Here is a 135,637-nt window from a genome sequence, read left to right on the forward strand (position 1 = left end):
AACTATTTTTTATTCCAAAGAATTTATTTACAAAAATTAAAAATGCAACTAAAATGGCAAATGCTTATAAAAAAATTCCCTGAAATTTATTTTAAACAATTCAAAATTCAACTAAAAGTGGGACATTTTTGTTAAAGAAATTCCTTGAAATTATATTTCCCTTTAAAAATTTACAAGAATTAAAAATGCAGCTAAAAGCGGCCAGTTTCTGTTTAAAAAAAATTCCCTAAAAATTATATTTTCCTGTACAAATAGAGCAGAAGTCCACTTCAAAGGTTATAATTACCTGTACTATAATCCTCATTAACCAACCCAAAGCCCAGGCTTACCTTTTTGTGATTTCATATCCCCAAAAAGAGAAAGCAAACATAATTTTGTTGATTTTTGACTAAATTGTTCATGATGTATTTATTCTTCTCTTTTCTTTTGTTTGAGTTTTTGTATATATATATAGAGAGAGAGATGTATGTATACATATATATATAGTATATGTATATGATGCTAACTGCAGTATTCCTTAATTATTATTTATTTACCTTTCACAATGCTAGATTAGTTTTCGTTTTGTGTACGGCTACATATGTATGTGTATTTGTATCTGTATCTGTAGATGAATCTGTAGATGTATCTGTATCTTCAAATGTATCTGTTTCTGTAAATGTATCTGCATCTGAAGTATTTCAATCTTTAAATGTATCTGCATCTTTAAGTGTATCTGTATCCTTAAATGTATCTGTATCTGCTTTGGAATGGTTATACACTATGGCCTAAGAGTACACGAATTAAGAGTAAATTTATCAATTTATCCTTAAATGCCTATGCGGTTGGGTTTTTAGCCTACAAGTTCAACTTACCGTGCTAGAAATTTGACAGAAAAAAAAAAATGTTTTCTTTTTTTTTTTTTTTTTAATTTTATCATTACATTTAGTTTTGGTTTTAATTTTAGGTTTTTGTTTTTGTATTTTCTATTTTTTACTTGATAGTATTAATTTGTCTGCGGTTACGGACCTCTGTGTCTGTGTGGCTGTGGCGTGTGTTGGAAGTGAACTTAATTTAATTACATTGGCTTATTTTCATTATTTGTTTTTATCGCTTTTCGTTACTGCCATCGCATTAGCTAGTTAGTTAGTTATTAACTACCATAGACATGTAACTAAATCGGCTTAGGCTATGACACAAGCAGCAGCAATGTTGCTTTATTTCCTATTTTCATTATATAATTTTTGTTTCATTTCGATTATTCTTTTTATTTTCATTTTTCCCATTAATTTCACGCTTCTTGTCATGCCTTTTGTAGGTTTTTACGGAGTAATGACTATCCTATCTGGTTTAATTTCACTATTTTAATTGAATGCCACAAATTGAATATGGCAAAAATTAACAAATGCAACCAACAGCCGGTGACCACGCCCCCACTCGGTGGAGGCGGTCGCTAAAATTGAATTTATTTTATAATGAAAAGTCCAATTCGAACGATGGGTTATATATATATATATATATACTTTTTTTTTTGAGGCAGGACGCGGCCTGTCACAAGGACAAAAACAAGTAACAACAAAAAAAAAAAAAACAAGAAAATCAAACAAAAACAAGGCATCAACAAATGGCCATTCACGCGCTCAATTACCTACAATCAAAATGCATTTAAAAAGTATTTAAACCTAATTGCCATGGGCGGAGCCCCAACTAAAAGGAGAGGGGGAGCAGGGGTAAAGGAAGTAAAAAGCTAAGCTCACCCAGGAGCTGGAAAGTTTCTGGCTTTAATCGTTGGTAATTCCTCGATTTCTTTGGGATTAAATGTCAGTTTTGTGGATCATTAATCATTATGTCTCTGTTGTTACATCTATGGTTATATGCAGTATAACAGTATTTGTAGTATTTGTCTAACTCTTTGATTTATCGCCACATATACACATATACACATGCATATAGTACATTTACACACTTAACACTTGGAGGATGAGCATTAAAAGTACATGGTACATATACAGTATAACAGTTCAAAATTGTTTTGTATATGTATTTGTGGAGATTGGTTTAACAGACATTTATAGAAATCGTTTTGGCTGGGTTGGTTGAATTTTGTTTTATTTATTATTATTTTTTTTGGCACCTTATTATAACAGTTTAGGTAATTAATGCTTGTATAACAGCTAAGTAAATAATACCCAATTAATTAAGAATTAAAAGAACTGCATTTTAGAATTGCAATTGCGTTTGGTATAACAGTGTACATTTAATTATAAAATGTTATTTAACAATTTCATATAAAAAAAAGAACAATAAATTAAGCATTTTAAAGCTTTAATCGTCTATAATCCATCTGCAGTTCAAACAAAACCCTTAAAAACAACAAACTAAACTGTTATACAATAATTTCTAACGAAACCAATTAGAATTTTTCACCCAAAAAAAAAGGAAATAGAGAGTGAGAGAAGCGCAAAACTAACTAACAAATCGCTTAAATAAACTTTGTCCTTTGGTGTTTATACAATTTGTCATTTCCATTTGCATTTTGTTTGTTCTACTTGAACTCCCTGCCCCCGCCTGCCACGCCCACTCACTATTTATTATTCATAGTTTTGTCTATGTGGCTGTGTGTGTGTGTGTTTGTTTGTATTTATTAATTTCTGGATTCGTGTTCCATGGCATTAACGGCAGCCATTCAATTATTTATGCATTTATCATACGGAATTTTAATTTTAATTCACTCACTCGCCGTACCTACGTCTTCATGTTGTTCTTTGTGGTTTTTGGTTTTTTTTTTTTTTTTTGCTATATTTACACACATAATAATAAATATTTGCTCAATGTTTATGTTTATGCTTAAAATGTAGAAAAAAAACAGCTAAAAAAAACACAATTAACTGCAGTAAATGTTAGTTTATTGCCCGGAAAAGTAGGCAATGCTTTTTCTCCTTCTACTCGTTATCCTTTTAATCTTTGGTGTTTTATGTGTGTGCATTTACTTACAGTGTGTTTTTTTGTGTGTGTCTTGGCTGCCTTGGGGAAATTTCTTAGCTTTTTTTTTTAGACTTTTCTTAGATATTTCTTAAATTTTTCTTAGATTTTTCTTACACTTTTTCCTTATTTTTCTTATATTTCTCTTTTCTCTTTTTTAGACGCGTATCACTTCACCTGGAGCCGGTCCTGTCTTGGGGCAGAGTGCATCATCAATGCTGTCCCTCAGCCGCATGGCCGCATTCAGCTCTGCATCATCATTAGCAGCTCCAGATCCTGCTCCCCCTACTGGTCCTGGTCACATGAATATATCGCAACCATTGACCGCCGCCGAGGCTGCTGCTGACGCCGGGGATTTTCGCGGTGTGGTGGGCACTCCATGCGGACAGGCACCACCTCCTGCAGACTTGGACTCATCCTCAAAGGTCACCATCTTCTCGCTGCGTGGCTTCAGGGTGACAATCTGTAGCTGAGCCGGCGGCGGTGGTGCCGGCTGCTGCTGCTGCTGCTCCGCTGCAGCCGCCGAGCAGATCAGTGTCTGGGGCGGACCCAGCTGTAGGCCATGCGGCAGGCCCATGCCCATGCCCATATTCATGCCCATGCCCATGCCGCCCATGCCCATGTTCATATTCATGGCACCGCCAGCAGAAACGCCACCCATATTCGGAGAATAGCGACGCGGTGGCGGCAGGGCCAGATCCCCCACGCCGGAGAGATTGAACTCACTGATGCTGCGCGGCACAAAGTACTCCAGATGATGCTCCGGTATGCCCGTCGAGCGTCGAATGGGCGTGTTCCTCTGGAAAGCCGAACCGCCATGGGCATTGGCCGCCTGCAAGTGGCTGCGTCGCGGCAGTGAGCTATACTGGGTGAGCGTATGGGCAGGACCAAAGAACATGGTCTGATGCTGGGCGGGCAGACCGCCAGCCACACCCACACCGCCGCCACCGCCTAGGCCGACGCCCATGCCTACGCCGACGCCCACACCGAGGGCGGGATCGGCACTGGGTCGCTGTCAGGAGGGCTTCGGGGTGACGGAAACGGAAACGAGGGCTAGCTCCTCGGCCTTAGGCATTACATGATCCTGAACGCTGAATCGGCGCAGCCACAGGACAATCTCCGTTTGGATCAAACTGAAGCACATGGCCACCACGGCCATACCCACCAATATATACGCCGAGGCGGTGTACAAGGCCAGCGGTCCATTTGGGGCCAATTCACCAAAACCAATGGTGCCCAGCGAGGTGAAGCAGAAGTACAGCGACTCAAGTACGCTCCAGTTCTGGAGCTTGTGGAACAGGATGGCGCCGCTGCTCACATAGCAGAGCAGCACGCACACACAGATGGAGATGGGAACGCTGGGTGAGCCGCGTGAACCACTGCCATTACGTCCTCCGGATGACTTTTTGCCCTGCTGCTGCTGCTGTCGATGCTGCTCCTGCTGCTGCGCCTGCTGCTGGGCCTGCTGCTGCTGCTGCTGGTAGACGGAGGGCGGCAGGCCATATTGATGCAGCTTCTGGTGGCCATAGTGTCCTTGATTTTGCCCCTGGCCCTTGCCCTTGTCCGATTTCCGGGCGCTGCTGCCGCCGCCAACGCCGCTGGAGCTGGTGCCGGCTCCTGAACCCAGGCCGCCGGGTGCACTAGGTCCGCCGCCGGGGCCGCCTTTGATACGCTGGCGCCGGAACAGGCAGCGCATCCCCGCCGAGAGCGCCTCGCCCATGGCGGATAAGTACAGCAGGACGATGGGTATTCCAAAGAGGGCGTAAACCAAGGCAGCCACCCGGCCCCACTGCGTGCGCGGGGAGATGCCGCCATAGCCTGCAAAGAGAAGAGGGAGAAGGGTTTAATATATAGAAATATAAATAAAAAAAAAGAAATAAAAATAATATATAGAAATATACAGTATTATTAGTATTATTAGTATTATTAGTATTATTAGTTTAATATATAGTAATAGAAATGAATAAATAAATAAATCGTATTTAATACAGAAATCATGAAGCGTTTTTAATGAGCATCAGGGCAATATAGCTAACTGGGCATTACTGGCAGTTAGTGATACGCCATTTTGTCCCTATAAAGCAAAATAGCTAGATGAGCATCACTGGCAGCTAGTGAGATGCCTATAATTTATAAAAAAGCCTCATAACTCGGCCAAAGACGCATGAAATTCAATTTGGAAAGCTGTTCTGAGTTGCCCTTTGTAAGCTTAACAAAACTGCATACTCAGTTTTGCTAAAATACTTACCTATAATTTATTAAAAATTTAACCAAAAAATTAGAAAAACCCTCATAACTCGGCCAAAAACGCATGAAATTCAATTTGGAAAGCTGTTCTGAGTTGCCCTTTGTAAGCTTAACAAAACTGCATACTCAGTTTTGCTCAAATCCTTACCTATAATTTATTAAAAATTTAACCAAAAAATTAGAAAAACCCTCATAACTCGGCCAAAAACGCATGAAATTCAATTTGGAAAGCTGTTCTGAGTTGCCCTTTGTAAGCTTAACAAAACTGCATACTCAGTTTTGCTAAAATCCTTACCTATAATTTATTAAAAATTTAACCAAAAAATTAGAAAAACCCTCATAACTCGGCCAAAAACGCATGAAATTCAATTTGGAAAGCTGTTCTGAGTCGCCCTTTGTAAGCTAAACAAAACTGCATACTCAGTTTTGCTAAAATCCTTACCTATAATTTATTAAAAATTTAACCAAAAAATTAGAAAAACCCTCATAACTCGGCCAAAAACGCATGAAATTCAATTTGGAAAGCTGTTCTGAGTTGCCCTTTGTAAGCTTAACAAAACTGCATACTCAGTTTTGCTAAAATCCTTACCTATAATTTATTAAAAATTTAACCAAAAAATTAGAAAAACCCTCATAACTCGGCCAAAAACGCATGAAATTCAATTTGGAAAGCTGTTCTGAGTTGCCCTTTGTAAGCTTAACAAAACTGCATACTAGATTTTAAATTTCATGCATTTTTGGCCGAGTTGTGTGGTTCACATTTTTATAGGTAAGTATTTTAGCAAATCTGAGTATGCAGTTTTGTTAAGCTTAGAAAGGGCAACTCAGAACAGCTTTCAAAATTGAATTTCATGCATTTTTGGCCGAGTTATGAGGGTTTTTTATAAATTATAGGCATCTCACTAGCTGCCAGTGATGCTCATCTAGCTAGTTATGAGTTATGAGCTATATAGCAAAATAGCTAGATGAGCATCACTGGTAGTTAGTGCGATGCCATTTTCTAACAATAATGCAAAAAATAGCTAGATGAGCATCACTGGCAGCTAGTGAGATTCCATTTTCTAACAATAATGCAAAATATAGCTAGATGCGCATCACTGTCATTAGCCTCCCAATATTGCAAAATAGCTAGATGAGCATCACTGATGCAATGCCCGATTTTATAGCCTCTCAATATAGAAATATAGCTAGATGAGCATCACTGATGCTCATGAGCATCACTGATGCAAGTGAGTAAAATTTTTTATTCAATTTGGCCGTTTCCCAAACTGGGGTAACAGGCGAACAGAAACCAGCAGCAAGCAACTGAAAACTGGTATAAACTGTTATAAAAACTTTTGGGCAAAAATAATAATTGGTATAAACTGTTATATTTCATTTTATGCATTTATACCTATTTGTTGCCGACAACAACAGCTTGATGGCAACAACAACCTTTTTACAACAACATCCCTACAGCAGCCCATCCAAATTTCTGAAATTTTCCATACAAATTGGCCGTTTCCCAAACTGGGATACCAGGCGAACAGAAACCAGCAGCAAGCAACTGAAAACTGGTATAAACTGTTATAAAAAGTCCAAGTTTCGAACCATTGATCTTGGAGTAAGCACAGACTCAAACCAGATGTGACCATATTGTTAATTTCATTTTATGCATTTATACCTATTTGTTGTCGACAACAACAACTTGATGGCAACAACAACCTTTTTACAACAACATCCCTACAGCAGCCCATCCAAATTTCTGAAATTTTCCATACAAATTGGCCGTTTCCCAAACTGGGATACCAGGCGAACAGAAACCAGCAGCAAGCAACTGAAAACTGGTATAAACTGTTATAAAAAGTCCAAGTTTCGAACCATTGATCTTGGAGTAAGCACAGACTCAAACCAGATGTGACCATATTGTTAATTTCATTTTATGCATTTATACCTATTTGTTGTCGACAACAACAACTTGATGGCAACAACAACCTTTTTACAACAACATCCCTACAGCAGCCCATCCAAATTTCTGAAATTTTCCATACAAATTGGCCGTTTCCCAAACTGGGATACCAGGCGAACAGAAACCAGCAGCAAGCAACTGAAAACTGGTATAAACTGTTATAAAAAGTCCAAGTTTCGAACCATTGATCTTGGAGTAAGCACAGACTCAAACCAGATGTGACCATATTGTTAATTTCATTTTATGCATTTATACCTATTTGTTGTCGACAACAACAACTTGATGGCAACAACAACCTTTTTACAACAACATCCCTACAGCAGCCCATCCAAATTTCTGAAATTTTCCATACAAATTGGCCGTTTCCCAAACTGGGATACCAGGCGAACAGAAACCAGCAGCAAGCAACTGAAAACTGGTATAAACTGTTATAAAAAGTCCAAGTATCGAACCATTGATCTTGGAGTAAGCACAGACTCAAACCAGATGTGACCATATTGTTAATTTCTGTCTAAAATGTTGCTAAATGCACCTGGGCACACTGAAACTAGACGCTACATTTAAATTCAAGTTTGGCCGTTAATTTTCAAATTAAATACGTTCAATTTAAATCGAAAAAAATTGTAAAAAATCTAAAAAAATCACAGAATTTGAACGTTAAATTGAAATTTAAATTTGGCCGTTAATTTTCAAATTAAAAATGTTTAACGATTAAAATAAATGAATTATTCAGGCCTGCTCCGGTAATCGTAAAATTTTTTCGATTTCGTTTTGGGCGAAAACGAACCGTTTTCGTTTTTAGCTGCTCCGGTTTTCGGCAAATTTCTGCTATCGGATGTTTCGTTTTCTCATCGTTTCTCACTGCTCAAGCAGCTAACTTGTGTTGTTTGGTAACAAGTAAACAACGTAAAGTACTGCCTATTATATTTACAATTGCCCTTTTTCTAAGCCAGAAAAAGGCAAAAAATGGTAGAATTAAGCAAATCCATGCACCTAAGATGCTGCCACACTTTTCACAGTTTTAATTCCGGTGGTCTCAAGTAATTATTTGGTTATTTTGGACCATTTAAGTAATAAAATTAAATAGCATTATTTATAAACAACCATTTTGGCGGTCCTTTAAAGTTATTAATGTATTCATTTCTATTTTATAAGTATTTTTAACTGGATGTTTCGTTCCACCAACAATATGGCAACCTTGGCGATAACTTTTTGCGGTGAACTTATCGACCTATCGCCAAACCGAGAAAACTGGTTGAACACGGCAAAAATTTTGTTGTTAAATCTGAGGTGGGGTCAGAAATAAATTTTTTATAAAATAACTACCTGCCAGAATGATCTTATGGTGGTGTGGAATAAACATCAATAGACCGCTGACTAAACTATTTTTTTCCTTTTGTAAATAAGATCTGATTTCATATAAAAAAAACCATCTACTTTTCATTCCGGCCAGAAAAAGGTGCCCGGTTTTTAAATCGAAAAAATCTTTCGATTTCGATTACCGGAGCACCAATTTCTCGTTTTCAAAACCGAAAACGAAAAATTCTTGCCGTTTTCGATTACCGGAGCAGGCCTGATTATTTCAATTTTGATTATTAAAATTTTATTTTTAATTGAAAAATTAAATAAAATTATTTAAAACTTCAAAAATGTATTATTGTAATCACCCACCCTTTCCGCAATAAATAAATAAATCAAGATTTCATTTCCCTTCTTTTTTGTTGTTTATTATTATTTTTTTGTATTTCTTAATATTATTATTTATTTCTGTATTATTTGTTATTACTTAAATAAAATTAAATTAATATTATAAATTATAATAAAACTAAAGTAAAATCCCTAGACTAGACTTGTTTCTTGGCCCAAATTGTTTAGCCAAGAAGGAATAATTGAATTATGACCAACTTTTGCGTGGGTTTCGGCTGCTCCCTCTCTCCTCTGCAGGCGAAATCTCTGAATGTCACTGTGTTGTGTGTTGTTGTTGCTGCCCATCTCTTCGAGGACTCCATCCGGGGGTATTTCGGTGTCCCTGATCCTTTATCTAATTAGCAAGAGCAGCGCGTGGCCAGGCTGGGGCTATGCAGATACTGTTTGCCGATTAGCAGGAGCAGGATAAAGTAATTTTTGGGTGGCAGACATACATGTACTTCTACTTCCCCTGTGCATTTGGCACAACAACCTTTTTTCGAGATCCCCCTCAACCCCCTCCCTGTTCCCATTTCGAAGTCGCCCCAGACTGGCCCTCAAAGCCAGAGGAAAATAATAGAAAAAAAAGTTACTTTTTCTGTCGGCGACACTTTGGCTTTGATGTTTGTTTTCTTTTTTTTTTTTTTATCCCCAGCATGGAGACCTAGCTTCTAGGCCTCTTCCTGCCGTTTTCCTTCCTCTTCCTGCCTGCACACACACGACCTAACCCAACACACACACACATTCGACTTGCTCTCGGACTTTCCGTCTCTGCAATGAACTTTTAATGTGGAAACTTTTATAATTGAGTAAAATTGTGCGTGTGTGTATGTATTAAATTTTATTACTGACAAAATACAACAAGGAAAAATCAGAAAATGCTTTTCGTCTGTAATGTAAAAAATACTTAAAAACCCCAAGCACGTTTAAGTGGCATAAGGAGGAGGAGGGTTCTTGCTCCTGCTGCTCCCTGCGCTGCATGTGTAGGCTGGCTCTCTTCCGGAGCTTACAACGAGCTTGTTTCACACGCTACGGAAAAGTTGTTGAAAATTATCATGGCTCTACTATATACTATATATATATACATATAGCAACCCCATCTTTCATAAATGGTAAGCGTTATGCCCCGCCCCTGACAACGACAACGACGACGACGACGGCTGCTAAAAATTGTTAGTGAAAATTATAACATTTACAATATGGCGCTGGCGTCCATAAAATTGTATGTAGTTATAACTAACTAACTAACGACGCACACATGTCGGTAGATATATCCTTTAAAGGGGTTCAAGGGGCTGCCAATTATGCTGGGCAATTTTCGTAGGAAAAAGTTTTAAGGGTTGGAAAAACGATTTCCATGTTGGGAAAATAGAAAATTTTTTAGAAACAGAGAAGAGGGTCAGTTCTTGGCCAGATTTATGCACTGACACGTGGCTTCTATAGCTTTTCTTAATGTTATTTCAAAAATATTATATGGTTTATATAGTAATATTTATCAGGGGCCGTAAAAAATAATTATTGGAAAATTTTTGGAGTGAAAAAATCAAGAACTTAGAATAAGAATAATAATATTAGATTTAAAAGGATAATATCCTGGGAATCCTGGTTGGATAATCTATCTATTTCTGGGTTGATTTTTAAAATTTGTAATGATATTGATATGATTTTTAAAATAAAACCTGTAATGATTACGGTTCCTGTTATTTACATAAACATATTAATTATTCACACAAAATTTAGTTAATTTTTGTTAAAAAAGAAAAGCAAAAAAAACAGCCAAAATAAATCACTTTTTAAAGCCCTGCTCCTGTTTATCCTTGCCCAAGCACCGCCAGGGCTTCCTTGCCCGCTCTGGCTTAACATCCTTAGGCCCCAAGGATGCCTTAGATACCTTCTTCTCCAGCGTAGACTCCATCAACTCCTCCTCCCCCCTGTGCCACTCGTCAGAGGCAAAAAACACAAAGCCCGCGCGCTCTGCTTGACGATAGGCCTGGATGGGTCCCCGAGAGCCAAACTCATAGTACAAAGGATACGGACGCAGGGTGTCAATGAGGCTGAGGATGGGCGAGAAGATGCGCCAGATCTGGCACTGCTCCTCGGTGTCCAGGAAGTAGGTCTGATCACCTTTAAACACATCCAACAGAGCATCCTGATAGTGCTTCATTCGAGGCAATTCCCGGCCGCAATCGTCCAGGCAAAGGTTAAGCTCTGCATCGCCAGGACATAGCTCCTGGCCGGGCTTCTTGAGACGCAAACGCATGAAGATCTCCTCGGTGGGTTGGCTCCGCAAGACCATCTCATTGCGTATCTCACCGCTGTGCGTGTGATAGGGTTGACAATCCACCGGCTTGTACTGGATACGCACCTCGGTTTTGGTGTCATTTAGGGCCATGCCAGCGCGCAGGATGAAAGGCACACCCTGCCAGCGGGGATTATCGATGTGGAGGATGACCAAGGCAAAGGTGGCCTGCGTGGAATCATTGGCTATATAGCTGTGCTCCTTGTAGCCACACTTGCTGCCCTCGCTTTTCCTGATATATTGACCAATGACCACATGTCGTATATCTGGAGCCACCACCTGCCTCAAGGTTTTTAGTCGCTCCTCTCGCACCTCCTCGGTGCTGCTGGCAAAGGGCTGATCCATGGCCATCATGGCCAGCATGTTCATCATGTGATTACCCATCAAATCCCGTATGATTCCAAATTCCTCGAAATAATTGGCTCGCCATTCCGGCACTGGGAGTGCACTCTTCACGGAGATCATCACAGCGGCCACATGCCGGTTGTTCATGGTGTTGCCCCAGAAATTGTTGGCAAAGCGCAGGAGGAGCAGATTCTGGATCACCCGGCGGCTTAGCTGGTGGTCAATGAGGTAGATCTGTGACTCTCTGAAGCTATCCAAGAGTGCCTTCCTGAAGAAGCCATAGGTTATGTCATCGCTGGCAAAGGGTTTCTCTACGATGATGCGGGTCCAACCGTTGGGGGAGCTGCACTGGCGGCTGGCATGGAGGGTAACCTGGTCAAAGGATCGCGGTGGCAGGGCCAGGTAGAAAATCCGATTGGCTTTCGGGGAGACCAGGTGCGTGTGCTTTCGCTCCTGTTTCCGCATTGCCTTGGCCAAGGCGGCGTAATGCTCCGGCTTGTTGTACTTTCCCTGCACGCAGTACACCTTGGACCAGAAGCGTTCGTAGTTCTCCAGGTCCTTGATCTGGTCTAGGGTCACGTAGGGCATTACCCGCCGGCGGTAGGTGCTGACGCGCAATGGTGTCCGGCAGTAGGTGAATATCCGGAGACGCTTGGGCAGCTGATTGTCCCGGTAGAGGGTCCACAGGAGCGGGAAGACCTTCCGCCGGGCCAGGTTACCCGAGGCCCCGAAGATAACTAGCGTGTGGGCCACCTCCGCCGCCGCCGCCTCAGCTTTGGGCGCATCCTCGATGGAGAGCATATTTTTTTTCTTTTTTGCGAAATTGAATTTTAATTTAATTTGGAAGCCGAAAGAGCCGAGAGAAATTATTTTGGTGTTTTCAGTGAGAGTTATATGGCCAGGTTGGGTGGATAGGGAGCAGGGGTTTCTGTGGGGAAAAATAAAAAGAAAAGAAAGATATTTAAAATAAAAATTAATTATTTAAGGAAAATAATAAAATAAATATATTAATTAAGAAAGTAGATAAAAAAAATGAATAAATAAAATAATAAATAAATAAATAGTTCATAAAAATAAATAAATTAATTAATAATAAAAAATAATACAAAAAAAAAAAATACTTCTGGTAGGCGAAATTATCATTAATAATTATTTTTTCACAAGAAGTATTCATTTCCGACCCTATAAACCATATATATTCTTGATCAGCATCAACAGGCGAATCGTTTTAAACTTGTTTTGGGAGAAATTTTTTTTTGAGCCATTTTTCGAAAATTTGATAAGGGCACTAACCATACAACATATAGACTGGTCATTTCATACATCGAAAATGGACACAAAAATTTCCTAACATGCGGTCCCATGTTAACTGTTTGCTGTTAGCGACAGACCGTCTGTTAGATTTTAGCTGTTAGCGTCCCGTCCCATGTTAGCTGTCAGCTGTTAGCGTCAGGCCTTTACATGTATGCGTGTTCATGCATTCACGTACACGGGTGCATGTGTGCGATCGTTTCATTTCGGGCCAGCAAGAATATTTGGTCTTTTGCTACTTTTCGCGCTAGGTACCCTAACAATATGGGCATATTCGCTATTGGGTTAATGATAAAAATAAGAATGTTATATGTTATAATACATTTCTTAATGTTTCAGCATACATTTCATATTTGTTTACAATTCAAATCAGTGGCAGCAGTGAAGTGTGTTGCATATATGTACATATATATTCGAATGAATAAAATTTCATCTACTGAGATAGGAACAGGGCATATTGCAGTCGGTGTCACTGTAAACAGAGACGGGCACGAGATCTAACGGTTTGGGTAGCAGCTCGGCCAAAAAAAAAAAAACAACAACAACAACCCCCAGCGTCTCGACGCGTTGCAGCACACAGAATGTGCAAGCGATCGCGAGCACCGACTGCAATATGCCCTGTTCCTATCTCAGTAGATGAAATTTTATTCATTCGAATATATATGTACATATATGCAACACACTTCACTGCTGCCACTGATTTGAATTGTAAACAAATATGAAATGTATGCTGAAACATTAAGAAATGTATTATAACATATAACATTCTTATTTTTATCATTAACCCAATAGCGAATATGCCCATATTGTTAGGGTACCTAGCGCGAAAAGTAGCAAAAGACCAAATATTCTTGCTGGCCCGAAATGAAACGATCGCACACATGCACCCGTGTACGTGAATGCATGAACACGCATACATGTAAAGGCCTGACGCTAACAGCTGACAGCTAACATGGGACGGGACGCTAACAGCTAAAATCTAACAGACGGTCTGTCGCTAACAGCAAACAGTTAACATGGGACCGCATGTTAGGAAATTTTTGTGTCCATTTTCGTTGTATGAAATGACCAGTCTATATGTTGTATGGTTAGTGATAAGGGGTTACATCATTAAAATTCTCAATTTTTGACCCAAATTTTTTTTTCTAACTAAGTATGCAGATTTGTTAACCTCATAAAAACTAACACAGAACAGTTTTCCGATTTAAAATTAATGCATTTTTGGCCGAGTTATGATATTTTTTAATATAAAAAATCAGATTTTATAATACAAAATAATATTTTTCTAAGTGAAGGAGTCATTTCCGACCCCATAAACCATATATATTCTTGATCAGCATTAAAATACGAATCGTTTAAGCCATGTTTGGAGGAAATCAAATTTTGAGCCATTTTTCGTAAATTCTATAAGGGGTTACATCATTAAAATAAACAAAAATTGATAAAAAATGAAATTCTAAAAAACCCTAAATGTGGTATGCAGATTTGTTAACCTTAAAAAAACTAACACAAAACCGTTTTCCAAATTTCCAAATTTAAAGCATTTTTGGCTTAGTTATAGCTTTTTTAAATTTTAATTATTTACCAAAAATAATAATTTTTTTTTTTTAATTGATAAATTGATTGTTATAATTTTAAAAAACTGTTAAAAAATAAAATTGAAAATAAACTTAGTAAGCAGATTTATGAACCGTATTTTAAAATATTTTAAAAACCGATTTCCGAATGAAATTTTATGCTTTTTTTTGGCTTAATTACAGATTTTTGAAGTTTTGTTCACTTAAACAAAAAATTCTATAAAATTATACATAAATAATTAAATTAAATTTAGTACGCAGTTTTATAAGCTTAATAAAAACAAACTCAGAACAGTTTTTCGAATAACATTTAATGAATTTTTAACTGAATTATGGATTTTTCAAATTTCGATTTTTATCCCAAAAAATTGCCAAAAATTTTTATTCATTAAATTCTCCAAAATTGACCAAAAATTAAATTAAATAAGAAATATAGTTTTAAGGAATGCATTTCTAAAAACCTTCTTCAGGGCATTAAAACTATTAGTTTTCCTTGCTCAACCGATAATTAAAACTTGTAAAAACCATAAAACCCGAAAGGCAGAGAGTGAGCCTATGTATATCTGTGTAAACTTGAATGTGACCAGCCTTAAATTGGTTTACTTTCGGTGGCTTGGTTAGGGCCATGGCCAGGCATTTGATTTCATTAGTGAATGCTGAAGGGGCACCGATGTGAGCTTCTAGGACCCAGAACCCAAGGCTGCTCCTTCTCCTCCACCTCCTCCTTTGCTTCGAGTACAGCTTTTGTCCTGCCCCCGAGGCGTTGGTTAAATCCAAGCCAAAAAGCCAGCGAGAAATATTTTACTACGGCAATTTTCGGGCATAAAGTAATTACAAAATACTCTCCATCACACACACATACACCCTCACACACCCTCCCCCCCACACACACACACACACACATACACCGAGCGAGTTGCAGGATGGAGCCTGGCATTGGAGTCGACAAGAGCCTCTAATAGCAAAGAAATTAATTTTCACAAAAAGCTATTAAGAGAGTCACAAAAATTTCCAAATATAAAACCAAACAATGCGCATTGCGGGGGGGAGGAGGGTTGGGGAGTGGGGTGGCTGTGGCCTTTCGGGGTTGCTTGTGTCCTTTTGGGTGCCTGGGAGTTGGTTGCGGTCGACGCGGGGTCGAAGGTTAGCTGGCTCGAGGTCAAGCAGCCTTGGCTGAGTTGGGGGCAATGGGTGTTCCATCTTTACCTCCCCCGCGTCCCTTCCCTCCCCTTTTTTTCCACCCTCTTGCCACCATTTTAATTACAGATTATACACAAAGAAATAAATATCCCCTTAAATTGGGCTAATTTATCACAGCAACAGTGTCACTTAGAGTGACATTTTTAATTGAATACAAATTTAGGGGGTTTTAAAATTAAAAAAAAAAATTTTTTTTAATGTTAAAAATTATCATTAATAAATATTTCTTCACAAGAAGGAGTCATTTCCGACTCATAAAGCATATATATTCTTGATCAGCATCACCAGCCGAATCGATTTAGACTTGTTTGGGCTGAATTTTTTTTTAGCAATTTCTCGAAAATTTTATAAGGGGTTACATCATTAAAATTGACAAAAAATTAATCAAAAATGAACTTGAAAATAACCCTAAACGTAGTATGCAGTTTTTTTTAAGTTTATCAAAACTAAGACAAACCTGCTTTCCGATTTGAATTTAAAGCATTTTTGGCTGACTTATACGTTTTTTTAAAATTTTGGTTTTATTATTATTATTTTAATTATTAGTCTTTCTTTATTTTTCTACTTAATTGTTTCTATTAATTTTTTCATTTATTAATAATATATATATTTTTTTGTGTACTTCTTAATTTGTTGTGTGTGTGCGTCAGCAAGTTTTGAGTAATGAAATTGCGACAGAAAAACACGCGCGCGCCCTCCTCATCATCATAAATAGACAAATGTTCAATAAACAAAGCAAATTGCGGATTATATTTGGGGTATGTGTGTGTGTGTGTGAGGGAGTATGGGGGGGGGGGGGGGGGGTTAAAGAAAAATATCGAGAATAATAATAATGATATGCAGGCAAGCAGAGCCGTCAGCATTGGCAGAGCGGGCGAAATGAAACAAAAACATGTCATTAAACGCCCCGAAAAACATCATCATCAATGGAGAGAGGAGAGTGAAGAGTGCATGAGTGGAGGAGCTGAGGGCAAAGGACATGCCAGGACAGGACAGAACAGGACAGGACAGGCAGACGGGCGGACAAACATGACAGCAAACATTTTTATGACATGGCAACTGGCGCTTGAAGAATTAATTAAAAATTAAATGGCCTATTAAAATTGTTATCGAGACGCGGCGACGCCGGCAGCGACGTTCCCGCTGCCCATTTAACTGTTAAACAAATGCGAAATGCGAAAAGCGAAGAGCGAAATGCGAAATGGAAACAAAAGCTAGCCGCAGACGACAAAATGTCCTGCAGCAGTCCTATCAGATCCTGTCCGTATACGCTATATAAGATATATATATCTCTCTATATATATACATATATATATTTTTGTATATGTATGTACATGTTTGTGTGTGTGGGCCATAAAACGTTGCATGGCTGACATCGCCAAGTGACGTCAAATGATGCTTGAACATGTCAAAACATGCATAAAAATGCGAAAAATTGGCCACCAGCCCAGTGAAGTGAGAAAAGGGGAAGCCATTACCATTTTTGTTACAATTTAAGGGCCCAGGACTAAATATAGACCATACAAAATATATACAAATATATAAAACTAAATAATAAATATAAGAATTTTATAAAAATATATTAAAAATAAATAATAAATATAAAAAATAAATAAATATATAAATAAATAAATAAATATAAAAATAAATTAATTAATATAAAAAGTATATAAATATATTATTTATATATTAACGAGTTAATTATTGTTATTTTTCTAAGCTGTAATCCTTCACAATTTCAAATTTATTAATAATATTTATAGCCTTCTTTATCATTTTTCTCTCTCTACATACAAACATATATGTATTTATGTAAACTCTGACTTTTCTCTACTATATTTTGCTCACTTAATATTTATTACATTTACAATTTAAATATAATTGAAAGTGTTGCACATTTTTAGTTTAGGGAAAAGTCTGATAGGACTTGACAGCTGCTTGCAAATAAATTCCAATTAAAATATATTGTTTTATTTTCTTTGGCAACAGCAAAAAAAAATAAGAGGAGACAACAAAAATGATTAAGCTCCCATTTCATAAACAATTGAATTTTCAATTATTTATTGAAAAATGATAAGACGATTGCTGGTTTATTTTGTGTTTAAAATAAAGTATTTAGAGAATATTTATTTAACTTTCAAGGCTCTTATTTAATACCAATTTTTTAGGCACTTGAAAAAATAACAATAAAAACAAATCAAAATCCCGCTGACGATGTTTGCCAGTGTATAACAATTTGTGGAGCTCTTGACACAGCTTCCTCATCTTGCACATATGACACAGCTTTTGCTGTATGCCGAACACTCGACGAAAATATGCAGAAAATAATACGCACACACACACACTCTAAAAAAAAAAGGAAAAACATAAAAAAAGGAAGGAAAGAAAATGCGAACTCAAGCCAATACAGGATCCGGGTGCATACACTTGTATTTTCCAGCCAACGCAGCAACATTTTCCATCATATTTTCCTTCATTCTATAGAGAGGGGGGTGGTGAGGTGTGGGGGGAGGGGGGGTTTGTTCCGGGAATGGGGCAAGGTCAAGGAGCGGAGAGTGGCCACTCAAATGGCGACAACGACGACGACGACAGTGCCCCGCCACGTCCACTCAGCAAAGCATATTCACAAATGCCAAGACACGGAGCCTATGGAGGCAGCACAAACACTGAGAGACAATACTAGGACACTTGAATATAATATATATATATTTTATATATTTTTAAATATTTAATTATTTCATTGAAGATTTTATTTTAAATATTTAAAGGTATTTTATAAATAAAATAAATCCAAACAGCATGATTTCCTTTGATTTTACACTGAGAGAAACTAGTTGAAGGCTATGAGAATAATAAATAATGCTGATAAAAAATTAAATATACAAATATTTACTCTTAGATTTTTGTAAATATTCAAAATAATATGTTTATGAAAAGTAATTATTAATTCTTTAGATTTTACAGTGAGAGAAACTGGTTGAAGGTACTTAAAAAAATAATAATATTTTATTAAATATTTAAAAATTATTTGTATTAAAAGAATAAATCAAGACAGTATAATTTTGTTTGATTTTACACTGAGAAACACTAAATGAAAAAACTTAAAATAATAAGTACTGTTTATACATCTTAAAATATTATAATATTTTCACTAATATTTTTTTATAATATTTTAAGAATATTTTTATTAAAAAAAGAAATCAAGAAACTATAATTTTTTTTGATTTAACACTGGAAAAAATGAGTTCAAAACACTTTTAATTACTTTTAATATATTTAGATTGTTTAGAATTTTTTTAACTATTAAAAAAAATCTTTTTTTTATAATGGTTTCCTTTGATTTTCAAGTTTTCCATGAGTCCAATTTATTTTCCTATTTTTTCTCCCAGTGTCTTTTAGCAGCAAATCCAAATGCTTATTGTCTTGCCCGTCGCCTGACTTGACTTTTTGATTTTATGACATTATTAAGCATTGATAGGCAACATTCACACACAACAAAGCAACGAAGGAGAGCCAGGCTTGATTGGTTCATGTGTGTGTGTGTGTGTGTGGGTGTGCGAGTGTGTGAGTGTGCGTTTCCGTATCCGGCATTAAAGGACCAAAAATCCCCCCAGAGAGTTGCAAAGACAAAGAGCCATTTGATGGAGATGTGAGAGGCTCTTAAGGTTTTGCGTTACCCACCACCCTACCCTACCCTATATATAAGGGGTATATCCCACTTGCATGTATACCCTTTAAAGCTTTTATTTTTATTCTTTATAGTTGCAGTATCTTCGCTTAATGGAGAGAACAAACACTACTGATGCGAGAAGCAAGCCCCTAAGTATGCAATTATTTTTGCTGACTGAGAACTTGGTCGTGTTTTTTTTAGCTTTTCCTCAACTTTGTTTCAACTTTTTTTCAGCTTTTTCTCATTTCACTCGGTCTCCTTTAATCTCTTGCTCCACTCATTTCTCTCAGTTTCTGTCTCTATCGCTCGCTAGCGAGATTGATTGCCTGCAGTAAGCGTTTGCATCACATGAAAAACTATCCAACGCGGCTTAAAAAAAAAAACACAGAGAAGGGGGAGGGGTTAGGGGTGGTTCTAGGGGGTTTCATGTTGGTGTTTGACACATATCGGGCTCATCATTGCCGTGCCACAGAGAAAGACTTTAAAAAATGTATGCAGCAGCATGTCAAGGGCTGGAAATTCGGAGCAAAAGGGGGTGGTGGTGATTCACTGGTGAGTAGGAGGTGAATAGGGGGGGGTAAGTAAGGGTAAAAGAGGGGGGTGGGTAGGGAGCATAAGTGGGGGTGTGTAAGTAGGGTGTGAGTAGGGGATTGAGTAGGGGTTTAGTGGGTGTGACTAAGGGGTTCGAGTAGGGGGTGTGACTGGTTAGTAGGATGTATGTATAAGGAGTGTGATTCCCAGTGCTTTATGTTCTATGAGTGTGTGTCCTGCATAATAAGGCCTAGGCATTTGGCACTTATTCTTTCTTGGAACCATTCATTCCTTCATTCATTCATTGGCTCATTCATTTATTCGATGTTCTCTCTAGCTCTTTCCCTCTCTTGCTCGCTCTTTCTCTCTCTCGCTTTTTCTCTCTCTCGCTCTTTCTCTCTCTCTCTCTCTCTTTCTCTCTCCTTCTTTCTCTCATTCATTTTCCCCCTTATTTTCTTCTACTTTTCCTACTTTCCCTAGCATTTTCCTTGAGCCTGCGGAATGTTGACTTATCTGCGATTGCCTCACCAAATACTTGTTGTTTTTGACATTATTTGTTTTATATTTGACACTGACACACCAAGGCACACAACCCACACACCTCCACAACACCCGCACCCCTCCACCGTTACACACACACACACCCCACACAGCCATAAAAATGAGTCTGTGAATAGCAATAAAATAAAATAAACTGCCGCGTAATATATATTTTTTTCTCGCTGTTTTTTTTTTTGTTTTGCTTTTTTTTTGGGGAAATCAAAACAGTGTTGGCTTTTTTTCTAGGCAAAACTAGCTTCAAAAAAAAATTTTTAAATAAAAAAATATATATATTAATATATAAAAATTAAAAAAATAAATAAATATATAAAAATACTGAATAAAAATAAATAAAACAAATAAAAAATAAGAAAGCTTCTCAGATATATGTTTATTTTATTTACATATAAGGGTTTAAGGTTTTTTTTTATATTTATTGGACTTTGAAATAGTTTTAATTAAATTTTAAAAATTAATTTTTTATTATCATAAGCAATGAAAAATATTTAAAAAATATAACAAAGCTAATTTTGACATTAGGAATTTTCTTTTAGTCAAATGAATTTATTTAGAAACAATTTTTTGCAGTTTTTACTAAATTTACTTAATTTGATTAGCATTTTCATAATATTTAATTTATTAAAATGCTTTAAAGTTTAATTGGAAGTTTTTTTTAAACGAATTTATTTGATTTTTTTAGACAACACTGTGAACATGGATTGGCCCATAGATTTCTTTTGGCAGCACGTGTGGCAAATGATTATAGTGGCCAAAGCCCACGCATACACACACACCATTCTCTCTCTCACACACACACACACAATCCCATAGCATACAAATTATGTAATAATAATAATAATAATACTAATAATAATACAACAGCAAACGTGTCATCTATCATGGCCAATAGCCTTCGCGCTGTGCAGGCCAACAAGAGCCCGCTTAATAGAGTTAACAATAAGGGGCGTGGCACACTGCCGGCCATGCAAATAGTAGTTCCAAAGTTCGAACAAAATAAAAGCAAATAAACGACTCTTCGTGCACTGCAATTTGTAATTCAAAATGGCAACCGGAAGTGGCAGACAAAGCCATTACACGGGCATGGCCAATAGTGCAATATATGGGAGGATATTGCACACAAGGTCAAAGGGAAGAAGGTCAGCAAGGATATGGGAGAGGGAGAGGGAGAGGAAGAGAGTGAGGTAGAGGTAGAGGTAGAGGGACAGAATATTTAAAATTAAATTTAAATTAAAAATCCTACTCGTTCCAGAAAAATATGAAATAATTAATATAAACTATAAAAAATAATATTATAAATTAATTTATTTATAAAAAAAGATTATATTATTAATATAAATTATAAAAAATAATTATCTATCTAGAAACTATCTACAAACTACAAACTAAGAGAAACTATAAAGAATAATATTAAAATCTATCCGGAAAAGTCTTAATTTAATAAAATAACCTTGAGAGAATAATATTAAAAATTAATTTATATTTTATTCTATCAAGAAAAATATGAAATTAATAATATAAACTATAGAGAATAATATTATAATTTAGTTTATATATTATCTAGAAAATTATTAAATTTATAATAGATAATATAAAGAATATTATTATAAATTAATTTATACTTTATTCTATTAAGAAATATATTAAATAATTAATAGAAAAATATTTTAAATTAGTTTATATTTTATTCTATCTCGAAAAATATTTAATAAGTATTAAAATATGTAAAAGAAAACTATAAATAAACCTCATTGTTCATAAAAACCTAAATATAAAATTTTAATTGCTCAATTTAAGCCTTAAAATTGTTAACTCACAAAAAACTCATGTTTTTTTAATGTATAAAAACTTCTGATTAATATGGTTTCCTTATTAAAGAAAAACAGACTGCAGGAAAAACCGCAAAATGCCATAAATAAAAGTCAACGTTACGCTCATCTCTCTCTTTTTGATTTTTTTAGATAAATATTTATAAAATCAACAAGAAATTTGTAAAGCCGGAAATGAAAAGTGTTGGCCATGTTTTATTTGAAATTATTACTTTTTTGGAAGAAGAATTCCTTTCGATAGAACCAGGACTCTGTTTATAGTGTTCCTGCTCCTGCTCCTCTTCTACCTATTTCTGCACTCAATTAAGTCCAGCAAAAAGTTGCTATTGTCCTTTGCCACATTTCAAACTGCTAGAAACTGCTAGAAATCCAATTAACAATAAAGCCCCGCACCCTCCTCTAATGACATGCCACGCCCTCTAAAAGCTGTTTGAAAAGTGTGGGGTTTTTAACGGAAGTTCGACGGTGGTTTTCCCAACTAAATTGAATCGCAGCTGTCGGAAATGACTTCCCGGCGATGGGCGATGAAAAAGGACAACAACCGCGGGAAAGCATAAATCAAGCGACAATGGAGATGCCCTTTATTATGCCTTTATGCCTTTTATGCCTTTATATTTATGAGCGAGCGCAAGTGTTAATTTTATTACCCAACGGGGCGTATGCGTAATATTAATTATATACCAATAATAGATAGCCGAATTATAGTGATAAATCAGCAAGGATAAATCAGGGATAATTGCATGCGAGGGGGGGTGGGGTGACTAAATCCTTAGAAATGCAAATAACGCGAGACAGGTGACAATCAGCGAGGGAAATGTGTGCCATTAGCCCGCAAAAGTAGGCAATGAAATTAGTTTTATGAGGGGTTTTCAATGGGAAAGAGAGAGAGAGAGAGAGAGAGAGAGGTAAGAGGAGGCTTAGAACGGGGTTAAAGAGAGGTTAGAGGGGGTCTTAGAGGGTGGTTAGGTAGGGTAGGTTGCAGTATATCTTCATTGATCAATAATGAGCAGCCAAGTGTCGTCCTGCCAGGACTTCGTTTCGAGAGCTCTCAACTCTCAGCTCTCAGATAATCGATGAGAATTTTGCATAATGGCCTCCTGTCTCTGCCGACATAATCTCATGACGATCATCCTTTTTCCCCTCCCCTGCAAATCCTCACACAAACAAAACACAGAAATAGAAGAACTTTTTGGCTCAACTCCAAGGTGACTTGGCTGGGATTTTACACATTTCCCTCCCTTTTCCTTTCGTTATTTATAGAATACACACATTAGCTGAAAAACAATCGAAACTTCCCACTTAGCAAATTTGGGGACAAATTGCTTAATAATTGATTGATGTCCCCAGCCAGGACGACAGACAAGACAGGCCTAATGTTGTCTCGAGAGCTGACAGATATTTAAAGTACTTTCTCGTATAAGTAATTGCAATCACATCAAATCATGCTCTCAATCTCAAGCACTTTGTAGTTTCTTTTCTTTTTTAGGAGAATTTACATATTTTGTGGAGGTGGATAGAAAAAAATATATAAAATATGTTTTAATTAAGGTGAGGGGAGCTCAGGCAGCTAAGCTTTGAATATATTCATTTTTAATTAAAAAAAATCAATTTAAATGAATTAAAAATATATTTTTAAAACAATCAAATAGTTCTTGGCCTTAAAAAAAAAAATAAAAAAAAAAATTTTAATTAAAATTAATTCCTGCACAATTTCCCCCCTAGATTTTCTTGATTTTTTAAGGGATTCGCTTTAAAACAAAAGAGGCTTTGGCACAATGGTCACGTACTACTGCCTGCTCCTCGGCCGTATCAACTGTCGGATTTGTGTTGGCATTATTCAATTCAATTCACTGAGCAGCGTCGCCAAGTTAAAAAATAAAATGGCTAGCAACAAAACATATATGAGGGAAGCAAGGGGAAATAAAGAAAAGTAAGGGGAAATAAAGAAAAGTAAGGGAAAATAAAGAAAAGTAAGGGAAAATAATAAAAACCCAATAGAGAGGCGTCTGGTTTGACCCACAAAAATAGGGCTTTTGGCAGACACAATCGCTCACAATAAACGCTCCGTTAAATCAATCGAATTTGTAGCAATCACTAGCAGCCACACTCAACACACACACACACACCCTAAACACACACACACCCACATTATGTGAATTGAGTTTGAAATCAAAACTCAATTTCGGACAGCCACCAGAGGAGGGATGGATGAGGAGGTGCCTTCGCGTTGCGTCGGTGAAAGCTATCAAAAATCTGTCTAAATAGCGACAACTACCTTCTCCTCCTCCTCCTAACGCTGCCAGCCATGTCGGTATGGCGGGTGTCATTGAAATTATTTTGACATCCCCTACAAGGGGGGTGAGAAAATGCAGTTGGAGCGGGAAATGCCAACGCAGACAAGCAGGGCAAACTGTGGTTGTCAGTTGGGTAAACCGAAACAACGACAGGAGCAGCAGCAGCAGCAGCAGGATCTGCAGGATGCTGGGCTACAAAACTAGAGAAACAAGGGGACTAGAATAGAGAAATGCCAGGATAAACGGTATATATGGAGAGACAGGACTTTCACATGCGGAAATTAATTGCCAGGACGCTGGGTGCTGCTCTACCGAAACTCTTAACAATCGAAAACAATTAAGGTTTCTTGGCTTGAAAAGATAAACAAGCTTTGGCTTTGGGCTTCAAAGAATAGGGAATAGTTAGGGAGAGAGATATATATAAATTTCAATTTTTAAAAATAAAATATATATAAATTATAATTAGGAAATTGTAATACCCTGCAAGGTGTATAAAATTATATATTTTTCCTTGAACAACAACATTTTCATTGACTTTTCTTTGAGCATCATTTTAATTTCCTAATAAACAGGAAAATTAAATTTTTATTTTCGAATAAAATTATGAATATTAAATTTTAATTTTCGAATAAAATTAGGAAAATTAAACTTTTATTTTCTAATAAAAATATAAATATTAAATTTTGAGTTGCTTATAAAATAATGAATATGCAATTTTAATTGCTCAATTAAAACCTTCAAAATATTAATTCACAAAAAAGGCGTCTCTTTTTTTTCCTGATTAATATTTTTATATAGGAGCGAAATATTGTTTTTTCCTTATTAAAGAAAAACAGAATGGAGAAAAACACCGCTAAAGGCCATAAATAAAAGTCAGCATTACGCTTGGCTTTTTTAGATAAATATTTATAAAATCAACAAGAAATTTAAATGCCGGAAATGAATGCTTTTTAATTATAATTATTATTATTTTTTTAAATTATTAGTTTTTCAAGTTGTTATTTTTTAAGATATTTTTTTTAACTATTATTTGTTCAGCTTTTATTTTGTAAGTTATTATTTTTCGTGATATTATTTTTTTAAGTTATTATTTTTTAAGCTATTATTTTTAAAGCTATTATTTTTTAAATTATTATTTTTTAGCTATTATTTGTTAAGGTAATTTTTTTTTTAACATTTTTTAAGCTATTATTTTTTAAGCTATTATTTGTTTAAGCTATTATTTTCTTTTAAATAATATTTTTTACCTATTATTTTTTAAGTTATTATGTTGCAAGCTATTTTTTGTAAGCTATTATTTTTTAAGCTATGAATTTTTAGGCTGAGATTTGTGATGCTATTATTTTTTACTTATTATTTTTTAATGCTATGATTTTTTAAGTTATTATTTTTTTGAAGCTATTTTTTTTGAAGCAATTTTTTTTAACATATTATTTTTTACCTATTATTTTAAAGCTATTATTTTTTTAAGCTTTTATTTTTCAAGCTCTTATTTTTTATTAGGCTATAATTTTTTAAGCTATTATTTTTTTAAAGCTCTCACTTCTTCACTTGAATTATTTTCCAAGCTTTTATTATCATTTTCCAATTAATATTTGCCCCTCAATTTTCCGCAAACTCAATTTACATGCGGCTTTATTTATGAGAGACTGAGGCTGCCCATCTTAATGTCCTTTTTTTATATTTAGGGGGAGGGGAGGGGAGGGAAGGGGCGAGCGACAAGCGATGGCCAGAAAGGACACTCGACTGCTTAGCCCCAGGGGTTACTTATAACTAATTGAAACCAGACCAAAGAGGGAGCGGAGTCCGGAGGAGTCATTGGTAAATTGAAAAAATTATATATATATATATTTTGTGCCTGCGATGTTAAAGTATTTGCGGGGCGACACAGGACGAGGGAAATCGATGCTGTCGGTTGACAGTTTGTTAATTAAAAACAGCAGCAGCAGGAGCGAGGGACTGGGCATGTTAAGGGTTTGAGAGTTAATCCAGTGGAGCGGTCACTCAACGTCTCACGCATACACACATACACACACACGCGCGTCCTGCTGCTCCTGCTGCTGCTCCTGCACTTGGCAGGCTCTCCTCCGATGGCAAACGTCAGAGTGACCGGGCTAATAAATTGCCCAGAGAGTCGAACGGAAGGACCAACGAACGAACAGACGGACGAAAGGACGTGCGCGAGGGGTACAAAGGAATCAAAGGACCACGGGTCGTATGAGCAATGTTCTTCTCTCACTCACCTATCGTCGTAATTAATGTCAGCGAGTAGAGAAATGCCGAGGCATAGGTCCATTTGTGGGTGGGCGCATTCATTTGAATGCCGCCAGCGGGATAAACTTTCGACTGACGCACTGCCCGCAGCAAGGTGTCCTGTGCAAAAAAAGGTCAAGGAAATGCTCAATTAGCCACCCGAAATCTCCAAATTCTGCTTTGCTTCCGAAACTCACCTGAAAGAGTTGCACCTCTTGAGCAGCGAGACGCGTCCAGTTTTCTTTGTATAATATGTTGAGATCCTCGGTGATGGACCACAGACGATCCACCGTTCTGGGGGAGAGAGAGAAATGGGTTTTTGAATATTTATAACATTTTTCAAAATTTAAAATATACAAAAACTATATAGAATATTATTAATTTACTGGAATATATTTTATAAATATATAGAAGTCATAAAAATATTATATAAACTTGCTAAAATTCTTATTAAATATATAAATAAAATTAAATTCATACTAAAATAATATCTAGAATATGTTTTAAAGATTAAAAAAAATAATTAAAAATTTATTTAACTAAAAGAAATTAAAAAAAAAATATCTTTAATAAATTAGCTAAGGTATAATAAATATTTATATATGCTAAAATATTTATTAAATATATCATTAAAATTAAATTCATACTAAAATAATATCTAGAACATATTTTAAATATATAAAAAAAAAATAATTAAATATTTATTTAACTAGAAGAAATGAAATAAATATTTAAATAATTATATAATTATATTTCTTTTATTTATTTTTTTATATTTTTTTTATTTATTTTTTTAATATTTCTTTTATTTTTTTATATTTCTTTAATTTTAATTTTAAATTTCTTTTATTTATATATATATTTTTAAAATCTACTATATTTTACCTGGAACGTATTTCCGCATTGGCCAGTTCGGTGCGTGGAAAGGGCTTCGAGGCAGCCACCGCTGTCTCCAAAGTGCCACCATCCTCCAGTTCACCCTCGAGGGTCACAAAGACAATGGAGCCCATGGCGGTGTAGAGCAGAACCAGCAGGAGCACTCCTGGGAAAATAAATTAAAAATCACAAAATTTAAATATTTTTTAGTAGATTTAAAAAATTACCTATATTTAATATAGAAAAATAAAAATAAAAAATATTTAAACAACTAAAAACTTGAAGCCTTTTGAAAAAAACATTTTTTTAAGTTTTTTAATTAATTATAAATATATATTTTTAAATAATATAATATAATAATTTCAAGTCGGCTTTAATTAAAAAAAATAATCACAAGCTCATTTTGTGTCTAAGATTTATAAATATATAAAATTATTATAATTATAAATATTATATAAATTATAAAAAAAATATATATAAATATTATATTAATATTTTTATATAAATTTATTTTTAATTACATAAATATTTATATATATATTTATTTTTAAGTATTTATAAATATATAAAATTATTATAATTATAATTATTATATAAATTATTAAAAACAAAATATATTATAAAATATGTTTATAAAAAAAGCGATGTATAAATAATAAATACAATTATAATTAAAATAATTAATTATAATTAAAAGCCCATAAAATTCTGTTCTGCTGGAACACACTGCGTATGATTTATATTACCCATACGCACTGTTGCCCAATACGCACAGCTTTAACACATATTAATTTCATCAGCATTTAGCAATAACTTAATAGTTTATTAACAACACGCCAGTTATAAATGTGTGACTGTAATTAAATTAATTAAATAAGGTGATATTTATTAAATAAATGTAGTTCAATATGGACTTTTTTTTTATTTTATTTTATAAAGGTTAAATTTTTAAATCCAATTTAGTTCAATACATGAATATATATTTTTTTTTTTATTTTTTTTATATATATTTCGTTCAATATAAGCTGCTGTGTTTTTAATTTGCCATTAAATGCAATTAGTGCCATGGACCACATGGCGTATGAGTAATGCGTTGAGTAAAAAACCCAGAAATAGGCAGGCGACATAGGCTTAATTAATTATAATATTTATATATTTATAAAAAAAAAATTTTTAAGGGTTTATTAATAAATATATAAAATAATAAAATTTTCTTTACATTAGTTTTAGAAATGAAATATATAAATAAATTAATTAAAAACTACGGGTAAATATTTTAATATATTTAAATGGTGAAAAGTATTATCAAAAGGTTTTTAAGTATTATAAATTAAGGCAAATATTAAATAAAATAAAATTTAGAAGTTATATAAATATAATTTATATATATTTATATAATTTATTAATATTTATATAATGTATTAATATTTAAATACTTTATTTATATTAATCACTCACCTGTGGCCGATATACAATGCGATTTAGGTGCTCTTTGACACCCACATAACGCACCACCGCCGCCCTGCTCTCTGGCCGCCTGCTTCTCGGACTTGGAGCTGGCGCCAACGCCACCCACTCCGCCTGATCCTTGACGACCGCCACGACCTCCGGCGGCTGCCGCTGCTGCTGCTGCTGCGGTGGCTGCCACATTGCTGCTGCCACTGGCGGTGCTATTGTTGCCGCCAGTGCCATCGCTGCCCAGGAAGGCGGCCAGCGGCAGAGGCGACTTCTTGTTCATTGTCCTGATGATGGTCCTGCTGCTCCTGCTTCGCCTCTTCAATCTCAATCCGTCAATCTGTCAGTCAGGCAGCCACTGAAGCTGTTTCCTGATTTTAAGGTGTGTGTTCTCTCTCCGCCGACAATCAAATCAAACACTTGGCTTGGCTCCTTGCATCCCCCAAAGGGATGTGTGTCCCGATTCCGTTGTCATAAAATGTCGCTCGCCCTTTTTTACGAGGCCGTTTTCCTTTTTTTTTTTTGCGTCGGATGCTGCAAATGCAAATATGCAAAATATTCTTGTGAAAACCTTGTGAAAAAATAAAATGAAAATGGAAAATTGCAAACGAGGACGAGGCCTGGCAAATGCCGTGTAATTGAGTCAACACAGCTTCAGGTTAGCACTCTCAGTGTAATATCCTGGCAGGACGAAGCAAAGGAAAAAATGTATATACCCCATAAACACTTCATTAGCGATAAGGCTTGACGCATAAGTGAGCGAATCTTGAATATTTCAGGTAATATGCCACTCGACTTCCGTTGTCATTTGCCATTTTCTTTGCTTTTTTATTTTTATTAGAATATATAAATATGATTATGAAGAACATATATAATATTAGGGAGTTATTTTAATATATTTGTTTATGTTATTTATTATTGTTTTAATTGATAAATATATATAAAAATATAAAACTGATTTGAAGCTTTGATTTTTAAGAATTTTTGTAGTTTATTTATATACATATTTTTAATATTAATTATTTTTGAAAATTATAAATATATTTAAATATTAAAAACTTGCATAAAATACTTAGATTTTTAAGAATTTTTGAGTTTAATATATATTTTTAATAGTTCATTTAATATAATAATATTTCTTTATATTATTTATTATTGTTTTAATTGATAAATATAATAAAAAATATAAAACTGAATTAAAACTTTAATTTTTAATAATTTTTGTATTTTATATATATTTTTTATTATTTAAAAAAATCGAAAACTGATTTAAAGCTTTGATTTTTGAGAGTTTTTGTATTTTATATATTTTTTAATATTTTATTTATATTATTTATTAATTTTAAAATTAATAAATATATTAAAATATCAAAAAATAAAATACTTGATTTGATTTTTAGTAATTTTTGTATTTTATATATATCTTATCTTTTATATCACATTTTAACACATCTTTATATATTAAATATGAATAAAAATTAATTTCTAAGTTAGAAAATAGTTCAAAATAATTAAAAAAAAAATTCCAGCCTTCTTTACTTTAAATTTTTATCTAATTTCAGATTTTTAATATTTTAATATAAATCCTAAAAACTTATATTTCACTTTTTAATAAATTTTAAAATGAAATTACTTCCAAATTTAAATTTAAAATATTTTTTCCACCTTTTTCCCATTTTCCTGACTCCTTTTTTATGTAATTTTCCCACTCACACAATTAGTATTCACTCTCCATTTTTTTGTTTTCGCATATTTTCAAGTGCTTCTCCACACAAAAGGTGTAATTACATTAGTTAAGTGCGTTACATAATTAGTTTTGTACAAAATTATGCAGTAAAAACACAAAAAGCATTTGGATTTTTTAGTGTTTTAACATTTTTTAGAGTAATAAAAAAGAAAAGGACATTGAGACCCCGAAGGGAACAAAAACCAAAAGCCGAGAAGATCAGTGTTCAACGGGGTCAGGGGTCAGGAAGGACATGGAAACAGCCCCAGTGGCATGCTCATTATCCTGGTAATCACAGTCCACACATGAGGGTGTGTGTGTCTGCGTGTGTGTGCTCACACTTTATATCCTTGTCGGCCTGCCGTGTTTTTGTCGCAAATAATCGGATAAACGTGAAGATGGCTGGCATTTAAATTAAAGATTGCTGCCACCGAAGCACAAAAACTTGTCGACTCTCTGGTTTAGCACGTGCCAGGTCCTTCTTTTTTTTTTTTGGCAAGAGGAGAGAGGGTGTGGGTGGATGGAACACATCCTAATACCAATTTTGTGCCACTTCAATTAAGGACACCCAGTTTTTCGGGCCCCGCCTTTCGATGCTAATTAGGTGAAGACATCGCAGCACGTTCCACTCTGGCCGCTTCCCCGATTAATGAAACATGTTCAATTGTTGCCACACACAAATATATATCTATATATATGAATATATGTATGTCTGGGTGTATATGCATGCGTGTTTATGTCCTGGTTATCCTTGTTGTGGCCCTCGGTTGCCATATATCCCAGTATTCAATCTTGTTATGAGATCCTAGATGCCTGGCAACGATAAGTAAAACCCAAATTGGTGCTTCTACTTTTGCATAGAGCAAAAGGAAATAACATAAAAAGGAAAACAAATCTCAATGGATATTGCTTAAATAAAAAATTTAAAAAAATAATAATAATAAAACAAGGAAAAAAAAAAAAAAACAATAATTATTATTATTAAAGTAATAAAAAAAAATTAAAATAAAATAAATAAAAAAATAATAAATAAAAAAATAATAAATAATAACAAATAAATTAAAAAAAAAAAAGAAATAATAAAACAAATAAAAATATTTCAGAATTAACATAAAAAAACTACTTAAGAAAAAATAAAAATATTTAAAAAACATGAAACATATTTAAAATAATATTATTTCAATAAATAAAAAATTAAAACAATAAAAGGAAATCATAGGGAGATGGAAAATATCTAAAGTATTATTATTTGAATATATAAATAAATAATTAGTTTAAAGAAAATCATAATATTAAATTCTTTACTGAGAAAAAATGTAACAAAAAATTGTTTTATTTCGAAAGAACAATTTATTCTGTTGTTTTAATATTTTTAAAAGCTTATTAATTACAAGCAAATATTGTGGCAATTTTTATTAATATATTAATTAATTTAGATATTTGTTAAAAATAATATTTAATTGTTTACTTTAATATTTCAACTATTTATTGATTTGTATTCGAATATTTAATTGTTTTAATATTTATTTACATTAATTTTTAATTTTTTGCTTTAATATTTTAACTAGGTAAAATACAAGGAAATATTTTTTAAAGTCTTATTAATTTTAAAAAATATTGCAGCAATGTTTTGTTTAAATATTTAATTAATTTCCATAATTTTTGGTGAAATTAAGCTATTAATTATAATATTCATAATATATTTAAAGTAAGTAAATGGTAATTTAATTACTTAAAAAAAAAGATCATATATTTAATTAATTTACACATTCTCTGAGCAGAGTAAAAGTTTCTATTGTCTAATTGCCTGTGATTTTTGGCAACTAATTATATTTATATATTTATTAATAAACTTAACCTAAGCCTACACATATCTTGCACCTTTTTCTACTTTTTAAAACCCTAGAAACCCCTATTAAATTTTCCCAATTTCTCCCAGTGTCTGTTTTGGCTGTTGAAATAACTACACGCATTGGGCAAATCAAGCGAGATAATTGGTAATTGCATCTGCATATCGCTCCAACTCCCCCACAATCGAAATAGATACATGTTCATATATAAAGATATAGATATAGATATAGAGGGGGTGCAAGGACCAACCGAACATGCAATCGAAATGGAAATACTTTTGGTTTACCTCAAGCTAAATGCGACAGTATTTTGGAATTTCTGATTTTCGCAAATGCCAAAAGTTGCCGGCACTTTGGAATAGCAATCTGCATGCCAGAGCAGTGAGACTTGCAGCCCGCATCCATCACGATTATCCCAGCGGTCAGCGGTCATCAATCATATGGCAAGGACAACGAATCAATCTCGGCAGCTCCGTGAAAGGATTTACTTTAAGTGCTGTCGTTAAATGTTTTTTGCGAGACTTTTCCAGCAAAATGCCAGGAGTAGAGTAACGTAAGTACCATCCTTTGCACAAATATTTGTGTATTTATGAAAAGGGAAATAAGGATAAATAGAGCGAAACTCTCTGGGTGTTGGTGGCACAAAAACCACTTCAAAAGGTGTCGAAATGGCAACACATTTTTGAATTGCAATCAAAAAATAAATGAATTTTTTGCCATTTGCTGAATGTGTGGTAAGTACTGGCTTTGGGTTTTGGTAAATTGCATTTGGACACCTTTTCGAATTGGAAAATTAAAGTTTTTATTATCAGAGATGGTTGTTAATTTAAAATACATTAAAATTAGAAAATAGTTCAAAATATTTAAACAAAAAAAAATTGCAACCTTCTTAACTTCATTTTCCCTTTAGTTTAAGATTTTTGGTACTTATTTCTTATATCCTTAACATTTATATTTAACTTTTTGATAGATTTACAAATGAAATATCTAAAAAATAAACTTTATAAATATTTCCAAATATTTTTAAACTTCTTTCTTTGCTTTTTTTAAATATCAACTAGAAATCAACTAAAATGTTGAAAAGAAAATTTTAAAAGAACTGAAAGTTAATTTTAAAATTATTTAAAATTAATTTTAAAACAATTTAAAATAATTTCTAAAAATTTTTGATTTTTAAGATATATAAAAACCAAAATTTTGGATTTTACTAACTTCTTTTTACGATTTTCTCTCCTTTTTTCTTATTTTCTTTATTCCTATTTTTAGTTTTAATATTTTCTTATTTACATTAATATAATTTTCATATTTTGTATCATATTTTTTTTCGTATTTTTTCATATTTTGTATCATATTTTTTTTCGTATTTTTTCTTATTTTTTCATATTTTTTTCTTATTTTCTTTATCATTTTCCCTCCCCCTCAAATATCACATTTTCACCTAAACTCCCCCTAGAACCCCACTCAATCCTTTTGTCTGAGTTTTCCCATATAGATTTTCCCAAATTGAAATTTCCCCTAGAAATTCAAGGCTTTCAATTATTTTGTTATTTGGATTTTGATAAGCAAAGGCTTTGCTTTGAAATTTAAAACAAAGTACCAGCAAGCACCACACAGAAGAGGCTTTTATTATCTATTGAAAATCCCCTACGCATTTTCCGACATTCAATATTTGAATGCTAAGTGTGTGTGTTTGTGTGTCTGTGTGAGTGTCCTGACATTTAAATATTACACCTGTTTGCCACGCCATTTGCCGCCCAGCTGCGTGTCAAGTCGGCCTGCTTAACCACGCCCCATCCCACCCTCACGCACACACACCCACACACCTTATACACACACATACACCCACCTGAAACAGCATTTATTTCGCCTTTTTAATTGCTGACATTTATTGAACGCTTCTCGCTGGCGTGTGTTAAATCTACCGTGAGAAGAACGCAACATCGACAGGTCACACATATAAAAGGTATATGTGTGTGGGTGTGTGTGTGTGAGAGTGTAGATGCATATGCTTGTATGTGTGTGTGTTGTTGCCTTTGAGTCTGACTTAAGTGCAAACTTATGCCAATTATGCCAAGCTTTTCCCAGCAGGCAGCAGCACACAAGGCATTCAATTTTAATATACACATAGAGAAATTAATTAACAAAATAAAATCAATTAATCAAGGAAAAATTCATTAATAATTTAGTATAAAAAAATCATTTTCTATTATTAGTAAAAAATTAAAAACCTTTTAAATATTTAAATAGAATATTTAAGTGTAAAAACACCTCATTTCTATTATTAAAAAAAATTAATAATCTTTAGAAAATCTTAAATAAAATTATTTAAGGTATAAAAACCCCATTTCCCCTTATTAATAAAATAAAAAATAAAGTAAATCCCTTTAGAAAACCTTAAATAAAATAATCAAGAGTATAGCAAACCCCTTTCTATTTCTCATAATTACAATTATTTCCTGACAGTGCATTAGCAGCTCAATAAAATAATCAGGGAAAGGACCAGAGGGGAAAACGGGAAAGGGAAAGCTCAAGCAGATTACACGGATCATTAGCTCAAATGAGAAAGTTCACATGTTCCAGGGATTCTCTGCTCCCCAATCCCCCCTCCTCCGCTTCTTCGCACTAAACACGACGTCCAGCACTTAATCAAATGCAAGCCAACCAAGTGTCCTGGTCGAAGATGGAAAGCTGCGAATCCAGTGGAGTCCTTACCCAATCTCCTTTTCTACTTCAACATCTCCTTCCTTTCTCCTCAGCTTTTACTTTGCTGGGAGGAGGAGAGCTTCCTCCCTCCCTCGCCCTCGGCCAAGATAGATGCTCGCTCGAAGGACAACCCATAAGGCTGATTGAAACCAAGTAACTTTCCAGGCGACATGCGACAGGACACGTGCAGTTATTTGCGGAATTTTGATAGATTTCCCTGCAACTGATTTGCGCACGTACCACACCATCAGTGGCAGTGGCAGTGGCAAAAGGTGAATGTAGCAAATGGAGCGTCCAGAGATCCTTATCCTTCCTGCTTCCAGCTTTCTGCCAAAGTGCAAACCCCTGTCCGACCCCCGGTTCAAGTTGGTCCCTTTTTGTAAGTTTGTTGCCTTATTGATGAGCATGTGCACTGGCAGAAAAAAAGATATGGGGGGGAAATAGCGAACAACGAAGGGGAGTGACTTAAAGAAAGATGCTCCTAAAGATAGTTACTAATTAATTAAGACTGATTCCGGGGCAAATATCCTTTGAAAAACTACGAAAAAGTGTTATTTCAGGGAATTTTACATTGATTAACTAATAAATTAATGTTAAATTTAGAAATTAAAAATTAAATTAATTAAGTTTAACATTTAAATGTAAATTTTGATTATATAATTTTAGTTAAAAGTTTGCCAAGCAATGAAGAAGTCCTTTCCGACCCCATAAATCATATATATTCTTGATCAGCATCAACAGCCGAATCGATTTGGGCATGTCAGGTGATAAAATAAATTTTGTCAATTTTTTCCGAAATTTTATAAATTGAAATATTTTTTCAACATTTTTAAAATTATTTTTAAATTTTATTAAAAAAAATATTCCTTTTAATGAATTCTCTAGCAATTTCGGTGACTTTTTTGACTGCTTTTTATTTTATATTTATATTTTATAAATAAAATTTAATTTATATTTTTTTTTTTTTTGCAAATTCTAAATAAAACTTAAGTAAATAAATTTACTAAAAAATTAATAAAGAATTATGTCTTTTATAGTCTTTTCTATGATTTCTTTTACTGATTATTCTTCTAATAATTCAAAGAAAATATATTAAATAAAGTATACAAATTTTAAAACAAAAAAGAGACACAAATTAAATGCAAACCTTATTTCTCCCAGTGCATCAAGTGGAGTCAAATAAGGACTAAAGCGACAGCACATTACGCAGGCCGCCAAAAACGATTCTCGTGTCTAAACTGACTGCCAGTACCAGGACATGAGCTCCAAGCAGACAACAACAACTTAAAAAAAAAAAAAAATAGAGAAACCAGAGAAAGCAGAGGCAGCGCCATTATGGCAGGAGGAAATATAGTTGGAAATTGGTGAAATCGGGGAAATCGGGGAAAAAGGGGTCACATATCCAAATATCCATTTCTCACTCATTGCGTTTTTGGCAACTTGCTGCACAATTAAACGGCAAATCACGCCTAGGATTTGGTAAAAGCATTCATCCAGTATCCAGTATCCTGCCTCCTGCAGCCTCTCCCTGAATGCAGCCAGAGAGAAGGAAAACCGCACAGAAAGCAATTGGGGAAATGGCACAAAAACTGGAGCATGGCCAAAGGATCGAAAGAGAGGCCAGGACGAGATTGATGACGAGAGCTATAGATGTGTGTGTGTGTGCGGGTAAAAACCAAACCACCAACGTTGGAAACTTGGCCAGAGGGCAACAAAAAAAAAAAAGAAAGTAAATTGCAAATGAAATGTACACACTGGCGGCGGCGGTGGCACCGATCAGCCGAGGCGACGGGGGCGGAGGCATTGGTCGGCCCGAAAGTCATAAAGAACTGGGGAAAACAAAAGTTAAGCGAGGAAAAAATAGAGCGAAAAGAAAGAAAAGCTTTAGCTTGAGGCGGGGAAAACACAAAACACACAGCTACCAAAAATTTCCAATGAAAAAAGGAGTTGAAAAAGGAGTCCTGCCTAGACAGGATGTAGGTAAATCTAAGGAAAAGGGAATGTAACAAAGTAAGTTATAGGGTAATTAGAATTCTATAGCAAAAAAATGTATATAAATATATCTAAATTTATAAATATATCTAAAATTTATCAATAAAATTAAGCTTTAAAGAAATTTAAAATATTTTTCCTACAAAAAAAATTAACTTGAAAAGTTTTCTTGAACTTTAACATAATTAAAAAGATACAAAAGAACATTTAATAATTATTTTTAAATAATATAAAAATAATATAGTAAAAAATTGTTAAAGTAAACATAAAAACACCTTAAAATATACCTTAAAATATACCCCATAAAAACCCTCATAAAAACACCCAAAAGAAACCCCTAACCAAACTAAAAATTCCAACTAGAACCCACCAGACAGACCTCTGCCCTCTCCGTATGCCATTTCGAGTTCAAAGGTGGCCGGAAAAACTATCAAATTGATTATCCATTATCCCCAATTGCAAGGTGAAGTTGCCTAATTCTATTACCCACCCACTCCCCCGTATTATATTCCGCCTCAACCACAAATGGATCCAAACAATAACTCACAAAAATCCTCACAATTTGCTGAACTTGAGCCCCCGAAAAACACACAGACCGAAGGGTATGAGAGAGAGAAACTGAGTCTGAGGTCTGGACAAATGCCTGGGCTTAGCCCACTTGAGGGGCCCCTCGGGTTGGAATGTAACCAACTCGAGTTAACCCATTAGTGCCTGCCCAGGACAGGAGTCCGGGTTGGAGGAGATAAACCCAGTGCGAGATTCGTTGTTATTGCTTAGTTGGTGATTTTGTAGAGCAAGCAAATAAATTGGAAAGAAAAAAAAACAAAACAAAAAAAAAAAGAAGCTAAAATACAGAGGAAAATCAGTCAGATAGCAGTCACTGCCTGCCTGCCTGCCTGCCTGCCCCTCATTGGGGTCTCCTGCCATCCTTTCGTCAGGTTCAGACTCGCAATGATTGAATGCCCAGACTCAAACACACACATACTCAGAGCACAAAGTATCCTAGGGAAAAAAAAAATACACTGGGGGGATAGTGGAGATTTAAAAACATTTAAAAGGGGAGTCTAAAAGTATGCTATAGTATTTTTGGGTTGCCAAATTTGTTTCTTTTTGCTATGCCAAATTTTAAAGCATACTTCTGGGGAGTTTCTATTAAGAAATTTAAAAATCCCAATCATTTCTCTACTAAAACCATTAATATATAATTTATTTATAGTATTTATTAAAGAAATATTTTTTTATAATTTATAAAGCCTAAAATATAGTTTAGTTTTCCTATAAATAAATTTTAAATAAATATATATATTGTTTATTTAACTTATTTTTCCCTGTGCACTCAAAGAGTACTCCCCAAGAGCAGCTCGAAATTCAATTGAAACCCTCTCGCAAATGAAGAATTTTTCCTCTGCATTTTTCTAGGGCACACGTACCAGGCACTCGAGGGTTAAGTTTTTAGAGAGAGTGAGGGTAAGCTGGAGGGGGGTATAGTGGTAGGGACGTTACTCGGATCAAGACGTCGTCCGAGCCAACATAAAATTTGTTGTGCAAAACATAAAAACCAAACATAGAGAACGACATGAAAATGTGGCAGGAAAGAAATAGAAATAGACGCCCAGGAAGAAACATTCCGAAACGAAACAATATATATATATATATATATATATAGTACAAAGCTAAGGGGGGGTAGCAAGCACAGAGAATCATGAAAAATGTAAAGAAAAACTGGTGAAAAACTGTTGGAAAACAGGGAAGATGTAAAACAACGTACAGCTGAGATATAAAAAACTAAATCAAAAAGGAAAACACAAACCGAGATACAAGTCCACGTCTTGGGCTAAGAATTTTGATGCACTTACAGAAATGTACAAGGGCGTCGTGTCTATGCTTTGAGAGGGGGGTGTGTGTGTGTGGGGGGATACTGCCACAAGTGGCACTGTGGCACTGGCGGAAGGCAACGTTGATTGGCACAAGGCCAACGATACGATGATACAAGCTAGAGACTCGCTCACTTTCTCTTCCCCAATCTAAGCAATTTCTCTATCTTTCTCTCATTCTCTCCAGCTTTTTCTTTCTCTTTCTTTCTTTCTATATATATATATATCTCTTACAAACTGGCAAGTTTCAAGTATTCCTCCTTCAGTCTCGGAGATAATGACCAGATTCCTTCAATTAGTTCAAGCAAAACACACACACCAGCCAAGGGCTTGACCATGGCCAGAGGGCTCCTTGAGTAGAACTGGTCATATAATTTGTTCGTTTGGTTATTAATTAATAAATAATACAAAATAAATAAATAAAAATTAAGCAAATAACTAGGTAAATCTTGAAGATTTTATTAAATTTTAATACATTTTAATTACCCTTTAAAAAGCAAGCTAAAAATTGTTTTAAAATTTGGTTGTTTTGAAACATTTTTTTTTTGGCAGTTTATTGATTAATAAAAAATAATACAAGAAATATATTTATATAAAATATAAATAAATAAATAAAAGAGTAAAAATTCAAGAAGGGTAGAATTATAATACCCTTTTTTATTACTCTCTAAAAAGCAACCCAAATCAATTGTGTTTCAGCCTCTTAATAAATTATTGGCAACCCAACCGCAGATAGATAACTACTCCAACCATGACCAAATCCACAGCCAGTTTTCCATATCATATATTCCCTAACCCCCTGTCTCACATCCCCCCCTTCACCGCACTTTTGTAGATCTCCGAAAACCCTTCTCAAAAACGTACCACGCCGCTGTTCGTCATTTATCGAGTGACGAGCGTGATGCCGCAGTCCGGCGATGGAATCGTTGCTGGATTTGATTGCCGGTTTCCCGGTCACGCCTTCGGCAGCAGCAGTTCACCTCGCTCTCTTATTTTTTTTATATATTTTTTTGATCCTTTAGGAGCTTAAAAACCGCAATAAATAAATCTTTTTTGGTGAGCCCAAAATAAAAAAGAAAAATATATAAGAGGCGAGCTGTTCCCTCGAGCTGTCAGGCTCGTTGACGGTTTGCGGATTCGAATGCGGTTTTGGGCCTGCATAATGACCCACAAGCATAGCTCAGCGAGTTTATTTCGCCTTTATTTTATTTTATTTTATTTTATTTGATTTTATTTTATTTATTCTGCAGCTGCCTCCAGCCCCACATGCCAGCAACTTGGTAATCTTTTGCATCATCGAGAGCGAATGAAGTACGTGGCGTGAAGGCAGTTGTTGCGACTGTTGCTTCTCCGGGAAATGCATAAACAAGCAGCCAGTCAGCCAGGGAGATCGGTGTGTGTGTGTGTGTGTGCGGCGCCTGGCGAGTCCTTTGGCTGCCACATCCAGACGCCACTTGAAATTACATGGCCCCAGTGGAGGCAACCAAAACCGAAACCGAGACCGAAACCGAGACCCAAAACGTAGCCCCAACCGAGACCCAACCCAAAAACCAGACCGAAAACCCAAAAAGAAGCTACACTGTGAAAAAAATTGTATTATAAGCCAAAAAATCAAAACCATTCAATTCAATTTGGAAAGCCTGAGTTCGTTTTTTGTGTTAACAAATTTGCATATTAAATTTACAATTTTAAGAAATTTATGACTATGAAATATGAAATTGTTTAAAAAATTGTACAACTTTTTATAATTTTAGGGAAAAATCGAAATTTACAAAATCTTTAACTCGGTCAAAAATGCATTCATTTGAATTCGGAAAGCGGGATTATCTTAGTTTTTATGCGCTTAATAAATCTGCTTAATAAATTTAAGTTTTTTTCTAATTAAATTTTTGACTAATTTGTTCACAATTTTAACAATGTAACCCCTTATCAAATTTTGAAAAAAATTGGTTAAAAAAAAATGTCTTGCTAAGGCTAGATAGAACCGCCTGTTGATGCTGATCAAGAATATATATGATTTATGGGGTCAGAAATGAATCCTTTACTATTTTGCAAGGTTCTGAATGAAAATATAATAAATGAAGATAAAAATAAATGTAAAATTTTATAAAATTAAATTCAATTTAAAAATTTATGGCAATTCTTACATACATTTTATATTAAATTTAATTTTATAAAATTTTAAATTAATATTTATTTTATTTTAATTGCCATAATTATGAACCACTTTGTACATTTTTAAATTCAATTTTATTTTCATTTTCAATTTATTTTTTATTTGATTTTGAATTGTATTAAATTTGAAATTTAAAATTTTGTCTAATTTTAATTTTACATTTTATTACATTTTAAGTTTATTACATTTTAAATAAAATAAAATTTAAAATTTAGTTGAAATTTATTTAATTTTTATAAAATTTTATTTTATTTAAATTTTCTTAAATTATAAATTTGATTTAATTTAAAATTTAATAAAGTTTAAAATTAAAATGGATTTATTCTTAAATGTTATAAAAAGTAATTTTTATTATTATTTTAAAATTTTTTTAAATTATAATTTTCTATTTTTAATTTTAAATTTTCATAAATTATACATTTTATTTAATTTAAAATTGTGTTAAATTTTAAACTTTATTAAATTTTATTATATCTTAAGTTTTATTGTATTGCAAATTTTATAAAATCGTAAATTTTATTGAATTTTAAATTTTATAAAATTTTTAATATATTTAAAATATGAAAAAAAAAATAAAATAAAATAAAACCCTAATTTAATAAAAAAAAATAATCTTGCAAAATGAAGGCTAAGTTTTCCTTGAAATCGAATAACCACTGTGCCGAGTCGGTGGCTGAGATATTGAAAGGCCTCTGAGAGGCTGAGAATGAATGGGGGGGGAGTGGCTATGGGCATGGCTATGGGTATCGGAATAACACTGGCACGGACACTTTCGGCTTGCTACTCGCGTACATCTGGGAGCTGGGAGGAAGGACGAAGGAGGCAGGAGAAGGGAGTCCTTCAGCATTTCGCATATGTAGCCATGGCCATAGCACGTTCTTCATTCAATGCCATGAAACGTGTTAAGGAGTTGGGGATCCTTTTCTACCGTTTTTTCCCTCTCTTTTTTTTTTCTTCCTTTATTTTGCAATGCAAGTCCTGCTGGTGCTACTGCGTGTGTGGGTAGAAAATTTAATCAGTTTAGCATTGCGAGCATTCCGATAGACAACCTGAATTTAGATAACAAATTATGCATTGCCTCCCTTCCCTCTCGCCCAGCCTTACAATTGTTGCACAAATGTATTAGTGTGTGTGTGTGGGGTGTGTGCGTGTGTGTAGGGGGTTGGGGTTTGTCTTGCTGATACACAAGAACGTGCCACAGAGGCTGGGCTCTTTGCGGGCAACCTTTTAGGCGAATCTCTCCCCTGCTACCCTGCTACCCTCTTTCCTCTGTATTCAGTACTGTTTTTGGTATTTTTTTCTCTTGTTTTTTTTTTTTGGCAGAGGTCAGCAATTTTCATTTGAGGGCTTTGGCTTCGGTTTCGAATGAAACTGAGGCTGAGGCGAAATTTAGTAGGTCGCCAGGAAATGACAGTTATTGCCATTTGCCTTTTCAGTTTTGGCACACAGAGTCTCTTTTCTGTGTTAGGGCTCGTTTTTACACCACAATTACGAGCGATGAATGAAAATGCAATGGGGAAAATGCTTTTTAAAATGGATTCACCGCACACACACACACACTGCGGGATTTGGCCACAAAGCGAGCGCTCAAAAGCAGGCAACATTTTGTTTATTTCTACCCTGTCAGTCACGTGTTGACGCAGTTTCTTTTTTGGCCAGTTTGTCCTCTTTCTTTTTTAACCTCTCTCTTTCTATTCCCTCTTTCTCTCCCTTTCTCTCTCCCTTTCTCTTCTCTCTTTCTCTCTCCCTTTTTTCAGCTATAATTGCACTTTGGTTCCGTTTCCAGTTCACTTCCACCTCGCTACGTTTCGATTTGTTGCCGAAATTGAGTTATGCCACACAACAGGTTCCGGCTTCCGGGTTTTTTTTTCGGGAAAAACGGTATTCGGGTATTCTGGAGTCTGGTTTTTGGGGATATACAGAATACAGGGGAGCTTCAGTCAACTGGAAGGCAGCGGGTCCACAAAAACTCGAGAGAACCTAATTGGACACATTGATTGTGAAAGCAAACGAAAGCCAACTAACTGCTAAGGAAAAACACGACAGCAGCAAATAAAGTAACAAGAAAAGGCCAGAAAGAACAAGTTCAAAACAATAGGCACAACTGTACACTAGAAAAGAGTTGGAATATTATTTTAAGGTGAAATAACATCCTTATTTCCACAATTTAATATTAATAATATATATAATAACCACCAAAATACTATATTTAAAATTCCCTAAAATAATCAAAACACTAAAACTTAACCGCGAAACTGTACCGCTTTAAAGAAAAACTCGGCTCAATCGCTTGGCTCTTTCTCTCTCGCACTCACCTATGGAAAATGAAAAACTGTGAGATGGAAAATGAAAAATGTTACTGGGAATAAAAGTCAAAAGTGCAAAGGCCCCATCGCTCGTTGTGTCCCGAAATTGTTGTCATAATCCAAAGTCAAATAACCAATAAACCACACACCCAACATACACACACTCGCCACAACACGTGTCCAATTTTCGCATGGATTTCAGTTTTTCATTTTCATTTTCTACTTTTTATTTTTTATTATATTTTGTGTGTGTGAGTGCTGGGCAAATAAATGAAATGAAATGAAACGAAATGAAATGAAACATTTTAACAATAAATGCAAATTTAGCTAAGCCGCCTATTGGCAACTAAAACCGACACGGACGACAAAATAGACAAAAACGGGGGAAAGCACCCACAGCCGCAGACTTAACCATGCACTGAGAGAAATAAATGGGTTATTAACTATATCAAATAGTAAGAAATTATTAAAATTTAGTTAGAGTTAGTTTAAAGTTAAGAAATATATATATTTTTTTTATTAGATTTACACTTATTTTAATTTATTTTATTATTTTATATTTATTGGATTTGCTTATTTTATTAATATAAATATTTGTATTTTAAATTTATTTGTTTAATTATTTCTTATTTTTTTTTTAATGTATTTTATTTTTTATTATAAAATTTTGGGTTGTCCATTTTCTTAAAAATATAATATATTTTTATTCATTATTTATTTTTCAGTTTTAATTTTATTTTATATCTAATTAAAATTTTTATAGTATTTTTTCAAGGGATTTCTTGTTTAAAATTTAATAACTTCTTATAAAACTTGGAATACAGGCAGCACTAAAGTTAAATTTAATATTTAACCCTACATTTTCTTTGATTTTTAATCATTTTTTAATTTTTTAATTGGGGAAAATATTGTTTAAAAAATGTTAAAATATATATACAAAAATTTAGTTTATTATTATTTTTTATTTATTTATTATTTATTTATTATTTTTGCATATTTATTTTCTTTATCACTTTTTTCTCCAGTGTACTTTCACGCACACATGCTAACACAAATCGAAAAGTCTATAAAGAGAATGGAACCCCGAACAAAAATGCGATGAGCGGAAAAAAAAAACAGGAAAAACCGGGCGGGATGAGAAGGCAGCGGGAAAACTTTGGGCATGCAAATTTTTCGCTTTATTTTCACGCGCATCTGGCGCTCTCACACACACCCATACACACGCACACACACAATGGAAGACTCAAATGCGTGAAAAGTGAATGGCGATTTGTGTCAGCGTGCGGCTTTTGCGGCAGAGCGAAAGAGAAGGAAATCAAATAAAAATATAAATAAAATAAAATAAGCAATACAACAAATGCAAAACTAAATAAAATGATTTTTTTTTATCCTAGTATGATTTAATATGACAAAATGGGTCGGTTGGTTGCCTTCTGCGGGTGTCCTTTCTGTCCACATATGGACGCAGAGGACCCAAAAAAAAGAGTGATAGAAACCCAACTAAGCCTTTATTTAAAAAACAAACTAAGCACAAAGCAACTGAGGGTTGCTCTACAAAAAAAAAAATCAGAAAGCAATCAGCTGTGAAAATAATACACTTTAAAAATATTAATTGTTTTTGGATTTAATTCAAAATACAAATGTATAATGAAATAATAAAAACTATAATTAAAACCTGGAAAAAGAAAATTTTGTAAAATGTATAATGAATTTAAATTATTAATAATTAATATTTAAATAATGCTTGAAAAATCACTTTCTAATACTATTTTTGTATTATTTTTTCTAAAAGTCTAGGCAATGAATATAAATTATGAAATATGCTGTATTTTATATTTTAAATTACCTATTTTTATTATTGAAATCCCTCTCCCAAATTCTATAGTTTTTATATATATTTTCACCGATCTCTCTTTTTTTTTAAAGCAGATTCCGCAACAAACAAAAGTTCGTTGGCAATCGTTCAGCTGGAACATCGATTGCGTCGATTCCAGCGATTTCTCTCCAAGCAAACGACTTGAAATTTGAAAAGTAAACGAAACGATGATAAAATAATACAAAAACAAATAACAAATACAAATACAGGAGCGGCAAAAGCACACACACACACACACACACACACACACAGGACTACTACAGGACTCTGCGCCGCACAGATGTGTGGCCGGTGGGTTTTCGGTTTTTTGGTTATAGATGGCTGCATATAAACTGAAAATCGAAAACCATATTTCAATTTGCGGCATTTAGCACACACACAGATACACACAGGCACACACTCTAGTACACACACACACACACACTCTCATACAGACTCAGACACAGACACTCTGGTGAAAGGACACGCATGATCAAGTTGATACGCTTGCCGTAACGAGCAGCGTTCGCTGAGTGAGTGAGTGAGTCAGGGAGTGGGTTAAGGTGGCATGCGGTGGGTTAAGCCGATAGGAGAGGGAGGGAGAGGGGGGTAGCAAAGGGTTGCGTCAAGGGGAGCATGGGGGGGGGGACGGGGAGAGAGCAACATCGGCGGCAACTAATCGACCCGGAGACTCGAATGCCTGGGAATCAAATATAAATTGCAACTGTGTCTCTGTTAGCAGGTATATATGTGCACGAAAACACTGAAACAAAAAGTATGGTAACTATATAGAAATAAAATAATATTTAAATTAATTTATTTTTATTTTCATTCATTCATTTTATTCAATTTAATTATTAATTTAATTTAATTATTATTCATTTAATTTTTAATTTAATTATTATTCATTTAATTTTTAATTTAATTATTATTCATTTAATTTTTAATTTAATTATTATTCATTTAATTTTTAATTTAATTATTATTATTTTAACTCAATTTAAAATGTTTTATTTTTTTATTTTCTATATATTAATATTAATAAAAAACCTAAAACTATTCCTTGTGAAAAAAATCACTTAATTTATATTTTTAATTATTTTCAAACCTCTCAAGTATTTGATTTTTTTCAGTGTACCCTCATAAATGTATGCATTTCCTGTAACGAACATTCAAGGCATTTCCAAAATGAAATGCTGTCTCGACTTGAGCCGATTTTGGACACAATCTCCAATGGAGATTTCTCACACAGCCCACTGATTGCCCCTGCCCTACCCTCTCTTTCTCTCTCCCTCCTTTTTCTCCTCTCCCTCTCTCCCTTTTAGACTTCTCCCCCTCTTACACTCCTCACCCTTGTATCTAATTTCCAAACATGATTTTACACCTCGAATGCCTCTAAATATTGCGGTATTTGCTTGCCTGCCAAACATCTTTGGTGGGGAAAATGACAAGAAAATATATGGAAAAAGAATTGGAAAAAAGGTGAGAGAAGAGCACCAGAGAAAGGAGAAATGGTGGAGCAAGACGAAGAACGACGAAGAACCATACGGGTCCAGAAAACCTACCAAAGCTTCATACATCATTCAACAATGAGCGGTGCCCTTTGTATCTCTCTCGTGTGTGTTTGTGTGTGTGCACCGGATGTCATTTGTATAAGTTTATATGGCGGGATTTTCCACTGGCTTTTCACCTCCAGCGGCCTCTCTTTCTCCCTCCCTCTCTTTCTTTCTTGCACATGTATGGATGTGTGGATAACTGGCCTCTTGTTCCCCACACTTTTCCCCAATTTTCTGGCATTACTTCCTTCTTCCTGCTGAAAGTTGGAAATTTTTGTGAGGCACTGAAAAGCATGCTTTAAGTTAGCTCAGGACGCAGGAAGCGCAATTAATGCGTATCGGAGTTAATGACTCCCATTTGGATACAATATAACGACGATCCTGGCAATGCTGACAGTCGCCAGGGACTTATTTTAAAAGGAAATTTAAGGAAAATTCAAAAGGGACAACAGGCAAGGTGGTTTGATAATAAATAAGAAAATATTTTATATTTATATTTTAAAAATATAAAATTATATTAATATACTTTTCACTAAATTTACTCCTCTTTTTTTATCTCAATAATATAATATTGTACTTATATTCAGCTTCCCTATCATTTACCTTTATTTATATTTCGTTTTATTTGTTGACTGATCATTGTAAGCCAATATTTGACTTGCCATCATTTAAATACGAAACTCTCTGACTGAAGATAATATATATACAAAAGATATATATAGATAAATATATGCAGATATATATATTTGTAGATATATATATATATATATTTTTCAGTCTCTTTTCTCAGCTTTTCATTTCACTCGGTTCCCACTTATCGCCTCGCTGCACACCTCGAACCAACCCCAAAAAACTTTATGCCCCCGCGCACTTTTCACGCCCCCACTCCTGGATTTTTCCCTTGCCCCCGTTATCAGCTGCCCCTGCTCCCTGCTCCTGCCTCTGCCCCTGCCCTTCTATTGACCACAATTATGAGGTGCTTTTAATCATATTACAGCCACCGCTACCGCCACTGGTCTCCGGCAATCTCCTTTGTGGTCCTCCTGTGACTGCCGAGGCGTGTCTCAGTTGGCTTATTTTTTACGCCCGTTTTTCTTCGCCCTTCGCTCCTTCTTCGCTCTCTCACCCTAATAATATATATATATATATTTATATAGTATATATATTTTTTTCCTGTGCATTATATTCAGCTATCCTTGACCTTCAGTCCCTCGTCCCCCCACCCAAATCCCAATGCCCGGCAGTGACTGGGCTAGGTGACCTTTTTGAATGAGTCTCCACGGAATAAGCGCCTCCGCCTGGCTGACTATCTGAGCGCCACCAGAGCTCCATGGAGCGTTTAGCTTCGATTGTAGCTGGGCAAAGGCGGGGGGATGCTTGTATTTGTTGTTAAAGAAATAATAGAAAATGTATTATGAAGTAACTAACATATTTATTAAATTATACAAACATACGAACATTTATACTGAATTTTTAGTTAAATAGGAGAATATTTAGTTTGCTTAACAATTTGTATGTTAATTATTAAATAATTAACTAATTCTCAAAAATGGCACTATAATTCCCAACTAGTTCTAGCCTCTTCAGAGTAACCCAGCTCAATAATCACAGAAAAACAAGATTGAACAGAGAATAACTTTAAGTTTAAATTACAATTGGGTATCACTATAACACTAATTTAAAAAATTCAAAATATTAAAGCTTAAAGACAATGACAACATGGCTAAATTGATTCGACTGATGAATTTTATTATAATATCAGCCAGAAGCTTGCAACGCAAGCAATTACTTTCAAAAACTTTCTACAAATACAATTATTACTTAAAGTTTCAAAGCTTTAAACTCATAAATCTTTCAATTTCGTTGCCATCACGAATAACCTTTGAAAATTTGTACAAAATGTGGCATGAAAATAGGTACTTTTTTGGGGGGGAGGGAAACAGGGAATGCTTATCGCTGGTTCTATTAGACACGCGCCGCGACCACGCCCTTGGGCTCCACCTCCTCCAAGACTCCAGAAGGAGGAGGAGGACATCCCACCCATCTTTTGTTTTCAAAAATGTTTCGTTACGAAAAGTTTTTGGAGCCACAGAAGAGAGCGTCAGATTTAAGCATTTATTGTTGTTATTCCGGTTGTCCTCAACTTAAGTGATTCATTTGCGCTTAAGACACAAATGATTTCGTTCAAGTTCCAAACTCAACGCACTAAGTAAATAAGTCAGCCAAAAAGTCCTTACGTTCATTCTCTCATTTTTCCCCATTTTCTCCGTTTCTCGTTTTCTCCATTTCTCGTTTTCGAAAACCGCAAAATGTAAATGCAAAGTGCGCATAATTTTACGAGACATGGACAGGTCTCTTCTGTGCCTAATTGACTGCCATTTCAAGTGGAGTTCTTCTCGGAGGGGGGAGGGGGGCAAGGGAAGGAGGAAAACTCGGCCGGTACCGGGTTATTATGCCAGACTTTTGAAAACTTGTTTTCATCGCTTTTCCCTCACCCCTCTCCTACCCGCACCCTCTTTTGCCAGCGCACATTTTTATGCACAACACACGCCAGGCGCAAAAAGCTGAAGAGAAAGAAAAGGCCAGCCAGCCAGCCAGCGGAGCTTCGGCGGGGGAAAAAGTAGAGCAGAGGAGCAGGACATGGGCCGTGGGTATTATAGTGACAGGCAACTGACACTCGCCAGAATATAATTTACAACGAACGCCGCTGTTGGCCGTTGACCAGCGGAAAAGCGGCAAGTTTTCCACGCGCAAAACTCAAAACTCTGACGAGTGCACGGCGCGAAAGAGAAAACATTTACGGTCGCCATTATAAATTTTCTTTTTTAATATATTCCCTAATTTGTTTACATTTTATTAACTTTTTATTAAGTTAAATATAAATGTTTGTTTGCATATAAAAAATGTATCTTGCCTGGCAAAAGATAAAAAGATTAAAGATTTTTTGCCAGGCAAAATTTTAATATTTTATTTTAATTTGTTTTTGCTTTAAAAATATATAAATACTTAAAACATTATATTTTTATTTATAAATATATGCAGATTCATGTTTTTACATATATATTTTTATATTGGATATATATGAAAATATTTATAAACAAATATAAATTCATTAAAATATTTAAAATTGTATTTTTATTATATTAACTTGACTTTACTTATGATTTTGTTATTATAAATATATAAAATATTTTATATAAAAATAATAAAATATTTAAGACAATCGTTAGCATTTGTAATATATACTCTTAACTTGTTTACTTTTGAATTTGTTATTTTAGAAATATTAAATATTTTTTTATATATTTTAAAAAAATATATAGTATTTTTTATTATTATATTAAATTATATTAAAATTATTTTTAATACATTTTGTATTTTTTTAATTAAAATAAAAATAACCTTTAACTTAAATTCCTAAAATTTTCCCCCCATTTTCCAGGGGGAGCAATAAAGAATGCGAATCACAAAAGAAAGATTTTCTAATGAGCAAACTCTACCAACTGGCCAACGGAAAAGTTTTGCCCACGTGTGCGTGAGTGTGTGTATGTGTGTGTGCGTTGAAAAGCGGGGAAAATTAAGCTCATTATTGCATTTAGTTGAAAACAATCAGAGGTAAAGAAAACTCGGCTCACAACTCTAAACCAAAAAGGCGGCCCCAGAGAAAAGGGAAATGGGTATTTGGTGGAAATAGGGGAAAAGGGGGTAAGGTAAAGGTAAAGTTAAGGGGAAACCGGGGAAAAGCTTACTATAATTGAGTTAAAGAAGCAAAGGAAAACGGCAAGGTGGTGGCCGGCACAAAGTTGTATGCGAGTTATTGAAGCGATAAATACATTAATTAAAGTCAAGTTGCTCATAAATAAATAAAATCTGCTGAAAAGTCAACGGAATAGCCAGACAAGCAGTGGTAGAGGAAGGGGCAATATGACAAGGGGGGCGGAGGACCAAAAAGGAGCAAAAAGGAGCAAGAAAAGAGGTGGCAAGAAGTCAAAGCCAAAACCATTAATGAAAAGCGGCGAAAGAAAAGAGAAATGGCGACATTTTGAAAGGGGCAGCGGGTTGGCCTTTCTTTTTACTTTGCCATTCGATGATACCCGGCATCCGGCGACTTCGAAAAGGGTATATCGGGGTTATCTATATACTATACATATAATTTGTTTTATTTCTACATTTGCATTCTGGGAATTAAAGGAGTCAGAGAGCTGGGACTATATAGAGGAAATAACAAATCAAGTGGAAACCATGAAAGTAAGCATAATGTCGACAGAATTATAAATAATCGATAACAGTTATTGAAGATATTGAAAATCGGGATATAAAAATAATTTAATAAATAATTTAAATTAATTAATAAATTTCATTTGATTAATTATTGATTATTAAACAATTGATAAGTTGATTAATAATTAAAAAGTAAAAACAAAATATTGAAAATTGATATATGACAATTATCGAACTACCGGAATTATTAAAAATAAAGCTTACAGATTTGTAATATCGAAAGATATCTAGAAAATATAAAAGTTTAACCTAAAACCTTTATTAAAATACTATTGAAAATTGTTTCAATTTCTTTACTTTCTATGCCAGGGTATTAAATAGTCCGGAAAACGTTCTGTATTTCTATTTTCCGCTTTTCTTCATGTTTTCCTTTTTTCCTTTTTTTTATGTGCGTTTTCTGTGTGAAGTTGAAGTGCGGTCACAGTTGCGGTTAGTGAAATGGCCAAGACGGAGGTAATTGCTCTGCTGAATTGATGAAGAGAAGCTTAATGAAGAAAAGCGAAAAGTCAGCACAAAAAAAAAAGGCAGAGCGGGGGAGTAAGACAGAAGGATCAAAAGGATCAAATTAAAATTGAATTAAAACAGCTATTAAATCCAGTTTAAAGGAAAAATAAAATATAAAAGAAATTAACAAAAAAAAAAAATAGAAAAAATATATTCAAAAAAAAAATATATATATATATATAAAANAAAATTAAAAAAAAAATTTTTTTATAATTTTTTTAAATAAGAATATTAAAAAAAAAATAGAATATTAAAAAAAAAATAAAATCTTTAAAAAAAAAATTTGAATATTAAACACAAAAAAATAGAATAATATAAAAAAAATATATAAAAAACATATAAAAAAAATAAAAAAATATAAAAACATATAAAACAATATATAAAACAAATTGAAAAATCTAAAAAAAAAAGGAACAATAATACAAAAAAAAAAAATATAAATAAATATATACATACAATAAAATGTATATATAAAAATATATTTATAAAAAATGGTAAATTAATAGNTATATAAGAGAAATGTAATTTAATTTTCGGAAATCGAATAAAGGCAAGGCATCATAATGCACAAAATAATTATCAAGTTATTATAATATTGCATTTAAAATACCTTAAATATATCTAAACAAACAATAGTTTATTCTTATTTAACTGCTAAAAGCTTTTTTCCATTATAACCCTTTTTTGTTGAATATTTTTCTTACTCCTTTTACCAGCTTTCAACAGAACTAATGCCCTAATGAGTTGCCATGGCATTTAAATGGAAACTGAAACACACGAGTGCTAACCCTGCTAAGCCATACTAAACAAGAATCATAAAAATATATATATATTAATATATAAACATATAGAATATATATATAAAGAGAGAAAAAAAACTGTGTTGAGAGCTGCCGCAAGTTGCAACTTGACACTAACTCTCGCCGCTTAACATCAATTAAAGATCCACAAAACCTAATCTAAGCACTTAACCTATAGCCAGCGGTGATAGTGGGCGTGACACCCACACCCTCCGACATCCTTAGCCCAGGATAATCCTAGTACTTTGCCCGAAAATCCTTAGCGAGCGTGAAAACTTCATCGTCAGGTGGAAGGCGCCGCCAGGTGAAGGCGAAAGTTTAGCGCCAGGGCGACGACGTGCAGCTCATAAATAAAAAACAGAAAAATAAAATAAAAGAAAAAGGAGTTCACCGGGTGTGGAGTTTTCCTTTGAAACTCCTTCAAGTCCACCCCTGCCGCAGGCTGGTTAACTTTCCTCGCGCAAAAGGATAATTATGAAAGCGCCTCCGTCGTCGCCTATCGCGATATCTTCCTCTAATGGCAGCGACGACAGCCAAAACAAAAGCGCTGAAAGACAGCTGTCTCCTGCTCCAGCCAAGATCCAGGATCCCACTTATGTAGGCAGAGAGACAGGGATACAGGACAGAGTGCACAGGGAGAAAAGTTGCTAGTTAAGCAAGGATTATTTATGGTGAAATGAGGCTGATTTAGGGTTAGCAGGAAATATGGATCGATATATTAACGCAGCAATAAATCGATAAATGCGTTTGCTCAAGACGATATAGAGAACTGAGAGTTTGTAAAGGAAAATATATTTAAATATTATAAAAAATAAATAATTAATAAAAATATTTATTTATCGATAATACCGATTTACGGATAAATGCATATTTGTATTTATATTTTAATTCTGTATAATATTTAACTATATTTATTAAGTCGATATGATTTATCTATAAATAAATATTTTTATTTTGTTTATTTTATTTTTATTTTTTTTTTATTTTTAATATCCAAATATATTTATTAAATCGATATAACTTATCGATAAATAAATTATTAATATATAATATCCCTTGGCTGCCTAAAATTCCCTCCTACACAAACACATATTTTTTGAGAATATTTCCCCTTTTTTTTCTCAGTGCCTTAGCAAACTTCAGGACTCTTCAGAGGACCCCGTTCTCCATTACGCCAAGAGCTTCGGCCGTATAACAGCCACGTAAATGTAATTAAACCATACATCAACGTGAAATATGTCGACTTCGTCTAGGAGTCGAGCCTCAGCACTCGCATGGGATGAATGAAGGGTCCTGGAGCCAGGACCTGGGTGAGAACTGAACTGAACTGAGAGTGGGTCCCTGGGGGAATGGAATTGGAGTCGTGTCTCTGCCGAACTTCGGGCAACTTCGTCAAAGGGAAAGAAATAAAGTCGGTGCAAAATAAAAGGAACTTACTCAGCCTTAATTAATCTCGGGGACTTTATTAAATCATTACAGAAATTCGAAGCCAAAGTCTGGCTTTAAAAAAGTCTAGCAAAACTTAAGAGTTTCAGAGCTAATTTAATCCTTTTCATTGTCGAGACAATGGGGTGCTTTTAATTTTAATTGAACAAATTATTAACGCGGGATTTCTTGAAGTTTATTTATAAAAGTAATTTCTTTAAAATGTTTTTTAAAGATATTTCTTTATGGTATTTTTCTCAGAGAAAAAACCCTTTAAAAATATTTCTATAAATTTGTACAATTTTTTTTCTACAAATTTAAATATTTTTCTTTGACTTTAATGCTGAAATCCGATAGGAAAATGCGATTTGATGCCAGCTTGTCAAATGCCAAAGGCGTAAATCTCATTTGGGGAATGGCAGGGATTAGTTCTGACGACAGCGCCCAGACAACAAAAGGGTATCCATAGTTCCGCATCATGGAATTACCCGTCACCCGTCTCCTTGCCCCCCCCCACGGAAGCTACCTTACCACTGCCAGAGCTTAGTGTTGCCTGTCGGAAAAAGGCAAGGAAAAGGTAATATAAATACACGTAAATATAAAGCAGAATTGTAATTATGTGCTTAACGTGAGCGATGCGATGCGATGGCAAACCCAAACCCAAACCCACTTCCAGACCAGAAAAACCACTCCCCAGGAAAACTCCTTGACATAACCCAGCCAGGTGCTGAATATCCATTGCTATGTGGGGGGGAAAAAAAGGGGCGTTGGCAGGTGGTAAGAGGCGGCAATGGTATAGCATTTGAATGGCATCAAGACAAGTTGGCTCTAATTTAATTCCAGCGCTGACTTTTGGCCGTTCTGATGCCGCGCAATGATGATGATGACCAAGTTGAGGTCCTACTTAATGCCAGACTGCACAGCTAAAAATATAACTTATACATATATATGTATATATGTATATATCTGTATATTTTCTGTGCCTAAACTTTAGGCATTCCTCCAACTTTTAGAGGGTTAAGGCCACTAACCAAAAGGCTTTAATGAATAATAAATCCAACAGCTAGTGCTTTAAGTTAAACAAAAATGGCTTAAAAATAATTTCGACTGCCTAAAATATTTTATATTTTTATTTCTACTTAATAAAGTTTATTTTTTAATGAATACTTAGTACGAAAGAACTTAATAAACCTTTTAAAAAATTGTTAGAAATGCCTAAATAATTTTTTCCCTCCATTTTTAACAAGTTTTCATTCTAAAACTTGAAACTATAACCTATAATCCTTCTTTCTCATGTGTTTAAAACGAAATAGAATATATTCCTTGCTTAAGCAGGCTGAAGAAATTCTAATTCCATTATTAAAATCAATTCCCAAAAGCCTGCAACTTTGGTGAAAACTTTAAGGACCTCCACCCCGTCCTGTTGACACCTGGGCGCCACTTCACCAATCACCTGTGGTTGAGACCTCTTCCTCTTGGGCCATATTTATTGGCCAAGAACTAGGATAGAGCGAGAGAGAGAGGAAAAAAACGCGCTAAAATAATGAGCTACTTAAAAGAAATATGTATGCAGCTGGCAGGGGGTGGACCCTACCGAGTGCATCAGGAGGAGGCCGAATCCTGGCGGGCCCAAGGAGCCTTGCTAATGCGCATTTGCCTACGAGTTACGGATAGGGAGGGAGGGGTAAAGGAGGAAGGGAAAGGACTATAAATTTCCGGAAAATTGAGGGAAAGGGAAAGCGGAGGGGGCGCCTCGATTGACGGGATTTCTGGCCCAAGAAGTCTAATGATGGCGAAAGAGAACTAAGACAAACTAAAGGAAGACATGAAAATTTTCGATATCCGTGCCTGAGAGAGTGTGTGTGTAGGGGAGAGGGGTGTGCGAGGGGTGTGCGAGGGGTGTACGATGGGTGTGCGAGGTGTAAGAGGGCTGAGGGTTTGGATGGTTTGGCGGCAATGAGATTTTAAGAGCTTCCTTTTTCCCTCTAAGCTAAAAAATGTTGTTATCGCCATTGGCAGGAAAGGAAGCACTGAAAAATACTATATTACAAGGTACATATACAGCTATATCTAGATATATATATATCGAGGAGTATATATATAGCTCTAACGAGCTATCCGCCAGGGGAAATTGTGGCCCCGATTTGCTGCTTGTCTTGCATTTAATGTCACACGCTTCATTATTTCTAATTGGCAAATTTGCAATCAGCAGGCGAAAACAGCCTTGAAAGGGTGGGGGTTTTCCTAGGGGGTGGTTATTAGGGGGGCAATTGTAGGGGAAGAGGGTTAAGGAGGGGTTTTTAGAGGGCTCTGAGGGGGTTTTGAGGGGGGTTTTGGGGGGTTTTTAAGTAGAGTTCCTAAGGGGGGTTTGTAGGGAAGATTTTCAGGGGGTTTTTCGGGAGGTTTTCAGGCTGATTTTCAGGTTGATTTTCAGAGGCGTTTTCTAGGGGGGTTTTCTAGGGGGGTTTTCTAGGGGGGTTTCCTAGGGGGCTTTCCTAGGTAGTCATTTCCTTGGAGGCTGGCCTATTCCCAGCGCGTAAATTTTGGCCCAACGCTTCTGACTTAACAACTTCAGAATTCAATTATGCGACACAGAGTGAAATCAACATTATTGATAAGCCGCAAGGACAACGAAGAGAAATGGGGGAACTGATAGGAGGACAGGCGCGGCCGCAAGGCAAAACCCAGGACCAGAGACACAGACAGAGATGGAGAAGGAGGAGCAATCAGGCCAACCCCCCTACTAACCCCACAAAAGTTTGCCTGTGTCCAGCAGAAAATCCTTGGAAGACCCGCCCACCACACCACACCACACCCCCTTTTCCAGCCTTGGCCAACAAAAGAAAACGTAATGCGCAAATTATCGTAATTATAAATTAAGTCGACGTTGGTTTGCTTCACAAAAAAAAAAAAAAAAGACAGAGAGAAAACCCAAAGGAAAGAGTGCTCCTCCGACTTAGTTGAAATGTTGGAAAATGTAATGAAAAATAACCAAGCCACCCACTGGCATTCGAAAATAGATTTCCACTATATATATATCTCACTTTATATATATATATATGTATAGGTTTATATATATATATATAACGAGCTGTAATTCCCTGGGCCTGGGTAAGTTTTTTGGAACGACCGGAGGTCTTACAAAGTTGCGTCTTCTTGCGTCTGTGTGTAAAGTGGAAAACTTTTTCCCAGCTCTAACCCAACTCCCCAAACGCTTAAAAAAAAATAGAGACACAGAAAGAGATAGAGAGAGGGGGAGGTCTAGAAAGAGATGGAAACAAACAACTAAAGCTTTACCCCAAAGCTGGTGAAAATTTCACTTATTGTTGTTAGTCGCCGCCGCCGGCTGTAAATGAAGCCATTTTGTGTTCAAAAAAAAATATATATAGGGGAAAATTTATATATATAAAGTAAAGAAAGTAAAGGGGGAGAATAACCGTTACACCGTTATGATGCCTGAGCTGAGTTGGCATTATTATTGGGTCGAAAGCTGCCCTAATTGTGGGCCAAGATAGCCCAACTCCAGCTTCCTCCATAAACCAAAAGCGTTAATTGAGCGTCGCCGCCATCGAAAGTCTCAGACAAAACACTGGCCAACAGTATCCAGAAAACAGTAGAAGGGAGAGAGAGAGAGAGAGCGAGCCTTCAAAAACAATTGAAATGCCTTAGGAAATTTTCACCCCCCTTGAAGGGGGGGAGCCACTTACAAAAATTTACAACTTTTCGCAAGGGGAGTTGTGCGGAGGCGGCTATTAAAAATGTTGGCTGAGTTGTCAGTCGTTTGTTTACTGGTGGAAACTAAAATTAAATCTGCCAGAAAAAAAACAGCAAATCGTTTGATATTACAAGGATTTTTGGGTGATTTTTAACCAGAGAAAATATTTTAAAATATGTAAATATGTAAAATATATAAATATTTTAAAATATGTAAATATTTTAAAATATGTAAATATTTGTATAAAATATTAATATTAATTATTTTTAATATTTTTAATATATGACTTATTTTTGTTATATTTTTAAGTATAAAGATTTATTTATAAACTATTTTTTCGCTCTTTAGAATATTTTAAAATAATAAAACAAAAAAAAATAATAAGTAAATAAAATAATTTCAAGCTTATTAACTTAAAAAATGTGTTAAAATATTTTACAATATTTTTAAAATGTGTTGAAATATTTTTAAATATTTTGAATTATTTTTAAATATTTTGAATTATTTTTAAATATTTTCAAATATTTTTAAATATTTTGAATTATTAAAAAAATGTGTTTAAATATTTTACAATATTTTTAAAATGTGTTAAAATATTTTAAAATATTTTTTGATTTTTTTAAAGAATTTATAAGCTGGAAATTCCTTAATTTATTTATTCATAATTTATTTAGTTAAATTCTCAGCTAAATTCCAAGTTATTATTGACTCATTTACTTAATCATATATTTCCCAAGCCAAAATTATTTATAAAAAAAACCTATAAACTGACCCTTTTTCAGGATAAATTACGTAGAAATTTCCCAAACCTTTTTCAACTTTCCAACTATTACCCACACCCCTCGCCCATAAAGATATATGACACCCATCTAAAGGCAAAGAGAAATTTAAAAATAATATATATATAGCATATACATATATATATTAGACAGCTTTGGCAATTTTCGCTGGGGTTATCTACGCAGACCGATCAGTTCGAATTGGATACAGGATACAGGATACACTTTCCCAACCACTTTGCCACTTTGCTGCCAAGAGAGGGGATGCCGCCGACGCCTCCGCCCTTGGGGTATCATCAGCAGTGGCAGGAGCACATCCCACCCTCTCCCAGGACCCATCCCTCCCCCGGACAGGACTGATGGATGTCCTGGCCCGGAGGCATTTTCCTCTGTGCATAAGTAGCTGGGAAATTAACGCCAGGCTGGGGGGATGTAGTGCGTGCAAGGATGCGGAGGGAGGAAAAGGAGGCAAGGACTAAGACAGCGATTGATGCGTGACAGAGGGGGGAGGGGTGTAAGGAGCAAGGACTAGGGACTGGGGAAAAATTCCAATGAATGGTTATAAATTGAAAATGACTAAATGAAATGAGTAAATATTGACAGATTGACTGAAGTTGGCAGTTGTCAGCATTGGACAAGGTTTGACAAGGCTAATTTGTTGATTTGCTTCAATTTTTTTGGGGTTTTTTTTTTTACTTCTTTTATATATATATCTAATCTATATCTTCACTCCTGCACACCCCCCTGGGTCCTTGTTTGTGTCATTAGCATTTGAGGAGTTTTCCCCTGTTTCCCCCCTGATTTTCGCATTTTCCATGTCCATTTCGTGTCTGTTTTGGTCAGTTTGAGCTTTGGACAAAGTTTTTTCTTGTTTTTTCTTTTTTTCGTCTTTGTCCTGCTAATGACCTTAGGACCCTGGCCCTTCTTGGACTTGTTGTGGGCCAAAGTGAACGGAAGTAATTATAATGGCTGCGAGGACATGATTTTTGGCATTCTAATTGAATCAGGCTCAGGCGAGAGAAAAAAAGTCCCTTTTCTGGTCCCTCCCACACACAAAAGTTGGAGTGTTTGGCGGGTGAATGGAAAATAAATGGTTTTGCTTTAATCACAAATAAAAAAACAAAACAAGAATTTAACAATAAAATACATTGATGAAGCTCGAATTAACACAGAGAATACAATATTTATGCCAAATACAGGCAATTAATTTTTTTTTTTTTTAATGTCGGAAAAAGACAATAAGATAATTATTTACAACGCCAATATATTAAAAATACATGTACGCTTCCATAAAAAGTTAATTATATTTAGAACATAGAAAAATATATATAATATATCAAATATAACATATTAGCTCCAATTGGAGCTTACCAAGAATGGTAACCTATCCACTAAAACCCACAAATATAACCTAATAAATTGAACATAATGTTTTGTTTGAATCAATCAACTTAATCAAGGAATCAATGAGTCATCTGTTCCCGCAATAAGCTTTCTTTTATGTTTTAAGCTAAGTTTCCTAATCCTAATCGCTGCTAAGGGAGCTTTATGATTCTATAAACCATTTGTTTTGACTTGGACTTACCCGCAATAATATGGACACCCTGTTGCTGTTCCCTTCCATTTTCACACATCAGATTTAGCTGGGATTCAACGATAATTAATTCCTTCCATTGCTGATATTCTGTCTGTTTTTGCACGATTTTCATAATTGAACTTGCACAATTCCAGCTAAGCGGCACTTTTCCAGTGGTCATCCAGAATGTCACGTGACATGTAAACACGAGGGGAGAGGCGCACAAATTAAGATTCAGATTCATCGCTGAATAACTCCTTCGATTCCCAGAGATTATTGGCGATTTTTCATGATTATTATTATATTTGGCAGAATTCCATGAATTGGCACTTTTCCGCGGTCATCCAGATCGGTTAGGATGGACACGTCACACGTAGACACGAGGTGAGAGGCGCGCACTAACTGAAGCTGCGGCTGCAGAGAGGCCTGTAGTTATAGGTAGCCAGAGGGGAGAAAGCTTGATCGAGAGTGAACACACGTCAGCGTCTGAGAGCTGAGCTGCGAGCTGAGCTGAGAGCAGAGCTGCGAGCAGAGTTGCGAGCAGAGTTGCGAGCAGAGCTGTGAGCTGAGCTGAGAGCAGAGTTGCGAGCAGAGCTGCGAGCTGAGTTGCGAGCAGAGCTGCGAGCAGAGCTGAGAGCAGAGCTGAGAGCAGAGCTGAGAGCAGAGCTGCGAGCGGAGCTGCGAACAGAGCTGAGAGCAGAGCTGATAAGCTCAGCTCAGCTCTCAGTGTGTGCGCTCTCATACAAGCAGTGTGTGTGTGTGTTCGCTGTTCTGAAATTATCAGCTCTGCTCTAAGCTCGGCTCTCAGCTCAACCTCTCTCTCTCTCCCTCTCCCTCTCTAGCTACCTATAAATACAACCCCCTCTGCCGCCGCAGCTTCAGTCAGTGCGCGCCTCCCTCTCTCCCCTCGTGCCTCCCCTCGCCATCACCTGTGACGTGTGCATCTCAACCCTTCTAGAAGACTCCGAAAAAGTGTTGCTTCGATGGAAAAGTGCAAGTTCATAATAAATTCATGCAAAAACAACAAAAATCTCTGCAATCGAAGGAAGTAATCATCGATGAATCCCAGCCAAGTCTGCTGTGTGAAGAAGGAAGACAACAGAGTATTCTTTACTGCTTCTAAGTCCATAGAAGCGATCGGAGTTAGAAAATTACAGCGGGTGAGTCAAAGCCAAATAAATATCCTTATATAAACAAAAAAGGAAGCTTCGGCGAGCCGAAGTTGTGAATAAAACTATAATACCCTGCAAAGGTATACAAGTATAGGAATATGAATTTAGGAAAGGAATAAGAGAATAATTAAAGATTTTTTATTTAAAATCAAAATAAAAAGGTGTTCAAAAACTAATTAAAAAATACAGAAAATATAGAAAAAAAATATAGCCACTAGTCAATACTTTAAAAAACCAAAAGAAAACAAGTGAAAGAAAGCTAACGAGATTCTTTAAGTCGTTTTTTTTTTTCTAATATAAATTTTTTTTGAAAATTTTAATTTCAAAACAAAATAATAATAAAAAATTATGCCATTTTTTGTTCTTCCAGATAGACTCGCCCGTTGATGCTGATCAAAAATATAATTTTACTAAAATTATAATTCCCTTTAAGTATTATAAATATACAAAATAAAAGGAAAAAGAACACATCTCACAGAATACCGAACCCACTATACACTTTTTAAATTGGCTCTAAAAAAACTCTTTAGATAAACCAATTGGGCTTTATTCAAGGCCGCCTACACGGGGGGAGGGGGTGAAAACAAAGAGATACACACATTCATACACATGGAAACCCATTTATTTTTGTGTGTCCTTCTCTGTGTGTGTGTGTGTGTGTGTGTGTGTGTATGTGTGTGTGTGTGTGTGTGTGTGTGTGTGTGTGTGTGTGTGTGTGTGTGTGTGTGTGTGTGTGTGTGTGTGTGTGTGTGTGTGTGTGCAGTAATAACAGGCAGTATCAACATTTTCCAGCTCTATAGAATGCAATGAATACCCACTGTATATATATGCTAAGAAAATAGATACTCGGCACACAGAGTGGGGCTTCGTTAGACATATGCGTCGCGCGTCTGATCCCCAAGTTTATCTAGACTCTCTATGGGCACATTGGCTGTATAATAAATCGAAGTCACGACAAATATAAATAATAAAATGTATTTTATTTTATTTTCATGCCCCGCACCCACCCACCTAGCACACTACCCCCTCGTTTTCAACGTGCTTTTAGTACATAAATCTCGGGCTTACCCAAACCCGAAAAAAATAAAGAGAAAATAAAATAAAAAATATATAAATAAAATAAAAGTTGTAGGGGGGTGGGTAGGGAGGTACGCCTGAAACAACAGACACAAGTCCGTGGTCTCACTCTGTCACTGCTGTATGAATATTGTTTGTGCATATATAATAATAAAATAAATAAAAAAAAAAACATCTCAAAATGGTAAGAGAGAAAAAGAGAACAAGAGAAAACAAAGAGCAAAGGAAGAAGTAACAATAACAAATCCAATATTAGATGGCTAAAACAACACAGAGCATTCAAGTGTGCGTTGAGGGGGTTTGTAGAGAAGGGGGAGAGGAGGGGGAGCTATTTCAGGGGTAGGGGAATCCTTGAATCCTTCGCTGGTCCTGGCAGCTGCTGCCAAGCCAAGCCAAGCGCAGAGCAAAGTCTGATGTACACGTTTATGGCTATTTGCGATTTTACCCCTCCAAAAACCCCCCCGAAAAAACCAGCTCAATAAAAGCGAAAGGAGACAAGGCCGAAAACAATGGCGATTTGCCACTCTAATACACTGTAAAAAATATTTACAATACAACTTACCAATTAGCAAAATAAAATCTCCGGAAGTTAAGAGTGAGTTGGGTTTATGACTGCAAGAAAAAAAGAGGAAAAATGAATTAGTATATTACAAATATAGCTAAAGCCATTATTAAATTAAAAAATAAATATATTACTCTTAAATAAATGTTTAATATTTAAAGTATTTTTAATTATATTTTGCAGGGCATTAAAACTTCTGTCAGGGAATTGAAAAACAATATATTATTTGATTATTAGTTTAAAAATCTTGACATAGTTAAACAAAAAAAGTATTTTTAAATTTTATAAAAAATAAAACAAAAATATTTAGCACCTAAATTTATTATTTAAAATATTTCAAGAATTTTTTAAACATTTTCTATAGCCTTGCAGGGTATTATAATTTCGATCAAAAACTTGCACATCATTATATTATCAAATTATTAGCTTTAACAATGTTAAAAATTAAAAAAATATATATTAAATTATTATTAAAAAAAAAAATATATATATATATAATATATTAAATTATTATTAAAAAAAAAAAATTAACACACAAATATATAGCATATCAATTTATAATAAAAAATAAATTTTTAAGCTAGTTTTATATTATACTCTTTGAATATAGTTTTTAAGTCTTATTAAAAATTAATAAAATCAAAACAAAAATATATAGCACCTAAACTTATTGTTAAAAAATAGCTTAAGATATTTTTACTTATATATTATTTTTAAATATATATTTTAAGTCTTATTACATAAATATTACATATTTTATTCTCCAAAAAAGAATATATTCTTTTAAAAAACATAATTTAAGTTAAGGCATAATTTACGCAGCATTTTTTTTTTAGAAATTTCCCTTTAATTTTTCTTTGCTTTCCCTTTAATTCCCCTATAATTTTCTTTAATTCCCCTTTAATTTCTCTCAGTGTCTAGCCAAGAAAGTGGCCCCATTGAGGCAGGCTTATTTTGAGGTGATTTTAAAGGCATTTAGGTATAAGGTCGATTGCCCCTCACGGAAGTGGATAATCATCAAATGATGCTACAATTACCTTTCCGACACTTTCTTCCCCAACAAACCCCACACTATGAAGCATAATATACATAATATATAAATAAATAAATATATATAGATATACATATATATAAACGACCATAATCAAGAGCCATGAAACATAATAGGAACCCTTTTTGGTGCGGAAACTACTTCTTAACGAGTAGGGCTTTTTGGCCCAGAGTTTGCTTCAAAATTTCCGCTCTAACACCAAGAACACCCTAAAAAATCTAATTTATATGACGTTAATGAGCTTTAATGTCCAAATTTTTGGAGGATCCTTAACCAGCCTCCTCACCACCCATCAAAAAAGAACCTTAGAGTTCTCGGAATGTGAAATGTTAAAAAAAAAAAACACAAAGAAAAAGAAAAAAAAATGTCCATTGTAAAAAGTTTTGCCCCATGGCTGCTTATCAAACCAAATTTGTGGCAATAAAATGAGACGGCCATGGAATTTGGAAAACTGCGAGCTGTCAAGGGGGGAAAAGTGAGGGAAAAATCGGAGGAAAATCGGTTGAAAAGCGGGAATACGGGAAGACACACACCCATGACTAAGCCAATAACCGAAAGGTTATTTAATATTTGGCTACAGTTGGCAGCAGCTCCTCATCAAAATAAAAAAAAAAGAAAGGAAAACAACAAAAAAAAAAACATAACAAACTTCCCCTAAAACCCTGCCCTATCCTTTAACCATTTTCCACCGATTTTCCACCTCCCATTTTCCCTTGGAAATTTGAGCCAAGTTCGCACTTTTTGGCTCCTATCTCTCCCTGCAAAACATCAAAGCGCCAAGGCAGAGGCGCCGCCAAGGATGAGGGCGTGGCCAGACTACCCTCCTCCTCCTGTAGTTTATTTAGCTTTTTCCTGATATTTTCCTTTATTTTCCTTTATTTTCCTGGCTGTGCTTCAGCCATCGACGGCCTGCGGCCAAATATTAAAACAAATCTAAGCGAAAACGAAACGAAACGCATTGCAAAGTTGTCAACTCGCTGTGATAACACCCACACCCACACACACACATACAGCACCCCCTTTCCACCCCACTTTCCACACCCGCCCTCCTTTGGAAAATCAACCTCACGGATTTTGTGTTTGGCGGCAAAACGAGAAAAAGGCAGAAACATTCGCAAATTTAAATGCAAATTACCAGACAAAACTGATGAGCAGTTGGGACAGGAAGAGGGGACAGGGACAGGGACAGGGACAGGGACAGGGACAGTGCGTACAAAAAGTATTGACAGTATAGGAAATAATGGCCTAAATAAAGTCGAAACAGGTGCCTTAACACACACACACAGTGGAAAAGCTGTGGAAAATGTAGGGAATAAGCGCTGGCATATGTCGCATACAAAAGACTAAATCAAAAAGTTGGAAATTGGAAAATGTGACGCTAATAGAAGCTAATACACGCGTATAAATTCAATTGTAAAAGTTACAAAATATATATAAAAAAATATATATATATGGGGGCTTAACCATATGGCATCAATATTCATATGAAAAGGTATCAATAAAGCTGGCTAATATAAGATTAGAGTGTATAAACGAGGGTATATATCATATATTAAATAGGGAGATTTTTTTAGATTCGGTTAGGTGATTTTAAACTCTTGTGTAAATTTATTAGTATTTATTTGTTTTTGAAAATGACTCTTACAATATTATTATATTTTTTATAATTTTAAATTAATGTATTTAATTTTAAATTAAATTTTAAATTTTTAATATGAAATATATTTTTATATAAAAATATTATAAGAGATTTTTTAAAAGATATTTAAGCTAAATATTTATATACACTTTTAGCAATATTTATATATTATTTGTATATACATTTTTATACATTTAATATTTATATAAATATTTATATTACATTTATATTACTTAAATATTTATTTTACATATTTATAAAAATATTTAAGTAATCATTTAATGCTATAAATTATAATTGTTTTTAAAAGCTTTAGATAAATATCTACATTTTTAAGTATTTTAAGAAATTCTTAAAAAATATATAATAATATTTAAACATAAAATTAATTTTAACTACCTAATATTTATAGGAAAAATTTAATTTAAAAATATTTTATATATTGCAAGGTTTTATTTTATTTTAAAAATATTTTATATATATTGCAAGGGTTTATTTTAAATTAAAAAAAAATATTTTAAATATATATATATATATTTTAAATATATATATTTTAAATATATATATATATATTATATATTAAGAAAATAATTTGATATATATTAAGAACCCAGAACTTGGACCCAGATCAAACTTAAGACTTTGAAAAATTATAAACAGGCTGTCACCAGTGCGTATACGTTATTTTTGTAGAAAGCTAGATTTTATATTCCATTACTTTGCTTAAAAAAAGATGAACAATTTAGAAAATATTTCAAAAATATTTTGATGTACATATTAAGAACCCTAAACCAACTTTTTGAGTTCTAATAACACAAAAGAAAGGCGGGTCCTCTGTGCGTATACGTTATTTATTTTTTAGAAATATTATTCCCCTTCAAATGTACACAACTTTGATATATTTATACATATATATATAATAATTTGTATATATGTATGTATATTCCGAACCCAAATCTCAAGCTAAATCTTAAACCCTAATCCAACACTTTTGAGTTCAACTCCCTGACGTACACACACACACACAGAGTGCTTTTTCCATTCCCGGGGACAAATCTCGACTCATTTGGAGCGTTTTCAGTGTGTTTAGAATAGCGATACATGATTACTCCCAGCTCGGTAGTTTTACCACGCCCACAACCGCCTACAACACAAAGAGGAGAAAAAAAAAATAGGAGGGGGAAAAAACACACACACACACAGAGGCTCAGGCACAAGGGAAAAGACTTGCTGGCTCGGCACGCACATACGCAATATTTTGATGCGATTTTGTGGCTCGCCAAATGATTTCGCTGATGTTCATTCCACAGTCCCCATACACTCCCCCTTAAAGGGGGTGGGTTTTGGGAGGAGGAGAACGGGGGGTTAGGCCAAATCCTTGGTGGAAAAGTTGGGTGCAGCAGGCAGACAAAGGGATTTGTTGCCATGTGACAACATGTGACAAAGTCCTATCCCCGGCAGCTGGAAATATTTGCAGATGTGCGATTTTTCTCACAGTGTTTACCCGCCATTAACCTCTCTGCTCCTCCCACCATCCCCCCTCCTCGGCGCACAGGTAGCCATGGAAAATCTGCGGTTGCCGTTCAACTGAATGGACGCTGAATGGAATGTTTTGGAATGCATATTCAGTGTGTACATTTAGTCACTGAAATGTCATCTATTTATCCGGATTATTCCAGGACTTCTGGTCGCTTTGACGCGAAATTGTAATTGTTTCATATCTTTTGATCATTTTAAAATATATAACAATATTGTTTTATTGTAACATTCATTATTTAACTATATTTTTTTTATTATTTTATTGTTTTTTTTTATTATTTAAATTTATTTTTTGATTAATTACAAACAAATAATATTGATTTGTTTGAATGTAAAATTAGTAGAGTTAAAAAGATATGGTCACACTGATAAAATACTCTCAAGGGAAAGAGATAAAGAGAGAAAGAGATAAGGAGAAGAGAAAGTGAGATATTATTAAAGTAAATTTTTTTTTATTATTACAGCCAAATAATATATTTTCATTTGAATATAAAATTAGTAGAGCTTAAAAAAATATGGTCACATTGATCAGAGTATTTGATTTAAGATAAAGAGAGAAAGAGGGAAAGAGAAATAAAGGGAGAACAAGAATAACAACAATTATGACAAAAGAAAAAACTAATAAATAAATTTCATACCTCTTTAATAAAAAAAAAATCAAATCCCATTTAAAAAATAAAAAAACAACCAGAAACCTAATGAGTGAAAAATATGTTTTTGGCCGAATAATTTTCATTAATTCTACAGGAAGACCCACAAAAGGCCTTGAGCATAATTAACTAAAACTCAGTTTGTTGTTTGACTTTTACCATTTTTGTTTTCTTTATATATATACATATTTTTTTTTTTTTTTTTTAAAATTTTTTCTTTATTTTTTTGTTCCTTTTTGTAGCAAAGGAGAGCCACAAGCCAATCATTCAAAAGCAACGACTTCCAAATGAGCTATTTTAGCATTATGAATGCGACCGAGTGTAACTCCTTTTATTTGTTTAGTACTCATAAATACGGGGTTTCATTCATTTCCAAGGGCCTTTGCACTGAATAAACACGAGGAGGTTGGTTCCATAAGCCAAAGACAATTTCTGGATGCCATAGTGGGCCATAACTCAGGGCAACTGAATCAGCACTTGACTCCGGGACTAAAGGACTCCGGACTACGGACTCTGACTTTGTCTGTTTATACGTTGCTGTCCTGTCCTGTCCTGTCCTGTTCAGTTTGTGTCCCTACTCAAAATTCACAAAAATTTATGCACTCCTCGGTGTCGCCCTCGCTCATATTATATGGCCTGTATATGTATATATATATATATCAGTGTGTTTTTTGTATATATATGAGCGTTATTACATTTGAGACCGACTGCCACGCTCCGCTCTGCTCTGAGCTTTGACCATATCGCCAGCAGTTTCATTTCATACACAAAACAAAATGTTTCGAATAAAAAAATGTATATAAAAGATATAAACAATAAATAAAGTGTATAATTATTATATACATATATAATAATCAGTATACCTATTAATTATTTATCCTGTTTTTAATAAATTAGTTTATTATTTATTATTTTATATTTTAAATTTTAATTATTTATTTAAATTGTATACATTTTTAAATTTGTATATTTTTACCTATAATTCATTTGCAATAATAATAACCTAATAATGCCCTTTAAATGGTAGCCTGGTCACACTGCATTCAGACTTAAATATACTCTTTATACAAGATAATGTTTAATAAAATTCTTAATATTTTTTAAATATTTAAATACAATTTTAAATATATAACATATTAAAAATATTTTCTTTTTTAATTAATTTATTTTTTATTAATTAATTTATTTTAATTAATAAATTAAAAAATAAGTAAATAAATGAATTTTTTTTTTTTAATTTATTAATTTTTTAAATATTTATTATATTAAGAAAACAATTTATATTAAATTTTATTTGTTATTATTTTAATTAATTGATTTATTGTTAATTTTTTATAATCTTTTTTTTTAATTATTTATTTATTCTTTATTAATTTATTTATTTATTCTTTATTAATTTATTTATTTATTCTTTATTAATTTATTTATTTATTCTTTATTAATTTATTTATTTATCTTCAGCTTATTTATTTATTTTTAAATAATTAATTTTTTTTTTTAATATTTATTTTATAAAGCAAATCAAAAATATTTAATTATTTTTATAATATTATTATAATATTATAAATTTATATAAAATTATATTACATCTTTAAATAAATTTTTAATATTTATTTGTAATGAATTTATTACTTTTTTAAACTTTTTTTTTACTATTTTTAGCTAAAGTACATTTAATTTGATTTCTAGTTATTTTTGTCTCTGTGTAGCCATTCCGTTTCCCATTCCCATTCACCATATTCCCAACTAACCAAGCGACAAACTTCATGACAGCGGTGAGAGGACCTTTTTACCCCTCTCCCCCCTTCCCCTGTGCCTTTGACTTGGCCAGCAGCTATTTATTTATGTGGGCGGAGTGCCCGGGGAAAATTTGCTAAAAATCGTGCGAGACACTGCGTTGAAATAAAAATGAAATTTATTATTTATTTATTTCGTTATCACTTTGTATGCGACGCAAAACCGCACAGTTCTCCCCTCGGTTATTTTTTTTTTTTTGTTCTTTTTGTGTCCTCGGAATATTGCCACATTCATGGACTAAGCCACAATGGGGACTTGGGCCACAAAGTGACAGCGGACCAAAACCAAAACCGAACCAATTGCCGCCCCACCAAGGAAATAAAAGTAATAGTTCGCTGGCTTAAAACGAAACCGAAACACCAGAAACCCAGAAACATTCCCATTTTCCCCTTTTTGTTGGAACACACGCAGGATTTGCGATTAGAAAAAGGATACACGTAATTTTTTGTTAGACGTCCTTTTTTACGAGGGCCATAATAAAGGACCAGCTAAAGGTGGCAAGGTGGCAAGGTGGCAAGGTGACAAGTTAGCGCGGTTATTATTATGCCAAAACGCCCACCAAAACGACCCGTGTGGCCACACCCACTTTGTCCCAAAAAAAACCCCAAAACTTTGGAAAAAAAAAAAGTAAAGATGGGGGGAAAAAGGAGGGACCACCTTCCCGCATTTGCAATGGATTTGTTTTTGAATTGGAATTGGTTTCGCTTTCGGTTATTTTTCGGTATGCCCATATTGGGTATTTCGTGTTGGATTTTTCTCCGAATTTTTGGCGTTGCTTTACACTGATATTAAATGATGGGTAGATTATAAGAAATCTAGTTAAAAGTATATTAGTTAAAAAACAAGAATAATTGTTGATGAATTCTAAAAAAAATGTTTATAAAATATATTTAGTTTCAGAAATAATTAAAATTTTCATTCGAATTAAAAAAATAATTATTTCTATTTTTTAATTTTTGTATTTTTGAAATTTTAACTAATTTCTAATACTTTAAATTTAACGATGAATTTATTTTTAAATGAATTTAAATTTTTCTTCAACAATTATACTAATTTTTTTATTTATAAGAATTTAATTTATTTTTAACTAATAAAATTTTAACAAATTTTTTAAAATAAAAATGTAATGATAAATTTATTTTAATTAAATTAAAAAATTATTCTTATTTTTTAATATTTTTATTTTTAAAATTTTCATTAATTTCTAATAATTTAAATTTAATGATGAATTTAATTTAAATTAATTTATATTTTTAAATTTTTCTTATAATGAAAAACAATTATTCTTATTTTCATCTTTTTTTTTTATAAAATATTATCCTTTTTTTTCTAAATTTCTTTAACCATTTTCCCCCAGTGCACTCCCTCATGCGTTACTTGGTTTTGCCTTTGGGTCGCATTGATGGCGTTTTTAATGGCTTTGTCGTTGTGGCACTTGGACGGCGGGGGTCATTGGGTTGAGGAGTAGGGGCCCGCCCTTGCTCTTTGGGTCAAACGCGATGGTAAGGAGCAGCACTAGGCAGACAATGGCATATATATCACAAAAAAATATAAAAGAAAAAAATATAAGGAAAAAACAGAAAAAAAAAAAAGACCGAAAAGAAATCCCACAAAAAACCTGCGGATAAATCAATGTTTGGTTATTATCGATAACGATTATTGGGGTCACAACGAGGGCAATTACTTGACAAAAAAAAAAAAAAGGAGAAGTTTTCTGAATCGTTGATATTTATTATCTAAAGTTGAGTTAATATGAAAAGAAATCACTTGTGAAAGTTATTATTATTATTATTATCGTATTCTGTAACTTTGCAAAATAAGTTTAAATATTATCGATAAATTCTTGAAAGATTTGAGCTTTATCTATCGATAAATATGCTTATGGCAAAGTTCGTAATCAAGTGCAAATACTTTGACAATCACATTGTTAGTCACGCACTCCCCCTTTGCACTAAACCCTACTCTCTCTTCGAACCAGGAAAAACAGTTTTCCCATTTTCCAGCCCAACCCCTGGATCTTTACCCCCGCTAACTTTCAGCTTTAGCGTTGTGTCCAAAACTATTTGAGCGTCAAAAGTTTGCCTCAAATTACCGTCGCGCTACATAATTCAGGCAAACTTTGCCCGCTGCTCAACTGGAGCCCTGGGATGCAGATGCAGATGCAGTTTCAGATGCCAAAGCCAAATGGTGAAGTTGAACCTGAAGCTGCAAATGAAGCTCATGCTAGCACTTGGAAAAAGAATTTCAAATTAAAATTCTTATATTTTTTTTGGTATTTTATTTATCATTTGGTATTTTATACAAAAAAGCAAAAAAAAAAAAAAAAAAGTGTTTTAAAAATAATAAAACATACATAAATAAATAAAAAAAAAAATATTTATTAATATATATTTGTTAATATTCAAAAATTAATATTTTTTTTTTTTAAATATTTAAAAATATTTAAAAATATCTTTTAAAAATTCCCAAAAATATACACTGCTATTTTTAATACCCAGAATGTCATAGATATTTGAATAAATATTTTGAAAACATACATATAAGACAGTCTAGCTAACTCCAACATTACTTTAAACCCCTATTAACCCATAGAAATCTTAATTAAATCGTTTAAATTTATATTCTGTACTCTTAATTTTGAAATATATTCAATTGAATTAATTATTTAATTAAATTTCTTGCCGTGTTATCTTTAGAATTGCATTCGACGCTGGCTGATTAGCGCGACAGGCCGCCAGTTGAGTTGGTTTTTGGGGCTCACACAGTTCAGTTTAGTTCCAGTTCAGTTTGCTCAGTTTGTCAGGCAAACTGACACTCGCGCGACTGGGCTCTTTTCCTGGAAAGTTTTCAATAAGCTAAACACTTCAAGCTGCCAGACAGGCTGGCAAATAGACAAATGGAAGGACAGAAAGACAGATGGAGGGAAAGGACTAAGGACTCAGGACTAAGGACTATGGAGACGCTAATGAATTCGAGCGTCGCGCATATAAAAATGTTTTCGCTCGGCGCACAAAAGTATGCAGCAGTTGAAAAAGTGGAGCTGCAACTGGAAACTATGCATTTAATTGATTTCGAGTGCCTTAAGGATGCGCTCCCCAGCACCCACTACTACTACAAACACATTAAAAGGAGCACACTCGCACACGCACACAGAGCGTGATCTTATGAAAATGTTTGCCTGGCATTTGAGCTCTGGCAAAAACTATTTCGTGCCCGAAATTGTTATGTGAGCTTAACTTAATTAGAAAAGGCAATAAAAACCTTAAGTAGCATGTCCTGCGGGGCACTCGAACAAGGGATATTTCGATTTTATTTCGTACATTAATTCCCTGAAATTGTTATGATGATTGAAATGAGGAAGAAAGGGGGAGCAGAAAAAGGAATATTAAAAAGGAAAATATTATAAATTGTTTTTAAAACTGTTGGAAAAATAAAAAATAATATTAAAAGCTGTTAAATCTATGGCAAAACTTTATATTTAAATTAAAAAAAAAATAAAACAAAACTCCTTGAACTTATATTCTTTCAAAACTAAATGATTTAATGATTATTTTATTTATTACTATTTTTTGTATTATTTTTTTTTATTTCCCTAGAATCTTCCTTTAATTTCCTTTAATTAAAATAAAACAATTTATCAATTTTAAGTGTTTTAATAATTTTTAAGGATTTTAATAGTTTATAAGGATTTTAGTAGTTTATAAAGATTTTAATAGTTTATAAGAATTTTAATAGTTTATAAGAATTTTAATAGTTTATAAAAATTTTAATAGTTTATAAGGATTTTAATAATTTAATAATTTTAATAATTTTTAAGGATTTTAATAGTTTATAAGAATTTTAATAGCTAATAAGGATTTTAATAGTTTATAAGGATTTTAAAAGTTTATTTTAAAATTTACTAAATAATTTTGCAATTTAAAGTCTTTATCCTTGTAAACATTTTATATATATTCTATATGTATATATTATCTATTATTTTGTATATATAAAATACAGAAAAAGATTTCAATACTTTAAGAATATAAATATAATTTCATAAGTCTAAAAAATATAATCAGAAATTTCCTAAAATAAAAACGCTAAAAAATCAGCGATTTTAGCGTATAAAAACCATTCTTCAAATACATCAAAGAAATACCAAACATTTTAAAATATTTAAGCAAGCTAATGGAAATCCCCAATAGATGCTAACCCCTCTCTCTCGGCCTCTCCTTCTCTCTCTCCCTCTCCCTTTCTCTCTCTTCTCTCCCTTCTCTCCCTTCTCTCCCTCTCTCACACGCCCTTGCACTTTATTGGTTGCAAATGGCAAATGGCCATGCATTTAAATTAATCATACGCACCGTGTGCAGCGCATTCTGTTTGCGTGTCTGTGCGCTCTTGTGTTTGTTAGTATAAAACCAGGTAACCTGCTACAGGTAACAGTGATTGTAAATGTGTGGGTGTGTTGCACGTGCAATTTGCAAGATTGCTTTTTGCCTGAAATAATATATATTATCAGCAAAGCGAACGCGAATGCAGATGATCGACAATTCAATGTCCCAAACAGACAACTCAAAATGGTAAGTCTAAAGTGGAGCATACACAGGCGGAAAAATTGTTTAAAAAATAGTTCCAAAATTCATAAAATAAATAAAAATAAATCGAAATATATATAATAACTAAAATAAGAAAATCTAAAAGTTTTCGTAGTCCCTAAAAGCTTAAAATATTTAATAATTTAAAAAATAAAATACATATTAAATGATCTGTAGCTTGCCTTGTTTTCCTGTTTATTTTTGAAATATTAATTTATTTTATTTATTTTCTAGATATATAAACGTTGTATTTTCCATATTTTACCAAAACAGAAAGCTAAATATTACCTAAAATATATAGCTAATATTTTTACAACTAAAACTTGCTCTAAAAGCCTTAATAAATTGATAAAATTTACAGCTAAGCTTGTTTTTTTCCTGTTTCGTCTGGAGTTGAGTATCAAAAAAATAGGTTAAGAAAGCGCTTGATTCAGACAGGCGCCCTTACCTTAATTTATGTGCACACTTTCAGTTTGAGCAGCACTGCAAATGTGTAAATGTGTCCTTTATTCTGGCGCCTCTATGTGTGTGTGTGTGTGCCTGTATATAAATCAGCCCCGGGAAGAGGAAGTGCTTAGCTTAGCTTAGCTAAGCAAACTAGTTACAGTCCGGCACACAACAAAACTCACACAGAAACGCAGAAAACTAGGAATCAAAGTGAAACAAGAAGCTCGAAAATATTTAAGTGAAACAAGTGCTAAATGTACATGGAGAGAAAAAAAAGGCAAATAAAATGGCATAAAATTATTATATTACAAAAAAGGTCAAGGTACGTTTTTTTTGTAAGAAGTACAAAATATTTTTGTCACTTTCTCTTTTAAAATTTAAAGCAAAAGTTAAAAATTTTTAATTGTAATTTTTATTTTTTATTTATTTTAATTATTTTTTAATTTTTTAAAAATTAAAAAATAAAACACTTTTTAACAATTAAATTTTAATTGATTTATATTAAAATTACAATTTTGTAAAAATTAAATTAATAAAATATTTATAAAACCTAAAGCTGTATCTATTGCGATTTATATTATATATTGTGTAGTTAAAAACATAAATATTAATTCAAATTAATTATTAAATTAAGAAATAAAATATTTATACCTGCTGTCTTATAATAATTCCTACGTAAATTCAAGACTTGAACAAATTGTTTATTATTATTAATATTTATTTATATTATTTATATTTATTATTATTTTTAATATTTATTATTATTATTAATATTTATTATTATTATTAATATTTATTATTATTATTAATATTTATTATTATTATTTGTAATTTTTTTTATTATTTCTTTGTATTATTTTTTTTATTATTATAATTAATTATGATTTTAATTATTATTATTCATTTTTATTATTATTCATTATTATTACTAGTAATTATTTTTTTTTTTTTACGACTTAAAATTCCTATTTCATCCTTTGCCTATTTTATGTACAAATTTTGTGATAAGTACTAATAATTATTTGCATCACACACTTTTGCCTGGCATTTTCCCCCCATAATTGATATAATTTGTCTCGTTTTCTTCTATAAATTTGCACGTTTATCTCGCTTTATTGTTAAGTGGGTTTCCATTAAAGCCGACCGACCATTTCGACCATTTTGCATTTCAATAAATGGTTGGCCAAACCTATTTATGGCCATAATTAAAAAAGAGAAATCTCCAAACCAACCCCGAACCCAGACCCAGTCACATTTCAAAAGCCATTTAATTCGTTTTCATATATTTTTTTGTTTAATTTTCAGTTTGTTGTGGCTTTTTTTTACAGTGCTTGTAGGCTTTTGAGGGGTTAAAAGGGGACTGTGGCTGGCTGTGTGAAGATAATCCAGAGACAAGACCCAGATCAGGGCCTATGCCTCTGCCTACCAGCAACCACTTAGGCTAAGGTCTCTCTCTCTCTCTCTCTCTCTTTTTCGCACCGCTTTTCTTCAGCTTTTCCGGGGGGTAAGAGACTAACGCTTTTCCAGCAGCTGGGCCTGACAACTTGTTGTTGCTTCTCTGCCTGATATTATTATTTCCAGCAGTTTTAGTCGCTTGTCGTGTGCAGGGGCTATTACCATTAGTTGTTGCTGCCTTTGTTGGCACTTGACACTAAACGAAAATGAAACTGAAACTGAAAATTCTTCTTATTGCTGCTGTTGTTGTGAGGCCGCAGGCAGCCAGAGAAACAAAAACAAAAGAAAAGAGAGAAAATAACCCAGCAAAGTCTAAGCCAAAAACCTGTATGTCCTTCAAGGATGAGGCTTTTGGGAGATTTTTTTTTTAACCCGAAAATAGAATAATAATAATAATACAAACTTTTGGCACACATTCAGAGCTTATATGTACTTTGGATTAAATTGAGCTCTCTCAAAAAAAAAAACTAAAAACTAACCAAAACAAAAGCCAATTGATGAAAACAAAAATCTACTCTTGTTAAAACTTTCCTTTTTTTTAACAACCTTTATTTAGAAGAATATAATAACGAATGCCACAAATGGCAGGCCAACACAAATAATAGATTAAAAGCCTAAATATCCAAAATAAAATTGCAGGCAGCTTGTTATTTAAGTTGAAAACTGTTTCAAAAGTTAACTAACTTTGCAACTAATTGGTATACTTTTCAGAATGTTTTGACAAGAAAAACTTGGGCTAAGTGAGTTTAAATAGGTGGGAAGGTTTTTAAATAATATTTAAGTCAAAACAAATAAAATAAAAAGTAAAATAAATGAATAAATTTGAAAGAAAATTTAAATATAATATAAATTATATTTAAATAATGTAGGTAAAACAAGAATTATAATTGTAAATAAATTAATCAATAAATAAAATAATAATAATTCAAGAAATAAAATAATAAATAACAATTCTTTTCTTGACACTGTAATTCCCAACTAGTTCTAGCATGTTCTTAGTTATTACTCAGCTTCTTTTTATTCTTGTAATATTTAATTTAATTTAAAATATTTATTAAAAAGCGAAAATAAACTTGTAAAGATTTTAAACCTTTCATTTCATCAAATAAATTTAAACAATTTCACAGCTCCTAGTATATGTATTAACACCCATGATTATTATTGTTATTTTCGAAACTTAAAATGGGTTCTCTGACTGACCTTTGGCACAGTGCATATGCTTGTGCTGTTGCAGTTTGGGGGAAAATGTTTCACAGTTTCACAGCCACTTGAAAAAAAGTTGTCGCCTGCCACGCCTACTTGCCACCACCTCCTGCCCCTTAAAAAAAAGTTTCCTTTGGTTATTTATAGCTGTCGCTCGTTTGTTGTACGTATTTTTTAATAAGTTGTTTGTTGCCTTGTCGCTTGGTTTATATTTTGCATAAATTATGTCGTCGTCCAGTCCACCATGGAACCACATACAGCCCCCTTTCTACTCTTTCTTCTATCCTGCTACTTCTCTAACCCTCCATCCCTGTTTCCCCCTCTTTTCCCCTCTTATTTCTCTTTAAAGTTTAAAGTTTTAAAGCACTGCCTAGTTGTAGGTTCTCAGTGTACACGCAGCGCGTTTGGCCGTTTGTGTTTTATTAATGAGCTGCGCCAAATTAAGTTTAATGTGTGTGACTTGTATGTGTGTGTGTGAGTGTGCCTGTTTGTGTTGTTTGTGTGTGTGTATGTTTATTTATTTGTTTGTCTGCAAGTTTGCATGTTTAAATATTGCAAGCTGTCGCTGCCTTGCTGGGTCCTTACACAGAAAATGTAAAAAAAAGGTCTTAAAAAATTAAATAAAATATAAAAACTTAAATAATCATTTTTAAAAATTATATAAAAATAATAAAAAAAACTGGAATTAATAAAAAAAAGCATATATATAAAATCCAAAACAAAAAGATCGAATAGAAAAAGGTTTAAATAATTAAATAATAAATAAAAACTAAATTAATAATATTTATAAATTTTATAAAAATATTTAAAAATCTATAATTAATACAAAAAGTGTATATATAATAGCCAAAACAAAAAGATCAAATAGGAAAAAGGGTTAAGTAATTAAATAAAAAATAAAAACTAAAATAAAAATAATTATTAACTGTAAAAATTAAGGAAAATTAAGAAAAAAAAGTTTTTAAAAAAATACCACAACATAAAATAAGAAATATAATTCTTATAATTATTTTTTAATTAGTTTATAGTCCCTTTTTTATTTTAATTTTTTTACTATAATTTTTTCCAGTGCTGGCTCCTTTTTACCCACTTTGCTGTCCATCTCTGTTTGACATTTATCATTTATAATTGTTTTGACTGTGGCAAAAAGGGACTTTTCGCGTTCCGAATTTGTGACCGAAAAGGCGGAAACACTGCTGGTTTTTTGGTCAGGCATCAAAAAAAGGACGAAGAAGCTAGGAGCCAAGGCAACGTAAAGGATACCATGTAACGCTTTTCTCTGTGCATACACATACACATACAATATACATACATACATACATATATTTTGACATTTTGACATGCATTAAATCAGTCAAGCGTAAGCCACGTTTGAGCTCCTCCTCCTTTGACTCGATGCGACTGCAAGCTCAGCTGCCTCTACGCCTCTATCCTCCCCCCTCTACACACACACACCACACAGTACACACACACACTCATCTTGGCGGGAAAATGCGGAAAAGCGGTAGCCACAGCAGCCATGTATTTAAATGTGCACTTCAATTTTTGTGAATGCAACTCGAGAGGAAGAGCAAGGATTTCGAGTGCCACTGAACGGGCACGATATTCGCATTATGCGAGTTTATATATTTATAGAAAATATATATCATAAATATCATATAAATATATATATTTATGTAGGTAGTATAACAGGTACTTGCCCTACACTCACTATTAATGATGTCAAATCGTCCGGAGGAGCCCATTGAGTCGAGTTCAAGAGTCACTGAGGACTTGACTTTTAATAGATTTTCGTTCAGCTTTGATCTTGGCTTTAGCTTTTGATCCGAATTGAGTTGTCTTGATTTATGTTTGGGTTTTATTTCTGCTACTTTCACATATTTTGTTATAGGGGTTTTTTTTTAGGTTAAATATTTAATATTAAATATTGATTCTAAATAATTAAATTAATAAATAAAAAAATTCTAAAAATATATACAAGAAAAATACTACAAATATCAAAAAAAATTAAAAATAAAAATGACACTATAATTCCCAACTAGTTTAGGTTTGAAAGGCTCTACGATTATCCGTTTCTACGTTTATCCGTTTCTACGTTTATCCGTTTCTACGTCCATCCGTTTGACCTTTATATCCTTTTATCCGTCGGTTTCTACGATTATCCATTTATTCGTTTGCCCGTCTATGATTATCCGTTTGACCATTTATCAGCTTATCCGTTAGTCCTTTTATCCTTATAAGATTTTAGATCTGTAAAACTACTAGAGCCACCACACTTTGTAGCAACCTTCTTAAACCCTTGAACTTAATGTTAAAATTTGACCACACCCCCCTACAGCCCACACAAATCATAAACAAATGAAAACTACAGCCTTGAAGTTCTCCAGAAATCATATATAGATATACAATCTAAGGTTAACTTTACATGTTATGGCCATAATTTCAAGACAGGACCTTAAGTAAGCAGGATTAATATCATTTGGGTCAAGTTCAGTTAACTGCCTTATCTAGCCTTTTGGCTCTGGAGATTTACTATCTCAACATACTTACTATGTCTATGTCTATGTCCTTCCCTCACCCCCCTCCCCCATATACTATCCTGTTAGATTCAGAGCGCATTTTCCTGGCGCTACGGAATTCCGGAATTTATGGGTCCCCGACAGACGCAGATTTTGGCGCTGGAAGGCAGGCAGGCAACAAACAGTTTACGGAAATTTATGTGGCCAGAAATTTGCACATGTTAATTGCTACAAAACAGCGAAGGGGGGCAGTGCTACGGGGATTGGAGATGGATGCCAGAGGATGCTACTGGAACGACTCCATAACTAACGTTTATACCCCAAGGTCCGCGCTGATGTCCGTCCGCCGTTGACGCCGAGCCATAAAATTTATGGATAAATTATCAAATTTATTTATTTTGCGTTCGTTCTTGGTTTGTGTTTACTTTCAGAGATTTCTTTTACAAATTTTTTAGCTGCAACAATTTTTCATAATTTTGCCGCTGGCATAAATCAACGAGAGAGTGAGAGAGAAGGGGGGGGCAAGGCGGAGGCACATCGTTCTAGTCATTTGTTTTGGGGCAACAGTTTTGCAGTCACCGCACGCAGGCGAAGGCGACACAGTTTCCTTCACAGCTTTCTACCGCTTTCCCTCTCTTGCTCTTTCGCTCCCCGTGTCCCCCCTCCCGTTTTTATTATTATTTTTTTCCTGCCAACAAAAGCAGGCAAGAACCCAGAAGGAAATATGGCCAAAAGGGGCGAAGTGAGAGTGTGAATGTGGGTGAATGCACTCAGAGAAAAATGAGTGTCAAACAAAGGTTTTAATTACAATTTAATTACACTACAATACTAAAAAAAAGGTAATTAAACACTAGCAAAACTAAAAATATTATCAAAATGAAATTAAAGGAAAAAAATTGTATTATTAATTTGTTTCCCTTAATTTCGGCTTAATTTTTTTACATTTTTCGGAGTATAAATGAAATGGTTAAGCACATTTTTTGTTTAAATTTAACCTTAAACCTTAAATTCTAGAATTTAAATCCATCTTTTTGAAAAAAAGAGCTAAATATAGCAATTCAACAAGTTGCAAGGTCACACTCAGCTTTTGAATTTGAGTACAAAATAAATAAATTGTTTTTCTGAATTAAAGAATTCCAAAAACTGATCATTCTACATATAAAATAATTTTTAGATATTTAATAATTTTTTAAGGATAATTATCCAGTTTCTAGAATTATTTAAATCGTTACAAAAATTTCTTGTTCTTAAATTCTTGCAACTAATTCAAAAGTTATACTTCATTTTCTATTAAGAAAACTAGACATTGTTTAGCTAATTTTCTTTCAGTGTCCTCGCTAGGAACGTAAGCGAGCTTGAGCGACGATGTCTGGCACAATTACGACAGCAGCAGCAACAACAACAACAATAAGAACAACACCCGACGGTCGTCGTTCTCGTTGTCGGTTATTACCGTTACTCTTTGGCGTCTTTAATTAAGGCGTGGGCGGGGGCGGGGGCGTTTGTGGGCGTGGGCCAAACAACAATAACAAAAATATATATTTTTATATATATGTTTAATTTGTTTGTAATTAATATGCTGAGGTTTGGCTTTCGCCGGGGCAAAGAATGGTCACATTGAGTATAGAGCGCGGTCACACCGAGGTGGAATTTTGGAAGCGAAATTAACAATAATTAAGAATTTACGCGTTTATATATAAAAATATATAAATATATATTTGTTTTTAATTATCCCTATAATTTAGGTTTTTATTAAAAAAAATTTAACGGTTTATTGTATATCTTTATATTTATGTTAAACATTTTTTAAGTTGTTTTTTTTGCAAAAATGAAATCAGAGCCTTATTTAAATTATTTTAATACAAATTCATAAATATTCCATTGGGATTAATTAATTAATTAAAAATTATAACACTAACTTGGTTTAAGCTGTGATTTAATTTAAGAAAAACCAAAATAAAAGATCACTTTTTAGCATAAAAATAAATAAAAATATATTCCATAATAAATTCTATACTAAATTCCATAACAAATTAAAACTTAAATAATAAATCAACAGCAAAAATAATAAAATTTCTACACATAAATAATTGTATTATTCTTTTTTTTTTAATTAATTAAATATTAAATTGATAATAAAAAATTTCAAAATTGCAATTAGGAATTTTATTTATTTATTGGAATTTATTATTTAATTTATTATGAAATTTATTAATTCATTATTAAATTTGTTATGGGGTTTTATTTAGAATTTATCATAGAATTTATCATGAAATTTATTATTTTATTTATTATGGAATTTTGTATAGAATTTTATTTCATTATTTAATCAAATATATAATTTATATTTGAATTTCTTGTGAATTGTATTATTCAATTTATTATTTAATTTATTATTTAATTCATTATGAAATTAATTTTGGCACTTGGTCCTTCACTCACCTGATGCTTGACCGCCGGCACTTGGCGGATCTGCCAACTGTTGCCAAAAGTCAGTGACCGCACTTGTTCAACGGTAAACGCGGACGCGATCGAGCAAGTCCTGTTTAGAGTGTCACCACTAGAGTAACGGTACGCGCGATCCAAGCCCACTTCAATACACACACACACTAACACACTTTTGCACAGCAGCAAAAAAGCCGCACTAACCACTAGTGTTGTTGTTGATGGTGCTCCAAATTGAGGAAATCGGACAAAAGCTGGCGGCGACGTCGCCGCGTGCACGTGGTCTTGGCCTCCGTGCGGGCCATGGCTGAAGGATGAGGTCCGGTCTCCTGCGCGACCGGGGGCAACGGGGCTCGACCACGTTTTCCGCTGGCGCGGCGGCACTTGCAATCACTCGCAAAAAAAGGTGCAAACAAAAAGACAGGCGGCTGGCAACGCACTCGCCCTGGTCACTCGCGGTTTTGGCTGGACTTTAACTAACTATTTAACGCACGGAGTCTCTCAGCTTTCGCGAAGCATCCGAGTGGCTAGGAAATTGGTAAACAACTGATAGTCAAAAGGAAATAGTGTTGCCAGATACAAATTTGCTTTCGCACTTAAATATCTCAAAAAGTTCAAATTTGATCCTAAAAAATCCACAACATCCTGGGAGTAAGCCGAAACTTGAATCAAGCCGTAACTCGAACCACATCTGACTCCATAACCTCTGGTCAGCCATAAAGAGAATAACAGAATGCCAATCAGTGTAGGAGTGTTAAAAATATTTTAAAATAAGTAAAAAAAATGTTTTTATTATGATATTTTAGTATTATATATTTATTTATGTATTTTAGTTTATATTATTAATTTCAGTTCTTAATGATTTCAAGTTAATGTGGATTAGTGTATTCCTTATATTTTTTTATTTATTTTTTAGTAATTTTTATAATTTTTTATTATATTATTTAATATGCTTAATTATTTTTACGTATTTTTTCAGAGCCCAAGTAGTTGCTATAAAAAGATATGGTGGCAAACATCGCTAAAAAATAGTTGCTTAAAATGCGTTTTGAAATCAACAAAAAATTTACAACTATTCTTATTTTATAATTTATATATTATTTGTATTTTTAATTCTTTTTTTTAAGTCATATTATATATTAAAATAAAAAATCTTTTAAAATTGTATCGATAGGAGTGTGCACTCGCTAGCAGTGTTGCCACACCCTAACTCGGGGCCTTGGCAATCTCTAACCGTGCAGACACTAAAGACAGGTGCACGTTTTTATAACGTATTTTCAAATTCCATTTTCCCTTAGATTTAAGTTCATTTCCTTTGGTTAATTTTTCTTTTAACTTTTTTAAGGTTTCTTTAACTGCATTTCGCATCTTCTTACGTTTAAAACAGCGGTTTTTGCGGAGGTTTTCTAGGGTTCATATAATATTAGGTATATTATTATTAAAAATATTAAAAAAAAACCTTTAAAGAAAATAATTCCAACTTACATTTTTAAACTAATATTAAAATAATTTAATAATTATAATAAATAAATTAAAAAATTAATAAATTATGGTATATTTATTTATTTTTATTTTATTATATTTATAAAAAAATAAATAATGGTATATTTAGCTATTTATTAAAAAANAAAATAAAATAAAAAAGGTGTATTTGTTAATTTTTTATAAATATATGAATATTTATTTATTTAATATTTTTATTAATTTTGTAAATTTAATTTTTTAATTTATTAAAATTATTAGATTATTTAAATAGTACTTTAAAATTTATAGTGTAGAATTATTTATATTACCTTACCTTTAAAACTACAGCTTTGTCCGGCTGTTTCTTGAAATTTCTAGGCCAAATCATGATCAAACCTGATCGTCTTGTTTGGTTTTTGGTCACACTGGCAGGACCTTTCACCCATTCTCTCCATCTCTCTCTTTCTTTCTCTGAAAAAGGACAAGGCACAGGTACACACACACGCACTCGTTTCAAGTTTTGCTAAGGTTTATTCTCGAGTTTTTTGCTTTTCCGAATACACTTGCAATGGCAATGAATGAATGAACGAACGCTTATGCAGCCTCAGCCTCAGAGAGGTGTTCAGGGCAATAACTACTCTAGGTTTTAAATATTATTTATTGTTCTGTTTTTTGTTTTTATTGAGTTTTTTTCAGATGTTTTTGTGGGTTTCTTTACATTTGTTTTTGTATTGTATTTCTCGTTTTTGTATCTTGTTTGCATAATAAATTATAGTTAAATTAAACGTAAAATGTTATCAAGTTAGTAATTTTTTTAAGGTTTTTTTTTCAGGCGAGGGGTGGGTGGTAGAGGAGGTGCTGCTGGTGGGCTTTGTCCAGGGGCGTAGCTTTAAGTGGGGATTTGGGAGGGGGGGTTAGGTTAAGGTCGGTTAGTTGGTCAGCAAAAAAAAAAAGGGAAACGTAAAAGTAAATTAAGAGGAGGAAAAGTGGGAGTAGGGGGGAAATGCTAAACATAAACAATAGGCGCAAACATATTTCTCTCTTTCTCTCTCTTTTCTGCCTTTGTCCCTTTCTTTTATATAAATATATATAGCCAATCGTATATATAGCTTATACAATTAATTAAGTGGTTTTCTGGCTTGTTTTCCGTACATTATTTTACTACTAAAAATAAGTTTCGGCCTTATTTCCAACTTATTGTTTTGCTGTTGCAGTGTTTTTTCTTCTGGATTTTTTCCTATTGGTTCGTATTTGGTTGATGTTTCCAACTCTCAATATCAGCGTCGTCTCTTCCTCGTCTCTCGTCTGTTACAATCTACTGCTTCATCTCCAAATTGCCTTCTACGTCCTCTGTTGAACTTCTCCAGCTTCTCAAACTCCAAACTCCAAGCTCCAAACTCCATCCTCCATCTCCTGCCCTCCGCCCCCCAAAACCAAATCGCAATTTACTTCTGTACCATCTTGACCAGCAGATCGGTGGAGAAGGACTTGGGGCGCTCAATGGGCAGGCCCAGGGCACGGTCCCACACCAAAGAGGCCAAAACACCAAGGGCACGCGACACACCAAACAGCACCGTGTAGTAGTTCATCTCCTTCATGCCATAGTACTGCAGCAGGACACCGGAATGGGCATCTACATTCGGCCAGGGGTTCTTCACCTTGCCGGTCTCAGTTAGAATTGGTGGCACCACCTTGTAGATCTTCGACACCAGCTGGAACAGCTCATCTTCGGGCAGATGCTTCAGGGCAAACTCACGCTGGCAGGTATAGCGAGGATCGGTCTTACGGAGCACGGCATGACCATAGCCGGGCACCACCTGTCCCGACTTGAGGGTCTTCCAGATGTACTCCTTAAGTTGCTCCTCCGAGGGATTATTACCAGCCTCCTTCTGGAGCTTACGCAGCCAAACGAGCACCTCCTGGTTGGCCAGACCGTGCAGGGGACCAGCCAGACCGTTCATGCCGGCGGCAAACGACAGATAGGGATCACTGAGGGCAGAGCCCACCAAATGAACCGTGTGAGCGGAGACATTGCCACCCTCGTGATCACTGTGGATGGTCAGATAGAGACGCATCAGTTCGGTGAACTGGGCGTTGTCATAGCCAAGCATCTTCACAAAGTTGGCCGACCAATCCAGGCTGGAGTCAATCGAGCGGGAACCCTTGCCGCCGCGATAGGTATTGCAGTAAATGGTGGCCGCCACCACGGGCAGCTTGGCAATCAGATCCATGCTGTCCTCATAGACGTACTCCCAGTACTTGCTCTTGTGCACACCATCGGAATAGGCCTTGGCGAACTTGCTGTCGTGATTCAAAGCAGTGACGGCGGCGGCAAATTGCGACATGGGATGCAGGGTGGTGGGCATGTTATTCAACATGGTGACCACATGCTGGGGCAAGGCAGCACGCTCGGCCCACTCCCGGGACAGCTGTTGGACCTGAGACTTGGTGGGCACCTCACCGGTGAGCAGCAGCCAAAAGAGACCCTCGGGCAGGGGCTCAGTGCCACCATCGGCGGCGGGCAAAACCTTCTGGCACTCGGGAATGGAGAGGCCACGGAAACGGATACCCTCGTCGGCGTCCAGCACGGATGTCTCCGTGACCAGGGCCTTGATGCCGCGCATACCGCCATACATCATATCGATGGTGGTCTCGCCCATCTTGGTGGCACCATGCTGCTTGCGGAAGTTCTTTACGCGCTCCTGCTCCTGGGGCACCTTGGCGGCCAGAACGTCGCGCAGGCTGCGTCCATCGGCGGAAATCAGGCGGACATAGGCTCCCACATTGGGCAGTTTCTGGAAGGGGAAAAGGGGAAAATTATTAGGATTTTTTATTTAAGAATTAAAAAGGTTTATTTATGTATTTTTTATATTTTTATTTTTATATTTTCCCCAAAATATCGTTACAAAAACAAAAAACAGGCTTTTAATTAGGAATTACAACTATTTATTAATTCTTTATATTTATTTATTTTTTATATTTATTTTTTTTTTAATTTATTTATTTTTTATATTTATTTATTTTTTATATTTAATTATTTTTTATATTTATTTATTTTTTATATTTATTTATTTTTTATATTTAATTATTTTTTATATCTATTTATTTTTCAAAAAAAAAATCTACAAAAAAACAGTTTTGAGATTTTTTTAGGAATTGTATATTTTCCCAAAAAAAACAGTTTCCTAAAATTTTTAATTATTTTTAGTTTTAGTTTTCCTTTTTAAATCCTTCGAAATTATTGAAGATTTCTGTAAAATCTGACAGCTGACATAAATAATCACCGCTAACTCGCTAATATCTGACAGTTGACAGCTAACAAGCACTTCCGTTCAATGTTATCGATAGGCAATCGGCTTGCCATTGAACGGGACTTTCAAGTACAAGGCAAACAAACACACGCATGTGTATGACTCAGTTACAGTGGTTATAAGTCAACGAACTATATAGTCCCCCGGGGGGAACTTATTATTATTATTAAATTAATTAATTAGGCTATTAATTAAATGTATTAATTGATAAAAAAAATAAAATTTAAGAAGATATCGAAAAATCTCTAAAGATGCGACTAAAAACATCTAGATTGACTTTATATAAGGAATATAAGAGATAAGAGTCTCGTAAGCAAGTTGTTTAAGCAGTGTTCTAAAATCTTTTCCATTGTATATCCCAAAAAAAATTCTCAAAAATTAGAATTGACTAGATTGACTTGTCTGGTGTATCTGGTCAATTATTAAACTATAAAGAAAACCTTAAAATTTAATTGAAAATTTAGAGCAGTGAAAAATATACATAAAAAAATAGTGGTATTATATTTTAAATTCTCCTCCCCCCTCACACAGCACGCCCCTGTCTGATCTTTGCCACGCGTTGGCATTGTGTCAAACGAAAAAAAAAGAAAATAAAAACGAAACGATATGGAAATGGAATTCCGAGCTTGCGATTCCAATTCCGCGCAAAGTGCGATTTTATTTTTGATTGACAGCCCACAAGCCAGAGAGGCGCTTTTCTTTTATTTTTGTTTTTTATTTTCTGGTTTCTCTGTTCTGTTTTTTCTGGTGGCGCGTCGGCCACTGGGTCAACAAATTCAATTAACCAAGTGAACTTGTGGCGCCTGCCTGCAAACTTGAATTGCATGATTTGCACAATGATTTGTGACACACAAACCGGTTTAGTCCACTACTGTGTATATCTCCCCCCTTCCCCAACATCATCAAGTACCAAAATTCATTGATAAATCGTTTTGGCCCCATCATCGTGCATATTAATTACCGATAATAGCCGGAGTAAGGAGCCAAAGAACGGGTTGTTGTCGCCAACTGGTCGGTTGGTAACCGCAAATGCCGCTTTTTGTTACCGCAAGTGGTTGCACTCGCAAAAAAATAAGGCACAATTTTTGAAGGGTAAATAAAAATATTAATTATATTTTAAATAATTATACTCCCTAAAAATATTTAATAAATATGCAAGTTTAAATATAAACAAAGCTGGAGTTATAAAAGCAAAACACACACAACGCCTGGCTTTGTTTGTATTTTTATTTTTTTCATTACAATTTTTTTTTTTCTTTTAAAGTCTAGACTTTTTTATTGTCGTGCTCCAAGCTTAACTGTTTTTTTTTTTTTGTTTTTAATTTGTAAAAATTTCTTTATAAAAAATATTTTAAACATTTTTTATAAAATTTAAAGTATTTATATGGATTTCTGTTTAAATTTAGAAGAAAAATCCTTTTCTTTATACATATATTTAATAGACTTTTTTATAGTGTACTTGGAAAATTTAGATATACATTTTTTTTAATATTCTAATTATTTTTTTTAATATTAATAATTTCAAATATATAAAAACCAAAAATTAGCAAAGTTTTTATGATTTTAAATAAATAAAAACTTGTCATATTTTTATAAACTTTTTTTTAGAGTGTACTTTGGTCTAAAATTGAAATATATACAATTTTTTATCAAATATAATTCCAAATATATTAAAACCAAAACCCAGCAAAGTTTTTATGATTTTAAATTATGAAAAAAATCTCTGATAACTAATAAAACTTTGCTTTTTTTAATATACTATTTTTTAGAGTGTACTTGGGTTCTGAAATTGGAAACCTAAGCCAAACCAGCAAAGCGTCGTTTTGTTACCTGGTGCCATAAAAAATAAGAAAAAACAAATCTTACATATAGTATTTCCCCCAAGAAATCTACTAATTGAGCCGTCAAGTGTGCGGTTTAAGGGTTAGGAGGGGCTTGCATAACACACACTCCTTTAAAGCACAACTATGCCTTAGCTTATTTAGCTCTATTTTTGGGATATTCTCGAATATTTCGCTTAGGCATTTCAAGTTCAGTTCGGCTTCAGTGCGTTTACATTTGTATATAATTTTTCAAAAGCCGCCTCTCGTTATCATTATCTGGCGCTGAGGCGCCCCCGTTCATCTGCTGATAAGACCCCACGACTATGGCAAATGGATTTCAAGGTCTCACGCGCCGGCAATTATCGCATGTCTAACTAGTCTAGTGGGGGAATTGTCATCAAGGAAGGCGGCAGCGACGATTGGAGTCAACCCGACTTCCTTTCAAGCGCTTCCAGCATCTCATCCGATCGGATTAGATTATACAATCATTGCTCCGAGAGAAGCTTGGTAGTGTGTGCGGAAAACCCGGGAAAGCCTCACGCCACAAGGCACAGGCAGAGTTGTCATCGAGGTGAGCCGCCGTTGACCCCGTCTCAATGGATGTTGTACTCAATGTGGAGATGGGAAACGAATGTTTTTACCCTCAAAGTACAGTGATCTTTGGCTAAAAGGGAAGTCTTGTGGAAAATAAAGTAAGAAGCTACGAATTTATATTAAAAATAATAATTTAATGATCTACTAAACCTCCTTTACATTTCTAAAATAAGAAAATCTTAAATTTGAACAAGAAATCTAGAGATTTTAATTTCCTTATAATTCCCAACTGGTTTTTTGGCTTGGTTTTTAGAGCTATTTCAAGGCAAAATTTTAGTTAAATATTATTTGCAAGGATTCAAGGACTTTTTTGGTACCTTTCAGGTCATAATAATAATTTCAACAATTAATTAATGAATCCAAAAATAATATTTTCATTTCCTTATAATTCCCAACTGCTTTTTTTGGCAAGGATTTAAGAGCTCCTTTAAAACAAACTTTTAGTTAAACATTATTTGCAATGATTCAAAGACTTTTTTTTTATACTTTTCAAGTATATTAATTTAAAAATTTCTAAAATTATTTAATAACAAAATAAATATTATAAAATTAAAGCCTTCATGGTCCAGCAATCACTGTAGATCAATTGCTGCTTTCGGTTTTTTGTTTGGCATTTGGCATGATCATCACGAAAAACTGTTTGATCTCGGTTTAATAAATGAGAGGGATATATATACATAGATATAGAAGGTTCTGGTTAGAACCTTGAATTGTTCTCCTTGCCTAGCGTGACGTTTTCAATTTGGCTTGGACTTTTGCTGATGATGATGATGATGATTTCTGTTGACTGTCAGTCAGTTTGCTAATAATTGCAGTCCGAGTTAATCGTCTTAATTAAGTTTAGTGTTCTCTACTCATTGGGTCTCTCTCTCTCTCGCCTAAAGTAAACACAATCGTACAATCGTCTCGCATTGAAAGTACCGCGTGACGTAATCCCTGCCACTCAAACTGAGGTTCGGATTGGATTGTGAGACTGTTGCCGGGTGTAATTTGTATCTTTTGGTAACTTTTTACAATTCTGACTAAGCCAGAGATCATAATAAAACCACTAGCGGGAAATCACAATGAGTTGAGAACTGGGGAAAGGGTTTCGAAAGATTATTTTTAAATCCTACTGATATTAAAAGGAAACCACAACTATTAATCAGACTAAAAATTTGTCATAATCCAGTAAAAATTATATAAAACAAATTTCAAGCTTAGAGTTCCAGATCAAATGAATGGCATACTAAATAATAATGTCACATGCAATACCTCATTGATTGTATAACAACAGAAGGTACTAAAGTGTACACAGTTATATTTTATTTACTGTTTAGCAGATGTCACTAATTCTCGCTAATGTTTCGCCACATCAATCACTTCTATGGCGCCAGATACAGATACAATTTGTATCTTTTAAGCTGGCATTATTCGGTTCTGTTATCGAAGGACAAATTTTGCCAGTTGCGCATTGCGAAATTCCACTGCCTAAATATAAACACAAATATATACTTTTTTTTTTTTTTTTGGCTGTTTATCAAAATAATAATAATAAACAGGAGGGGAGGGAAAAAGGGGTAAGAGCTGATTGAGTTAACACCTTTATTTTCGCAGCAGGGGGCTTTGCGTGTCCCCGGCTAGCAGCTATCAGCGATATCAGCGACGTCGTTGTCTACCGATCATGTGCCCAGCAGCAAATTTGTCACGCTTATCAGCCCAGATAGACGGGGTCTATAGGTATATACCAACAAATATAGTATATATATATATATGTATATTTATTCCATATATAACATAGTTGTGGCGAAAGAACAAGGCACGATCAAATAATTATCAGAGACTGCACGCAATTCTAATATTTCCTTATTGATTTTGATCATAATCTAAAAAGGAATTACATTTAAAATGTAAATTACGATAAGTATTTAAAAATAAGGACTTAAGTTGAATGAAATCTGTAGAATTTACAAAAAACAAATAAATAAATTCATTAATTAACTTCAACATATAAATTATATAACAAAATAAGGCTGAAATGCATTATATTAGAGCCAGATAATCCCTGTATATTAAACAGTTTATCTAAACACATCTAATAAATGCTATATTAAAAATATAATTAAAATATTATAATTACTATAATATTTGTGTACAAAAACTATAAAGCGTGTTCATTTTATTTAATTATAATAGCTTTAAACAGTGTTTTTATATATTTCACTATAGAGTTAACCCCCTCAACTCACATGATCCTCCCACTAACATCATTATAAACCCCATCGAAACGATGATTTCGGGCATTTTTTTTTGCTTTATCTCGAAAGCCTCAAAATTTCCATGACGCCTGCCGCCGCCCCCTTATCTATACTAGGCCCAAACCGTGAGCATAACATTTCAAGTTCTGGTAAAAAAAAAACAAGAACAAATGGTAATCCCGCACACTGCCAACAACAGGTGGAAATTGTGCCCACTTGAGCTTTGATCAGGCAGCCAATAAAATCTCGATGTAGATTTAGATTCCTCTAATCAAGCCAAGAAAAATATATATGGCCGTAAAATTTAATGTGTGGTGTTAGCACGTAGTATCAATTATGCATTTGCTGCTGCTGCCTGCTCTCTTATGCAATCGCTTGATCAGCTGTTAACGTTAGTTTTCTTTTTTGCACGCCCTCTCTTGCCTTTCACTCTCCACTTCTCTCAGTGGCCACTCTCTCTTTATTTGGCTTTTCGGTGTTGTTGTTGTTGTTGCCGTTATGGCAAAAAGGGCCGTGGGCATATTACGTAAGCAACGGGCGCACGAATTGTGACGTATTAGCAGAGGGGCGATAAAATATTTCGCGTGTTTGCCATTTCGTCAAGCTACGTCAAAGGCAACAAAGAAACATAAGAACAAAAAAAAAAATAAATACATTTGCTAATTTCTTTGGATGAAATATTTACCAAACAGAAAAACACAAGATTTTTTTTGCTAATTAGTTGCTCTCTTTTTTAGCAAAAAGGCAGGCAGCAAAAACTTTGTGGTTAAAAGTACACAACAAACAAATTCTGCTAATTGCCAAAAACCGCTTGCAATTTAACATTTACAGTAATTATTTATAGGCAAAAAAAAAATTGACACATACACACACAATAATTTACATAAATAAAACGCCGACGTCAACGCTCTTTTTCGGCGTTGGCAAGCCGCCAAAGAACAAGAAATGGGGAGTGTGCATAACATTTGGCAAGTATAGGATATACACGGAGAAAAATTACATTGAAGTGTAGTTGAAAAAAAAAAAAAATCAATTAAGATTAAAAAACAACGTATATATTTCTGTGTGAAATTGTTTTCAAATTATTTGTAACGTGTTTCCAATTTAATTAATAAAATATTTGTAGCCGTGTAATTATTACTCAACAAATGCCGAAAGAGCGAGCACCACCGAAAACGCTCTCCCGCCCTTTTAGCCTCTCACCGCATTTGTAAGCCTCTCTGCTCTCTTGCTCCAAAAAAGGAGGCTCGTCCTGCAGGCCCTTTTTCGCGCTTGTGTGCATGTATGTATGAAATTAGGGCCGCGAATTTGTATGGATATTGATTTTTCAAATTTTCTTTTCTTTATTTTTGCCGTTATGCAATCGGCCAAAGTGCCGCCCCAAAATCGGAAAACAGACGGATATGTATGCAAATATGCACCGGCAGTCAGTGTGGTGGGTGGTGAGTGCTCCTCCTTTTGCTTTAAGGTCATTCGGCGGACACTTCTTTAGGAAAGAGAGAGAGCGTATTTTCCTTTTTTTTGGCAACAACAACACGTGACACGCATGGGAAACGGAACGCGAGAGCAGAGAGAGAGGTAGACTGGAGAGAGCCAGAGTGGCTACCTGGGTGAGAGAGGGCCAACGCCGTAGCATTGTTGTTGTTGTTTTTGGCTTTGTAACCTTACAAGAATAAGGCCACAAAACTGAGATTCTGGCAAGCCGGACTTGTGGAAATTTACCAAAAAAAATGAAGACAAAACGAGCCAAAAATCCAAAAGCGAGGCGGATGAGTTCGTTAAACTCAAACGAACGAAAAGAGTTTTATTTTTATTCCGCGCAGCGCGAGGAATCCGCCGTTGCCAAAATAGCCAGGCGAATTTCGTCTCATTTGCTTTTAGTGATTATGTAATGTATTAGATAGAACATACCAACACACTCGCACACTTATCAGCGGCCAAAAACAACAACAGAAACAATAAAACAGCGAATAAAGTTTCTTAATCGCAAGCACATGGCTGAAATTCTTTTTTTTTTTTGTTGCGTGACGTGTAGAGTTTGCAGAGTGAGAGAGTGTGTGTGTGTGTGTAGAAGAGCGGCTTGAGAGGGAGCAGGATAGCGAGGAAGAAGACACAAGAAGATGGTAACAACAAAAGAAACGACACACTTTACAGTTATTTGAAGCTGGAAACAGTAACGAACGCGTAGGGAGGATAATAATAATATTGCTGGCAAGTGGTGGGGGAGGAGGGGAAACCCAAAAGGAAATACCCGGAAAAGGCAGAAAACGGAATAACTCACCTGTGCCTCGGCCAATTTACGGGCGGAAATGCGATAGAGCGACATGGTAATAATTACGAATGCGGCTCTTTGGGAGGAGAAGAAAGAAGCGTTAACACTTTCGCCTGGCAGAAACCTCGCACTGACACACACACAGAAAAAAATAGCCTTTCCCCAGTGAAGAGTCGACTTGCTTTTAGGAAGTGTTCTTGGCTGAGCGAAAAGATTCTTTCTCTTCTAGCAGCTGCGCGGCAACTAAAACGGCCCGCCAAGCAGAGTTGCCAGATGGAAAATGTTGCTTTCCGCCTTAAAAATCTCAAATTGGTGGAATTTCCCCCTAAAAAATCCCAATTCGAACCGCACGCCCACGCACATACCGCAAAAGTGGCGCTTGATTCGAACCGACTTGCCTGCTTTTGCTCCTCAATGGTTTTTGGCACTGCCTCCGCCTGAGCCTGGTTCGGTTCAGTGGCTGTGACATCCTTCTTGGACAGCAGGCGATGGAGCGTAAACCCCTTGGCGTCCCAGATGGACTTCTTGGCCAAGCTGCGACGCTGGCACTGGAGGTGGGCGGCCGGCAAGGCGCTGGCAAAGCGTTGCGAGTACATGTCGCGTGTTTTTTTTCTTCTTTTTGGCCAAAGTAAAGCTAACTGTATTTCACGTTGCAAGTGTCGGGAAAGAAAAACTAGGCATGAGAACAAGTTGACAATTTTGACGTTGTTTGCAAGAGGAGTCGATTTTGTTAGTATTTTATTGAACTCTCCAGTTCCGGTATTTTTTAGTGAATTCCAAGGCTGCCCTATCTGGCAACTCTGTCGAGTGTTATGCAAAACTAACACACAATTTCCCATATTTTTTCTTTTCTCGTCGAGTTTTTTTGCCCGTGTAAGTTTTATACTTACTAGGAAAGATGAGGCCACTAATTGGTTCTACTTTGCAGGTGTGAGAGTGCCACCATGGCGACGGCCGTGCCGCATATACCCCCGAAACAGGATCTGCCACCGCCGGGCGGCTACAAGAAGATCCCCTTTGCCCGTGTGCCGCCCAAGAGCTACTTTACAGGTGAGTCCAGCTGGTGTCCCCCGAAACCTAGACCCCTTTCTGATCCTGGTTTATGTTGCTTCTCCTTCGTAGGCTTCACCATGATTGGCACCTATGTGGCAGTGACTGCCGTGGGCCTGGGCATCTATTACCTGACAGCCAAGAAGGTGAAACGCGACGAGATTGAGATGCGCTCGGCCCAGAACGTGATCTTTCCCATCTTGATAGCGGAAAGGGATAGGGAATTCCTGCGCCAGTTGCGTCGCAATCGGGACGAGGAGGCTGAGCTGATGAAGAACGTGCCCGGCTGGGAGGTGGGCACCTGGTACGGTGAGCCCGTGTTCAAGACTTTGCCCGAGGATACCCTGGTCACGCCCATCTTCAAGGAGTTCTATGCCCACTCGGACTGGAAGTCCTATGCCAAGCGGGCCCACCTCAAGCTCTGGTCTTAATCCTGTGCAGGAAGTGGTGTAGCTAATGCTTAACTCTATTCTAACAACTATTGTGAAAGCCCGAAACCCTATTTTTTTTTTGTTTGTAGACTCGGCTAAGCGCCTCTCATTAGACTCAATTACAGTCGTCAAGGATTGGTGTTGAAATGGGAACTAAAAACTGTGTATTTTGTGTATAGTGTTGTGCTGTGGTGTGTAGTGGGTGGTTTTGGTGGCTGCTGGTCGGAGGAGGCAGGAGGAGGATGACCCAGGAAGGGGTTGCCAGATGGCCAAGCATTTGGCAGTGCTCAAAAATGGCCAAAATTTTGAGAAGCAGCAGCCATAGGGGGATTCCCATTGGGTGGAAAGGGGTAAGTATGTTTATATTTATATATTTTATGTATATATACATTTTAAAAAGATTTTTTAAGAGCATAAATAAGCATTATCTCAAACCCAAGTTCATTTTCCACCAAAAACAGGCTTAAAATCAAAGGATTTTCCTTAAAAAAGTGGCATATCCTTGCAAAAATGTTACAATTTTGTCAAAATCAATTCTGGATTTTTAAAGATATTTTTAAAAATATTTTCTAATGATATTTAAGGATCATAAATGAAAATTCTATCAGATCAAGTTCATTTCCCACCGAAAACAGGCTTAAAATTAAAGGAATTTCCTTAAAAAAATAATATCCCTTCCAAAATTTTATAATTTTTATAAATTCCAAAATTAATATTTTTTTTCGTGTTTTATATTTTTTTTTATTGAATTTCAACATCAATTTGTCGCTCAGTAATTAATTTTGCCAGCATTTCTTTTTTTTTGGGTTTTTTTTTTTTGTGGGGATTAATTATACATTTACCGGCTTTTTAATGTTAATTATATTTATTTTAAAAAGCAAATTATACATTCTATACACTTTATCGATCCAATAATCAATCCTGCTGGCCACAATCTGAACTTGAAACAAATATATATTTATATTTAGGTGTAGTATAATTAGGTAAAAAAAAAGGGGGAAATTGAAACGCGTGTCCTTTGGAATAGTTTGCTTTTGGGGGGGCCAGCAGCTGCTCCTAATCCTCCTGCGTTCCTCCCATTTAAGATGTAAGTGTAAGTTTAAGTGGTCCTTGCTGCTCGCTCTATTCCGCCTGATACGGCTCATCGTGTTGGTGGTGCGCCTACTCTTAGCCATCCTCCTCCAGGTCCTGCTTCTACTCATCCTCCTCCTCCTCCTTGATAACAACGTAATGGACTGGCTCTTCTTGCCACTGACCAGGACGCTGCTGTGGCCGCCTCTACTTCATATCCCGACGACGCTTGATGCTGCCATCGCAGGTGGGCAGATGACGCTGCAGGAAGCCCTCGAAGACAAACTTGCGGCCGCAACGACCGCAGCTAAACTCACGCTTCTCGTCCACCGTCTGCTTGTGCTGGCGCAGTGCCTCCGCATTGGAGTACTTGTCCCGGCAGGCATCGCAGGCATAGCGACGCTTCACCTGGCCAACGTCAAAGACCACCGTAAAGTTCTGTGTGCAAAAGGAGCAGTTGAACTCTTTGACCACCACCTTCTTGCCGCCATGCTGGGCGGACATGGCGACAGCCTCTGCCTCCAGCTTGTCCTGATGCTTGTGAGCATCAATGTGCGCCACATATTTGCTCTCCTCCACAAATTTGCGATAGCAGCGAGTGCAACGGAACGGCTGCTCGCCCGTATGCCGCATCATGTGCTCCTTGAGGTAGGCCACCGAATTAAAGATTTTGCTGCACACTTTGCATTTGCGATCATCGGCAGAGACCTCGTTGCGTTGGCGGAGGCAGGCACGCATGTGCAGCTTCAGGGAGCCGGCGGCACTGTAACAATTGCCACAATTTGGACAATAGAAGGTCTTGTTGCGGGCATTCGAATCGTGGTCGGCATTATGCTCGAGGGTGCCCTCAAATACAATCGAGGCCACGTCCTCATCGTCATCATCCTCCTCCTCCTCGCCTTCGATCTCCTCATGCTCCACGGGCACAATCTCATCCAGTTCGTCATCATCGTCGACCTCTTCGCCTTCCTCATCCTCGTCGATCTCCTCCTCGCCATCGTCGTGGTGTATATTGCCGGGCACAATGTGCAGAATGGTATGGGTGCCATCGCCCTGCTCAATGGTTTCCACCTCCTCGACGGTGGTGTTCTCCACCAGCTGCTGCAGGGTTACAGCATGACCGTTCTCATCGATGATCACCTCCTGGGCATTGGCCAGAGCCTCGTGATCGCGGTCGCTTAGCGTTACCACGGCGGTCTCTGTATCATCATCCTCGCCGGTGGTATAGGCATAGGTGTACTGCTCCTCCTCGCCATCGTCGTGCTCTTGGTCCTCGTGTTCCTCGTGCTCCTGCTCATGGGCCTCGACCTCCTCCTCCTCCTCAACGTCATCGGGATGGATGACAACGGGCACATCCTCCTGCTTTACTTGCGTATACTTGACTCGCTTGGCGTTCATCCTAGCAAGCTGTGGTGTGCGCTGGTGTCCGTGTCTGTGGAAATTATCCTTGTTTGGCGTTTGACGTGTGTAGTTGTTGGGTTTTTTTTCTTTCGTCGCCGCCGCCTCCTTGACAGCCGCCCCTCCTGCCCTACGACAGCTACTCGCCTGCTTACCGCACACTGGCTTGCCGTCGCTCCTGCTGCTGCTGCTGTTGCTCCTCCACGGTTTTGTTTTGTTGCGGCTTTTGGTGACTGCTTTTGGCGCGTACAGCGGGACTCCTCTTTTTTGCCACAATAGTCAACACTGCAATCGCCTTTCCTCGCGAGATCGGGTAGTTTCTTTTTTATAATATTTCACGTTGTGGCAACTTCGGCCAAGATGGTGGACGCTGGGCTGCAATTACGGCGTTATCGATACCAGCTATCGATATAGCCAGAACAGCGGCGAGTGGTTTTTTGCTTCGGCAAACGATTGCTTACCATTCGATATGTGCCTGTATCGATAGGTGGGTATCGATAGTGCGCTGGCAGAGTGGCAGCGCCGTTAGTTTGGATCGCCACGTTTGCCGCGCATTTTTGTTATTAAATCTTTTTAATATTTGTTAAGTGAATTTATAGTTTACAGGATTTTCTTGTATAGTAAAATTATACCTCAACGATTTTTAATCGTTTTTATATTTTTAAGAACATTATAGAGGCAGATGGCTACGTTACAGGGTATACTAAATTCAATAAATTTATGAGGATAAGGGTTACTGTATAATTAATAAAACATTTTAAAGCCGTAAAACAGCTAATTTATTTATATCGATAATTACATTATTTAAATTTTTTAATAGTTTAAAATAATTTTGAACAAATTATACTTATTATAAAAAATTTTGATTTTGATATTTTTAGATTTGTGTTAGCTTAAATATTAAAAAAAAGTGTAAATAATTTTAATTTAATATTTTAACCTTTTAGTTGTGAATTTCAAGTGTTGAAACGATTTAATTCTTTTGATAGTTGTATCGATATTCGATAGTTTTATGAAAAAGTGTTAGATAGGGTGGCAACTGTACTTCGTTTTTAGGGGTTTGGCGCGCATTTTAAAAACAGGATATTTGTTTACAACTAAAAAGCCATTTAAAAATGGCCTAGTCTTTATTTTGTTTGCTATATTTTTGTAAAAATAAATATTTAATTGATTTTGGACAATTTTGAAAAGTCTATCGTGGTAAGATCTCTTTTTTCAGAAAATTTTCTATGGAATCCCCCCTTTCCTATTATCAATTGAATTATATACAATTGTTTTTATATTTAAAAATAAATATATAGAAAATACTCGGGTGAAACCAGTTCTTAATGATAAATTATATTATATATTAGGTTATTATTATTTTTTAAATTATATTTTTTATATTTAAAAATAAATATATAGAAAATACTCGGGTGAAACCAGTTCTTAATCATAAATTATATTATATATTATTTTATTATTATTTTTTAAATTATAGATCGAAGCAAATAAGTACGCCAGCTTCAATCTATAATTAAAATATTAAACGAATAGTATATATCTTAAACAAAGCTATATCTATGCATGTGAAGCCCCCTATTTGCAGTTTTATAAAGAAAACGACGTGACCTGCGGCGAAGATGAAGATGTCAGAGAAAAACCCTCGCGACCATTTCCCCCACTTGTCACGTCGCCAAGCAATTTTGGTCTCGGGTGCGATCAACGGTCACTAAATAGCGCCTCAAATCTAAAATTAGAGCTACTATATATGTATATATATGTGGGGAAATGCAATGAATGCAAAATAACCTATTGTTCGAGCTTTTCCCCCCGTCTTCGTGGCATTCGTCACTTCTTGACAATAAAACAGCCTTGAACCAATTATCGACGATTGACGACGATCGACGGAGATGTCGGAAAAGCTAAACTGACTCAGCGGCGATTGCCAATTGATTGAGCACTAAACGAATGCCCGCATCTGTGAATGGAAAGTTTTTTTTTTGTCGGTTTTAAACCCTCAGAATGCGGATATAGCCAGTGATATATTACCCTAGGTATATTTATGTATACTTTAATGACATATTTTAAGGTAATTTTTCGTAATTGTGAAGAAAAACAATTAACTTTAAGAGATTTAACTTAAGTTTAGTTGTAATTCTATATTTGAATTTAATTTTTATCTATGTATTTATAATAACTACAACAAAAAAGGGATAAAATCCCTAAACTAATTAGTTGTTTAAATAATTATTAATTTTTTTATTGCCTTTTTAAATCAATACAAATTCCTTAAAAATTCGCTTTACGTAAACACAGTTTGCTAGAGGGTTAAGAGGGCTAATGACGTACTAACTATTAGCGCCTGAGCTTCAAGATGTGCAAGTCCAGAGGTCTGGGGTACTACTATGTTACCACATTACTATAGCTATTATAGTTGCTATATTTATATACACGTATTCAAGTTCAGTTACCCATCTAAACTAGTAATTGCTAACGTGGCTATCACGTTTCCGTCCCCCGACAAATTAATGGTAATTACATTAGATCATACAAATCGGTTGTCTGGTTATTCGAATTTCCATTTCAATTGAAACTATCTTAGAACCTACTATATATAATTTTTTATGAAGAAGTGCAGTGCATATTGTCTGATTATCAAATTGCGGTAGGTTTTGGATTGGATGCAATTACCATTATCGCGAAATTGCCCCCCAGATAAAGCTTTGAAGAGGGGAGTACGGAAGCAGAGGGAGCAGAATTCTACGGAATTGGAGTCTACGTAAATGAGTAATGGACTTACATAAGGTGCCTCCATAGATGAAACTTGGGGGTTTCGGAATGAATCTGGAAACTTCTGTGTTTTACTCATTTTTAAGATTTTTTTTAGAAGATTTTCTAAGGGATGTGGGATTTAGTTTTGAACTTTCTATCAAAATATTTGTACATTTTCCCTAAAATCTGTTTTAATTTATTTTTTTTTTTATTATTTTTTTTTGTTAGAAATTAAAATTTAGGTGTCTAGTTTTTAGTTATAAACTTTCTACTAAATTTTTTGCTATTTTTCCCTAAAATCTGTTTTAATTGATTTCTAAAAATAATATAGAATAATACGGATGTATTTGAAAATTTCAAAAATTCCAACTTGATTGAATGGTATCGTTTCTAAATTGCTTTCCCATGCATCGCACTTTTAATTTAATGATTTTTATTTATAAATGTATTGTCTCAATTTAATTGAAGTCTCCGAACATTGAATGCATACGAAATGGTTTCTGGAAATTTCTGGTAAAATCAGCAAATTGAATTGTGAAATGTGTGTATTTAGGACCTTTTAGATACCCTAGAAGAACAGCTGTGCAAATTGTCCATATATAATATATATTATTTACTACAAACTACTACTCCACTGCTTTCATGTTCAAGTGCTTTTTTCCTACCAATTTTGCGTCATTTTGTAATTTTGTCATTTCACAATTGTTGGTTCCCCTTCAGTCCCTTGGAAGAGAAGATGGTATCTCTTTTCTCGTTCTTGTTCTCGTTCTCCCTCTTATCGATCAAATTCACTTGACGCAGAGCAGAGGTTTTTTTTTATTTAGCCCCATGCAACAGCTGTTGGCAGGGGGGTTTTCTGGAAGGGTGGTGGGGGTTTAACTAAAAGGGGTGACACGCAATCAAAAGACCCTCATTCACGAATGGAAATTTCCACTGCAATTTTTTTTCGTGTAATTGAAGCGGCTTCCCTTAACCCACCAGTGACCGAAAGTGTTATTGTTTTCTCCCTTAAAATATTTAAATTGCTTTTCTTTTATTTATTATTCTGCAATTAGCCTGTTTTAGGGTGTAACATAAGCCAAATATAAGCATTGCAATTACACCGTAACACTTGGATTTTTCGAATTTAATTGATTGAATCCAAGGGAGATTTTCACTTTTTGGCACACACACACCCACTCACCCAAAAGCCAGCGCACCTGAACGACCCCCGTGGGCATGCATGGGTTTAATTGCACCACTCTCTTTTGCTCTCTCTCTCTTACTCTCTCCATTTTTTTATGCGATTTTGGTTAATGCTAATGGCATGTGCATGAAATAACGGGGCACAGTGGATAAAAATAGCTTTTGCTGTTGACGGAACTTGGAATGAAAACTTGAAACAAGTGTTGTCTTTAATTATACGTGAAAATTTAGAGAGAAATAATGTTGTAAATGTAAAATAATACTCTTGGCTGGTTATAATAGTGATTAAAGTTTTATTGCATAAATACTCGCCTTCATTTTATTAGTCTTTAATTATCCAATCTTAATTAACAACAAATTCTTAATTTTTCATTTAATTTAGAATTTTTTTATCCACTGTAAAGCCGCAGTGACTAACTCACTCACTCACTTGCCTCCCATTTACTTACTCTCCTCTAGACCCCTCTCGCTCGCACTCGCTTTACAGATGTAACTGCAGTGGCAGCGACCGCTGCAGCAGCGACGTCGCGACGTCAGCGTTCTCATTGATTTCGCCTTGTTTGTCGTAAATCGTTCGCTTTATGCTGATTGTTATTGTTGCCTTTTTGTTTCTTTGTTTTTTTTTTGGGTGGCAGAGAGAGAGAGAGAAAATAAGATTGCATGTCAGGTAAAACTTTTATTTTAATGGGTTTTTCGTTTGCTTTTGCTTAAAATTATGCACAGGACAAAAAAAAAGAACACATGCTGAGGAAAGTGTTTTAATGGTTTTGTTTTAATAAAAAAAAAATAATAATAATTTATAAAAAAAAATTTTTAATTTATTTAAAAAAATTTTAAAATATATTTAAAAAATGTAAATTAATTTTTAAAAAACTTAAAATTTATTTAAATTTTTTTTTTATTTATATCAAATTGATTACAATTTTTATTAACTTTGTGAAATGTTAATCCAATTTAAAAAATTTCTATAAAATTTAATTCTATTAAAAAAAAATAATCTTTTTAAAAATATTTTAATTTTTTAATAGAAAAAATGTTTATGGAAACTTAATGAATTTAATCAAAATGTAATCAATTTAATACAAATTTAATGTAATATTTTTTAAACATAATTTTCTAAGTAATAAAAGTCAAGAACAGACTCTGACTGGGACTGGGACTTAACCGTAAATAGTGTACTGTATTCCAAGGATTATTGCATTCCAAGGATTGCCAAACACGCAATATTGTTAAGAATATATTAAGAGCAAGGACTACGGCTACGAGCGACTGACCACGACCGTCTCCACGGACTGCATGTCCCTGGCTCCACTGGCTGCTCCGCCAGATCCATTGGCTCCATTCGCTGAGCCATTGCCATTGGCACTGTTGCCATTCCTAGGTGCCTCCAGCGGTGGCAAACCCACCAGTCGCTCGCTTTCCCGCCACAGCCAGTCGGCGGTGTCGGTATTGGTGGCCCATGGTACCAAAGGAAAACGCATGCAGTCCGAATAATAGCCACCGCTGGTCTTGTCCAGGCCAGGATCCAAGGCCAGCCTTAGCGAGGTTTGTGCCCCAGCGCGTGGTGACTTGAAGAAGTAAAGTGAACCCGTCTGGAGGACACTCTTCATCCAGGCGGGGCCAGAGAAGTGACGATTGAGCTCTGTTCGTACCACGCCCGGATGGCAGCAGTTAACAGTGACACCGGTATCCTTGAGGATGGTCGACAGCTTGCGGGTGAACAGGATATTGGCCAATTTGGATTGGCTATAGGCTCCAAAGAATTTCCCATAACTCTTTTCGCTCATCAGATCCTCACGATTGATGCGGCCAAAGAGATGGGCCGCCGAGCTGACCACCACAATGCGACTGGGCGAGCTCTGCTTGAGCCGATCGAGCAGCAGATTTGTGAGCAGAAAGTGTCCCAAATGATTGACGCCCAGCTGCTGTTCGTAGCCATCGGCAGTGAGGGTTCTCGGACAGGCCATCACACCGGCATTGTTGATCAACAGATCCAATTTGGTCTCCTCCGCCTTAAAGCGCTCCACAAAATTCCTCACCGACTGCAGGGATCCCAGATCCAAAGTCCGATTGAACAGCTGCTGATTGTGACTGCGATCCATGATCTCTAGGCGGGCGGCCTCACAGCGTCCAGCATCACGGCAGGCCATATAGATGCGAGCGCCACGTTTGGCCAGCTCCAGAACGGTCTCCTTACCGATGCCCGTATTGCAACCGGTGACAATTACCACCTTGCCATCAATCCGATTGGCCTTGCGGTATGCCGGACCCTGGATGCACTTGCGCAGTAGCCACATGATCACAGCGGTGCAGATTACAACAAGGATGAGAAGGACTAGCCAGGCCCAGAAACCGTGGAAGCAGAGAGTCTTCTCAGTTGCCTCGGCGGTGGGATCGAAGCCAGGTGGAAATCCCGAGGATCCTGATCCTGGTTGTGTTTCTTCGCCTGATCCTGCTCCTGGCCGCGTGACAGCCTCCGACATAGTTGGGTGAGAAACGATCGGGAAGGGGGTTGCTGTGGTGTATTTGGTGAAGGCTTTCCGTTGAGCTTGATTCTGGAGTAGAAAGGGAAGAGCGTTAAGAAAGAAAGTTGAGTTGGCTCAGAAAGGTAGAGGGTAATGGGGGAGCTGCTGCTGTTGGGTATGAGCGACAATTACCCAGGGTTGAGAGAGAGAGAACTCGATGACCCCGAAATCTTGTGCTTGCACCTGAACAACTGGTTTTAAAGTGGGGGGGCTTTAATCATCTGGAAAATGCATGTACTTTGATCTTATAGTGCAATTATATGTTAATGGGTTCTGATTGGAAAAATGTGGTTGAGCTAGCTATACAAAAATCAGGGAGGGTCTACATTTTAGAGATATTTGTAAAGTCGGTTCTAAATAAATATAATATTATACTATTCTTAATAAAATATATGTAAAAATATATTTCTTTTGAAAGGATACTTTTTAAAAATTTAAAATAAATCTATTAAATACTTAAATTTTAAGTTCTACTAAATGTATTCAAAAATTATATAAATATATACGTTTAATCAAAAATTATGTTTTAAACACTATAAATAAATATAAAAAATACACTTTACAAATGAATTACATATTTAGTTATTATATTTTGAGAAATAATATAAGATCTAAATCAAATTGAACTCTAATACTTTCCCCTAAAAACAAAAACAAATTCCTAAATCTTCAATTAAATCGAATATAATTGTTTGTAAAGTCGGTCATAAGAACTTTCACTGCTTGTTGCTAAAAGAAATTAACACCTGTGACTTTATAGAGCGCTTGGGCCATATCGATTTATCTCTAGGATTTGCTGATTATGAATAATTAAATTAAACAATTAAACAGATGTTCCATTTCTCGGCATTCTTTGAGCATGAATTAACCAACTTTCTTTTATGCAACGAGTGTGGGCCCTTTTCCTCCAAAAAAAAAAAAAAACAAAAAAAACAACAACAACGTACTACCAAAAGTGGCGGCGAACTTACCTACCAATCCAAGTTGTGGCCTTTTGTGGTTCTGCCAACAATGCTGGGAACTGATGCTCCGCTTAAGTCAGTAAGAGTCAGGTGCCGATTTCGCACATTTCCAGGGGCGGCTTTAGCGTTTGCTCGTTCAGTTAGTAGGATCGACCTGGCTCAGGTTCCACAGGTACCTTGGCGTTAACTTGGTTACTTGGTAACTGGGTCAGTAGTCGGTGGTGGTGGCGGTGCCGCGTGTCCAAGCAACTCGCGCGATCTTGGCCAACTGACTGGCGGCGAGTCCACGCCTGACTTTGAGCCAACGTTCCAACGCTCCAACGCTCCGTGTTAACGCGTCAAAAATAACCTGAAAAAAATTATTTCAAAGCGTCTGTTATTAACATTACACTGCTGCTGCTGCTGTGGTTTCTGTTGCATGTGCACTAGGGTGGACCTTATCGCCTAGATCTTTATTATGCCATAAAAGGGAGATAATAATATTTACCTTAAAGCTTTTTAAGAAATTTATTACAAAATTATACACATAATATTATCTTTAAAGGGTTTTAAAAATAATATTTCTGTTGGTTTACAGCTTCAAATGACTTGTCTGTTCAAAGTTAAAAGCCTGAATGAATATTTTTCAAATAGCTTGCTCTTTTTCCTATAATTCTGCTTCTTATTCTTCTTATAAATAATCTAAAAATATATAAATATAAACATTGTACATTGTACATTTGTATGTTTTAAGTATATATGTATATAATTCTTATCTAGCTTTTTTAAAGCCAGCTTCATACAACTGTGGACACAATAATGGAACCAGGAAAATATTTAAATAATATTTTTTTAGTTTGTTACAATATCTAATTTAATAACTTCTCAATATTTAACTATAAAAAGTAATATTGAAAATTTTAAAAACCTTAACATTTTGGAAATAGTTATATTATTTTAGCTGTGCCTGTATTCTCCCCGCTTCTTCGCCTGGCAAAGTATACTAGTAGTTCAATAAATGTTGACCCCTTCGAACTGATAACACATTTAAAGCACACTTTATTCATTTTTGTTAATTACCCAATTAAGTATTGATTTAAAAAGAAAAGGGAGTTTTAGACATGAATTTATCTAAAAAATGAATAAGATTTTAAATTGAAAAATAATATATATATATTAAGTATACGTAACATTACGTATATTAGGTATGCGTAATTTTACGTATACTTAATATTTTTTTTTATTACGTATACATAATATTTTTATATATTTTTTGTATTTAATTTCCCTTTTTTTTTTGTATTTAATAACTAAACTTTAATAAATTCAACCTTAGCTCGGGATCACCCCCAGAGAAAGTCCACCTTAATGGCTACAGCAATCTCTCAGCCGGCCGCGGCGGCGTCTCTGCAGCTGTTGGCTTACCAAAGAAGAAGAGCAACTTACCGCCTTGGCTTGGCTTCAATTTCATTTCTTACCAATTTGCTGTTCGCCTTTCGTCGTTGCTTCTCCATTTCTGTTGCTGCTTTTTTTGTTGTTGTTGTTGTGTCCAACTTTCACTGGAAACGCTTGTATTTTTATACATTTCTTTTTTCTCCTTTTGGCTGCCGCCTCTTTTCTCTCGGCTCGTTTGTTTTGCTCACACGTTCTTCAAGTCTGAGCTCGCTTGGCTGCCTTAAGCGGCGTCGACCTCTTGCCCTCCTTGTCTTCCCATTGACATTCCAATGAGACAGAAAGAGAATACGAGAGGGCGTGTGGATCAGCGGGGATCAGTGACCCCGCCAAGGCCAAGACTTTGTAAAATTCACTCATTTTTCACCTGCCACTTAAGCCTGCACTTTGACACTTACATTAAGTAAACAACAGACAGTGTAATAAAAAAAATAAATGGAAAAAAGAGGACAAATCGACATTAAGGGAGATTCCCTTGGAAAAAAAATCAATAAGCGGTGTTAATCGAAGGCAGGACCTGCCGGAGTTGAATGTCCTTGACACAGGCCAAAAGCCAAGTTGCAGGGGTCACAGAACGAAAACCGGCTTACATTTTCTCCTTTTCGGGCTACGTGCCTCTCCACACGTTTAAAATCTGGCAATGAGCTATAAAGAGAGAGGAGAGCCAAAGTGGAATGAAAAGGAGACCGATGAGAGAGAGCAGGAAGGAGTGTCATGGACATGGTAAACGTACAGTTATAAAAACAGGTCACCAAAATGTTGAAAGAAAACCTAAATATAAAATGTATTTTAAGTTTTTTTGTATAAGAAATAAAGTTAATTTTGTTAATAAAGAGCTGCGTGTTGTGGCTCCCTCCCCCTGCCGTCAACCCCCCTACGCATATGGTGGGTTGGAGCTGTGAGAGCACGTGAGAGTTAAATTGGAGAGTGCCGGAGAGAGAGAGAGAGAGAGAGCGCCAATTTGACTAGGTCAGGATAACGGCGTTACTTTTTGCCCTTCTCCATTTCATCCCATTCTCCGGGCTGTTGGCGCATTGTTTAATCGATGAGCAGAGCAAAGACTGCGCCGCTGCCCCCCGCCCCCCCTGTCACAATCCTGGCTCTCTTTACCCACCCCCCCTGCCACAATCCTGGCTCTCTTTACTCTGTCTCCATCTCATTCCGGCGCGTTTTTTGGGAATTTTCCACTGAGTTTTTGGGCGTATGGGCAGAATGTTCGATTGAGGACATTAATTCAATTCCTGATTGAGCGAAGCACTCGTATATTTCAATGAGCTCAGCAAGAAATCGGATAACGAGGGGCACGTAACAGTGGAGTATCTCAAGGCGTTATAATGTATAAATGTCTTTGATATAGACTTGAGTTAGGGGCAAAAGGAAACTACTAATTAAAATACTAATACAAATACTATTTGTTTTAAAAAATCGTAAATGTAGATACATTTTGGCGTATTTATAGATACATGTTGAATAGATTTTAAATTCAAATTCCCTTTTACATCTATTATAAAATACATTTTAAGACTTAAATATATTTTAATATCTGGTGAATTAATTTTAATAATATATTAAGACTTATATTCTTGGCTACTGTGGCCCCCCGGAGGCTGTCTTTGGCCTCGCTGCCGCGCACATCCTTGCGCTTATCCTCTTTGGCCGCACTTAAGTGAGCTTATCTCGTTTTCCACTTTCCGTTCGCCGGTCGCTAATTCTCGCGCAGGACGTGACCTGGCATCCATGGTTAAGGCAAGTCCTTTCACCATTTCCCCAGACCCCATTTTCTGGATGACGTCAAGCAATTAGTGATTATATAACTAACCTTGATCTTGGGGGCTAAACAACAGATCGCGGGTAAACACTTGGGGCTGCCAAAAAGAGACAAACACGAGGCGCAAAGTAAATAAAGTCTCTATAAAAAAACAAAAATCTATACAATAAAACATTAAAAAATCATCAATGTATTAATTTAAAAAACTAAGATAAAATCAGAAGAAATGGTTAAGAATTAATATAAAATATTTACTCAAGGACTATGTAAAAAAATAGTTTCCTTGACTTTTATTAATCATTTCTGTGGTAGTATGTAATCATTAGATAATTCATAAAACTGACCAACCGCAAAATATCGAATTAATCACAATAACAAACATCAATATATTGTTGTCATTGTGTCGCATCCATAAGAGGATCGAACTGGAAATTGTTCATCAATTGAATGCGGCACGCGCAAAGCACGAAAACACGAAAGCACAAAAGCAGGCTGGAGATGTGGGGGGGATAGGCGAAGCAAGGGGTTAATTCCAATAAAAAAAAACCTGTTGCCTCGCATAAGCATAAAAAATACAATGGTTCTTCGCTTCCCCTCTCCTCCTCTTTACCCAGCTTCGAGTGATTTGTAAATTAGCAAAATAGAAAAAAAGAAAAGAAAAGAAAAACAGTGACAAGAACCAGTGAGAACCAAACAAAAGCAACAACAATAAAAGCAAAAGGGCAGAGACAAATACGCGATAAGTATAAACACAAAGAATGAGAAGAGAATCTTCTGAGGAAAAAATATCAGAATTTAAGGATGTTTTTATAGGAACTATTTAATATTTTGAATTTTAAAATAATTTTAAATTAAATTTAAGTAGATATATATATATTTAAGACTATTGAAAAAAATTGAAACAGAAACCCAAGACCACTTCTTTTAAAAATTATAACACCCTCAAGAAGGGTATAACAAAAATACAAGTGCATACAACAAAGCGAAAGAAGAATTAACAACAAACTACTTAAAACAATAGCACTAAAAGTACTACAAGGACCCTGTTAAGAACAACGAACAAAAAAGAATTTTATATAAATAAAAAAAAGTGAATGCATCAGAGCGAAAAATAGCAGAGCAGCTTTTGATAAATACCCAAGCAAGACAATATAAATACACAATGTCAAGGTTTTTTGGCACATATAAAAATATACAAAAAATATACCTTAAAAATATATTATTTACTTTTTATTAAATATCACAAGTACCCAGATTGTCTGGCTTAAAAAAAAAATATATATCCCATGACCAGCTCAATGAGCTCTGTTATTATTGTTTTGACGATGTGTCGAATGAACTGTTTATGCTGACAATGCGAAATAAGAGTGGAAAATGGAAAATGGATACAGAGGGGGGTGCTGAGGGGAATATTGTTGTTCAATTGGCATTGGCAAAAGAAGGGATTGCACAACCACAGAGCGCCCCATAGTTTGTGATATAACCTATGAGTGCTATATGGGATGGCATCGCATTACTTTTTAAATGGAATCAGAACCAAGTGACTAATTGTATCATCATATGTAGATCATATCATATCATATCATATCATATCATATCAATTAATTAAAATTACATTTGAGTTAAGATAATAAAGATTTCATTTGTATAGAAGCAGTTTTTTAAAAAGAATTTTGGGTAATTGTATAGGACAACTTTTTTTTATAGAATTTTGGGTAAATATTATGTGGGAACTTTAATCCTTTTCTTTTCTTTATCTTTTTTCCTTTTTTTTAAACTTATTTCTTTAAAAATAAATACAAATGCTATTTTGTTAATATAAAAGATATGAAATATTATAAATATAATTTAAATATTAATATATTATATTTATAATATTTTATATAATATTTTTTATTAACAAAATATATTATATATTTACCCATAAATAAAGTACCCTAAAAAACAATGCGGTAAATCATTGGGTTCCCGACATTTATGAAAGCATAAAATTTTGTTGTCTATCTGCGATATTAACGCCCGATCCGATATCTTTCCGGCATAGCCGGCATTTACAGCCCCCCCATCATGAGAACATGAAAATCTGCCGAATCGCCGACACAAACAGCAACAAAACCGCGTCAAACTGGTTTCCGGAAAAAAACTACCCAGAATATATAAACAAAAATCAAAAATATATATCACAGATAAGAGGAGAACACTGACTCTGCAAAATTCTGAGAGGGGGGGGGCTAGGGTTTATAAGCAAACAAGCAGAAAACAAAACAAGATAGCGGGAGATATAACATTATATAAAGTTAAGTGATTCGTAATTAAAAAGATGCGCTGAATATATGGGTTTATTTTTAATAAATATTCTTAGTTTGAATTTAAAAATTTTGTTAAGCAAAATATGATTTATTAATATTATATTTCTTAATGTTTCAATAATAAATTTCTTAAATTAAAAATACCACATTTTGTATCATATATAGTTTGTACAATATATATTTCACCCTTTGATTGCTTCCTTAATTGAAATTGAATCGCTGAAAGCTTTTGAAAATATTTTCATTCGAGCATCTATCTACGTAGCAGTTGTCCGGATTTTATGTGTGTGCCATAGAGTGGCCCCAGAGAAGCCCCCTATATTTGCCCGCCTCTCCACACAGCCCCGCCCATTTCAGCAATATGACACATGCCAAATTGTTTCAGGCAATTCAATTCGTTGCTGCCGCTGCTGCCGCGTCCAAAGGTCAAGGTTGCTTCGGCCCGACCATGGCGCCCTATATACGGGTTTCAGGTATGCGTGATTTGTTGTGAAATATGTGACAATAAAATAAAAAAAAAGAAATATATAATATAATAATAACAAAAATATATATATATTGATAATAATATTAAATTAAGAAAATAATTAAAACCCAGAAGATTTTTCCTAATAAATATTTCTTTTTTTTTTTAATAATATCAAACATAAATTCAAATTTCATCCCATTTTCGCTGCGTGTAAATCACCGAGGGATCACTGTACTTTGGACCGTTAGTCGATCTTGGTTTTCATTTGCCTTCTCACTTGCTTTTCATCTCTGCTTCATCTTCTGCTTCCGCATACCTAGCGGCCAACGTAGTGTAATGTGCGAGCGAGATGGCTGTACAGTGGGTGAGAGTGGGTCTAATTGCGGCAGAATTCGGTGGCCTTCTCCCCCCCATGGCCGTCCATCCTCTGCCATGTAACGCATTTTCTGCGCACTTGGCTGCAGTTTCGCTCTTTTTCTCTGTCCCTCCCTTTGCTGACATTTAAAATGCATTTATCGTGCAAATAAAATTACACAGTTTTTGTAAATTTCTTTTCTCATATATAGGTTTTTTTTTACTTTTTATTTAGTTTCTTGTGTTTCGTTTGCTGTGTATGTTTGTGTAATTATAAAATTACTAACTAAGAAAAAAAATAAGCAACTTTTTTTAAATTAAAAAAAAAGGAAAATAAAAAATAATATTTATTGTTTTTGTTGCTTAAAAGTAGCTGTCTAGGTACTTGTTTTGTATATGTATATATTTTTTAGTATATGTATATATTATATATTTTACGATATAACATCAAGTCTGTATTCAGCTGCTTCGTTAGTTTTTTGATTATTTATACTTTTGTTTCTTGTTTTTATTATTATTTTTTTTTTGTTCGCATTGCTTAAAAAGTATATTGTCAATTGCGCTTTTGTAATTATATAATTACAGGTGTATAAATAAACACAATATTAAGTGATATAAATTCCTTGGTTCTTTTTTTTTTATTTCTTTAATTGTTTTGTTTTGTATTTTTTGTTTTTATTTTTTATTTATTTTTTATTTATTTTTGTGGTCTTTGTTATACAATGCAATTTGGCAGTTGCAGTTGCAAATTTGTCGGGTTGATTTTAGAAAAAAAAATTACTTACAAAAAAGGATGCTCTTGTTTTGGGACATTTGGTTCTACATGTTCTATGTTTGGAAGCCGTGGCATACATACAATATAATTAATATAATTATACAATGGGCAAGGGAGACTTTAAATTGTATTCATAATGGTTAATATTTAAATAGTTTGCATATGTACACCGAAATTTATGTATTATATAATATGTATTTTATATTCAAGAAATCATTGCCACTAACAACAACTCGTCACGCCAACTTAAAAGTAACGCGGCTTAACTTAAGTTTCCACGCCTCGTAATTACCCATATCCCCTTGGCTGCGCCCCTGCTTTCCTTTCCTTTACTTTCCTTTACTATCCTTTACTATCCTTTCTCTTCGCTTACGCGCTCTCCCAGTCTCTCCTCTCTCTCTCTCTCTTTCTCCTTCTCTCGCGACCTAGTTAGTAATTAGCCAGCTCTGCTGCACTTTATCTCTATCTCACTCGCACCGCTTTATCCTGGCGACGAGGTGCAACGTCGTAGTCTCATCTTCAGCCGGCTGCTGGCGCTGCCAATGCTGCTGCTGCGTCGACGCCGACTGCTGCTGCCGGTGAGCTGTTCCATGGAGCAGCTGGCCCCCTCTGCCGAGGCCTCTCCATCGGCTTCGTCCTCAGCCGCTGCTGCTGCTGTTGCTGCTGCGCTGCTGTTGGGAGCCAGGAGTTTGCAGTAACGCCGGAAGCGTCGACCCAGCCGACTGACCATGCCTCTGCCGGCATGCTGCTCTCCAAAAGAGCCGCTAGCGGCGGCCTCTTTTTCGCCCAGGAATTTCGCCGCATCTCGTCGCCTCTCGTCCTTTTCGCAGGACGATGATCTCTCGGCTGCTGCTGATCTCTCTGCTGCTTCTCTGGCACAGCTAGCGGCGCCATCTCTTCTCTCTCCCGACTCGTTGTTGTTGTTGTTGCTGCTGCTGCTGCTGCTGTGGAGGAGGACGCTGCTGCTACTGGCATGGTTGTTGTTGTCGTAATTGTTGTTGTTGCTGTTTTGATTGTTGCTGCTGTGATAGCGCTGCCCTCATGACCGTTTGCCGCTATCCTTGCGAAAGGATTTGCGGAGCTTATCGACGAGTCGCAAATGGAATTTCGTATAATCATTGGAGGATTGCTCCTGTTGCTGCTGTTGCTGCTGCTGCTGCCGCTGCTGTTGGCTTTGGGCGGCCGCTTGGCGTTCGAGAGCGGAGGCTGTGTTCGAGCGGCTGGGCGGACTGGAGCGCGTGGGCGACACAATTTGCTGCATGGAGCCGTGGGAGCTGCGCGACGCGTTGCGCGGAAAAGCGCGCGAGCTGTGACAGCGCTGCATCTGCATTCGATGGGCGTTGGAGCCGCCCAGTTGGCCGTGCGATGGTGAGGTGGCAAAACTTTCCGATTTGCATTCGGACACCTTGCGGCGACGCTGCTGCTGCTGTTGCTGCGACTGCGATTGCTGCTGCGACGGCGTTCCGAGAGCGGTGGCCAAAGCCGTGGTACCGTTACTACTCGCATTCGAACACTCCGATGTTTTGCGGGAGCGCGTGTCCTTGTAGATGTCATAGTTGTTCTTCATAACGGGCATCATGAACGCCATCTTGATCACTTTTTGTTCTGCCTTTTCTTTATGCTAGATCTCGTTCGATTTTCTTTCTCTATTTCTTCCTCACCTTTTGCCGAAAGGAGAACACAAAACAAAAATAAAGAAACTCGACTGTTTTTCGTATTTTCCGTTTTGCCGCCTTGCGTGTTTGCCTTTGCGTTCACTGTTCTCGTTTTATTTTTGTTTTGTTCTTTTATTTTATCTTCAGTGCTGTTTGTTCGCTGCGCGCACCTTTTACCGTTCAAATGGTTGAGTTCGGTTTGAGGCCGTCTCGCTTACGCCGCCTCTACTTATACGCTGGCCGGCTGGCGGGAGAGTGCACAGTGAGAAAAACAATTACAGTTCAACTGAATCTATAAAGCAAGAAAATTTGGACAAATTACTCATACGCAATGTTGGCTCGCCCTAAAATACCATTTTCAAATGGCTTAAACTTCTTGGAAACTCATTTTTAGAATACTAGAAGTGAACTTTTTTAGGTATGCATTAAAATTTTGTTAAAATAAATACCATCTGGCACACATGTCGTATAAGCAATTTGTCTGTAAGCTTTAAAAGCATGTGTTTTATTTTATTTCGGCTTAAATATGTGATTTTAATGTTTCTTGGAGTTATTGGATTTTAGTTTGGTACGAATTTTCTCTTTGTGTACTTCCGTTGGGAGCGGCTCTCTCGCGCTCTCTGAGTGCGCCGACGCAGTAAGAGAACACGTGGGTGTAGTGGTGTTTGCTCTCAGTGCAGCATGTTTACACGAGACGATTTAACGCGAACAGCGCTTAAATAACATAACGTAAACAATAATTAATAATAATTTTATATTTTATTAAAAAACAATTAAAAACTTATTTATATTTTGATTATAACTGAAAAATTCTCTTCTAAAGCTAAGTAAATATATAAAAATATATAATTGAATTGATATTTTAAACACCAGAATTTAAATTTTTTAACTTCTTCCGCATTTTTGCTTGGGGTTTAAAAAAAATCGTTTTAAATATTGTAAAATGTTTAAATTTTATAGTTCGCAAATATACCGCATGCATGACTAAGTCATTGGTCTGATTTAATAGCTTTTAATTATGAAATCATCAGCAGCTGGGAAACGGATTTGTGTAAAGACAAAATAATAATAAAAAAAAATATATAATGCCAATCAAAAATGTAATTGGAGCATAAAACTTAAAACCCTCTTTCCTTTATAATACGATTAAAGCTTAGAATAAATGTTATAACACATTTATGATAAACTTTAAAATTATGTATTCATATTTAAAATTAAATTTATATTTATATATTTTATTTTATTTTTATTTATAAATTTATATAAAACTTATATATGTTTAAAATATATTTTAAAATTTAAAGAAATACTTTTCAGATTTGCAACAGAAATTACTGCGAATTTATTAATTTTTTAAGTGTATATATTCCTTTTACTATGATGTATATAGTAAATTAAACATTTTTTACTTACCGAAAGTCTGAAAAAACATGTGTAGTTCGTCACCGCTTGACGTTGTCGGCATTATCTTTGAAATCGCAAAAATTGTCGGCTCTCTGGCTAAGCCCTATATGCATATGCATGCTATATAGCCTGGTAATCATGATCGATGGCCAACGGTGGGGCTCTGGTTGGGCCCGGGATTACGAGGAGAGTCCAAACAAGTCGCATGCAAATCGATAAGCCCCCGAATTGTGGGCTCCCAAGATAACATAGTACACAGTTTTGTTTTTGTTTAAATATGTTTTTTTTTTTGGTTTTGTCACTTTAATGAATAGTTTTCAATTAATGTTCTGACTGCTCTCCATCGTCATGAAATTGTTAAATAATGAAAGTGCATATAATATATATATATATATCTATTAATTTATTAGGGTTTTCTTGCCTTACCCATCTTCTGGTTTTCTTCGTACGAATGCATAAATTTCGTTAACAATTTGTTGTCATATTCATTCTTTTTTTATTACTCTTTGTTTTGCTTTTTTTAAGCTTTCAACTCTTTCCTCTTTTTTTATTTTTTATTATTTCTTTTCATTTAAATGCATTTTTAACAACAATTTTTCGTGGTTTTTTCTAAGTTCATATATGTTTATATAAAAAAAAATCGTATTCGAAAACGAAGAGAACAAGATTTTTGGAAACTGGAAAGTCTAAAGTTTTTTAAATATATTTTTGAAATTATTGTACAATTTATTTGTTAAGATCTTCGTATATTTAGTTTATATATTGTGTATATTGTTTTAAGTGTGCAATTTGTGCTTCAACACTTTATTTTTGCTAACAATTCAAAAAAAAAAGTAAAAAAAATAATACAAAAAGTTTCATTTTGGTTTTATTTTTTGCTTTAATTTTTTCTTTCTTATTTTCATAATTTATTTTTGTTTCAGGGATGGCCATTTAGGGTTTTCTTGTTGGTTTTAGATGCATTTTTTGTATAATTTACCTATATGTATATGTAAGTTTCTCCTTAACTTGCATTTAAAATTAATTTAAAGTTTATTATTTGCTTAGGTTTTTTTGTTTTTATTATTAATCTTTTTTGCTTCAATTCAATGAATGTCCGTTGTCCGCTAAGTTTCAATTAGAGTTTCTTTTTTATTTTTAAGGAATTTCAAAGACTAGCTAAGGGGGGCTTGATGCAGTGAGGCGATCTGGTTAAGATCGTGTTTGTATTGAACAAAAAATAAAAAAATAATATATATATATTATATATATTTTCCCAAAATGTGTGTGTGTGCTGGCAGTTTGTTGGCTATATAATATTTTTATTAAAAACAAAATTAATTCATTAAAGTAAAAAAAATTAAAAGTAAAACAAACTCTATCGAATACTGGTAACCTAGTTACGACTTATGTATTTACAAACTCTGGCTAAACTAACTAACTAACGGTTTAAATGAACTATAAAGGCTATATGAATCAGGCTGCGATTACAACTCGTTCAAAAATATATACAGGGATGCCAAAGAAATTGATGTATCTAAAAAAAGAAATCTATAAAAAAGGAAGCTAAAAAGCATGTCCTGAAATAGTTCAAAAACGTAGCATACTTTTGGCCTGCATTTCAAGAGATTTCAAAGATACACTTCCCTGACAACCCTGATACACATATATATTTTATATACTAGGTAGGATATATGGGAGATATATATAGGTATTTGTTTATAGAGATGATCTCCTCCTAAAGCCCTTAGTCTGGGAGTCCTGGGATTTGTCTGAGCTAGTTAACAAAAAAACTACACACGCACAACAAATACACACACCAAGACTTACAGCCTAGAGTCCAAATGGATCTACATTTTTTTTTTTCGAGATCACATTATTAGTTTAATTGCCAGCGAAAAGTTTCTAGGTTATAAACGATCAGGATCATTGCTATATAGTGTGAGTGTGAGTTTGTAATTGTAGCTATCAAAAAAATTACTCCTAACCATGTACATTCATGAGCTAATACAGCTGTGTTCACTGAAATAGCAGTGCGACAGAGGAACAACTTCAAAACGTTTTTTTGTACTTATTCCTTTTTGCAAGCTGATCTATTGCACATTGTTTTTGTAAAATGGAACCTAAAGATAAGAATCGAGAAAAAATTCCGTTAGATTTGCTCTATTTTTATGTTTTATTGATATTTTTTCACATATGCAGCTCTTTTTAGCCGATCACTGAAATAGCAGTATTTAATTTTCTTTCGCAAAAAGTGCCGAAATTTCTTTTAATTTTGTACAAAATGAGTTTAATTACGGTCGTTATTATAGTTTATACTATAATACACCTTTACAACGCAAAAAAAATTATTTTCGTGGGCGCAGGACCTCACTGCTCCATGAGAGAAAGGTATCAGATAACTTAGCCTAGAAAGAAGGGCAAAACATGTAAAGAGACTCCAAATCTTTCAAATTGTTATTTTAGAATAGTTTATAAATCATAAAATATGAACCGATCCAAAAAAACCGAGGTACGATTCGCAAAACCACAGTTGTACAGGCTCGACGCGTACTTCGCTTCAGCAAAGCACGTCCTTTTGCATCCTCTAGGGATATATGAGCGGGAATTGGCATGGGAATCAGTCATGGGACCATTCGCCGGGGATTTATTGAATAAATTTTAGATTCGCGAAGTCCATGGAAAATGTCACTGCTTGGTTACAGGCATATCAAGGCCAGATCCGAGTTCGCCAATAGCCACTTGAACTGCCACTATTCAAATGGCGTAATATCCTTTGGACAAATGACTCCAAACTGGTTTTATTTGGTGGAATAGGACAAGACAATATGTCCGTCGACCTCCAAATACAAAGTACCACCCAAACCATACGCTGAAGACAGTAAAACATGGTGGCCTAAAAATCATGGTTTGGGTATACTTTTCATACAACGTTGTAGGTCCCGTATATATGATCGGTGGGATCAAAAACCATTATGTTTATGTTTAAATATTAAAAACTGTCTTGCAGCCGTATACTGAGGAAAATATGCCATTAATTTGGACGTTTTAGCAGTACAGTGACCCTAATCATACCATCATCAAGGTGGCCAAGGAGTGGGTTCTTAATGAAAAAGTGGATGCAATGCCATTGCCTGCACAGTCCCCGGATATAAATCCGATCGAAAACTTATGGGGGACATCGAGGGCTACGTATTAAAGAAGTTTCCGACTTCTAGGCCACAGCTTTGGCAATTTGTGCAGTAGGAATGAGGCCATATTCCCCTCAAGCGTTGCTAAGACTTGGTGGACTCCTTGCCACCCAGGTATGAGGCTATGATAGCTTCTAAAGGCTATTTAACAAAATATTAGATCATAGTCAATTAGAATTTAAGAAGAAATAGGTTTCTTATACGATATTTTTAAATTTATGAAGAATTTTAGTTTTTCACTGCTATTTCAATGATCGGCATAATATAGACCTTTTTTGTTGTTATTAGCTATATCTTCTATAAGGTTTATGTTACCTAAATTAAATGATTGTGGTATTGTTAATAATTAAATACACTAAGCCTTTATGAAAAAAAATTTTATGAAAATAGTGTTTGTAATAGTATTTTCCAATCTTAAACGTGCAGGTCGTGGGGCACTGCTATTTCCGTGAACACAGCTGTATGTATCGAGTCGAGTATCGTATGCATATTTATCGTTATCGTTAGCATTAATCGTTATCGTTATCGTTATCGTATGTTTATGTATTTCAGTATTGAGTTTAACTAATCGAGTCGAAAGTGTGAGTGTATACGACGACGCATCATTGCAGCCCTGCTACCGCTTCCACTTCCGCTTTCGATTGCACTTCCGCTTCCGCACGTTTAACAACCACTCGGCTTGAGGTACATTAAGGATATAGGCCAGGAAGGAGGGCCCTTAGCTTAGTGACGCCACTTACATATAGAGATAGGTTTCTGGTTTTCCTATTTTTTTGTTTGTCTTTTTTTTTTCCTGGAGATCATTATGACAGCTTACTTTCTATCGGGGAATTTGCGAGTGCGAGGACTCGAGCCAGTGTCGCGGCGTGGGAACTCATCGTGCTGGAAAGGTAAGGAAATAAAAGTATTACAATAACAATATTATATATGTACATTTATTATATACTATCAGCTATTTAAGATTTCTTTTTCATAATTTTTAATACATTTAAGAAATTTTGTATCATTTTTATTTTTATTTTAAATATTTCTAAAACATTTTTACTTTAGTTATGAAAAGTTTTCAATGAAAACACAAATTCCCATTATTAGATAAAATATTTATATCCTTGCAGGGTACTTCAATTTGAGTCAGAAGCTTATTAGGCAGTGAAGTAGCCATTTCCGACCCTATAAATCATATATATTCTTGATCAGCATTAACAGGAGAGTTTTTCTGGCCATATTTTAAAGAAAATACAATTTTTTGAATTTTTTTCTAAATTTTATAATGGGTTACACCCTTATCAAATTTTGAAAAAATTCAAAAAATTTTATTTTCTTTCCAACATGTCTAGATCGACTCGCCTATTGATGCTGATCAAGAATATATATGATTTATGGGGTCGGAAATGGCTCTTTCACTGATTTCCAAGCATCTGACTAAAATAATAATACCCTGGAATATTCAGGGATATCAATTTTTTTATTTTTTAAATTGTTTTTTGTATTATTATTTTTTTAAATTTAATTTATTTTTATATTTATTTTTTTATTTATCTTAGTTTTTTCTTATTTTTTTTTATTTATTTTTTTTTTTAATTTTTAATATATAATTAATTAATTTTTGTTTATTTATTTATTTATTTTTATTATTTTTCTATTTTTGATTATATTTTTTATTATATATTTATATTTATTTTTAATTTAATATATATTTTTTTAATTTTATTTTTTATTATTATTTATTTATTTTTATTTAATTTTTTTATTTATTTTTTTTATATTTTTTTATATTTTTTTTATATTATATTTAAGCCTTAAATACAGAACTCACCCTATTAATAACGCCACCCTTGTTGTTGCCACTGTGATGCACCGCCATCTGATCCTCGTCGCCATAGATCCTGGAAAATATCACAAGTTTTATTACAATTTACTTTTATTTCTAATTTATCAAGAGATTTCTATTGGTCTTTCCACTCACCGGCCATCCGCCTGCGTGGCTTCCGGTTCCAGCAGGGGCAACATGTCCTCGCCATGCTGCAGCAGCTCCACCGAGGCCAGGGACTCGCTGCCGGTGCCAGTGCCCGTGCTGGGACCCGTTTCAGTGCCTGTGCCCGTGCCCGTGCTGGTATCCCCCGCCCCAGACTCCACGCGCTCCGCCTCATGGCACTCGCACTGGCAATCCTCCGGCTTGACGTAGTTGTAGTGCAGCTTGTCGCCGCCCTCCGTGGTGGTCTTGCTCTGGTGCTGGTGCTGATGCTGCTGCTGCTGGTTCTGGTGATGATGGTGGTGATGGTGGTGGCCAGAGCCGGAACGATGGTGGCTACCACAGGCGGATGAGGAACTGGTGGTGGCGGCCACACCGGTGACATCACTGCGGTTGCTGTTGCTGCTGGCCAGCGTTTCCTTGGGCAGCGTGGTGATCCGCTTGGCCGGCTTCCGCTTCTCCGGTATATTCTCAAAGTCAATCCAGTGACCAGACAGCTTGCGCTGTGTGGAGGCCTTCGGTTTGGGCTCCTCCAGGTTCGCAGAGGGCGTCCTGGGAGACTGGTTTTGCACTTGAGGTGGTGGCGTCACCACTGGGAGCAGCTGCTTGGCTGAATCCTTGCGCTCCAGGTTGTTATTGGCCCGGAGTCCCTCCTCGGCAAACTCAAACCAGGATTTGCCGCTGGCATTGGACACGCGACGCGGTGACTTGGAGCTCTGGATGCGCTCCTTGCCCAAGGATTCCTTGCGTGGCAGACTTATCCTTAGCTTTTCGCCACGCACAGGAGGTCCTCCCGGGCCCACTATACCTCCTCCGACACCACCACCTCCTCCGGCTGCTCCATTGCCCAAAGCAGCACTCATTATGGTGCCAGCTCCTGTTCCTGCTCCTAAACCATCCATTTCCTCCTGCGGCATCATAATCCCCGTGCAATACTCCTCCAAATGCGAGGGATTCAGGGGCGTGGTGGAGCGCGGCCTGTCCACAGGACATGTCTTTAGCTCCATATTGGCCCGCTCTCTCATTGGGATGAGGGGCACGCCCTGAGCCCGCTCCTCGGGCAGCGTGGTGGGTATGTAGGGCAGCTCGTCGTCAAAGGATTCCTGGGACACCAAACCGGTGCTTTCGTGCTCCTCGATGACGCACACATTGCGTGGAAAGTTGTGATGATGCCGCTTGCTCCCCGCCAAATCCCCGCCAGCGGGCACGGCTGTTGTCACCGATGAACTGGCCGCCATATCCGAATCCCTTTCACTCTCCGACGATTCCACTGGCTCATGCTCATCCGTGGATTGAGAGTGACGACGCTCGGGCGGTGGAGAGATCAGCATGGGATCTGGCGTGGGTGTGGGTGTGGGTGTGGCTGAGGCGGAGGTCAGGGGATCCTTGTAGCAGCTGGTGGTGGGTGCATCTCTGTAGGAGGAAGAGCTTAGCTCAGCAGCAACTGGATGAGGAGGAGGAGGAGGAGCCGCCACTGTGTTGGAAGTTGGAGATGGCCGCTGGGCCGCTGTCGTGGGCGTGGGCGTGGTGGGCGTTACTGTGCCGGAACTATAGCTGGGCGGGGTTTCACCTGGTTGGAGGTGGGGTTTAGGATAAGATTAGGAATACTTTGAAGCTTGTGATTACTACTTACGCCTGCTGGATTCGGGTATACTCTGGCGCTTGGGCTTCCTGGGAATGATAGCCTGGGCGGGAGCCTCCTCCGTGGCGTCTGGCAGATTCTCATGGAGCTTTCGGCGCACATCAAAGTTCTCCAGGTAGCGAGAGTGGCGAAGATCCGCCGGTGGTGGTGGGGCCTCATCCTCGGAACTGGGACGGGATTTGTGCTTGGTTCGCATCACCACTTGGCTGGTTCCCTGGTGCTTCTCCTGGTGCTTTTCCTGGTACTTCTCCTGCTTCTCCTGGTGCTTCTCCTGCTGCTCTTCCTCGGAGCTACAAATACCCACTCCCCTAGGAGGTGGTGGAGGCGGCACCACCGGCTCCACCCGCCTAATGACCGTTCCCTGCCGCTGCAGACCATCTGCCATGGTCACACCCCCCACACCCGTAACCATAGACGTTGACGTGGTGGCTGGAGTACTGCCCCCCGAGTGATCCACCTGCTCCGACAGCTGGCTAGACTGGCTCTCCGTCTTGGAGATGCTAAATTGTGTAGAAAAAAGCTGCTCCTGGCTGCCCGAGCCCAAGCGGGTGGCAAACAGCAGGCGTCGGCGCTCCTTGGCTGCCGCTGTTTCCAGATCTGGATTGGGATTGGCATTCACAGTGGCCACCGTGTGCACCAGCCTGGGTTCGCAGGCACTCTGTGTGCTCTCCACGGAGGGCAGACGCTGCATCTCCGAGGATGATGTCACCGCTTGATCCCTCTGCTGTGCCAGATTGGCCGCCCGGGCACTGACCACCGAACTGACCACCGATTCGGCTGTGGTCTCCTGGGAATCCTGAGAGCTGCTTGTGTGACGCTGCACCTCCAAACTCCAGTTGGCTTGGACCGCCTGGATTTGTTGGAGTTCCCCTGGACCTAGCCCCGGTGGATCCTCTTGACTGGGCAGCGATTGTATGGCATCAAGATCGGGTCGCTGGGCCACCTTGGTCCTTTGGGCCACCGGACGCAGGGCAGCAGCTGCTGCGGCCAGTTGGATGGCCGTGATCTGGGTGCCCTGGGGAGTACCTCCCTGTCCCTGTCCCTGCCCCTCTGTCCCCCTGACCACAGCTCGGTGGGTGGGAAGCGGCGATGGATCCATGCTGGCCTGGGCGGCATGTGCCAACTGCTGGATGCCCTGCAGCAGGGATCGAGCCTCCCGTTCGTCGGGCGGCGTGTGAAGTGGTATGTGTATGTAGCCCTCCACGGGCTCATCGTAGTAGCGCAACCTACTGCCAGGTCGTGACCCAGCTGGTGTCCTATTGTGAGAGCCTGGTGCTGGCGGCGGTGGTGGTGGTACTGCATCCATTTGGTTGGACTCTATGGGCGAGGAGCTCTTGCTGCTCTGGCTGCCCCGTTTGCCAGGCTTAAAGATGGCCAACACGGACTTTTGTTTGCTGGGCGTGACATTCTGAGAGCCACCGCCAGTGCCTGATCCTCCTGTTGAGCAGCCTGAGGCTGTGGCTGGACGCTCCTTGCTTTTGCTGCGCGACCTGGCCGAATCTCTGGGTGAATCTGGCGAGTCCTTGCCCAGACGGAACAGCGAGCTAAAGGAGCTTTTGCGGGAAACGGGACCACCACCACCGCCAGTGGCCGGTGAGGGTGAGCGACTATTGAGGCGGCGTCCCGGCTTGGGACTAGCTGTGGGTGTGAGGCGATGATGATCCTCCAGAGGAGCTGATGCTCCTCCTCCTCCTTGCAAACTCAAAGAGGCTGGCTTTGAGTACACTGGAGCCAGTTGGTTGGGCGCCTCCACCACCCTTTCGTTGGCCGCTATGCCCTTGTCGCTGTACATGTGATCCGGACGAAGATTTATCCTTATGTACTCCGTGCCACTGGCCGTCTTGCCCACCACCATTTGTCCTGGACTCTTGGTGCTCCGACGCTGCGCACCCATGGTCAATGTGCTGGCTGGACTGGGCTTCTCCTTCTCACCATTATGCTGCCTGCTCCGACGACTGGCGGCAGCGGAGGAGGAGGAGGTGGCAGCACCTGGAGCCGGTGGCAGCACCTTGATACCCTCGGCCAGCACTGCCTGTGTGGGATCATGCTTGCGTGCCAGCAGCAGCTGCTCCAGGAGAGCGGCATTGGCCGCCACAGTGCCAGCACCCGGCATTCCACCCTCCGCTTGGCTGTGCGTCGAGCTGGCCGCCGTTGAGGCGCTACTGCCAGTTCCTCCGCCACCGCCGCCGGTGCCCACCAGCTCCATGGGCTTGGGGCCGCAGAAGGAGGTCTCCAGGAGCATGCGGTGGGGCGACGGGGATCGTGAGACTCCAGAAACCGCCGACAAGCGGCTAACTGCTGATCCCTGGCTGCCCACGCTGGAGATGCGACTGGTGCGGCCGGAGATGCAGAGCAGGGCGGCCACCTCAGAGCTGGCCGAGTCCTTGCGCTGGTGCTGCTGCAGGTAGCTCTGGTGGTCATCGAACTTGAAGATGTGCGGCGACGAGCGTTTGGCCTGGAAGATCACAGAGAGAGGAAGGGAGATGTTAATAAAAGGGAAAGGAATAAAAGGAAGTAGAGAGGAGTAGGTAATGTGGTGTATGGTAGATGGATTATGAATGGACGTGAAGTGTGTGAGCGTGTGAGTTAAATAAAGAAATAAATCAAGAAAGAAAGAAATAAACAAATAAATTTAAAAAAATCCACTCGTTTGACACTACAATTCCCAACTAGTTCTAGCATCTTCTGAGTGGTAACCCAGCTGAATGTTGAGGTTAGAAGTAGTGATGTGTGTGTGGGTATGAGGGTGTGTGGGTGTGTGTTCGTGTTTGCTTTCTCCTAAAGATCAAGCTTCTTGCTTTAGCTTTCTTTTTGTCGCTAAACTAGAGAAAATGAGTAAACGAGCAGATATCACCGGAGAGAGCTTCAGATTAGAGAGAACTCAAGGATAGTGATCAATCAGAGGAGGGATCGGGATCTGGAGAAATGTGAGTACACAAAATATATATATTTTTTAGCTTTAAGATCTCGTTAATCTTAACATTTAACAATAAATAAATTAAGTTAACAAAAAATAAAATTAATGAATAATAATAATATTATGAATGTAGAAAAAATATTTTAGAAAACATATATTCACTCCTCGTAGAATAAATAAAAAATAATAATAATACTAAAATAAAAAATTAATACAAAAATCAATAATGAATATATGTATATATGAAGTATATTTTTATAAACCTAGCTAGAAAGATATTTCTGTGAGCTTGAGTTGGAAATTGAGGTCAAAGCTGGGAACTACGAATATTTCGTGCATTTATTATAAATTATTAATAATATATAAATATTAATATTATATAAATATTTAATAATAAAATAGTAAACTGAAAATATATGTAGTGTTTGTAGTATTATATTTAAATATATAACATTATATTCAGTGTAGAAGGGAAACAGTACACTAGTCATAATAAAAACTTTATTTTTAAATCGAAAAAATATATATATATATTTTAAATGTATAGGAAGTTAAACTAATAATATTTTACCTTTAAATCAGAGAGCTTAGTCTTTGTATATAATTTTATTTTAATAGCTTATTTATTTTCAGAAAATTTAGTTTAAAAATCTATCAGTTTTTCTCTTAAAAAAAGTGTTCTGAAAAATTAAAACACCCGAGAAAAGTCAAACTTAAGGTCATTTAAAGATTTCATTGTATAATTTTGGACGCCTTTTTAAGAGATTTCAAATCTGACAAGATTTCTCAGTACAATCAATAATATTTTTCTCATATATTTTCCTTTATAACGATTTTTGAAAAACCCCTCAAGGTGATTAAAGTTTTCCTTCATTTTCCTCCTCTCTCACTTTAGACCAATTAAGGCAGTCACGTGCCTGAGTAATCAATTGCAACTTTTTGTTGCAATTAACCAAACGGGGGGGTTATATTACCAAGAAAGGTAACGAAACCAATTGATAAGTTGGACAGCGAGTCACTCATTTCAAGCGGAGGAAATAATTCGCACAAAACTTTGTCTGGCCCAGAAAACGCCTCATAAACTTTCCCCAACACAACGTTCAAGAGGAAAAACTGTGGAGGGGGAGCGAAAAAAAGAGGAAAACTGTGAAGCGGAAAAAACTATGGAAAATGGGAAATTGAAGCTGCTGATGGCAGATGGCAGAATGCAGAAAGTAAAAACCGAGATACCAGTCCGGGCAGCTACACTTGTCAGCTGTCACTCACGGGCGCAGGCCCAGGGTATATGTATGTATGTACCACCCTCTCGACTGCAATTCTGCATTATTAATTCAACTTGTGATGCGGTTACTCCTGTACCCTGCGCCTCGTCCTTGTCAGCGGCATTGATTCCGGCTGACTGACTCCGGGTCCGGCTCTTGGCCGCGATCCCTTGGCCAATTTCCGTTTAGTCAGCGCGGAAATGTCAAAGAAACTTGCGAAAAATAATCAATTTCCTTTTGCTGGGGGCTCGCAAGTTCAAAAATATAATTATTTATTTAAGAGCAGGGGAAAATATAAGAATAAACAACAACAAGACAATTAAGGTGCTTAAAATGTAAAGAGGGGGGGAGAGAGGATATGAATTATTAAAATGGGCATGGGTTTTGAGTTGTTAAGTTTTTCAGGGAGAATTTCATTTAAATTAAATAATTTTTTAAAAATTAATATCGGATATCGGTAGCCATTTGTTTGTTGGCCTTTCCAATATCGGCCACAAGCTCAAAGAGAGAGGACTCTCTCGCCGCTCCGCTCTCTTTTGCCGTCCTCCGCCATTCCTTCTTCATTTCGCTCTCGCACTCGCATTGATCGGTCGAAAAACACGCGGCTCCTGTGAAAACGCAGGAAAATCGTTGAAAAACGTTCGGAAAAACGGGAAAACGTCGTCCCGTCGGGAAAACTATCCCTCCGGAGGGATGGGTAACTCTTTTTTACGCGAAAATTCGAGTGAAAACCGGGAAAATCTACGTTCGGACTGCGTAGTTTTTGATTGCCGGATATTGGTATGCAAGTGTGAGTGAAATAGAATGAGTGAGCATGTTATAAATTTGAAAAAACAGAAATGGAATTTTGACTACAAAAAAGTATAGATTGCAAAATACAAAGTGAGTAACAGATCATACATAGCATTTTCCTATAGCATTTAGTATTTTCTTTGTTTCTCGTCGTTTATAGTCCTATTTGCATATTTTCTTATGCACCGTCATTTGGCACATACATAGAGCAGAGCAATTGTCATTTGTATATGTATTTGTTAAGGCTCACACAAATACAAATATCATTTGCTTTGCTCTCTCTCGCTCTCAATTTTTTGCTAGCATCTCGGCTTTTTCTTGTTAGGCTTTGTGTTTCTGATTCTTGCGCTTGAAATAAAATGTGAAAGCAAACGAAAGGAAACCTTTCTCACGGAAGGCAAATCCTGGAATACGATCCACATTTGTGGATTGAATATTGCTGACGTTCTTTGCTTTGATATCCTGGCCGTAAACTAAAACTGGAAATAAACTTTACAGAGTAGATAAAACGAATCTAAATTAAATAATTAATGTATAATACCCCCAAGTATGAAATTCGATTTTCTGTAATTATATTCGAAATCGTTGTGTGGAATATCGTTATCTTATCGAATCCTTAGCTTTCCCGCAACGCCTCACCTGCTGCTGCTGCTGCTGAATGCGCTCCTGTTCCTCCTTCTTTTGCTCGGGATCCATGAAGTATAGCTCCTCGGTGGAGCTGCGCAGCTCGAGGGCGCCCTCCTCCCGGAAGCCAAGGCCAATCGTTTCCTGTAGGGTGCCAGTGCCGACCTTCAGAGCATTAGTTCAACCACATAAACCAGCCAATACACACACACATTTTCGAGTAGTTTTTCGGTTTGTTAGTTGTGTCAAGTTTAGTACGGTTTTCGTTTTTTTTTTTTTTTCGATCAGGATTAGGTGGTGGGATTAGGCATGGATGAGGGCCAAGAAGCATGCACGGGTTATGGGTTATGGGAGCGAGAACAGAAACAGAAATCAACAAATCAACAGCCAATTTGTGTGCAGGATTCGTTTGCGGTTCGGTCGGGATGTTGGGGACAGGACAGGACACAGATTGAGGTGTTCAGGTGTTTCGGGAGGAGGGAGGGGAGAGTGTGTGTGCAAAGGGGGTAGCGAGCGCATCACAGAGAGTGTTACAGACAGAGAAAGAGACAGATGTACACATATGATATACATAATCGGTGTAACGGTTAAGTTAGTTATAGATTCATGTTCATGGATGGATGGCGACCAACAACACATAAGCCAAGGCAAAAAATAAATAAATATATTTATTTATAAACAGAAAATATAAACAAACAATAGCCAAATACTTGAACAATTATATGAGGTTCTTGGAGGACATTTTGGCTACAAGGCAAACCTTTTTTTTTAAGAATATATACTTGTTTTTAAATCTAAAATTTATTTTCTAAATTTCTCTCATTAAAAAAATCTAAAGATACTAGTTAAAATATAGATTTTTAAGTTAGCCTGGTTTTATAATTATTTAAATAGATTTTTTGAATGAAATAAAAAAAATCATTAAAATAAGTAACTTGAAAATCTCTTCATAAATTAGTATCTTTTCAGACTTTAAACTTTCTTTTTATCAGAAGAAATTAATAAATTAAATATTTATTATATAATAAAATATTATTATATTTTTTAAAGGAATTTAAATTCTATATTTTGACTTTCTTAAAAAAAAGGATGCCTCGTAACCAACCTGAAACCTCCAGGACCTTCAAATCCTTTTTAAAAAGTGACCAAAAGTGTGCATTAAAAAATTTAAAATGTTCACCTTAACATGTCATACCTTTGGACACCATTTTAAAGGATTTTTCAAAAATAAAAAAAAGAACACACCCACTACTTTGGACACTCACCTGCTCGAATACATTCTCCGGACTGCTCTCCCGGCTATCCTCCTCGTGATGCGACGAACTGGAGGCCCTACTCAGCTCGATCCTGGGCGTGGAGGGTGTGGTCAAAGTGGCAGCGCCTCGATAACTGGCTCCTGGGCCACCAGCATGACCACCACCTCCTCCTCCTCCACCTGGGCCGCCAGTGCCACCTCCAACGGATGGCGGCAGCGGCTGGCCGCCTTCGCTGCTGCTCACCAATGTGGTGGTCACCGTTGTCGTGGCCGTTTTCAGGGGCGGCGGCCGCTGCTTTGCCTGAACGATGGTCGCCGAACAGGTGGCCGATGACACCGACGATGACGAGGAGGAGGAGGTGGATGCGGAGGCGGATGTTGGGCAGGATGCTGCTGCAGCTGCTGTGGATGTGGCGTTGGCATTGGCTATGCTCGGGGCTTCTATGCCGCCGGCAGTCCTGTTCCTGTTCGTCGTCGTTGTCGTCGTCGCTGCTGTCTGTTTTCGCACACTTTGCTCCATCATCTGGAAATGGAAATTGGGTCAACAATTTCTATAATTTATAGTGTTTTTTTTTTTTTTAGGGTAAAGAGAGGAATTTTTCATTGAAATATTTATATATTTTTATGGGAATAGTTAGGGGTTTTAAGGGTTTCTTAAAATATATTAAAAAATCAATTAAATTTGAATTTCCATTGGCAAGCAATTTTTCGTAATTTTTTAAGAACAATTGCTATCTTGAGTAAATTTTTGAATTAAAAAAATTATATATTTAATTTTTAATTTTAAGTTTACAAAAGAATACATTAAACTAAGACCAATCCCAGTTAATTCTTTCCGAATTTTTTAAATTAACAAATTTATTCAAGAGCAATTCGCTACTAGTCACCCTTGCTTAAGCCTTTTAATACAAAATAAATGTGTTAAGTAAGTAAGTGTATCGAGTAACGAAATCTAATTGTTTTCCCACACATTGGAGACCACCCCGTCATTGGATTATGGCCGATGACGACGACGACCCTGGGGCCAAAGCAGAAGGAATAGAAAACTAAGCACCAAGCTCCCTGTTGTCGGTCGTCGATTGACTCCATTGGGGACATACCCTCCCGATAATCTCCCCTTTGGATTGCATTTCGCAAATTGAAATAAAACGCTTTGACACAGTTTCTTCATCTAGTATATATGTATGTATGTATTCCGATATATATATATATATATATATATTATATATATATGTACTTTTGTGTGAAGCTAACCCCACGGCGTTTTCCCTGGCTTACTTTTCACTCGCTCTATCTCTCTCTATCTCTCTCTCTCTTGAGGCTATTGCCATTCCCCACATGTGATTTTTAAATGAAACGATGATTTTGCTATATCTCTGGGCTCCCCTTTTGGCCCAATTATAATTGAAAACTGGCTGGCAAAAGGGGGGGAAGGCGGAGGAGGAGTAGGTGTTGACCTGCATTGGCATTGGCTTGCCGGTTAAAACAAAAAAAAAAAAAAAAACCAAACCGGCCAAGACACACGAGCATCTGGATGGGCTCCCAAGCCTTGACTTATACCATATACTTGGGTCTTTCCAATAATAAAATAGGGCGATAATAGGCTCAATGATTTTTTTAGGCGTTAAGCTATTATTTATTATTTTAAGGCAGTAATATATATATTATTATATTACTTTTAAATATTATATATAAATATCTCCCTTATCAATGTTAAAGTGAAAAGGTGAGATTTCTCTGCAAAATACTTTATATCCTTTATCCTTAAGTAGATAATTGATTATTTCCACATGAACTGGTCATCGCTCTACGTAATATTAAGATTTACTTTAAAATATTACGCATATACATATGTCTCCCTTATTAATATTTAAGTCAAGAGTTGAGATTTCTCTAGCATAATCAACTTGAACTATACTCCTTTCGCAATCCACCGGATATCCTTTGGCTGTCAGTCTCTTCTTTCGCCATAAAATAAGTGCAAATTGAAGGCATGAGATAATATAATAACTTTAAGCATCCGGGGGGCGACTTTGTTTATCCCTCTTCCTGCCCAGAGTTGCAGCATCCGGGGCGCTCTTGTCCTCGGGGCCCAAAGTCTTTGGCTAACACCATTAGCGGGGCTTTAAGTTTTTCAAACTGTTTGCTAGCAGGAGACATGGATGAGGGGACCGAGAGATGGATATGCAAATGCAGGGGGGCGTAGGGGTCCCCGAGTTTACTGGAGCAACACGATGAGGACAGTCCCCTCCTGCAGCAGAGCGGAGGAGGGAGGCTGCACTCGCACCGAAGGCGCTCAAGGGTAAATCCTTTCACACGCAAAAAATGGGGGAGCGAAAGGTACACAGAGAAAATAATTTATTATTAATAATTTAAATGAAAAATGTCATTAGCAGAGTACAAGGATCAGACCCACAGAATATTCTTTTTTCAATTATTTTAAATTTAAAATTCATGAAATTAATATTTTTGAAAATTTTCCTAAGCTTAGATTTTATCTCCGTGTAATTGTTGTGAAGAAATATGCACATGGACATGTCCTGGTATGAAGGCGATGATTGACACATGGCGTCCAACGCGTGCTGGCATTTTTGGAAGGTCCTTGCTTACGGGGGGATGCGTGTCTTAGAGGGAGGGAGGAGGAAGGCATAGTGCTTTCGGGTAGGTATCGCTTATTGTCTCAGCGGGATCTTGGGCACACACACAGAAACTCAAATTAATTTAAAAGTTGACTTTGGCCCTGGAAACTATGCTGTGATTTTCGAAATTGAAGCGCGTGCTGCTGGGCGGCAACAACAAAAACAAAAAGGACATAGTTAAAACACGGGGAGCATAGACCCCCCCCCCAGAAAATGGGCCTTTGTTTTTGCGGTGTACAGAAAAGAAAATAATGTATTTTCGTTAGGTTTTCTTTTCATTTGTTTTCCTTTTTTTTATGTTAGGAGTGAGACTTATTGTAGCATAATTTGAAGCGTAAGAACGGAGTCCTCCCAAGAAGGAAGGAAGAATGGAAGGGAACTACAGCTAGAGAGAGCAAGAGAGGGAGAGTGAAAGTGCGACAGTGGGAGAGCAGAGAGTACAGTGATTCTGTCACACAAATGTGTGATTAAGATTAAATTAATTAAAATTTAAATAAAAAGTAAGCAAGAGCACAAAGCGAAAGAGATGGATAGACACAGGGAGAGCTAGATAAAGGGGAGAGAGAGACAGTGTGGCAATAGAAGGTGGCTAAAGAGGGGGTGAGAGAGAAAGAGAGAGGCCGCGTGCTCGACTTTATGTTTATTGTTCACGCACACACATATACAACTCACCGCGTTCCCAAAAAAAAATCCTGTGTGTGTGTGTGTGTGTCTCTGAGAGAATTACTTGTCGCCTTGGCTTATTAATTTTGCATTAGCTTGCACTCAAAAAACAAAAACTAAAATAACATGTAAGTGATTTCTCCTCCGCTTGCAGTTTATTCGCTTTAACGCTTCTCTAGATTTATCTCCTGGACTATCTCTGTCTCCGCCTCGGTCTCCGTCTGGCTCGCACACACACACACTCACTCTCTTTCACACACACACACGAGCGCGCTCTCTCGCTCTCACAACGAGCTCCGCTCCGTTTACCGTTAGACCGCACGCACGCAGCGCCAGCGTCGAACTGCGGGCAGCAAAAGCCCCAAAAAGTATGCTAGAGCACTGAATGGGAATGCGACGAAAGCTTCGCCCCGTCCTTTCTCACTCTCGCCCTTGTCCTGCATCGTTTTTCGTCGAAAGCTTCGGCCTAGGGCGTAAGGCGGATAGGGGGAGGAGGAGCTAGCTTGATCGAGAGAGAAGAAGCAAGGCGTTGAGAGAGTTGTGAAGGCGGCAGGCGGCCGGAAAGCTCAGTGGACTCAGCTGTGGCCTGTGAAGCTTCAGGAGTCAACTTGCCATGTGGGTGCGACTGCGAAAGGGAATACCATAGAGGTCACACCAATAGGAACACCAACAAGTTTATGAATTACAAAATAATGCTAAAACCGAAATACAAAAATTTATTACAAAGCTAAAATAAGGTCTTTCCATAAATTTGAATGAATTAATTTAAACGAAATATTTTCTTGATTAATTAAATTTTTTTTTTTTGTAAATTGTGTTAAAGAATTTATTTAAACTATTTAATTATTATTTATGTTTATCTTTCCTTTCGTAAATATTTATTTATGGCTATTAACTGCCAGCTCCTGTTGCTATCCATTTTGCCCGCACTGTACCGGATGCTTTGAACCGTTCATTCGTTACGCTTTTGGGCATTTCACCATCTCGCTCGCACCCACGCCTAGCTGGCTTACTGCCGCCACCGGCAAAATGACATTATTTTGGAATTATTTGGAGCACTTGGCATTTGAGGAGGCGGCAGGAAAATATTTCCAGAAAAAAAAAAGAAACTCACGGCTCTTCAGTCGCCGATCTGCGGCGCGTGTCTCGGATAGCAGCCACCCCGTTGCCCCGTTGTTGTTGTTGTTGGCTTCGTTTAAGGTTCATTTTGTTTATTAGCCCGCCTTTTAAGTGGCCATTTGCATGATTGCGGCCGAAAAAAAAAACCACCATCCCCAATCCAGTTTCCAGTCTTACCCCGGTTCCCCTGGATCCCGCAGGCCCCCCTTTAATACACACTCACTGATATTTGCAGAGCGGAAAGCTTTGGACGAAGCTTACAGCGCCCAGAAAACGCTTTAGTTGATTTCATGTTTTGGTTAATTAATTTAAGCCCTGCATTATGTGCATACGACATGAGCGAGTACCCGGGCACAGTGCTCGACCGTTAAAAGCGTTATTAATATTTATATTTACCCCCAAGCTAGAATTACAGGGGAGATATGATAAGCATTTCCACAAACTACAAACTACTGAAGTTTCTTTTGATATTGCAAAGAAAATATAAATAAATTAGTGAGATCTTTTGAGAAAAAAAGTACTAACAAATACTAAAAGAAAGGGGATATAAATGTTATAAATAAAGATATTTCAAAATACTTAAATAAATTAAATATGTATGAATAATGCCACAATTTTTCTTTAATTAATATGGCATTAATTATCGACTTTTCTTTCTTTAAAATTATAATTCTTAATAAAATATAAATATATAAATATATATAAAAAAAATTAAATTTAAATAATACATAGGTAGAGCTATATATTATTTATTTATATCCGAGTTTTCCCCTACATATACATTTAAATAACCTTAAAGACGAGTGCCCACTGTACCTGACTGCGGCGAGATGGGCAAACTAGGCTAAAAGGACTCACCGTTGCTTGGTGCTGATGCTGTTGCTTTTGCTCCTGTTGGTGTTGCTGCTGCTGCTGCTGCTGCTGTGCATTTGTCGTGGCATTGTCCTCAAATGACTTTTCGAAGGATGCAATTGGCGCTGGGCCAAGACGCTTTTGCCGGCGCGCATCCATTCCGTTACCGGACCCCTATCCCGTTTCCTTTTGCCGCTCCAATCTAGTCCTGCCAGTTATTTATTCACCCAGCAGCATGTCCTGGAAAAGCTACAAGAGAAAGAGAGAGAAAGAAGGAGAGAGAGGAGAGAGACACACATTAGAAGGCCATTGGCACGATTTTTCTCTTGGCATGGCTTTTCATAATTGCCTGTGGCAACAATAATGCACTGAGAGAAGTCTCGCCAGTTTCCTTATTTTTTTTCTTGGAATCAAGCATCAAAGATTTCTCTCAGTGCAGCAGCAGCAGCCTTTTACAAAACGCTTGCAATCACAAATCACTTGGCCCCCACTGTTGCTTGTGCCGGGCTCCATCAATCATTGGGGAATCATTTGGAGAAATAAGCCAAACATATATACATACATACTATACAATAATATATATATATATATATATATATATATATGGTATGCTATATATATGGGGCAGTACGTGTCTGCAGGGCCAGCGAACTATTCGCCAGAGGAGAGGCAGAGGCAGAGGCCTTTCGTGCCAACAGTTCATTGAACCGCGAGTGGCAGCCGCAAGCGAACCGGAAGTGAAATAATAACATCAACAATTGATGAATATTTAAGGACATCACCGTACCGGGTTGTCAAGTAATTCAAGGGAAATTCGCATGGGAGGGTTATTCGCCTCTCAATTACACTGCTATCAATTTGTTTAATCATTTAATTAAATATAGAAAATAGATTAAGTTTGATTTGAAATTGCCTTTAAAGGGCTCAGCATTTTTGTAGATACGTTTTTTTTTTAAGTTAAAACTTAATGATGGGAAACTAAAAAAAATAAGTTTAAATATCTACAGAAATTACTAGATTTTTTAAAGCCCTTTGAAATAGGTTTAAAAATATGCAATGACATTTTTTATGGTACAAATTATAATTTTTCGTGCCTTTTTTTAAGGGTTTTAAAATCTCTAGTAATTTCTGTAGCTTTTATATAAATATATTTATAGTAAACCTATAAAAAAATTTAATTAGTAGATAAAAATAAAA

At 35.8% G+C, this 135,637-nt stretch overlaps 7 protein-coding genes across 10 annotated transcripts in view; 1 reads left to right on the forward strand and 6 right to left on the reverse strand.

Annotated features, from left to right (window-relative positions):
- Positions 1 to 536: 536 nt before the first annotated feature.
- LOC108080533 (uncharacterized) lies at positions 537 to 60,543 on the reverse strand. Its single transcript, XM_041774746.2, is given in 6 exon segments — positions 537 to 4,779; positions 26,700 to 26,829; positions 26,907 to 27,003; positions 27,595 to 27,751; positions 29,044 to 29,574; positions 60,168 to 60,543. Coding segments are annotated over 5 exon segments (2,325 nt in total). The 5' UTR covers positions 29,324 to 29,574; positions 60,168 to 60,543; the 3' UTR covers positions 537 to 3,118.
- Positions 60,544 to 84,262: 23,719 nt separating this feature from the next.
- Positions 84,263 to 94,706, reverse strand: kdn (citrate synthase). Of its 2 annotated transcripts, none has more exons than XM_017175337.3 (2): positions 94,391 to 94,706; positions 84,263 to 86,550 (listed from the first exon to the last, which is right to left on the reverse strand). In XM_017175337.3, the coding sequence occupies exons 1-2, from the start codon at positions 94,586 to 94,588 to the stop codon at positions 85,201 to 85,203; spliced, it is 1,548 nt and encodes a 515-aa protein (XP_017030826.1). In that variant the 5' UTR covers positions 94,589 to 94,706; the 3' UTR covers positions 84,263 to 85,200. The 2 variants fall into 2 exon arrangements, with proteins under 2 accessions (XP_017030826.1, XP_017030827.1); XM_017175338.3 differs by lacking the exon at positions 94,391 to 94,706 and adding an exon at positions 94,002 to 94,248.
- A 29-nt stretch (positions 94,707 to 94,735) lies between these two features.
- Positions 94,736 to 95,624, forward strand: ND-B16.6 (NADH dehydrogenase (ubiquinone) B16.6 subunit). The gene is made up of 3 exons (XM_017175339.3): positions 94,736 to 94,865; positions 94,921 to 95,042; positions 95,115 to 95,624. The coding sequence occupies exons 2-3, from the start codon at positions 94,937 to 94,939 to the stop codon at positions 95,471 to 95,473; spliced, it is 465 nt and encodes a 154-aa protein (XP_017030828.1). The 5' UTR covers positions 94,736 to 94,865; positions 94,921 to 94,936; the 3' UTR covers positions 95,474 to 95,624.
- A 564-nt stretch (positions 95,625 to 96,188) lies between these two features.
- Positions 96,189 to 98,313, reverse strand: LOC108080549 (zinc finger protein 771). The gene has a single exon (XM_017175353.3). The coding sequence runs from the start codon at positions 97,940 to 97,942 to the stop codon at positions 96,752 to 96,754; it is 1,191 nt and encodes a 396-aa protein (XP_017030842.1). The 5' UTR covers positions 97,943 to 98,313; the 3' UTR covers positions 96,189 to 96,751.
- Positions 98,314 to 102,996: 4,683 nt separating this feature from the next.
- Positions 102,997 to 105,932, reverse strand: LOC108080551 (retinol dehydrogenase 12). The gene is made up of 3 exons (XM_070288488.1): positions 105,856 to 105,932; positions 105,378 to 105,717; positions 102,997 to 104,436 (listed from the first exon to the last, which is right to left on the reverse strand). Exon 3 carries the CDS (start codon positions 104,362 to 104,364, stop codon positions 103,141 to 103,143), a length of 1,224 nt encoding a protein of 407 aa, XP_070144589.1. The 5' UTR covers positions 104,365 to 104,436; positions 105,378 to 105,717; positions 105,856 to 105,932; the 3' UTR covers positions 102,997 to 103,140.
- A 6,207-nt stretch (positions 105,933 to 112,139) lies between these two features.
- Positions 112,140 to 114,321, reverse strand: LOC108080546 (vacuolar protein-sorting-associated protein 36). The gene has a single exon (XM_017175348.3). It carries the CDS (start codon positions 114,060 to 114,062, stop codon positions 113,514 to 113,516), a length of 549 nt encoding a protein of 182 aa, XP_017030837.2. The 5' UTR covers positions 114,063 to 114,321; the 3' UTR covers positions 112,140 to 113,513.
- Positions 114,322 to 118,771: 4,450 nt separating this feature from the next.
- LOC108080547 (pneumococcal serine-rich repeat protein) overlaps positions 118,772 to 135,637 on the reverse strand; it is a 24,489-nt gene continuing 7,623 nt past the window's right edge. Inside the window, exons 2-8 of one of the 3 annotated variants that reach the window (XM_041775017.2) lie at positions 134,447 to 134,689; positions 129,178 to 129,690; positions 127,928 to 128,056; positions 122,309 to 124,772; positions 120,670 to 122,245; positions 120,520 to 120,589; positions 118,772 to 119,585 (exon numbers count right to left, since the gene is read on the reverse strand). In XM_041775017.2, the coding sequence (XP_041630951.1) occupies positions 119,517 to 119,585; positions 120,520 to 120,589; positions 120,670 to 122,245; positions 122,309 to 124,772; positions 127,928 to 128,056; positions 129,178 to 129,690; positions 134,447 to 134,599 (4,974 nt within the window). In that variant the 5' untranslated portion in view covers positions 134,600 to 134,689 and the 3' untranslated portion in view covers positions 118,772 to 119,516. Of the gene's footprint in view, positions 119,586 to 120,519; positions 120,590 to 120,669; positions 122,246 to 122,308; positions 124,773 to 127,927; positions 128,078 to 129,177; positions 129,691 to 132,478; positions 132,786 to 134,446; positions 134,690 to 135,637 lie in introns of those variants that run through there. The other 2 variants (XM_017175349.3, XM_017175350.3) reach the window with 2 other exon arrangements.

Source organism: Drosophila kikkawai, chromosome X (genome assembly GCF_030179895.1).
Source record: "Drosophila kikkawai strain 14028-0561.14 chromosome X, DkikHiC1v2, whole genome shotgun sequence".
NCBI lineage: Eukaryota > Metazoa > Arthropoda > Insecta > Diptera > Drosophilidae > Drosophila > Drosophila kikkawai.

Excerpts from the sequence above, each read along its gene's own strand:
- LOC108080549 (XM_017175353.3), bottom strand. The coding sequence starts at position 97,942 with ATGAACGCCAAGCGAGTCAAGTATACGCAAGTAAAGCAGGAGGATGTG.
- LOC108080551 (XM_070288488.1), bottom strand. The coding sequence starts at position 104,364 with ATGTCGGAGGCTGTCACGCGGCCAGGAGCAGGATCAGGCGAAGAAACA.
- kdn (XM_017175337.3), bottom strand. The coding sequence starts at position 94,588 with ATGTACTCGCAACGCTTTGCCAGCGCCTTGCCGGCCGCCCACCTCCAG. Across the intron at positions 86,551-94,390 it reads CCATTGAGGAGCAAAAGCAG|AAACTGCCCAATGTGGGAGC; the intron begins GCAAGTCGGTTC and ends TTCCCCTTCCAG.
- LOC108080546 (XM_017175348.3), bottom strand. The coding sequence starts at position 114,062 with ATGGCGTTCATGATGCCCGTTATGAAGAACAACTATGACATCTACAAG.
- ND-B16.6 (XM_017175339.3), top strand. The coding sequence starts at position 94,937 with ATGGCGACGGCCGTGCCGCATATACCCCCGAAACAGGATCTGCCACCG. Across the intron at positions 95,043-95,114 it reads GCCCAAGAGCTACTTTACAG|GCTTCACCATGATTGGCACC; the intron begins GTGAGTCCAGCT and ends TCTCCTTCGTAG.